General features: G+C 44.9%; 2 protein-coding genes across 7 annotated transcripts in view; one reads left to right on the top strand and one right to left on the bottom strand.

The window, feature by feature from the left end:
* Nucleotides 1-17,866: 17,866 nt before the first annotated feature.
* Nucleotides 17,867-93,835, top strand: LOC111145971 (ubiquitin specific peptidase 40). 5 transcript variants are annotated; one of them, XM_022501316.1, is made up of 32 exons: nt 17,869-18,105; nt 18,770-18,986; nt 21,474-21,541; nt 22,645-22,758; nt 25,188-25,352; nt 27,169-27,315; nt 29,689-29,832; nt 32,044-32,172; nt 38,072-38,170; nt 39,796-39,903; nt 47,978-48,278; nt 51,413-51,494; nt 52,963-53,134; nt 55,579-55,663; nt 57,236-57,306; nt 58,629-58,948; nt 61,263-61,386; nt 62,891-62,948; nt 67,399-67,452; nt 68,209-68,297; nt 69,482-69,568; nt 73,526-73,562; nt 75,325-75,389; nt 77,303-77,377; nt 79,441-79,564; nt 81,621-81,715; nt 82,873-82,991; nt 86,267-86,332; nt 88,098-88,308; nt 88,442-88,537; nt 90,742-90,833; nt 92,211-93,835. In XM_022501316.1, exons 2-32 carry the CDS (start codon nt 18,788-18,790, stop codon nt 92,320-92,322), a joined length of 3,708 nt encoding a protein of 1,235 aa, XP_022357024.1. In that variant the 5' UTR covers nt 17,869-18,105; nt 18,770-18,787; the 3' UTR covers nt 92,323-93,835. The 5 variants fall into 5 exon arrangements, with proteins under 5 accessions (XP_022357039.1, XP_022357031.1, XP_022357055.1 ...); XM_022501323.1 differs by lacking the exon at nt 29,689-29,832 and having other exon boundaries at nt 17,868-18,105; XM_022501339.1 differs by lacking the exon at nt 17,869-18,105 and having other exon boundaries at nt 18,764-18,986; nt 39,799-39,903.
* Nucleotides 93,836-99,487: 5,652 nt separating this feature from the next.
* The window catches only part of LOC111145812 (diacylglycerol kinase delta), a 113,980-nt gene continuing 88,136 nt past the window's right edge, over nt 99,488-125,331 (bottom strand). Inside the window, exons 16-29 of one of the 2 annotated variants that reach the window (XM_022501098.1) lie at nt 124,357-124,485; nt 123,003-123,099; nt 120,442-120,552; nt 118,893-118,989; nt 118,541-118,648; nt 117,450-117,563; nt 116,247-116,381; nt 115,778-115,929; nt 113,777-113,888; nt 113,600-113,692; nt 112,505-112,624; nt 104,230-104,347; nt 102,923-103,053; nt 99,488-101,673 (exon numbers count right to left, since the gene is read on the bottom strand). In XM_022501098.1, coding sequence (XP_022356806.1) covers nt 101,584-101,673; nt 102,923-103,053; nt 104,230-104,347; nt 112,505-112,624; nt 113,600-113,692; nt 113,777-113,888; nt 115,778-115,929; nt 116,247-116,381; nt 117,450-117,563; nt 118,541-118,648; nt 118,893-118,989; nt 120,442-120,552; nt 123,003-123,099; nt 124,357-124,485 — 1,607 coding nt within the window. In that variant the 3' untranslated portion in view covers nt 99,488-101,583. The remainder of the gene's footprint in view (nt 101,674-102,922; nt 103,054-104,229; nt 104,348-112,504; nt 112,625-113,599; nt 113,693-113,776; nt 113,889-115,777; nt 115,930-116,246; nt 116,382-117,449; nt 117,564-118,540; nt 118,649-118,892; nt 118,990-120,441; nt 120,553-123,002; nt 123,100-124,356; nt 124,486-125,331) is intronic. The other variant, XM_022501177.1, reaches the window with a different exon arrangement.

The following is a 125,331-nucleotide window of genomic DNA, read 5'->3' as shown; positions in this document are numbered from 1 at the left end:
TGGATGGAAAAAAAAAAAGGAAGGAAGGAGGGAAAAAAGTAGAGCAACTCATCTCTCCTTGCCAGGACACTACCAAACCCGAGCCCAGGTGACTGCTCCAACTCTTCTCCAGGTCTTCTTACTCTAAGGAGCAAGTTCAGCATCACTCACTGACCCATCTAGCCTGTTGTGATCCATTCCATGATCATTAACCAGGCATTAACCAGGGCTGCTGCACCCATCTCATTCTCCATGCCCGCAGTCCTATTTTTAACATAAACCTTTCCCTGCTTTATTACTTTTGCTCTAGCTCTTCTTTCTTCCAATACCAGTTGAAATCCTGTAAATCTGCAAGAGCAACTGTTCCTGACTCTGCATATCGACGTCCTGTGAATGCCTCTGAGACCAATTAGGATGCAGAAATGCTGCAGTGGGAAGGTTTTATAGACTTCTCTGAATTTTTTTAAAAATGAGTTTTGTTGAGGATTTTTGCATCAGTATTCATCAGGCATGTAATTTTTTTTTCTTTCAGCATTCTTTTGTCTGGCTTTTGTATCTGGCTTTGGTATTTAATTCTAACCTCATAAAATGGGTTTGGAAGTGTTCCTTCCTCCTCTATTTTTTGGAAGAGTTTGAGAAGGATCAGTATTAATTGTTCTTTCAATATTTGGTAGAATTTGTCAGTGAAACCGTTTAGTCCTGGGCTTTTCTCTGTTAGGAGATTTTTCAAGTAGGCCCCATGCCCAGCATGAAACCCTACACTGGGCTGGAACTCACCCCGAGATCAAAACTTGAGCTGAGATCAGGAGTCGGGCGTTCAACAAGCTGTCATCCAGGTGTTTGGAGATTTTTGGTTAATGATTCAGTATCCTTACTCATTACTGGTTTGTTTAGATTTTCTATTCCTTCATAACTCAGTTGTGACAGGTTGCATGCTCCTAGGAATTTATCAATTTCTTCTAGGTTGTTCAATGTGTTGGTATGTACTTGTTCATAGTAGTCTCTTACAGTCTGCTGTATTTCTGTGATATCAAATGCAATATCTCCTCTTTCATATTTTATTTTGTTCATTTGAGCCTTCTCTGTTTTTTTTTTCCTTAGTCTGGGTGAAAGCTTATCAATTTTGTTTATCTTTTAAAAAAAAAAAGCAACTCCAGTTTCATTGATCTTTTCAATTGCCTCTCTAGTCTCTATTTCCCCTATTTCTGGTCTGATCTTTGTTATTTCCTTCCTTCTACTAATTTTGGGCTCAGTTTGCTTTCCTCCTAGTTCCTTGAGGTGTAAGTTAAATTGTTTATCTAAAACTTTCTATTTTCTTAATGTAAGTGTGTATTGCTATGAACTTCCCTCTCAAGACAGCCTTTCCTGCAACCCGTTGCCTACCCAGCTGCCTACATTTAGGCAGTTTGCACTTCCATTCTCATTTGTCTCTGATACTTTCTTTAAAGATATTTATTTATTTATTTATTTATTTATTTTAGAGAGAGAGAGAGAGAGAGCAGTTGGAGGGGCAGAGAGTCAAGCAGACTCCAGACCTAGAGCAGAGCCCAATACGGGGCTCAATCTCACAGCCCTGAGATCATGACCTGAACCGAAATCTAGAGTTGGACACTTAATTGAGCCACCCAGATGCCCCTCTCTGACACTTTTTGATTTCTCTTTTTATATCTTCTTTGTCCATATGGTTGTTCAGGGGTTTTTTGTTTGTTTCTTTAACCTCTGAACATTTGTGGATTTTCCAGTTTTGCTCCTGTTCTTGAATTCTAGATTCATACCATTGAGTTCAGAAAAGATTCTTGGTATGATTTCAATCTTCTTATACTTGTTAAACCTTGTTTTATGGTCTGATGTATTGGAGTCCCGTACTTCTGTTTATTTCTTCCTACAGATCTGTTAATATCTGCTTTGCATATTCAGACATTCTAATGTTGAGTGTGCATGTATTTGCAATTATCATATCCTCTTGTTGAACTGACCCCTTTATAATTATATGATGACCTTTTTATATCTTTTTTATAATTATATAATTATAATTATATAATGACCTTTTTTATATCTTGTTATAGTTTTAGGCTTACAGTCCATCTTGTCGATATAAGTATAGCTACCTATGCTCTCTTTTGGCTGCCATTTGCATGGCTATCTTGTTCATCTCTTCACCTTCCATCTGTGTGTGTCCTTAAGATGAAGAGAGTCTCGGGGCGCCTGGGTGGCTCAGTGGTTTAAGCCTCTGCCTTCAGCTCAGGTCATGATCTCGGGGTCCTGGGATCGAGCCCCCCATCAGGCTCTCTGCTCAGTGGGGAGCCTGCTTCTCCCTCTCTCTCTGCCTGCCTCTCTGCCTACTTGTGATCTGTCTCTCTCTGTGTCAAAGAAATAAATAAAATCTTAAAAAAAAAAAGATGAAGAGAGTCTCTTGTAGGCAACATATAGTTACATCTTATTTTTATATCCATCCAGCTACTCTATGTCTTTTGATTAGAGATTTAGTCCATTTACATTTAAAGTTTTATTGATAGGTAAGGGCTTACTGCTGTCACTTTTTTATTGTTTTCTGAATGTTTTATAAATCCTTTGTTCCTTCCTTCCTCTTTTGCTGTCTTCTTTTGTGATTTGATGATGTTCTTCTTTGAGCCCTTTCTCTTTGTCTTTTGTGTATCTACTATAGCAAACCAAATTCAACACCATATTAAAAAGACCATATATCTTTTTTGGGGTGCCTGGCTGGCTTTACACCCACATTGGGTGTAAAGCTTACTTAATAAAAAGAAAGTTTAGAAGGATCATATATCTGGGTACCTGGGTGGTGTTTGGGCATCCAACTCTTGGCTTTGAGTCAGGTCATGATTTCAGGGTCTTTTTTTTTTTTTTTTTAATTTTATTTTTTTTAAACATATAATATCTTTTTATCCCCAGGGGTACAGGTCTGTGAATCGCCAGGTTTACACACTTCACAGCACTCACCATAGCACATACCCTCCCCAATGTCCATAATCCCACCCCCCCAACCCCCTCCCCCCATTAACCCTCAGTTTGTTTTGTGAGATTAAGAGTCACGTATGGTTTGTCTCCCTCCCAATCCCATCTTGTTTCATTTATTCTTCTCCTACACCCTTAACCCCCCATGTTGCATCTCCTCTCCCTCATATCAGGGAGATCATATGATAGTTGTCTTTCTCCAATTGACTTATTTCGCTAAGCATGATACCCTCTAGTTCCATCCACGTTGTCGCAAATGGCAAGATTTCATTTCTTTTGATGGCTGCATAGTATTCCATTGTGTATATATACCACATCTTCTTTATCCATTCGTCTGTTGATGGACATCTAGGTTCTTTCCATAGTTTGGCTATTGTAGACATTGCTGCTATAAACATTCGGGTGCACGTGCCCCTTCGGATCACTACGTTTGTATCTTTAGGGTAAATACCCAGCAGTGCAATTGCTGGGTCATAGGGGAGTTCTATTTTCAACATTTTGAGGAACCTCCATACTGTTTTCCAGAGTGGTTGCACCAGCTTGCATTCCCACCAACAGTGTAGGAGGGTTCCCCTTTCTCCGCATCCTCGCCAGCATCTGTCATTTCCTGACTTGTTAATTTTAGCCATTCTGACTGGTGTGAGGTGGTATCTCATTGTGGTTTTGATTTGTCTTTCCCTGATGCCGAGTGATATGGAGCACTTTTTCATATGTCTGTTGGCCATCTGGATGTCTTCTTTGCAGAAATGTCTGTTCATGTCCTCTGCCCATTTCTTGATTGGATTATTTGTTCTTTGGGTGTTGAGTTTGCTAAGTTCTTTATAGATTTTGGACACTAGCCCTTTATCTGATATGTCATTTGCAAATATCTTCTCCCATTCTGTCAGTTGTCTTTTGGTTTTGTTAACTGTTTCCTTTGCTGTGCAAAAGCTTTTGATCTTGATGAAATCCCAATAGTTCATTTTTGCCCTTGCTTCCCTTGCCTTTGGCGATGTTCCTAGGAAGATGTTGCTGCGGCTGAGGTCGAAGAGGTTGCTGCCTGTGTTCTCCTCAAGGATTTTGATGGATTCCTTTCTCACATTGAGATCCTTCATCCATTTTGAGTCTATTTTCGTGTGTGGTGTAAGGAAATGATCCAATTTCATTTTTCTGCATGTGGCTGTCCAATTTTCCCAACACCATTTGTTGAAGAGGCTGTCTTTTTTCCATTGGATATTCTTTCCTGCTTTGTCGAAGATGAGTTGACCATAGAGTTGAGGGTCTATTTCTGGGCTCTCTATTCTGTTCCATTGATCTATGTGTCTGTTTTTGTGCCAGTACCATGCTGTCTTGATGATGACAGCTTTGTAATAGAGCTTGAAGTCTGGAATTGTGATGCCACCAACTTTGGCTTTCTTTTTCAATATTGCTTTGGCTATTCGAGGTCTTTTCTGGTTCCATATAAATTTTAGGATTATTTGTTCCATTTCTTTGAAAAAAATGGGTGGTACTTTGATAGGAATTGCATTAAATGTGTAGACTGCTTTAGGTAGCATAGACATTTTCACAATATTTATTCTTCCAATCCAGGAGCATGGAACATTTTTCCATTTCTTTGTGTCTTCCTCAATTTCTTTCTGTCTTCCTCAATTTCTTTCATGAGTACTTTATAGTTTTCTGAGTATAGATTCTTAGCCTCTTTGGTTGGGTTTATTCCTAGGTATCTTATGGGTGCAATTGTAAATGGGATTGACTCCTTAATTTCTCTTTCTTCTGTCTTGTTGTTGGTGTAGAGAAATGCAACTGATTTCTGTGCATTGATTTTATATCCTGACACTTTACTGAATTCCTGTACAAGTTCTAGCAGTTTTGCAGTGGAGTCTTTTGGGTTTTCCACATATAGTATCATATCATCTGCGAAGAGTGATAGTTTGACTTCTTCTTTGCCAATTTGGATGCCTTTAATTTCCTTTTGTTGTCTGATTGCTGAAGCTAGGACTTCTAGTACTATGTTGAATAGCGGTGGTGATAACGGACATCCCTGCCGTGTTCCTGACCTTAGCGGAAAAGCTTTCAGTTTTTCTCCATTGAGAATGATATTTGCGGTGGGTTTTTCATAGATGGCTTTGATAATATTGAGGTATGTGCCCTCTATCCCTACACTTTGAAGAGTTTTGATCAGGAAGGGATGTTGTACTTTGTCAAATGCTTTTTCAGCATCTATGGAGAGTATCATATGGTTCTTGTTCTTTCTTTTATTAATGTGTTGTATCACATTGATTGATTTGCGGATGTTGAACCAACCTTGCAGCCCTGGAATAAATCCCACTTGGTCGTGGTGAATAATCCTTTTAATGTACTGTTGAATCCTATTGGCTAGTATTTTGGCGAGAATTTTTGCATCTGTGTTCATCAAGGATATTGGCCTGTAGTTCTCTTTTTTGATGGGATCCTTGTCTGGTTTTGGGATCAAGGTGATGCTGGCCTCATAAAATGAGTTTGGAAGTTTTCCTTCCATTTCTATTTTTTGGAACAGTTTCAGGAGAATAGGAATTAGTTCTTCTTTAAATGTTTGGTAGAATTTCCCCGGGAAGCCATCTGGCCCTGGGCTTTTGTTTGTTTGGAGATTTTTGATGACTGTTTCAATCTCCTTACTGGTTATGGGTCTGTTCAGGCTTTCTATTTCTTCCTGGTTCAGTTGTGGTAGTTTATATGTCTCTAGGAATGCATCCATTTCTTCCAGATTGTCAAATTTGTTGGCGTAGAGTTGCTCATAGTATGTTCTTATAATTATCTGTATTTCTTTGGTGTTAGTTGTGATCTCTCCTCTTTCATTCATGATTTTATTTATTTGGGTCCTTTCTCTTTTCTTTTTGATAAGTCTGGCCAGGGGTTTATCGATCTTATTAATTCTTTCAAAGAACCAGCTCCTAGTTTCATTGATTTGTTCTATTGTTTTTTTGGTTTCTATTTCATTGATTTCTGCTCTGATCTTTATGATTTCTCTTCTCCTGCTGGGTTTAGGGTTTCTTTCTTGTTCTTTCTCTAGCTCTTTTAGGTGTAGGGTTAGGTTGTGTACCTGAGACCTTTCTTGTTTCTTGAGAAAGGCTTGTACCGCTATATATTTTCCTCTCAGGACTGCCTTTGTTGTGTCCCACAGATTTTGAACCGTTGTGTTTTCATTATCATTTGTTTCCATGAATTTTTTCAACTCTTCTTTAATTTCCTGGTTGACCCATTCATTCTTTAGAAGGATGCTGTTTAGTCTCCATGTATTTGGGTTCTTTCCAAATTTCCTCTTGTGATTGAGTTCTAGCTTCAGAGCATTGTGGTCTGAAAATATGCAGGGAATGATTCCAATCTTTTGATAACGGTTGAGACCTGATTTAGGACCGAGAATATCATCTATTCTGGAGAATGTTCCATGTGCACTAGAGAAGAATGTGTATTCTGTTGCTTTGGGATGAAATGTTCTGAATATATCTGTGATGTCCATCTGGTCCAGTGTGTCATTTAAGGCCTTGATTTCCTTGTTGATCTTTTGCTTGGATGATCTGTCCATTTCAGTGAGGGGAGTGTTAAAGTCCCCTACTATTATTGTATTATTGTCGATGTGTTTCTTTGATTTTGTTATTAATTGGTTTATATAGTTGGCTGCTCCCATGTTAGGGGCGTAGATATTTAAAATTGTTAGATCTTCTTGTTGGACAGTTCCTTTGAGTATGATATAGTGTCCTTCCTCATCTCTTATTATAGTCTTTGGCTTAAAATCTAATTGATCTGATATAAGGATTGCCACTCCTGCTTTTTTCTGATGTCCATTAGCATGGTAAATTCTTTTCCACCCCCTCACTTTAAATCTGGAGGTGTCTTCGGGTTTAAGATGAGTTTCTTGTAGGCAACATATAGATGGGTTTTGTTTTTTTATCCATTCTGATACCCTGTGTCTTTTGATTGGGGCATTTAGCCCATTCACATTCAGGGTAAGTATTGAGAGATATGAATTTAGTGCCATTGTATTGCCTGTAAGGTGACTGTTATTGTATATTGTCTCTGTTCCTTTCTGATCTACTACTTTTAGGGTCTCTCTTTGCTTAGAGGACCCCTTTCAATATTTCCTGTAGAGCTGGTTTGGTATTTGCAAATTCTTTCAGTTTTTGTTTGTCCTGGAAGCTTTTAATCTCTCCTTCTATTTTCAATGATAGCCTAGCTGGATATAGTATTCTTGGCTGCATGTTTTTCTCGTTTAGTACTCTGAATATATCATGCCAGCTCTTTCTGGCCTGCCAGGTCTCTGTGGATAAGTCTGCTGCCAATCTAATATTTTTACCATTGTATGTTACAGACTTCTTTTCCCGGGCTGCTTTCAGGATCTTCTCTTTGTCACTAAGACTTGTAAATTTTACTATTAGGTGACGGGGTGTGGACCTATTCTTATTGATTTTGAGGGGGGTTCTCTGAATCTCCTGGATTTTGATGCTTGTTCCCTTTGCCATATTGGGGAAATTCTCTCCAATAATTCTCTCCAATATACCTTCTGCTCCCCTCTCTGTTTCCTCTTCTTCTGGAATCCCAATTATTCTAATGTTGTTTCGTCTTATGGTGTCACTTATCTCTCGAATTCTCCCCTCATGGTCCAGTAGCTGTTTGTCCCTCTTTTGCTCAGCTTCTTTATTCTCTGTCATTTGGTCTTCTATATCACTAATTCTTTCTTCTGCCTCATTTATCCTAGCAGTGAGAGCCTCCATTTTTTATTGCACCTCATTAATAGCTTTTTTTATTTCAACTTGGTTAGATTTTAGTTCTTTTATTTCTCCAGAAAGGGCTTTTATATCTCCCGAGAGGGTTTCTCTAATATCTTCCATGCCTTTTTCAAGCCCGGCTAGAACCTTGAGAATCGTCATTCTGAACTCTAGATCTGACATATTACCAACGTCTGTATTGATTAGGTCCCTAGCCTTTGGTACTGCCTCTTGTTCTTTTTTTTGTGGTGAATTTTTCCGCCTTGTCATTTTGTCCAGATAAGAGTAGATGAAGGAGCAAGTAAAATACTAAAAGGGTGGCAAAAACCCCAGGAAAATATGCTTTAGCCAAATCAGAAGAGATCCCAAATCATGAAGGGGAGAAAGGGGATAAAAAGAGGTTCAGAAAGAAGAAAAAGAAAAAAAAAAAAAAAAGAAGAAGAAGAAGAAAAAAAGGAAGAAACAATTAAAAAAAGAAAACCAATAAAGAAAAAAATATAAAAAGGAAAAATATATATATATTAGATAAACTAGTTAAAAAACGTTAAAAAAGAAAAGGGTAAAAGTTAAAAAAATTTAGCAGAAGAAGAAAAATAAATTGAAAAAGAAAAAAAATTAAATTAACTGCAAGGCTAAAGAATCATGGGGAGAAAGCCATGAGTTCCGTGCTTTGCTTTCTCCTCCTTTGGAATTACGCTGCTCTCCTTGGTATTGAAACTGTACTCCTTGGTAGGTGAACTTGATCCTGGCTGGGCTTCTTGTTGATCTTCTGGGGGAGGGGCCTGTTGTAGCGATTCTCAAGTGTCTTTGCCCCGGGCGGAGTTGCACCGCCCTTACCAGGGGCCGGTCTGAGTAATCCGCTCGGGTTTGCTTTCGGGAGCTTTTGTTCCCTGAGCGCTTTCCGTAGAGTTCCGGAGGGCGGGAATGAAGATGGCGGCCTCCCAGTCTCCGGCCCGGAGGAGCCGAGAGCCAGGGGCCCCACTCCTCAGTGCACCCTCAGAGAACAGCGCCGATTTACTCCCGTCACCCTGCCTCCGGCCGCGCTCCGAACTGACCGAGCCTGCGACCGGTTCAAGGTAACCCCGAGCTTAGAGCTTACTCCTCGGCTCTGTCTCTGTAGCCGGCTTCCCTGTTCTAATATTTGTAAGCTCTGCGACACTCAGACACCCCTGATCCTTCTGTGACCCTGCGGGACCTGAGGCCACACTGACCCTGCGTGGGCTTCACCCCGGTTAAGCCTCTGGAGCGATGTCCCTCAGCGGAACAGACTTTTAAAAGTCCCGATTTTGTGCTCCGTTGCTCCGCCGCTTGCCGGGAGCCGGCCCCTCCCCCCGCGGTCTATCTTCCCGTCGCTTTGGATTCACTTCTCCGCCCGTCCTACCTCAGAAAGTGGTTGATTTTCTGTTTCTAGAGTTGCTGTTCTTCTTCTCTTCGATCTCCCGTTGGATTTGTAGGTGTTTGCAATCTTTAGATAAGCTATCTAGCTGATCTCCCGCTACCTGAAGTAGTCTCAGCCTGCTACTTCTCCGCCATCTTCATGATTTCAGGGTCTTAAGAATGAACCCCAACTCAGGCTCTGCTCTCAATGAAGAGACTGCTTAACATTCTCTTTCCTTCTCCCTTTGCCCCTCCCCTGCTCTCTCTCTCTCTCTCTCTCTCTCAAATAAATAAATAAATAAATAAATCTTTTTTTAAAAAAGGATAATATACCATGATCAAGTGGGACTTATCTCTGGACTGTAAGGAATGTTCAACATTTACAAATCAACAAATGTAATACTTAAACAAAATGAAGGATAAAAATCACAGGATTGGGGCGCCTGGGTGGCTCAGTGGGTTCAAGTCTCTGCCTTTGGCTCAGGTCATGATCTCAGGGTCCTGGGATCAAGCCCCACATCAGGCTCTCTGCTCAGCATGGACCCTGCTTCCTCCTCTCTCTCTGCCTGCCTCTCTGCCTGCTTGTGATCTCTGCCTGTCAAATAAATAAATAAAATCTTTTTAAAAAAAATCACAGGATTGGGACGCCTGGGTGGCTCAGTTGGTTGAGCAGCTGCCTTCGGCTCAGGTCATGATCCCAGTGTCCTGGGATCGAGTCCCATATCGGGCTCCTTGCTCGGCAGGGAACCTGCTTCTCCCTCTGTCTCTGCCTGCCTCTCTGCCTACTTGTGATCTCTCTCTCTCTCTCTGACAAATAAATAAATAAAAAAAAAATCTTAAAAAAAAAATCACAGGATTGTCTCAATAGATGCAGTAAAAGCATTTGACAAAATTCAATATCTCCTTGGTAAAAACTCTCAACAAATTCGGTTTAGAAGGGATGTAACTCAACATGATAAAGGCCATATATGAAAATTCCACAGCTAACTTCATACTTAATGATGAAAGACTGAAAGCTTTTCCTCTAAGATCAGAAACAAGGGAAAGGGACCCACTCTCACCACTTTCATTCAACATTACAGTAGAAGTCCTAGCCAGCAAGAAAAAGAAATAAAAGCATTCAGATCGGAAAATAAGAAGTAAAATTATCTCTATTTGCAGATTACATGATCTTACATAGAGCAAACCCAACGATTCCACCAAAAAACTATTAGCACTGATAAACAAATTCAGTAAGCTTGCAGGATACAAAATCAATACACAAAAATCATTTGTGTTTTTACACACTAACAATGAAGTGTTCAAAAAAGTTGAGGAAACCATCTCATTTACATAACATCAAAAAGAAAAATATAATATTTAAGAATAAATTTAACAAAAGGGGGGTGTGAAAGATCTGTACACCAAAAACTATTAGACATTAATGAAAGAATTTGAAGACACTTAAATAAATGGAAAAATATTCAGTGTTCATGGAGTGTAAGAAGTCTTATTATTAAGATGTTCATACCACTGAAAGATTCAGTGCAATCTCTATTAAAATTCTAGTGGCACAGAATTTTTTCACAGAAATAGAAATAACAATTCTAGGGGCGCCTGGGTGGCTCAGTGGGTTAAAGCCTCTGCCTTCAGCTTGGGTCATGATCCCAGGGTCCTGGGATCAAGCCCCGCATCGGGCTCTCTGCTCAGCGGGGAGCCTGCTTCCCTTCCTCTCTCTCTGCCTACCTGTGATCTCGGTCTGTCAAATAAATAAATAAAATATTTTTAAAAAAAGGAAATAACAATTCTAAAATTTGCATGGAACCACAAAAGACTCCCAATAGCTAAAGCAACCTTGAACAAGAAGAACAAAGCTGGAAGCATCACACTTCATTACTTCGAACTATATTACAAAGTGATGATAATCAAAACAACATGGTTTTGGCATAAAAACAGACGCAGAGATCAGCTAAAAGGAATAGAAACCCCAAATATAAATCCATGCATATATGGCCAACTAGTTTTCACCAAAGCTGTCAAGAATACACAATGGGGAAAGGATAGTTTTTTCAATAAATGGTGTTGGGAAAATTGGATGTCTACACTCCAAAAAAAAAAAAAAAAAAAAAAAAGAGAGAGAGAGAGAGAGAGAGAGAAGGGACACCTGGTGGCTCAGTCAGTTAAGCCACTGCCTTTGGCTCAGGTCATGATCCCAGGGTTCTGGGATCAAGACCCACATCAGGCTCTTTGCTCATCAGGGAGCCTGCTTCTCTCTCTGCCTCTGCCTGCTTGTGCTCTCTCTCCGTCTCTCCATCTCTCTCCATCTCTCTCTTTATTTATTTATAAATAAATAAATAAAATATTTTTGAAAAGAAAGAAAGAAAAAGAAATTAGACCCTTATCTTACACCATACACAAAAATCAACTCAAAATAGATTAAAGATTGAAACGTAAATGCTACAAGTAAAACTCCTAGAAGAAACATGGGGAAAGCTTCTGAACATTGGTCTTGGTAATAATTTTTTGGATTTGACACTGAAAGGAAAGACAACAAAAACAAAATTAAACAAATAGTTTACATTAAACTAAAAAGGATTTGCACAGCAAAATCAACAAAATGAAAAGGCAACCTATGGAATAAAAGAAAATATTTGCAAACTATAAATCTGAGAGAGTTAATATCCGAAATATCTAAGGGACTTTTACAATAAAAAGTAAATTAAATTTTAAAATTTTATTTTTAAATATTACTTTTTGTATTTTTATTTATATTTAAATGTTATTTAAATATAAATAAATAAAATTAAATTTTACTTTATTTAAATAAATTTTTAAATTTTCCAAAGGAGACATACAAATGGCCAGTAAGTACATGACAAGTGTTCAATATCACTAATTATCAGGGAAATGCAAATCAAAATGAAAATCAGATATCACTTCAGATGTACTATCACAAAGTCGAAATATAACAAGTGTTAGATGTAGAAAAAAGTGAACCTTTGTACACCGTTGGTGGGATATAAATTGTTATAACCATTAAAGAACACAGTATGGAAGTTCCTTAAAAACTTAAAAATGAATAACCGTATGCCAGCAATCTCACTTCTGGGTATACACCTAAAGGAAATGAAACCAGGATTTTGAAAATGTATCTTAACTCCCATGTTTATAGTAGCATTATTCACACTAGCCAAGGTATGAAAATAACCTAAATACCCATTGATGGATGAATGGATAAAGATGAGGTGTGTAGGGACGCCTGGGTGGCTCAGTTGTTAAGTGTCTACTTTTGGTTCAGGTCATGATCCCAGGGTCCTGGGTTTGAGCCCTGCATCGGGCTCCCTGCTTGGCGGGAAGCCTGTTTCTCCTTCTCCCATTCCCTCTGCTTGTGTTCCCTCTCTGGCTGAGTTTCTTTCTGTCAAATAAATAAAATCTTTAAAAAAAAAAAAAGGATGAGGTGTGTATATATATGTGTGTGTGTGTGTATACATATACAATGAAATATTATTCAGCTATAAAAAAGAAGGAGATCCTGCCATTTGCAACACGGATAGACCTGGAAGACATTATGATAAGTGAAATAAGCCAAATACAGAAGGACAAATATTGCCTGATCTTACTGATATATAGAATATATATACAAATGGTCCCTGAATTAATGACGGTTTGACTTCTGATTTTTTTACTATATGATGGTATGAAAATGATATGCCTCTGGTAGAAACCTTACTTTCAGTTTTGAGTTTAGATCTCTTCCAAGGCTAGCAATGTGCAGCATAATCCTTTCTCCTGATGCTGGGCAGTGAGAGTGAGCCACAGCTCCCAGCCAGCCCCACGAACACAAGATAAACAATTGATACATTGATAACCATTCTGCAACTATATAACCACTCTGTTTCACACTTTCAGTACAGTATTCAGTAAATCACATGAGATATTCAACATTTTTTAAATAAAATATGCCTTGTGCAAGACGATTTTACCCAACTACAGGCTAATGGATGTGCTCTGAGTACATTTCAGTAGGGCAAGGCTAACCTATGATGCTCAATAGGTTAGGGGTATTAAATGCATTTTTGACTTATAATATTTATCAGGACATAACCCCATTGTAAGTTGAGGAAGATCTGTATTTTGTTAAGAACTCATAGTAACAAAAATAATGGTTATGGTAAGCATGAGTGTTGGAGTAAAGGGGATAATTTTTTAAAAAGTAGAATGGTGATTGCCAAGGGCTGGGGGTAGGGGGTCATGGTTAATTATTATTTAATGGGTATAGAGTTTCAGTTTGGCAAGATGAAAAGAGTTCTGGAGATGGATAGTAGTTATGGTTGCACAAAATACATTACATTTGATTAAAAAATATTTAAAAATTTTTTGTTTTAGTGTGGTAAAATGTACATTACATAATAGTTAACATTTTAACTGTTTTTAAGTGTTCAATCCAATGATATTAAGTACATTCACATTGTGCAACCCATTAAACATTAACTCTCCATTCTCCCTTCCCCCTAATCCCTGGAAACCAATATTCTGTTTTCTGCCTCTGCCAACCTGCCTAATATAGGTAACTTATATAAGTGGATCATACAGTATCTGTCCTTTTGTGTCCATTTGGTAGCATGTATCAGTGTCTTAAAGGCTGGATAATATTCCTTTACATGTATTTACCCAATTTGTTTTTCTGTTGATCCATCAATGCACATTTGGTTTTTTGGCCCTGAATTTTATTTTATTTTAAGATTTTATTTGTTTATTTGAGAGAGAGAGAAGGAATGAGCAGTGGGGAGGAGCAGAGGGGGAGAGAGAGAGAGAGAGAGAAGCAGACTCCCCACTGAGCAGGGTGATGCCCAACGTGGGGCTCTATCCCAGGACCCAGAGATCATGACCTGAGCCAAAGATAGGTGCTAACCCACTGAGCCACCCAGGCGCCCTGACCCTGAATTTTAATAAGGAGAGAATTAGATCCTGGCGAGTATTGCCTGCTGAGTTGCTCCCCATTACTCAGAGATGGAGGCTTAGTAAACATCACCCACATATCTGAAAGATTAAAATTTCCTGCATCACTGGATTTGTGCTGCATATCTTACGTACAGGTTACACACACAAGGATAGAATATCACTCTGATGAGAACATGTTTACTTTTTAATCTCTTGCTCTGCTCTGTTCACTTTGCCCTCCTGAAGGCTTGTGTAGGCTTGTGTCCTAGTTAGGCATTTTATTCAGCTTTGAACCTCCAATTTATTCTAGTGGACTTTTTGTTTATAACAGCCCCTTCCAACAAACCCCTTCCCTCTTTGAAAGCACTGTTCCTTTCTTTTGTTCTCTGAACTTGCCTATGGTTTTGCCATAGCTTCCATGTCCGGCATAGAATATAATTTTCTGCTATTCCCAAATAAATCCATTTTTGGTGGTAAAATAACTGAGAGTTTTTATCTTGAAGCTTAACAATATGTAACACACGTACTGGCCTGCTGTCAGCGCAATGTGTTAGCTAGCATTGTTACTCATTGGCTAGAACTGTGTCACATGACTGCTCAGAGAGGGAAGTCGCGTCCCCTGTAAGATTGAGGGTCTGTTAGTAGGAGAGAAGCACACTGAACAGCCTGCTAGCAGTGCTGCAGAAGAGAAAGAAGGAGGGAGAGAGGATGACCAACCCAGCAAGCAGGTGACTGACTTAGAGAGGCAGTGTAGTATCCGTGATTAAAAGGGCAAGCCCTAGAGCCAGGACTCAAGTCTTGGTTGGAGATTTTCTGTGTAACTTTGTAGGAATTATATGCCTCCCAGGATCTCAGTCTCCTCATCTATAGAATGGGAATGATATCAGTTCCCACCACGGGGCATTGTTACGGGAATTAAATGAGATAGTGCTTAGAAGCCATCTGCAGGGTGCCTGGGTGGCTCAGTTGGTTAAGCAACTGCCTTTGGCTCAGGTCATGATCCTGGAGTTGTGGGATCGAGTCCCACATCAGGGTCCCTGCTCAATGGGGAGGCTGTTTCTCCCTCTGACCTCTCCCTTCTCATGCTCTCTCTCTCTTAAATAAATAAGATAAAAAGAAACCATCTGCAATATAAATGCTCACAACGTTTTTAAAGCGTCACTAAACCTTTCTTGTGCAGGACCTCACATGGTTGATGTACAGGGCGGAAGCTTCATGAGCCCAGAGTCTAGTCAAAAGTTTTATAGGTTCAATTCAAATTTTCTGGGAAGCAAATAAGGATTTAAATTTTCACCATAAAGGGGCGCCTGGGTTGCTCAGTCAGTTAAGCATCCAATCTTGATTTCAGTTCACATCATGATCTTAGGATCCTGGGATCAAGCCCAGTGTCAGGCTTCCAGCTCTGTAGGGAATCTGCTTGAAAATTCTCTTCTTCTCCCTCTGCCCCTCCTTCCATTCACATGTGCATCTCTCTCTCTCTCTTTCTCTCTCTCTCTAAAATAATTAAATGTATCTTTTTTTAAAAAAAATTCTAAAACTTCACCATAAACTACAAAGCCACATATCGGTGTTATTAATGATAATGCAACTAATATATTTAGCGTTAACTGCTGTAGGGGCAACAGGACAGATAAGGTATGATCCCTGACTTGGAGATACTAACAAAATGATCAGATGTGACTTTGCCAGATTCATGGGTTACAAGAGAGTTACACATAATCCTGAAGGCTTAATGAAAGAAAAGGACAGATTTGTTTAGAGCTCTGGAAAACTTTTATGGATGATTTAGAGTCTGTGATGGGCTTTCATTGAAGGCAGTGAAGGGAGGCTCTGGGAGGACAGATATCCTGCACAGAGAGGACAACATGAATCGGTCACAGAAGCAGGAAGGCAGATGGCACCCTTGAAAACACTTTAACTAGAAAACAGGTGAGTAGTGAGAAATACAGCAGGAAGAGTGTTGGGACCACAGTGGACTAAGAACATCAAATGAGGAGTTTCTACAGAAGACACTGGGGAAACACTGAAGCTTCTTGGTAAAAAATGTGACCTCAGGGTAGATCTTTTGTGAGTGACAGGTAGGATGGATTGGATAAGATGGGAGTCCACTGAAAAGGCTGTTGGCCTAATGCATGTGACTCTCAGTGAGAGTCTGATGGGCAGAGTGGGAGCTGTAGAAATGAAAGAAGCATCGTCCTGGCGATACTTTGAGTCACAAATGGTTGACTTTATGGACAAAAGATGAAATTTCAAATACAGCTGCAAGACTTTGATGCCTATGAGAAGAACGATGATGGTTTTAATAGGCCATTTGTTTAACAAATATTTATTAAAAGCCTTTTTTAAAAGATTTTATTTATTTATTTATCAGAGAGCGAGAAAGAGAGCACAAGCAGGGGGAATGACAGGCAGAGCAGGCAGAAGGAGAAGCAGGCTCTCCACTGAGCAAGGAGCCTGATGCAGGACTCAATCCCAGGACCCTGGGGTCATGACCTAAGCTGAAGGCAGCCGCTCAGTCTACTGAGCCATGCCGGTGTCCCTATTAAAAGCCAGGAACTGTTGAGGTGGCTGGGATACAACTCCGCAGAACGGAGAGACTGTGTCTTTCTGGAGCTAACCTTCCAGCATTCATTCTTAGTCAGGGAATGGAGGTTTGAGGAATATCTACTTTTAGCAGAGGGGATATGAAGCACCGCGGGTAAGGGAGAAGCATTCGAAGGGCAGGATAGAATGCCACGGAGCATCGTGAAGAGGAGGCTGCCAAGGTTGCCGAGTGATAACTGGTACCTGTGAACAGCCATTCCCTCTGCGGTTTCCTAATCTAAACCTTAGCCTCGCAGCCGGTCCTCTGTTTCCAGTTCTTTCCCTATCAGCATTTCCTGAGCAGCGCGGTCACACGAATCTCCCTAAAATGTTCCAAGTACAAGTCCCTGAGGGTTCACGTTGACACCTGCCTTGCAATTTCATCCATCACTATAGCTGTTCTTCATCTCTCAAACCTTTCGCTGAGGTAGAAACGATGTTCTCCCTGTCTTGCTCATTCGTTCCAGGATGGAGGCTGGATTAGACGAGGGAGATGCTTGAAGCAGAGCCTGAACATCTAGCTCATTGAAATAGTCCACTAAAGCTGTCCAAAGGGGCAAGAGGAAAATTTTGAGGTTTTTATGTACTCCTGTGTATGCTACTTAGAGTTGGTGCAGACAAAATAAACACTGAGGATGCTGTACACGTTTAAGGATGTGTGGAACATTTTTCACCAGAGACACATTCGGAATTGTCTTCGGAAGAGCGTGGCGAACTTGAAGCCCTGCAGTTTCCAATGTTTGGGTAACTTGTAAATTAACCATGCCAAAAGACTCTTTTGGAGTGCGAACAGCAGTAAATATAAACTCTAAATTGTGAATGAATGCATCGCCGTCTGACCGAGTGAACCCGTGGACCCGCGCACCCGCGAACACACAGGGACGCCAACATAGTCCTCCCACCGCGAGACTCCCGAACTCTGAGGGCAAAAGAACCACATTGCCCATAAGGTCCCGCGCGGCGGGCCGGCGCTCCCGCGGGGCATCCTGGGAAACGTAGTTCGCGCGTTCCTTAAATGGCCCACGCTCCAGGCCGCGGGAGACCTACCCGCACCAGCATGGCTGCGCCCATTTGGGACGTGTATGGTTGTTTCGAATGTGGGTCTGAGCCGGCTCGTGGGGCTGGGCTTTAGGCAGTAAGTGGGGCTGGCAGCTGGGGTTCTCGGGATGGGGACGTGGGAGGCGCAGGGACGCTGTGGGCCGCACGCCAGAGGCGGGCGAGGCGAGGGGCTGCCTCGGCGGCCTCGGGACGCCGCGCGCGTCGGGTCAGCTGTACGCGGCCGCGGGGACCGTCTACTTTTTGCGCCCCTGGGCCCGGTGGTGGCTTAGAGGGCTGGAGGCCTGGCCTCCGCCGCGGCGTGGGGCAGACCGGCATCCAGACCACATTCTCGAGGCCAGACCTTCAAGCTCCATTTTTTGTGCTTTTTTTTTTTTTTTTTGAGGAACGGGTTGAAAAGGAATATATTGCATTTCAGCGCTTCCTGCTCCTTAGGAACTGTGCTAGGCGCTTTGCGTGTCTCATCTCCAAGTGACCCTCCTCCACACTCGAGGTGAGACCTTGAGCGGGTCCTGCAGGTCCCCACAGCTAAGGTTAGCATCACTGGACACAGAGTGGCGGGCCTTTGGGCTCGTTGGTTTTCATGGCAGTCTTTTTTTCCCAGTGAACCTCCTTCCGGCTCTTTAGCTTTGGGACCATGTACTAAACTGCTGTAAAGATTAGTTTGTTCTCTTTGCTTCCTCTGAGTGTCATAATCTGGTCCAAGAAGTGTGAGAAGCTGAGATTTCAGGAAGCGGTTGGTGGCCCCCAGGCCCTTACCAACTCTCAGACTCTAGGATTGGCTTTGCCACCCCAGCAGTAGATGAGGTGTAATGAGGGGTTTTCTTTGTTTTTTCACCATGCCTTTTTTAAAAAGCAGCTATTCTTTATTGTGAGCCAAACCCTGTGCACCAAGTGCCTTTCTTAAGTCTCTCATTTGGTTTAAGGGACCCTGCATGGTAGTGGGTATTCCATTTTACATAAGAGAACACAGATTAGTTAACTTGCCTGTGGTCCCCCAGGTAGTGTGGAGCAAGGATGAGAAAATCCAGGTCTTGCAGTCTCCAAAGCCCAAACTACTGGATAAACTTTCTGATGGAAGTATAAGATTGGGAGATGTGTGGTAAACTTGTTTTATAAATAAAAGCATTTGTATAACATGTCATATTTTTTTAAAGGTAGGATCTAGTTTCACAATGTTTGGGGATCTATTTGAAGAAGATTATTCCAGTGTGTCAAATTATCAGTATGGAAAAGAAAAGAAATTAAAGACCAAAACCTTGGAGCCACCAGCTCCTAGGGAATTCACAAATTTAAGCGGAATAAGAAATCAGGGTGGAACCTGTTACCTCAATTCCCTCCTTCAGACTCTTCATTTCACACCTGAATTCAGAGGTATGCTGTATTACATGCTTTTGATTAATAACATGTACCTTTGTCTTTACGTGTAATCAATTATGCAAGATTACAAATTACCTCAAATGTGTATTCCCCAGTATGCGTTTCTTGTGGCTAAGGTAAGAAATGTTCATCCTCTCTGTAGGGAAATGTGAAACTTAAATTATCTTAAATTCATTCTGTGCAAGCACAGTAATTTTTAGTAACAAAAAATAAGGCAATGGATTTCTTTTCTAATTCTAATTTAAAATACAACATAAAGACAATTTTGCCAGCCTTCATTACTGTTATGCTATTTGTATTTTTGAGTTTTAAAATTTCTCTAAAGTAATAAACATTCCCGCCAGAGTTACCCAAAACAATTCTGTCCTGCCTTTTAGAATGGCGATGGGGCATCACATTATTGATATAGTCCACAGTCATTTATCTGCAATTCTGAAATCCAGAATGTTACAACAGCCTGGTTTGAACTGGTTTGGGGTCAGAACCTGACCTAATGTGAGGCTGTTTATAGTCTTAGTTATCTCACTTTGGTGGTTATTCATACATTTATTACAGGAGTATTAACTCCTTGATTAATGGATGCTGTTTATCCCAAACCCTGCTGGGGATAAAATGTTAATGTACTATGACCCTTTCTTATTACCTTTGTAAAATCTGGAAATTCCAGAGACCCAAGATGTTAGATAAGGGACTGTGTATAAGAAACAGAAACCCATTCATGTTAGCTCAATTAAAAGGGGGATTTACCAACCACTACAGGAAGCCAGCCTGACCTCGTTGGAGCCTTGATTTCTTGCCCCTGTTTTTCTCTCTGTTTGTCCCATTCCCGTCTCTGCAAACTAGCTTCCTCCACGAGGGTCTTAGTCTTTCTGATCCCTTTATTTCAGTATAAACTTAACCTTCCCATGGTCCTGACTGGGGCCTTCAGCCACAGAGCTGCATGAGTGGCTCAGCTCTCCACAGCGTCTGCTTATACTGAGGACAAACAACCTGGCTCATCCTGTATCCAATATCTCATCCCTCTTCCCGTCACTACCAAATTTAGCAAATTTTTTAACATTTTTCTGTTGCTTCTAAGCTTAGAAAGCCTTCCTGCCTCCAGAGATTTGGTAAATATTTACCATTATCCCCTTCCCAGGGCCATTCTAATGGATTAAGCTGCATGTGGAATTTCAGAGTGGTGACATTTGTCCTTGACTCCATTCTCTCCATAAAAATATCTCCCTAATATATTCAGTTATTCCACCATTAGAAATTTTCAACACACATTTCGATAGATTACTGAGGAGAGTTAAAGTTTTCCAAGTTTTAATATAGTTGAAGTAGAAAAGTAGCTTTAACAAGGGACTACGAAAGGTGATTGGTGGGCAAGTGGTCCAGGTCATAGAGAGGGCCACTGAGCAAGGATAGGGCTGAATGGAGAAGGCCATCAAGCAAGAGCCCAGGCCATCTTATTCTCAGCAAAGGAGATCACTGGCCAAGCACATGGGCTTGTATCTTCACGTGGCCTGATGCATTCCCTATAAGGCTTTGCAGGAATCCTGACGCTTATTGAAGGGGTAAGAATTGGCAGAGTGCTGGCAGGGAGAATAATTCTGGAACTTTTTGGGACAGTTTCTTATGTAGGGCTGGATTGGGTTCTACTGTACTAGTTCATGGTGGCTGAGATAGTGGGAAATAATTGTAAAAGTCCTTGTATGGTTTTATGCTTTAACTTTTATGTTTATAGTTCATTTTCTTCCCAGTTCCTGCCAGAAGGGAGGAATATAACATTCATAACCAAGGCAGCAGTGGTTTCCAGAGAGAGACAGTATCCATGCCATCCTTTGTCTTCCTAGAGTAGATCAGTTTCCTGGTAGGAGTTCCCATCTAGTTGGAATACAGACTTCCCGTAAGATTCTGATATACCCCAGTGGGGGGCATGCCTAGACTTAAGAGTATAAAACAGTTGTGAAGACTGGCTCTGGGTTACCAACTTACTTTTCCAGGTAAGGTCACTACCATCTGTTATTACCCTTAACACAGAAAAGACATTCTTATACCCAAAAAAGTAAGGGCATTGAGAGTTAAAGGTGGCCTTTCTCTCAAAACGGTGGTTGGAAGCCTCAAATGTGGATTGTGGATGAACACACATGACACTATTATATATTGTATATTTCCTCATGTGGTTTTTGGGACCCATTGCCATAGGCAGTAGGAAGCCATCAAAGATTTCTGATATTACTGTTTTTACTTTTATAAGCATAGTTTTCCTTTTATTGATCTTCTGTACTGAAACCTTAGCATGCCTCTTCATATAGAGTCGGTGGTTAAAGGTAATGTTATCAGGAAGTAAAATGTGTAGAGTAACAGTATAAATACTGCCACAGTCATATTTCTGAATCTTTAACTGATTTTATTTACTGGAGACTTTGGCTTTCTAAAACCGTTTTTTAAAATGAAATAACATCATTTATATCTCTGTTTCTACATTTTGTTTAGAAGCTTTATTTTCCCTTGGCCCAGAAGAACTTGGTTCATTTGAGGATAAGGACAAACCTGATGCAAAGGTATTAAATCTGTGATTTATAGGGTCTTTTTTTGGAGTATTAAAGAAATGTTTTTTTAAGGAAGGAATTAATTCCTTATTCATAGAGATTCATAATTTTATTTATTACCAAATATTAATCTTTATTTTCAAGAAGTGACTTGGCCTATGTGCCCGAATGAATGGAATCTTCCTTCCAAAAAATAATTACCTCAAATATAGTGCTGCTACTGCTTTATAAACCTTGCTTGGTCAAGAAGATATTTGCAACTAGCCCACACTAGCCTACCGGAAAATCTACTTAATGAGCAGATTTATAACAGCAACAGAAAAATAAAGACTGGTGTTCTTTCAGTTTGATATTCTGGAAATAAGCAGAGTGAGGAATTTGTTTATTATGAGTGCGTATCTAATCTTGTTCTTTCTGGCTCTAAATACCATTCAGAAGTTTATTGCTTTCGGGCTAAAATCTGTGCTTCTTAATAGGAGTCTTCTGTGATCTGGCCCAGCTCTTCTCAAACTACCTGTGATGCAAAGAGCCAATTTTTGTCTATTTCCTTTTATTCCCAGTCTCTTGCAGATCATACATGGGGGGACAACGTCAAATTGCCATAAAAGTGTCGAAAGTCTTATTCTTGCTTTAGATAGGACATCCAGTCTCCCCATAAGGCTCTGAACATCCTTCTCTCCTGCCCTAACCCTCCCCACACCAAATAAAGCAGGAAGACGATGAGGCAGGTGCAGACTCCATGGCGGGTGGGAGTCGTGACCGGAATTTTCCTTACAGGGAGTGGGTGTCTATCTGAGAGGTTTCAGAGGAGTGAACAAGCAGACACTGAAATGATTGGCAGCAGTCAGTTGGGTGGTTTCTTAAGGGCTATGTGGGTGTTCATACTGATTGTACTGTGTCAAGGTAGAAAACTCCAGAGAGCTAAAACTTTTTGGATTGGATTAGAATTTTAAAAGAAAAGCGAATCTTACTTCCCCCTATGTGATAGTTTTAAACTTCCTCCGGATTGAACTGAATGAACTAGGAAAGAAGAGAAAACTCATTTGCAGTTCTTTTAAAACACCCCAACTGACGTGAACAGATTTCATTTAGAAATGCGTTTGCTTCTCGATCAGGTTCGGATCATACCCTTACAGTTACAGCGGTTGTTTGCCCAGCTTCTTGTCTTGGACCAGGACGCAGCGTCCACAGCAGACCTCACTGACAGCTTCGGGTGGACCAGCAATGAGGTACGAAGGTCAGCTCCTCCAAGGAACCAAGTTACCAGCAATGAAGAGTAAACACTGGTTTAATGACATTATCTAACTTCCTTTAATTTTGTCTTAAGAGTCTGAAGAAATAGTTCAAATTCTTATTTCTCATGTTCAGTAACTACAAGCTAGAGATATATTTCTAGACACTTGTGCTGTGAATGGGTATGATTTGGCATGGGAGAGAGGGTTGTGGATAGAGGGAGAAGTAGAACTGGCTTTTACAGTTTCTACCCTTCGTATAGTCTAGTTGGGATACAACATCTACTACACGGAAATTGCCATTTGTGTAACAAACTGCTGATCAGCTCGAAAACCTGACTGGCAATAATTCTGTGACTGCCTTTGTGATGTGTTTCTGTGTTTGGGTCTGGGTATTCTCATTGGAACACTCGCTTGAAGCAAAAGGGTGAACATGTTCTTGGCGGGTCTTTTTATTTTCCCTGTCCCACTTTTCTCCAGTCTCTCCTCCTTTTCCTCCTGTATGTGGACATTTTCTGAATTTCTGTTGACATTTCTAAAGGGTACATCACTATATGCAAACACTAAACATGTCAGCAGTGAATAAAGGTGCTTTTCGTCAATATTGATGAGCTGCGATTTTTTTTTTTTTTATGGACTAGATGTATTCTTGCAACAGAGAGGTGTGGGGACTATCACAGAATTTAAAGAGGCAGTGACCAGATAACGTTATATTGCCTTCAAAATAAACTTTCCACTCTGGTCTTCTAATGAGGAACACGCCTAAACCAGATGATGCTGTGAGATTGAAGAGGTAGGGCTTAGGCTTTGAAGAAAATGGGGTATCATGCAGTTAAATTTCTGGTGTAGGGCAGGTGCTTAGGGTTACTTCCTTGTTCCTTCCTTGTTTTAAAAATGGCCGCTCTGCTGAGCTACAATTCACAGGCTGGAAGGTTCACTCTTGAGGGTACATGTCGCACTTGTGTGGACACTCACAGAGTTGTACAGCCGTCACAACAGTCCCTTTCAGAACATTTTCATCACCCCAAAAAGAAACCCCATACCCAGTAGCAGTCACCCTCCCCACCAGACCCTGGCAACCACCATCTCCTTTCTACCTTCCCAGATTTGCCTGTTCTGGGTATTTCACAGAAATGAAATTATGTGATATGAAATCTTCTGAAACTAGCTTCTTTCCCTTAAAATCGTGTTTCCAAGATTCAGGCATGTTATAGTATGTATCAGCACTCCACCCCTTTTTATTGCCAAGTAATATCCTGCTGGAGGGATGGGCCGTGTTGTTTTTTTTAATCTCCTCATCAGCTGATGCTTTTTCCTTTTTGATCCTGAGCGTCTACTGAGATGCTGATTTCACACCCTTAAAGCAGCGAAACCCTTATTTATTAATCTCTAAATAAAATCTCTCAGGAAACCCACTAGGACTGGTAGAGAGGAACTCAGAGGCGCCTAGGCGCCTTTGCCAAACTTAGAATTGTTCAGGAACAGCGTGAAAACGTGCACCGGTTCCCTTCAGAGGCAGTGATCATGAGTTGAAAAACAAGAAAAAAGATCCTGAGGCCCACTTCTCTCTCCAGCTTCCCTCCACTTTATCAGCTGCTTTTCATGCGACACTTTCTTTAAAATTGTCTTCCTTCGTGGTCTCTACTTCACCTTTCATTTGTTCTCTGCCTCCTTTCTGCCTTTCTGGTCAAAGTCACTCATGACATCCATGTGCCAGGTTCTAGGAGACACTTCTCTGCTCTCAGCAGCACTCACCCCACCCCCCATCAAAGCTCCAGTTCCCACTGGTTCCTGTGACCTCATCTTCTGGTCCTCCCCACCCCCGCTCTTCCTCCTCTGCTCTGCTTCTGAGTGTTGGTGGCCCCCTTGGCTCCGGTGTATCCATTGTTCTTAAAGCGTCCGGTCTGTTCCCACATAGTTGCCTGACTCGTGGGGTGAAGCGAGTGCCACCAGAATTTTTCTCATCTCTGTGTTACTTGGTCCGTATATGCAAGCAGTAAATTCTGGTTCTTTTCAAATGCTGGTAAGTCGGATCCCCTGATAGAAGTGAGATTGTGCCGTGCATACTCTGCAAGCTCTTAGAGACTGCTCTGTGCCTATTGTGTTCTTCCCTCTTCTCTTTCTGTGGCGTGGCCATGGGTGTGGTTTTCCACAAGAATAAAAGCACTTTCCTGTTTCAAGTGAGTTGAGTTGTATGTACACACTGAACAGTCCCTGTTCATGTTTCATTTTGGAGTGAAAGTAAAAGTAGTGGTGATCTCTTCCCCTGGTCCCGGTTTGTTTAGCTTAGTCATCCTTAATATTTGATCAAGACTTACCTTTGGATTTCTAAATAAATCTTGTGTTTTTTAACTAATACCTCTTTAAAAATCTGTTTTGAAAAATCTGAAGCACAAAATTCCATTTAAAAGTTACCTGTTTTATAGGAAATGAGGCAACATGATGTGCAGGAACTGAATCGAATTCTCTTTAGTGCTTTGGAAACCTCTTTAGTCGGGACCTCCGGCCATGACCTCATCAATCGTCTGTATCATGGAACCGTTGTTAACCAGGTTGTTTGTAAAGAGTGTAAGAATGTCAGTGAAAAGCAGGTGAATATGCAAGCGTGTTGTAATAATAAGTCATAAGTTCTGATGCACATAATTAAATTTGTGATCTGTAATACCACATGAGGAGCAAAGTGTTTATTACTAGAAATGACCTTATCATGTTTTTTTTCTTTTACTCTAACTACGCTTCAGTCCTAAATTTGTAATCCACATTTCTTCGTATAAACTGAAAGAAACAAATGTCTTAAAGCATAGCTTCAGATATTTAGAAAATAAATTTGGGGGATGTTTATAGGTAGAGGTCTGTGTCCTCATGAGAAAGCCAATATCATGGTTGGTGGGGACAAAAGGGAAGTAATAAAAATAGAGAACAGTAAGGAATGTTTACAGTAACAAACATGTATAATTAAATACTGGATTTCATTTATGAATGTCCTTCAGAAAGTTCATTTATATGTGTGAGCTTATGTTGTCCATTTAATCTCATTGGAAATTAGAAATTTGCTCATGAGATGGAATAATCTCCACTTGCTCTATAAATCTTGTGCAGCACATGATTACATCACTGAACAGTTGTCCTTAATAAAAATCTCCTTTTTTGTTATGGCAAGAGTTAAAGAAAATTGCTGTGTTTGTATGAGTAAAAAATTAAATACCATTTTCTAAATTTTGCATTAATTGCTTTTTTGGATACATATATGTATTCTTTTTCTGCTTTTAATGAAAGAGTTGGGGATGAAAAATACTTTTTGGTTCTTTTTGCCTGTGCTCCTAGAGGGTTTGGTCAGCCTAGTTTAGAAATATTAAGACAATGTGTGTCTGGATTACCATATGATTAACTTAACCATTCTATAATAATTCACAAAGAAATTTTGAGAAATAAATGTATGAAGGCACATAGTAAATTATCAACATTAACTTTTCATATATACATATTATAAATTGCATATAAGTGTTGTTTGTATTACTTTAGATTTCCACCATGAATCAGTTAGAACTCATTAGTTTCCAGTCCCTGTAATAACCCTTTACAGTAATGCTAGTGCACACACACACACACACACACACACACACACACACACACACACAAAACTGAATGATTTAAGCATTCCAGATTTTAAGTGTTTATTACTATAAGTAAATTACAATTCAATTGCAGTTGTAGTAGATTCGATGGACTCCTGTTTGCAAAATACTGTCCTCTTAATTTTCATAAAAATACCTTTTTAGGGGCACCTGGGTGGCTCAGTGGGTTAAAGCCTCTGCCTTCGGCTCAGGTCATGATCTCAGGGTCCTGGGATCGAGCCCTATATCAGGCTCTCTGCTCAGCAGGGAGCCTGCTTCCCCCTCTCTCACTCAGCCTGCCTCTCTGCCTACTTGTGATCTCTATCTGTAAATAAATAAATAAAATCTTTAAAAAAAAAAATACCTTTTTATCCTGGCTCAAAAAATTTTTTTCTTACGACTTCTTGGTACATCAGCTGCAGCAAAAGAGGAGGAGGAAGTGGGGTTTACACTAGGGACTCTGGCCCTGTCCACGGCTAAGACAGAACTGGTAAATACCGCACACTTCTCGGTTCAGATGTGTGTTCAGTGGTTTTAGTTCCTGCTAAAATAGGTTTTATTATAGCTATACCGAACTTAAGGAAACCTGGACGTATTTTAAGCCAAATTATAATTTGATTTAGGATAATTTTGTGTGGTGAATTTCACCGTATCTTATCGGGAGGTCTGTATCTTCATACAATACAGTGTTTTAGGGAAAAGTTATGTTATTCCCAGTCTATGTAGGAGTTGGTGATGTGTTCGTGAACCACTGCAAAATTGTTTTTTCATATTATGTTTGTGTGTATTTCAGGAAGACTTCTTAGATCTAACAGTAGCAGTCAAAAACGTGTCAGGTTTGGAAGATGCCCTCTGGACCATGTTTGTAGAAGAGGAAGTGTTTGACTGTGACAACTTATACCACTGTGGGACTTGTGACAGGCTGGTTAAAGCCACAAAGGTAAGACAGCTACCTGCCTTCTCCCAGGGGGCCAGTTAGTACCTGGTAGCATGAAGGTTTGCCAAGTGAAGTCTGCTTGTATGAGAAAGTCTGGAAGATACACGTGAACCTCTTCACTGGAACTAAGGATTGAAAAGACATTTATATTCTGCATATATCTGTATTTTTATTTTTTGCGATCAAGAATTTTTTTAAGCTTTCAACCCAACAGTTCTCTCGATTTCTTTTTGTCCCAGGAAAAAATTTATGTGTACCTCAGTGTTTCTTTTTTTTTTTTTACCTCAGTGTTTCTTAAATATACCTTTTTTAAATAAACCCCCTGTATCCTGGCTTTTTGCAGAGTAACATTAGGAAGAAGGTGATAGGGTTTTTATTGCTGCCAAGGAGCTCATCGAGCTTTGCTTTCTTTGCTTACTACCATGAAAACAGACAGCTTTGTTTTCTGTACACGGAGTTACTTGACTGGATAGATACACGCTTCCCAACTAGCTAGTCTAGTATGCCCCTTCTGCCTCCCTCAGTGGGAAATACTCATCTTGCCAGTTAAAGGGCTTGACAGGGTACCACTGGGTTTCTTACTAAAGGATGCGAGGGGGACAACTGTTAGAAACTATTCCACTGCTGCCAGATGATGTGATGGGCTCTCCAGTCCGTTGTTAGTGAGCACCCACTTATAGAGCTACCACAAAAGATGGGTCTTTGCAATCATCTGTAACAGAGCACCATTCCTAGAGCTGACAGTTACGGAATTTTCCGTGAAACAGAATGAGGGCTGATTCACCTAACATACAGTGTTGATTTAGATCCTGGTGGTTGTAAGTGAGAATGTAGTAAAAAACAAACAAAAAACTCCATGCCTGTAGCTTTCACAGTAAGGTTGGGAAACCAGGGTAATTTTACATTGTTTAATGTGTATCTCCATCCAGGCTTTGCCTTGTTGTGACACGCAAATGGAGACGTTTATCTTCTGCTTATCTATTTTGTATTTCACGTTTGGTGTTAAAACTACAATCTAATAAACATGAAATTCAGGAGATGAAAAGTATTAGAAGGATACTTAAACACATTCTTAATTTTGGTTGAACTTAATTTGCACATTAGTAAAATAAGAACCATTAGCTCAACAAAAGCAGTTCTTGGCATGTACTTTTTAGGTTACTGGTTTAATTCTGTTTCAGTGGAAATTTTTTCATCTCAATACCTTTAAAATTGCATCCTTAATTTCCATTTGGGTGTGACACCTAACGTAGGTTTTCTTATTCTGAACAGACTTTTCTCAGCCATAGTATAGATGAGCTCAGGTTTTTTAGATGTATTTTTTTTTTTTAAGATTTTATTTATTTATTTGACAGAGATCACAAGTAGTCAGAGAGGCAGGCGGGGGGTGGGGGGAGCAGGCTCCCCGCCGAGCAGAGAGCCCGATGCGGGGCTCGATCCAAGGACCACTGGGATCATGACCTGAGCTGAAGGCAGAGGCTTTAACCCACTGAGCCACCCAGGCGCCCCAGATATATTTTTTTTTTAACGTGTTGGAGTTACATTGCTGTTTTTTAATCCCCAATTTGTGGAATTGTTTTAAATTTCTCTTTAGGAATGTTAGATACTTATATGTAAGGATAATATTATAATTAAGGATGATTTTATAGATGGAAAGGATTTTTTTGCCACCCCCTACCCAACATACCATTAGTACTAAGGACTTGGAGAAAGCTGATGACTTTTAAATAAAAAGCAGCTTCACCTAGTGTTTTGTTTTAAAGCAAGGAAATTTAAAATGCCTTTTTACTTGCTTTTAAGGACAGTCATTGTGAAACCCCAATCAGTGGGTCTTAACATTAGGGGAGTGAGCATGTTTTGAAAGTCTAATGAAAACTGTGAATCTTCTCCCATAAAAATTCAAGTACGCAGACCATGTAATTTCAACAATTCAGATCCACTGAAATAGGTCCATAGGTCCAGGTGAGGAGCTCCAGTCCTTCAGAAATAAAAGGACCGTGTGCGTGCCAGACAAAGTGGAGGCACCAAGGAGGCCAGGACTCACACAGGAGAGGAGCAGTGTTAGAAGGGGGAACGCCAGTTACAACACACTCATCAGATAGCTTTGATTACAGGATATCAACACTAAAAACATAAACTTGGGTTGTAAACTTTTAGTTGTTAACATAAATGAGTCACATCACCTTTAGTCCCATAAAAGAGATGAATTCACATCAAGTACTGACTTAAATCCAGGTTGATGAATTAATGTGCTTGAAGGACGCATTTCTCTTTAAACTGCATCATGGGTTGCTTTTTTATATCTTAAGAAACATTATGTATTCTTTTCTATAACTCTGCTTTTAAAACAACTGTAAATTTTTTTTCTTTCAACAGTCAGCCAAATTACGTAAGCTGCCTCCCTTTCTTACTGTTTCATTATTAAGATTTAATTTTGATTTTGTGAAGCGTGAACGATACAAGGAAACTAGCTGTTACACGTTTCCTCTCCGGATCAATCTCAAGCCTTTTTGTGAACAGGTTTGGACTGTTTTATTGTGAAATTCTTTCTTTCCTCCTCTCAAGACTGAATCTTTTTTTGGCCTGATTTTCAGTTGACTTATTGCAGAATCTTTCAGCCTGGCACAGTTAATATTTTTGAGTTGGGTAATTCTTTGTTGTGGCCTGTATCCCACGCATTATAGGATTTTAAGCCGCATCCCTGGCCTCTGTCTGCTCTGGGACAGTAGCATCCCACCCTCTCACCCCACCCCCAGTAGTGACAAAATATCCAGATCTTACCAAGTGTCCGTGTCTCCTGGGGGAGAGTGTGGATGAAATCAGTCCCAGCCAAGGACTACTGGTTTCTTATAGTCCTTTTGATTTCCAAAGTATGGATTTGTCCCCAGTTCTTTTTAGTAAACTCTCCTTGAAAAATCTTTGAGAAGAAAACTTAAGAACAGAATGAGAAATGACCCTACATGACTAATTAATGACTATTAATTAGTATTTTGTTATTTGATTTGGATTTAGTTTACATGAGATGGAATAATGAATTACACATCTAGAAAGTGAATAGATAATTGGAATTTCACTAGAATTTATAATCTTTGAGATACAGGAAGGAAAGTTTTGAAAACATTAATTATACAATGTACTTCATAAGCCGTTACAAAATATTTTCTGGATAATTGCTGTACGTGCCAAGATCAGAGCCATGAGACTGCTGCGTTTCTTCTTACAAGTCATTTGTATGTTTATCGAGACCAGAAAGAGCATTTATTAAGTAGCTATTAAGTTTTTTTGTATAAAAATTATATTTTCTTTATTCTTCAATTTGGATGGGCCTTCCTCTACTTCAAGCCTGGTAGCTGAACTTTTTGGGTTTTGTTTGAGTGGCACATACAGAATGAACAGTTTTTCCAGAGTAAGTCAATACACTCCCCCATTTATTGCCTGAATAAAACAGTTCTTGGGGGCGCCTGGGTGGCTCAGTCATTTAAGCATCCAACTCTCGATCTCAGCCCAGGTCTTGATCTCAGGGTTGTGAGTTCAAGCCTTGCACTGGGCTCCCCGCTGGGCGTAAAACCTACTTAAAAACAACAACAACAATATTTTTTTTCAGCATAACTGAGTTAATTCTTCTATAATTTTCCAGTTTTGTTGAGAAATAATTGACAGACATCACTATGTACATTTAAGGTGTACAGGATGTTAGTCTGATTTACATATCTTACGAAATGACCACTCTAGATTTAGTTCATGTGTATCATCTCATACAGAAAAATTTTAGCTCTTCTCAAAAAAGTAGTTTGTGACATTATTTTAACATACTTTGAAATAACAAAATTGAAATAGGTGAACCATTGAGCACTAGCTAAGAAATTGACCGTAGTTTCACTTTTTGATTTCGGTATTCACGAAAAAAATTGTCACATTGCCTCTGTGTTTATCTCTCTCATCTTTTGCCTGAACCAGACATTTAAAAAATACTACTTACTTTAGAAGTACAGTGTTTCAGGGAAATAAGTTTCTTAATAATTGACACCCTTGAAGTGGTGTATTCACATGCAAAGTATCTCTTAACCTAAAGTAGTTTTTTTTTTTTTTTTAACGCCGATATAATCCTTCATCAGTTGGGTCAGTCATAATTACAGAACACATTAATTATAGAAAAGATTGATCATAGAAGAAAGAACCTGTTCATCCCACTAAACTGTCTCTAAACAAACAGATAGTATTCATAACTGCTTAATTCTTGTGATGCAGAGCACTGAGTGTCAGGAGGGTGATAGTGGATATGGCTCTGACTCTGAGACCCATGACCATCTAGTTGGAAAACAGGACAAATTCAACAGCTAAAGAATACATTTCTAAAGCAGCGTAATAATAGGTATAACACAAAGATGGTTTTCTCTTGCTAAAACTATTGCAGACGCATTGGGGAGCATGTTTTATTAGCACTTTAGAGTACATGATCTTAGCCAAAGTTCCTAAAAGTAGTATTTTGTGCGTTTTCCCCTGTAAGAGGCAGAATTTGCTTGGTTGTTATGTGGTATTAGATGAATGACAATTTCAGTCTCAGAATTAAAAATATTTAAATTTAAAGCCAATTACTCAAATTTACATAATTTACCCCTAAATAACAATAATAAACAGGTTTCTTATTTTAATAGAAAGAAATTCTTCTCTTTGGTCATGTGTCTTCCCATTTTATGCAGACTAACACTGTTTATGCTCTGTTTCTCATAGAGTGACTCAGATGACTTGGAGTATGTCTATGACCTCTTCTCAGTTATTATACATAAAGGTGGTTGCTATGGAGGACATTACCACGTCTATATTAAAGATGTCGATCATCTGGGAAACTGGCAACTTCAAGTAAGCATAGAAATTAGTTCTAGTCCTACTGTTTTGGTGAGGATCATCTTTTGCCACTTATATATATTTGCCCTAGGAAATGTTTATAGGCTTGGGAAGTTAATATAGTTAGAAGTTCTAAATTTTTATTTATAAATAGTTTCATACTTACAGAAAAATAACCAGCATCATAGAAACACCTATAGATCCTCTTCACCTGCGTCCTTCAGTTGTTAACAATTTGCCAGATTTGTGCAAACACACACAGTTAACATTATGAGTGCTGACCCATCTGAAATTAGGTGCCTTTACCCCTAAATACTCCGTGTTTGTCTCCTGAGAACAAGGCTGTTCCCTTACATAAGCCTAGATCAGAATCAGAAGCTTGCGCATTGAAATGATGGTGCTCTCTAATGAAGAGTTCACATTCAGATTCCACCAGTTGTCTCATCCAGATCCTTTACAGCATTTTCTTTCCCAATGTAGTGTCAAATTCAGAGTCCTGCATTATATTTAGTTAGGATATCTCTTAGGTCTCCTATAATCAACAGCTGTTCCAGGCTTCTCTGCCTCTCATGACACCAGCCAAAGATGATGAAGATTTTCCTCCTATAATGTCTTCCAAAAGTTTTATAGTTTTGCCTTTTACATTTAAAACTTCTTAGTCCTTCTGGAATGGTTTCCTATGAATGGTGTGTGATTTTTTTTTTTTTACCCAGTTGCCCATTACCATTTATTGAATAATGCATTCTTTCCCCACCAATCAACAGTGCCAGTTGTGTTATATCAATTGTTTATTTATGTATGCGTCCTTTTGGGCCCCTCTGTTCTGTTCCATTGTTCTTTTTTCTATTCCTAGGCCAATAGTAACACTGTTCATTTCGGTAGCATTATAATGAGTTGTGGTATCTGGTAGGGCAGATGTCCCTGTGTCATGTCATTCTTCAGTAGTGTCTTGGCCTTTTATTCTTCTGTGACCGTTTCTAGGATCAGCTTGTCAGTATCTACACATACACAACACCCATTCTCAGCAGTAGTAGAGTTTTGAACCAGCATGTATAAGTCAGATATATCTTTTCATATTTTAGAGCTTCTTTAAAAAGTTTTGTAATTTTCTTAAGAATTTGCAGATGTCCTAAGGGAAAGTGCCTCCTGGAAGTCTAGTTCCGATTATTTGCAATGGGAAGAATCAAAGTGTGTTACACACCAAGCCTGAACTCGCGCCCAGTTTTCTAACAAGTACCTAAAACACAGTGAAATGTCCATAAGTTACAGACCATCATGGTAGGGTAGAATGCTTACAACATCTTCCCGATTATCAGACAGGTGGTGGTGTTAACCAGTAGTTGTAGCACATAAAATAATACAGCTTCTTGGGGTGACAACAGTGTTCTGGGTGCACGTTCTCTTTGATGGCGTTGTTGGCTTTTCAGAACATCCGTCTGCATTTCTCGTGCTCCATCTGTTGTACTTGGATATTAAAAAGTATTTGGATGTTTAAAAAGTCAAACTTTTTGCTTGATATTTACCAGGAAGGTGTTCTGTGGGGCCGTGTCTCAACTTTGTATTTTCTAGACTCTGTGTAGTAGTGTTTGAAATGCAGTTACCGTTGGTTTGTTGACTTTATAAACCAGCCATCTTGCTAAACCATCTTAGTTTCAGACATCTTTGGAGAAATGCTGCTTTGTTTCGCCCTTTCCAGCCCTTTACCTTCCATTTTGTTTGGCCGAGAACATCATACAAGCATCTCTCCCAAATGCTTGTGCCACGGTTGGGCCAAGACGCTGGTTTCTGGGACACATTCCCAGTCAGACAAAGGAAAGGTCTCCTCCCTCATCTGGTCTAATTCAGCCCTCGAGGTCTCTGTGATTAGTTCGAGCAGATTCCCATCATGCCGCCTGTCTTCGCTGCTTTGCACCACTTTTAGAGGTGCTGAGATTTAGTGTCAGTCTTTGACGCTTAAATATTTGTTTGCAGTTTCACTTTCAAGTCTGTGGTGGAGATCACGCACAGAGGTAGCCTCGTACAGCGGTGAGGTCTCATGTCTCAAGCGGTGATTCTCTCTTCATGTCTCCATTCTGGGTTGTGCTTCCTTGGACAGATCTGCACGTGTTCACTTCCTCAGAATCACTCTGCTCTTTTCTGGCATCGTCAGGCTCCCCTTCTGGGTCTACAGTGTGACTCGAGAGGGCAGACAGGTTCTCTGTCATTTGGTTTTGCTCTCCGCACTGCTCCTCTGTTCCTGAAGCTTTGTTACATTAGAGCAGTCAGAAGATTGCTTTCCATTTGCGCTTAGTATATTTCCTTCTTCATGCCTCCTGTGAAGCATCCCATTTGTCCAGTTTTTTTCCTTATTCCGTTCTTCCAGAATCACTGCTTTTTCATCCAGAGCTCTATGGTGCTCAAATAATGAGTAGTGCTTTAAGAATTTCAACTTCAGGGGTGCCTGGGTGGCTCAGTGGGTTAAGCCTCTGCCTTTGGCTCAGGTCATGATCTCAGAGTCCTGCGATCGAGCCCCACATCGGGCTCTCTGCTCAGTAGTGAGTCTGCTTCCCCCCTTTTTTCTCTGCCTGCCTCTCTGCCTACTTGTGATCTCTCTCTGTCAAATAAATATATAAAATCTTCAAAAAAAAAAAAAATTTCAACTTCAGTATGTATACCTGCTAGGCCCTGCTTGTCTTTCTGTTACCATTATCCTGGGAGATTGCTTGTGCCCAGAGACCTAGAATTCCATATATTCTAATCACAGCCTGGTATTGTTCTTTCTGCTTACAGTTTGGCAGTTTCTTCTCTCCTTTCAAGGAGCTGTTCCCTGCATTCATGGCGTTCTTTAGTAGGTACCGTCTGCAAAGAAATAACTTTCATGACCCATCAGACGTAATTTTCCCTGGTTTTAAGGCAACATTTCAGGGGCGCCTGGCTGGCTCAAGCAGTAGAACATACAACTCCTCATCTCGGGGTCGTAAGTTTGAGCCCCATGTTGGGTGTAGAGTTTACTTTAAAAAAAAAAAAATGTTTTTTTTTAAATGCAACATTTCTGTCTCCCTTAGTCTGTCTAGAAGATGCTCCCTTTCTTCTAGTATGGACACCATTTCCTATTCAAAATGTGACTCGAGATCTGGCTGCGAAAAGGAGCCTGATCTTTGCTTTCTGCTTCTTTAGAGACCTTTTGCTTCATCGATGGTTGACTGACATTATCTTGCACTTTTGAGGGAGTGGATCAGAGAAGGCTTCACAACAGCTCCCAGGAGGCAGCCCTGAACTCGTCCTACTGTCCCAACAAGGCCAGGGTTGGACACTGGCAAAGCGGAGGAGGACTGGGCCTTGCCTCTTTGTCACCTGCAGTAGTGTGTCAAAAAGGGGGCATTGCTGGCCTGCCTCTCCCCTTCTGCCATTTTTACATCTTTTTTTCCTTAATGATGTCTTTAAACTTATTAAACATGCTATTTCATTGGTCTGCTAATTGCAGTCTGATTTAGATATCTGCTGAGTCTACTTCCTTGTGATTTTATTATTTTAGACTGTAGCCTGGGGTGGTTGGTTTTTTAAGAATGTGATTTACTGGAGTAATTTGAGGGCTGAGTTGAAAGCACCTTCCTCTGAAAAAGTGTTTGTCTCTTCCACATGCCTGGTGTCACTCCAACCCTTAACTTTAAAATCACATCCTGACTCAGTGGTTTTAGAGCCATACAGCTAGGGTGAATTTGGACCACAAACCCCTGTGGGGACCTACTTGTGAGTACAAATCATTACAGATGTTTTTCTACCTTCATCTCTAGTATCAAGGTCAAACCAAGCCAGTTCCTTGTTGTCCTTTATTATGGGGTGAAATTTTTCTAGGTCATGTTTGTACTGAGAAAGTAGGTAGCTCTTTTTTTCTAGCTGTCTGCTGAAGTTTATCTTTGTGGTATAATTTAAAAGTATATACTTGGGGTGCCTGGGGTTACTAAGTCGGTTAAGTGTCCGACAAATGATTTCAGCTCAGGTCGTGATGTCATGGGTTATGAGATTGAGAGTCAGGCTCTGTGCTCAGCGGGGAATCTGCTTGAGATTGTCTCTCCCCATCTCCCTCTGCCCCTCTCTACCTGCTCATGTGTACTCTCACTCTCTCTCTCTCTCTCTCTCTCTCTGTCTCAAATAAATAAATATTTAAAAGAAAGAAAGAGAGAGGGGGAGAAGGGACGGAGGAAGGGAGGGAGGAAGGAAAAGCATATATTTGGTCTTTGTCCCAGGTTCCTGGAATAGAGGTCCTTGAAATTGCATGAGCGATAGGCATGTGTTTTGTTGTTCATAATGAACCCCTTTCAACCACACCTGAGTTCATGCTAATGGGATGACTCTTGGTGGGGCCTAGACATCTTCAGACTGAAGGCTCGTCACCAGAGCAAACAACCACATGAATAGAGCGTTTGTGTTTTTAGCCCCAGCTCCTGACCTGTGGAGGGAAGATGGGCTGATGATTGAGTTCTGTCAATCAGTCATGCCTGCATGTTGAAACTTTGATTAAAACTCTAAAGCAAGGGGTGCCTCGGTGGCTCAGTCAGTTAAGCATCTGCCTTCAGCTCAGGTCACGTTCTCAGGGTCCTAGGATTGAGCCCCATGTCGGGCTCCCTGCTTAGCGAGGGAGTCTGCTTCTCCCTCTGCCTCTCCTGCTCCCTCTGTTTGAGTTCCCTCTCTATCAAATAAACAAATAAAATCTTTTTTAAAACCCACGACAACAACTCTGAAGCCAGGACAGTAAGGGAGCTTCTGGACTGGGGGCATATCCACAGGGGGGTGGCCGCCCCTACCCCGTAGAGGAACAGAGGCCCTCAGGACCCTTCCTGCCCTATGCGCTTCTCCATCTGGCCGTTCATTGTATCCTTTGTACTAAACTATAGTCCTGTGTATAAGGTCCTGGGTCTGTGAGCCGTTCCAGGAAATTATCAAACCTGAAGTGGGGATTGTAGGAACCCTAGAATTTGTAATCAGCCCAGCAGAAGTACAGGTGGCCTGGGACACCACTTGTGGCTATTGTCTGAAGTGGGGGCAGTCTTGTAGGACTGCGTGAAGTTAGTATCAGAACTGACCTGAATTGTGACCCCTAGATGGTGTCAGAGGACCAGAGAACTGGTTGTTTGGAACACTAATCATTCGGCTCCGTACTTTGGAGGGTCCTTAGGCTTTGTCTCTCAGACCTTGTCCTGTAAGAGCTGCGTCAACAAGGTGGGACAGCTGGAGGCCTCAACTCTGGATTTCCTCCCGGTTCCCATTTCACTTGTTCTCTGAGGATTTCCCTGATACTCTTGCTAATTCAGTGTGTGTTTTAAAAAGATGCCTTTGTTTTGTTGTTTGCTTATCCAGCATTTTTAGTAATCATTCAGTAGGATGGTTATATTTAGTCTACCATTTTTATTTTGCTATTTCTTTATTATTTTTGTCTCGTGTCATTAGGTCTCTTTGTATTTATGGTTTTAAGTCAAATGAAAATACTTTGGCAAGATGGCATGTATTAAAAAATCAATGGAGAAAAATACCTTGTTTTGACATGTTCTCGAAAAACTTCATAGAGTGGGGTGCAAAGTTTGGACGATCAGGAAATAGAAGTGAGTGCTAGCCAGTGACACACAACATGTTAGGATTTGTAAGGTGCAGCTGAAGTGATGTTTCCCGGGAACCTGTCGGGATCTGCCACGTGTGTGTTGTGCTGGGAGTTTATCTGCAGTCCCGTTCACAGATAATGCCAGAGAGGTTAAATAACGTGCCGGGTTTAGCCAACCAGAGCTGGAAATCAAAGCCCAGTCTGCTGGATTCCAAGGTCTACATAAGTTATTCCAATATTTTTATCATCATTTCTCCATCTTGAAACTTCCACAGCACAAACATTTCTATTTTGTTAATTACCTCTTAAGCAACAAAATTTTATTGCTTTCCTTTCTAGGAGGAAGAGAGCAAACCAGTTGTGAATTTAAAAGATCTCCAGAATGAAGAAGAGATTGATGATGATCCACTGATAATTCTGAAAGCAATCTTATTACAGGTAGAGAGAGAGTTTAGGTTGCGTGTGTGTGTGTATTTCCGATATGCACACATATGTGCTCATTGCTAGAACTGCTACTGGTACTAGTCAGAGTCTTATTCCTTTGGGGCTTTCTCTGTGTCTATTGTTACAGTTTATTTTTTAGAGACTTTCTGGTTATAAAAAAATTCATATTTGTGGTAGAAAATTTGAGGGAAAAAACCTAGGAAATATGTGAAAAGTATAAAATATATACAAGTATAATTAAACCAAGTACCCAGTAATTGTAATACTTTGATGTGTATTCTTTACGTTCTGTCTTCTCTGTGTTTATATACATATATTGGCATTGGGTTATAGGGTTTTGGGTATTACTGTCCTTTTAAATAGAATTGGGATTTACCGTATGTATTGTTTTGGAATTTGCCATCTTCCTGTGTTAGCCTTCTACTCTCTGTAGTTCCTGAGGTTATGTCCCACTTTTGATTCCTAATATTGATATACCAATAATGCCTCCGCTATATGGCTTTTTAACGTTTGCTTAGCGCTGTGTTATAAAGGTGGTAAGTTCCTTGCATGTGTTTATCCATTCTTACAAAGACTTTTTCTTAACTCTTTACCACGGACTACGCTGCGTCCTTTAACCACCTTGTTCTGCGGCCACTGTATCAGTCTGCTGGGGCTGCCATAACAAAGGACCACAGACTGGAGGGCTTAAACAACAGTAATTTATCTTCTCCCAGTCATGGATGCTGGGAGTCCAAGATCAGGGGGCCAGCAGGTTTGTTCTCTCCTAAGGCCTCCATGGCTGGCACATGGCCTTTCCTCTGTGCCTGGGCACCCTGAAGATCTCTGTGAGTCCATATTTCTTCTTCATATAAGGATACCAGGCAGATTGGCCTAGGACCCACCTTAATGACCTTATTTTTCTTTAAAGACCCTATCCAAATAAAGTCAGAGTTGAAATCTTGAAGGTTAAGGAGTCAACATATGAATTGGCCGGGGTGGTGGGGGGTTGGACACATTTCAGCCCAAAACAGTCACTTCTTACTAGCTTTTAGAACTTGTTTTTTTGGGGAAACATTCAGAAGAGATCTTGATAATCCTTTTTTGCACTTAAATATTTCTTTAAAAATCCCACAAAATAACAGGAATTTACTCAATCTTAGAATACTCTTTGGATGCTCTTTAAGTGTTTAAACTTGAGGCGCCTGGGCGACTCAGTTGAGTGTTCAGGTCAGACCATGATCTTAGGGTTGTGAGATCAAGCCCCACATCAGGCTCTTCCCTCAGCAGGGAGTCTGCTTAGGATTCTCTCTCTCCCTCTGCCCCTCCTCCCACTCCTGTGTGTGCATGCGCACTCTCACTCTCTCTCTCTCTCTTTCTCTAAAATAAATAAGTAAATCTTTAAAAATAAGTAAATGTGTAAACTTTGGTGTAGGAAAGCACAATTCAAGTTTTCTAAACTGAAGCTTATTCTACTTCTTAAAAAAATTTTTTATTTTGCAACAGTTATGGTTAATCCACTGACATGTTTGCTGTCTTAGGCACATGTAATTAGATAGAATTCTGTTGGTGCCTTTGAACTCATAAATGTTATAGTTACATCTCATCACATTTTCTTAAATGATTGTTTCTTTCAAAAGGAGGAGAATAATGTAATTCCTGTTGATCAGCTGGGCCAGAAACTCTTGAAAAAGACAGGAATGTCTTGGAACAAGAAGTACAGAAGACAGTATGGACCACTGCGAAAGGTAATAGATGACATCCATATGGGAGGTCCCATACCAGGAAATTATATTATGATCCCTTTGCAACGAAACTTTAGGTGAAGATGAAATCAGTATTTTTATTTAGTGGTTAAAGTTCAGTTGAGTTCTTTATTAAATGTTAAGTTATTAAGTAATTTATTATAGAATCAAGAAGTAAGCAGAAAAAGAAGAGGGGAAAGCCTTTTAATACAACAGCAAGAAATGTCATGAAGTTCATACCCTGCAGCTCATTTATTTACAGAAATGTCTTAGGGTGTTCCCACAGTTTTCCCTTGATCTTTCTTTTACACATCATCCTGTTAATCTTGGTGATCAGTTTTCCTAGGCTGTGAGATTAGATGCAAAAACTGAAGACAAGTGAAACCACTCGACTGAAAAAACTGTACACAGCAACACTTAGTAAACATTTTGGAGCTATTCCTTATAGAAGCAAGGGGCTTCCATACTTCAGTAAGTGTTTAAGTGTGCCTTTTAATTAGACCGCATTGTGGAAGTGGATGTTGGCTTAATGACTCTGAGTCCATAGCATAGGTTTTAAGGTTTTCATTTAAAATGATTGGGTCAGACACCTGGGATGGCTCAGTTGGTTAAGCGACTGCCTTCAGCTCAGGTCATGGTCCTGGATCGATGAATCCCAGGATTGAGTCCCACATCGGGCTCCCTGCTCAACAGGGAGCCTGCTTCTCCCTCTGACCCTATCCCCTCTCATTCTCTTTCTCTTTTTCTCTCTCAAGTAAATAAATAAAATGATTGTGTCACTGTCTCGGTATTTTACTCTTAAGTATGAATTAGCTGTGCAGGTTCTTTAAAAATGCAAATACCCTTTATAAGTTTGAGGGAGTTAGCTTTTTTTTCAATCATTAACTGATAGTTTCATCTTGAATAGAGGTTGGATTTTATCAAATGCTGACTTTTATTATATACCATTTATTCTGTTAATGTGGTGAATTCCATTGACCTTTTTAATGTTGAGCAAAGCTTATATTTCTGAGATAAATCCCACTTGGTCATGAGCTTTTCATGTATTGCTGCATTCATTTGGCTCATTCATATAGGATTTTTGCTTCACCATTTATGAGAGATGTTAGTCTTTGGTTTTCTTTTTTTGTAGTGTCTGTTAGATTTTAGTGTTAGGGTTATATAGGACTCACATGTCGGGAAACACTCCTTTATATTCTTGGAAAGAATTCTCTAAGACTGATTTTTTTTTTCTTAAATGTTTGGTGAAGCTATTGAGACCTGAAAATTTTTTTATTTTGATGCCAGTGTAGTTAACATAGTGTTACTAGTTTCAGTTGTACAGGATAGGGACTCAGCAGTACCATATGTTCCACAGCATTCATCATGGTAAGTGTCCTAATCCCCTTCACTCCTTCACCGATTTTCTCCATCCCCCTACCCACCTTCCCTCTAGTAACCATTAGTTTGTTCTCTCTAGTTAAGAGTCTGTTTCTTGGTTTGTCTCTCTTTTTTCCCTTTGTTCATTTGTTTAGTTTCTTAAGTTCCACATACGAGTGAAATCATGGTATTTGTCCTTCTCTGGTGGCTTATCTCTCTTACCATAATACACAGCAACTCCATCCATATTGTTGCAAACGATAAGATTTCATTTCTGTTTTTTTTTTTTAATTGGCTGAATAATATCCATTGTATGTAAATACCACACCTTTATCCATTCATGTGTCGATGGACACGTGGGCTGCTTCCATATCTTGGCCATTGTAAATAATGCTGCAGTAAACATAGGGGTGCATGTATCCCTTCTCATAAGTGTTTTTGTGTTCTTTAGGTAAATATTGTAGTGTGATTACTGGATCATAGGGTAGTTCTGTTTTTAACTTTCTGAGGACCCTCCATATCATTTCCACAGTGGCTGTATCAGTGTGCATTCCCATCAGCAGTGCAGCAGGGTGCCTTTTCCTCCACATTCTTGCCAGCACCTCTTGTTTCTTGTGGTTTTGATTTTAGCCATTCTGACAGGTGTGAGGTGATGTCTCATTGTACTTTTGATTTGCATCTCCCTGGTGATGAGTGACGGTGAGCATCTTTTCATGTGTCTGTTGGCCGTCTGAATGTCTTCTTTGGGGAAATGTCCGTTCATGTCTTCTGTCCATTTTATGATTGGATTATTTGATTTTTTTGGTGTTGCATTGTATAGTTTTTTGTATATGTTGGATACTGAACCTTTATCAGATATGTCATTTGCAAATATCTTCGCCCATTCAGTAGGTTGCCTTTTAGTTTTGTTGGCTTTTTATTTCGAGGTAGTCCCAATAGTTTATTTTTGGTTGTTTCCCTTCCCTCAGGAGACCTATCTAGAAGGATGTTACTGCGATCGGTGTCAGAGAAATTACTGTGCTTGTGCTGTCTGCTAGGATTTTTATGATTTCAGGTCTCACAATCAGGTCCTTAATCCATTTTGAGCTTATTTTTGTGTATGGTCTAAGAAAGCAGTCCAGTTTCATTCTTTTGCATGTCACTGCCCAGTTTTCCCAGAACTTATTTGTTTTAGAGACTTTCTCTCATTGCATATTCTTGCCTCCTTTTTCAAAGATTAGTTGACCACGTAATTATGGATTTATTTCTGGGCTTCCTATTGCATTGAGACCTGAATTTTTTTTTTTTTCAGTAAGGTTTTGTAATTATAGTTTAAATTTCTTTGCTTATAGTGTTATTTAGATTTTCTGTTCTTGCATTATTTTGGAAAATTGTGTTTTTTAAGGAATTTGTTCTCTGACATTATCCATAATATCAGATTTATTGGCATAAAGTTATTCACAGTATCCCATATTCTCTGTAGTGTCTGTAGTACCTGAAGTTATTTCTTCTTTTTCATTCGTAATATTAGTAATTTGTATTTTCTCACTTTTTTTTTAATCAGTCTTGCTTGGGGTTTATCAAGTTTATTAAACTTCTTAAAAAACGAATTTTTGCCTCTGTTGATTTTCTCTACTGCTCATCTGTTTTCTATCTCATTGATTTCTGATCTTATTTTTAATTATTTCCTTTTTCTTCTGGGATCTCATTAGATCAACTTTTTTCCAGCATGGTATCTCATTTTAAACCTTCCTTTAATACAAGCTTTTAAAGCTATAAATTTCTTTTTAAGGGCTAATTTAACTGCAAACAAATCTGACCTGTTTTCATTATCATTCCATTCAAAATATTTTGTAATTTCCCTCATGATTTTTTGGGGAACTGTGTTGCTTAATTTCCACATATTTGGGATTTCTTTCTATCTTTTTGTTTTATCTATAAGTTGATTCCTAGTTAATTCCATTGTACCCTGAGAACATACTCTCCATGATTTTAGTTCTTTTGAATTTATTGAGACTTGGTTCACACTTTAGAATATGCTCTGTGTTGCTAAAAGTTCTGTATTCACCAGAAAAGTTATTTTCTGCACTTTTTGGGTATATTGTTTTATAAATGTCAATTATGTCAAATTGGTTAATAGCATTTCTTTTCTGTCCTTACTAATTTTTCTGTCTTTGGGTTTTATCAGTTACTGAGTGGTTTAAATCTCTAACCTTAATTGTGGATTTGTCCCTTCCCCCTTTTACTTTGGAAAGATTCACATCATGTACCATGAAGTTATATTATTAGATACACACACATTTTGGATTTTTATGGCCTCCTGATGTACACTGCCCTTCCTTTATCTCTGCTAGTATTCCTTGCCTTAAAATTTACCTCATCTGGTATTAATGTAACCCTGCAAGCCATTTTATACAAGTGTGTTTCTTGCAAACAGTATGAAGTTGGTTCCTATTTATTTTGCATGGTTGTGATTTTTAAGTAATTTGTTCTTTTATTTAAAGTAAAATTTGGGGCACCTGGGTGGCTCAGTGGGTTAAAGCCTCTGCCTTCTGCTCAGGTCATGATCCCAGGATCCTGGGATTGAGCCTCACATCAGGCTCTCTGCTCAGCAGGGAGCCTGATTCCTCCTCTTTCTCTCTCTCTCTGCCTGCCTCTCTGCCTACTTGTGATCTCTGTCAAATAAACAAATGAAATCTTTAAAAAAAAAAATAAAGTAAAATTTGTTGGGGCGCCTGGGTGGCTCAGTTGGTTAAGTGTCTACCTTCAGCTCCAGTCATGATCCCAGGGTCCTGGGATCAAGCCCTGCATCAGTCTCCCTGCTCAGCTAGGAGTCTGTTTCTCTGCCCCTCCCCTGGCTCGTACTCTCTCCTTCTCTCTCTCTTTCTCTCTCTCTAAATAAATAACATCTTTTTTAAAAAATAGCATAAATTTGTTTGAAATACCACTGTATTATCCTTATAAGGTCCATTGGAGCAGATGTTATGTTCCCTGTTTCATTTCTGCTATTGATCATTTCTGCGTTTTAGCTTTCTTTTCCATCAGTCTTGCCTAGGGGTTTATCTATTAAACTCTTCAAAAAAGCAGCTTTGTATTTGTTGATCTTCTCTACCCTCTCTGTTTGTTCATCTGTTTCCTATCAGATGACAGTCTGATAGTTTCTTTTAATGAGAATGTTCAGTCCATTTGGTTTTAATGGAGTAATGAATATGGTTGAGTTTAAACTTACCATTGAGGTATTTGTTTTTTATTTGCCCCCTCTGTTTTTTGCTCTTTCATTCTCCCTCACCCTTTAGGTTACTCAAGTGGTTTTCAGTCTTTCTACTTTATCTCCTCTGTTGGCTAATATATTGCTTTATTTCTTTAATATTTTTATTCTAGGCATTATACTGTATATAAATCAATATTACCAACTACAAATTCATAGTATCCCATTTCCTGAACAGTGTAAGATGCTTACAGTCGTATAACCACGTTTCCCCACTCCCGTCCTGTCTGCTGTTGCCTTTTATTGTACCATTACATGTAAATTCTACTCTATGTTACTTATTTTTATTAATACTATTTTTTGCTTCAAACCCTTAGGCAACTTTTAAAGAAATTAGTGAAAAAATAGTGTTTTATATTTATCCATTCTGGTATTTGTTGCTGCTTTTTGCACATTCGGCTGTGCATCTAGTATCATTTTGATTTTGATTGAAATCTTTATTGTGCCTTCAGTTTTTTAGAGGTTGTTTTTGCTGGATATTAAATTCTAGTGTAATAATTTCCATTTTTTCCTTTCAGCACCTTAAAGATGTCACGCCATTATGTTTTGGCTTCCATTATTTTGGCTCAGAAGGCTAGTGTCACTTGAACATGATGTATCTTTTTCTCTGCCTGCTTTTAAGATTCTTTTTCTTTTTTCTTTGTTTTTTAGCAGCTTAACAATATTGTGTCTCAGTGTGGTACTCTTTATGTTTATTTGCTTTATATTTGCTAAGTTTTTTGTCTATAGCTTGATGTCTTTCTTCAGTTTTGACCATTATATTTCCAATTTGGTTTTCTGCCCCTTATTTCTTCTCCTTCCAGGACTACGGTTACATGTAAATTAGACCATTCAGGGGCTCCTGGGTGGCTCAGCGGGTTAAGCCTCTGCCTTCGGCTGAGGTCATGATCCCGGGGTCCTGGGATCGAGCCCCACATCGGCCTCTCTTCTCAGCAGGGAGCCTGCTTCCCCCCCTTCTCTCTCTGTCTGACTCTCTGCCAACTTGTGATCTATCAAATAAATAAAATCTTTAAAAAAAAAAAAATTAGACCATTCAGGATTTCCTCACAGATCTTAAGTAACTGAGATTTTTTTCTTTTTCTAATTTTTACCTCTCCTTCAGCTTGGTTAATTTACATTGCACCATCTTCAAGTTCATTGGTTCTTTCTTTGGCTATATCCAGTCTTCCATTAAGCCCAGCTAGTGAACTTTTCATTTAGATATTGTGGTTGCCAGCTTTGGAATTTCCACTTAGCTCTAATTGAGAGTATCCCATTTCTCTGCTGAAATTCCCTATCTGAACCCACTCTGTTCATCCTTTCCTATAGATTAATTTTTGAAGATACTATTAGCTTTATTAAGTCATATAATTAAATATTTTAATAGCTGTTCACAGTCATAATATCTGGATTATTTCTGGGGCTCTTTCTGTTAACTTTATTTCCTTTATGAATTGACTGTATCCTCTCTTGAATATTGAATCACACTGTCCTGTTTGTGTGTCATTTAATCTTATATTGCCTACCGGACACAGTGGATTATATGGTGGTTTTTTTTTTTGTTTTGTTTTGTTTTTAATGGTTTTCTTTAAAGAGTTTTGCATTATGCTCTAACAGGTTATTGAAACCTTGATCCAATGGAAGCTTCATTTTGGGCTTTGTAGGGTGAATCTACTGCAGTTTAGCTCTTAGTCCCGTGGGAAATGCACGGTTCTTCCTTTGAAGGCAGAGTTTAGCAAACGGTGGCCTGAGGGCAAATATGACCTGCTGCCCCTGAGCTGAGAGCTATCTTCACACTTATAAGTGGTTATTTTTTTAAAGTTATGTATGTCCCTACATAAGGTCCTCAAGTTTGCCTTTTATCTGTCGCTTTACAAGCGTACCAGCTCTTGGCCTAAGGCACGGCCCTTCTAGGATTTCAACAGAAAGCCTCAGGTATTTGTCATATGTCTCTATCTCATCAGAACTTCAATTCCGTGTTCTGTCTATACAGAAATCTCTGCTAAAATCTTTGCACATCTACCCAGAAATCTCTGCTAAAATCTCTGTTCCAATTGTGACTCCACCAGCTGTTGCTTTCTGTGGGGTTTCTTGTGTCTTGGGCCATCCATGTTTCAATCAGGAGTCAGCCAAGGATTTGAGGGGGATTTGGTATAGATTCTAGGCTCTTTAATGCAACTCTTTGTCTTTCGCTTTCTAGCCTCTCTGGCATTTTCAAATTCTGTTTCCTCAGCTCAGTAAGACTCCTGCCCTTTGCTTGAACTCTCCCACCATGCACTGCTATAAAGTGGGAACCAGTGGCTTCATGTAAAATTCACCTAGTTTTGAAGGATTATGTCCCCTCTTGAAGGATTATGTCCCCTCTGCTTAAGCCTGTTTCTGGTTATTCTCCAAACACTAGTTTTCATTATTTTGTCTGGAGTTTATCATTTCTTATCAGAAAAGGTAGACCAGTAAAAGTTCTCTGACATTATTGGGACCAGACTCTGCTGAAGCTTGAGGCTAAAAAGAATTAACTCTCACTTGTCAAACAAAGGAAAAAAATGGCTACTCTCTGATTATCACTATTTGATTGTACCTAAAAAATTAGCTGCAACACTGTTTTACCATCTTCTATACACAGTATTAGCAATATTGTCTTTTGGTCATAGACCTGTTTCCATCTGTCTGTGGTAAAACAATTCTTTGATTAGAGTGTTGGTACTACTATACATTATTTCCATCCAAGTGGAAAATCAGAAAGTCACCTTTCCATATTGATTGGTGGGCTAAGCAGATGTTGCACATGCCTCCCGAGTGGTTTCCTGCATAAAGTGAGTTCATGCTGAGAGAAGAGGAGATGTAAGGCCACAGGAGTCAGGGAGTGAGAGAAGAGTAGAGATGGAAAGTGGGGGTAGGCAATAAGGAAAGATGCTTTTTTCTTCCTAATCCTTTAGCTAGAACTTGAGAAATAGTCTTTGGGATTAAGACCTAAGCTTTCTGCGCTTTGGTTTCCTGAGCTAACCTGTCCGCTTCCTTGGACAGACAACATTCGGTTTAGTTAATGTTACGTGACAATGCAGGCTTGTAATTATGACTTCATTCCAACAGATTGTCTGAGTCGCTAGTTTTAAAATTCTCTTCTGTAGTGCTTCACCGTGGGATTGCCTTTGTGCTTCGTTTAGATTGCTTTAAACATCTCAGAAGTGTTTGTTCTACCTAATCTGCTTTAGTAAAGTACTTTTTAAGAATGGTGTTACTGAGGCAGAAGTAACCTATGTTTTAGATTGTGGCATGGCAGCTTCCTTGATGTGACTGTTTAACAGAGAGGACCCTGATTTTTATTAAATGTTTTAATCATGACTCAGATGGATTTTTTTTTCCCTCCCAGCTGGCTAGGGCAAAAATAAAGTTCAAAATCTAGTCACAGAAAGGAAGATGTAGTTTTTTTATTGTGTCCAATTAAAAAAAATTTTTTTATTAACCTAGTATTTGTTTTCTGTCTCTGTATAGTTCTTACAGCTTCATTCCCAGATATTTCTACTCAGTTCAGATGAAAGTACAGTCAGTCTATTGAAGAATGGTTCTCTCCAGGCTGAGTCTGATTTCCAAAGAAATGATCAACACATTTTCAAGACATTTACTTCAGAATCCCCAGGATTAAATGATAAAACCTCCTGTCCCCACTGGTTTGATATAAATGATTCCAAAGTCCAACCAATCAAGGAAAAAGATATTGAACGGCAGTTTCAGGGTAAAGAAAGTGCCTACATGTTGTTTTATCGGAAATCCCAGTTGCAGAGACCCCCAGAAGGTATGGAAAGAGAAATGTTCCTATTTGTTCAAGTTGTTGATGTTAGAAGATAAATATTGAATGCTATTTTAATTTTTACCCTTTTAAAGAGAAAGTGTGCTCTTGGAACATTTTTAAATACTTTCAGGCTAATAGTAAGAAATACATTATGCCAGGGCACCTGGGTGGCTCAGTGGGTTAAAGCCTCTGCCTTCGGCTCAGGTCATGGTCCCAGGGTCCTGGGATCGAGCCTCGCGTCGGGCTCTCTGCTCGGCAGGGAGCCTGCTTCCTCCTCTCTCTCTCTCTGCCTGCCTCTCTGCCTACTTGTGATCTCTGTCTGTCAAATAAATAAATAAAATCTTAAAAAAAAAAATACATTATGCCAAAAGAAATCCAGCAATCTGTCATTTTATAATTATGTATTTCTATTTTTTTTTCCCCCTCTAATGATATGAGACCATAGTTAGTATTCAGAATTGGTTTTTCTCGAACTGCATGATGGTGTCTTGTTGGGTGGACCAACCTGCATACAGTTGCCCTATGCTTAGGTTTGGCTCTGTCATTTGGCCATGTGTCTGTCGCCTTCAAGTTGTAAGTGGCCTTTTATTGCCCTCTTTTTTCCTTTCCTTCAAGGTAACTGTGTTTTATGAGCAGTTGAAATAAATTCAAAGCGTTCTTTGTTAAACCTTCTAACACAGCTCATAGCAGGGAGGCTAGACACTGAGACCCTCAATGATAAATTTTTTTATTGAAACCACTGACATGAATCAGTATGTAAGACTTTGGTCACTTCCCAAAGTCTACTCAGAAGTAGAAAATCCTAAGAAGGGAAGTTCCTTAGATAGAGGGATATCTGTAGTTACAAATTAGGACACTGTTCTTAGAAAATGAGAATAGTAATCATTTTTATAAAAAGTAAGAAGAGAGAAGTTACTAATTTGCATGTGAGTCAAAGGAAATTAACTTTCTGGTTCTAAAACAGTTACATAATTATTCTGTTTAACGAGAAATTCTAGGCTTTATTTTTCTGACAGGGTAAGAATATAGTCGTGGCTCTGGTAAAAATATTCTGAAGCAGAATCCACAGTTACAGAAATATATATTAACACAAAAAGAATGAATTGGATTTTAGTATGCGTTATGTTTTGGCTATGCACTGAATGGTAGTTTTCCAGTTAGCTTAGGAATTGAATAAAGGTTTGGCAGAAATCTTGATGGACTTTTTGTGGGATAAAGGGACAGAACTTGGCAAAGTGATTCTAAAATCCTTCTAGAGAAGTGAACGTTCACCAAGACTGAAGAAGGGCCTGCTGAAGGGCATTGACTCCATCAGTAAAACCTGCTTGTAGAGCTTCAGCAGCTAAGAGAGTGCAGTGCTCACACAGAGAGGGACACAGCGCTGGTGTAGAGCCAGCCCAGAAATCCACCCAGGTCTTTCGAAGATTTTAATCCATGGTAAGGTGACTTTTCAGATGAACAGGAGGAGAGGGAATGACTCAAGATACGGAGAGGGGAAGCTGGTTAACAGCCAGTCACTTGAATTAGGAGTCAGTGTAATCAAGTGACTATAATCATCGCTTGAATGAAATTTGAGTTCCTTTAATGTGTATGTTAAAAGGAAACCTTAAAATGTATAAAATATATTTTCCAATATTAAGGTAGAGAAGACCTTTCTAAGCTTAAAAGCAAAGAAAGGAAAATTAAGGAAAAGTGTTATAAACCGTAAACAATAAAAAAGGCAAATGACAGGCCCAATGGGAAACAGCTAAATAAATGACAAATTTATTTCCCATCTGCCGAGTGCTTTTACATATATTCTATTGTGCTTAGTAGAAAATTGGGAAAATGATATAAATAAGCAATGTACAAAGGAAGAAATAGGAACAACCAATAAACTGGAGAAAAAAAAAGAATCGGGCACCTGGGTGGCTCAGTCTGGCTAAACATCTGCTTTTGGCTCAGGTCATGATCCTGGGGTCCTGGGATCGAGCCCTGCATGTGGTTCCCTGCTCAGTGGGGAATCTGCCTGTCCCTCTTTCTCTTCCCCCGGTCCCTGCTCATGGTTTCTCTCGCTCCAAAATAAATAAATAAATAAATAAATAAATAAAAAGAATCAACCCAAATCATAATAAAAAAAATAGGAATTGACATTGGGGAGGGTATGTGCTATGGTGAGTGCTGTGAAATGTGTAAGCCTAATGATTCACAGACCTGTACCCCTGGGGCAAATAATACGTTAAATGTTAATAAAAAAAACTAAATAAAAAATAATTTTAACAAATAGGAATTGAAACAGCAATGAGCTGCCACTTTTTCCCTACCAAGTTAAAAGTTTTTTGTTATTTGTTCTTAACAGTTGGCTCTTCCTCTACAGCTGGTAGGCATATAGTCCTATAACCAGTTGATCATAGGTATTTGAAAACCTTAAACCAGTAATTCTTCTGCAAATCTGTCTTGAAATAATCAGAGCTGTATGTAGATATTCATGTTCAAAGGTATTTGTTACTCCCATTATTTTATAATAAGGACTAGAAATCACCTTAAATACCTACCAGAAAAAGATTGGCTAGATTAATTATGGTATTTGTAGAATGAACTACTATGCAATCATTTAAAACTTTGGAGAAACACAAATCTGAAGTGAAAAGCATGTTACAGATTTGTCAAATACGATCCCAGTCACTTTAAATTAAGTGTGTGCACGTGTGTGTAGGTACATGTGTGTGTACAGACACATTGTGTAGGTTTAGAAGGAAGACCACAAGTACATACAACAGGTCTTAGCAGTATCTCTTGGGAATGGGATTACAGTAATATCTGTAAGATACCTTCTATATTGTAAAAGTAATTTCCAGAATTTTTATGGTGGCAATTACTACATTTGTTATCTGGAAGAAAATAGTGGGTGTTCTTTTTTAAAAGCATGCTTGAAGAGAATTGAAGAAATGGAATCCTTTTAGCATGGCATAAAAAACTGTTTATCTTCCATTTGTTCCAGTGTTTTCATGTTTCACATGGGAAGACAGGTCCACAGGAAGTTAGCATTCACAAAGGTAGTTAGTAGAGGCTTTCCAGCTCCCCACACATCCTTGCCAGAGTCCCAGCTGCCAGATTCCATTTAATCAGCCCACGTTAATGAAGCGTTCTGTTCACAGCTCAAGCTAATCCGAGATACGGGGTTCCATGTCATTTGCTGAGTGAAATGGACGCAGCCAACATTGAACTGCAAATAAAAAGGTAATCTTAACTTACTTTTAAAGTTTGAATGGTTTTTTCCTGGAGAATGAGGATCTCATTTAGGTCTTAAGTCTTCAATCAGGAAAATTAAAAAAGGAAACAAAGCCAACTAATCAATGCCTGTGTCTGTGTAGCTGCCGAATTTTTGTAGGCAGAGTATCTTACTTATCTTACTTTGAAGTCATTTTTATCTGTAAGAGTGAATGAACGATGTCACATAAATGGCCATTGCCGAGTAGGGGTGAAGCCTCAGAAGTCTGGAGAAATCGGTGAACACGCAGGACATTAAATGAATTGTATCCTGGCCCATCAGGTGATTCCCGAGGTGTAGAGAGAGCCTGGGTGAAAGTCACCCCTCGTGAGTTAAGTAGTGGGGACCCAGCACTCAGTGACAGAGGACCAGAGGCGGGTGAGAGGAGGAAATATGGATTCTGCAAACTACCGGGCTTCATGTCCATCCGAGCAGACACCTGTAATGGGTTATCACGGGCCTGGTTTGTGAGGACTCGCTGATTTCATCTTCTCTTTTGCGGTCTCGTCTTGGACCCTGAAGAACTGTGTCCTCATTTGCTCTCTGCCGCGGTCGGTGGGGGCGCTTGGTTAGGGAAGTGCATGTTCTCGAGTCCTCCTTGTGGACCCACGTGGCTGGCTGATTATGTAGCCAGGATGTGTTCAATATTTTAATCATTGGCTTAAAACTGGGCCAAAGCAGCAGCAGGTAGATTGAATGGCAAACCACTATCAAAGGAAATGAAGACATTAAAATTATAAGAAGTAGGGTAAAATATCTTAAACAGGAAAAATAACCTGTGTGAGTGGGTGCGGACCGGCAGTGGGTGTTCACAACCACAGCCGCAGGGGTTTCGCCAGCCCTCACTAAGCTTTCTAATGCGGCCGTCAGAAGAGGTAGTGCTGTCTTCGACCACATGAACAGGATTGTGTCGGGAGTTTTGGAGCAATGGCGGTGGCCTCATCCAGCTCTCCCTGGGCCAGACTGCCTGGGGCAGAAGGGTCGGGCACCGGCTCCAAGGCCGCCCAGCAGATTCAGAGGCGAACCGCCACTTGCGGTCTACTCGACCGGGGAGAGTGGGCTGGAGGGTCATGAGACCCACTTGAAATATTTTCCAGGAGAGCCTACGGAAGAGCATTTGCCACAATTACAGGAAAAGGTTTCTAGCATATTTATAACTATATTCTCAGCGTTAGAAGAGTTCGAGTTTCAATACTTAGAGTAATACTGTATGGTGTATACTAAAATTTATTTTCCTTGGAATTCATGCTGGCAGAGCTGAAATTTTGCTGTTCACTGAGAAACTAAAATGTGTAAATTTTGGCACATGGAAGAAAAGGACATTAATAATAATTACTTAGAACAGAGAATTTATTGTAAATCAAGTATAATTGGTTTGGGATGAAACTGTGTTATAAAAACAGAGCATTTATGTATTTTTTTTATGCCTCTTTAAAGGGCAGAATGGGATTCTACAAACAATAATTTAGAGTTACATCTCCACCTGGGCCCTCATTATCATTTCTTCAGTGGGGCTCTGCACCCAGTCGTCTCTCAAGCAGAAAGTGTGTGGGATTTAACCTTTGATAAAAGAAAAACTTTAGGAGATCTTCGACAGTCAATATTTCAGGTAATTTAGCCTTGATTCCTCTTAATTTAGACATTAAGGTCCATCTCAAGCTGGTTTCTCCTTTTCAAAAATCCCATTTAGGATTCAACTATTTATTTTGCAAAGCACTTAAGAAAATACTACATCTCCCACTTTCTGAGGGTCGAGCCAGATGTTCTCTCTGTACTTGTACGTCTTTTCCTTTTGCACAGGTGAGGCCCGCACTGTCCAGCCAGCAGGCTTTCAGGGGAGAATCAAGCCTGGTACATTTTATTTATGGGAGAGAAAAAGTAAAAAGCTGTTTCTTTTTTTTTTTTTTTGGAAAGGAGTAAAAAGATAAAGATAAGCATGTTGCTGGGGTACCTGGGTGGCACTGTCACTTAAGCATCTGCCTTCAGCTCAGGTCATGATCCCAGGGTCCCAGAATCGAGCCACACATTGGGCTCCCAGCTCGGCAGGGAGTCTGCTTCTCCCTCTGCCCTTCCCTCCACTCATGCACGCTTTCCCCCTCTCTTTCTCTCTCTCTCAAATAAATAAAATCATCTAAAAAAAAAAAATAAGCATGTTGTCTAAAACCAAGAACTAAACAAAAGCAACTAATGTTTCTCCCTTTCCTAAGTATAGGATAGCATTTATTACTAAAATTTTACAGGGAAGGAAAACACCTTCTGTTGTGCAGTGAAACAAGGATTGTTGTAAATCCTTATCTCCCAAGTAATTGATCCAGTTGTGTTTTTAGGACAGCAGTGCTGTTCATTTTACTTATAGTGCCTTCCTATAAGTTATGTCCTTTGGTTCTTTAATCTCAGGGTAACCTGAAGGTAAGCTAACCCCATTTTAAAGGTGAGAAACTTGTGATTTAGAGAGATCTAGTGGCTTGCCCACAGTCAGCCTTCTGGTTGTGGTAGAACTAGGCCTCAGCCCTGGTTTCCTTACTCTTTCCTTCCTTTTCATCACACTTCTTCACCTCTCACTACTTCCTGATCAAGGAAAAGGGAAATAGAAAATGTAGTCTTAGGTGCACTTGGGTGGCTCATTCAGTTAAGCATCTGGCTCTTGATTTCAGCTCAGGTCATGATCTCAGGGTTGTGAGATCGAGCCGTGAGTCAAGCTCCACGCTTAACGGGGCATCTGCTTGAGATTCTCTCTCTCTCTCTCCCTCTCCCTCTACCCCTTCCTCTAGTGTGTGCTCGTTTGCTCAGGCTCTCTCTCTAAAATAAATCTTTAAAAGGGGGGGGGGCTTTTATTTTTGCAGAAATAAATGAATTTTCTGGAAAACTTATCAAGCCCCCAAATTATTAGCTTTCTTTAATTTTTCTCTTGTACAAAGCAAAGCAGGCTAGTTTCTTTGTTAACTTTAGTTGACTTGAATGATATTTCAGGGTTGGATTGGTAATAGGATTTCTGAAATTTCCTAATGTTTCTGAACTTTTGCATTAAAAGTTCATCCCTGAGCCAGTCCGGCAGTGTTAGTATAAGTGGTCTTGGGGAGCTGCCTTGTCTAGGGGACCTTTAAAATGGAAAAGACCTACCTACTCATTTTCATAGGTTTTAGGTTCACTCCAGTCTGCTTTCTGGTATTTGAAGTGTACGTCTCTGTTATCCTAGAAGTAGGCACCTGGCGGGAGGCTACAAGATTGATGCAGTTAACTAATCATTTGTAAAGAGGAATTATTTTTTAAGATTTTATTTATTTATTTGAGAGAGAGGGAACACTTGAGCAGGGGTAGGGGCAGAGAGAGAGGCAGACTCCCCGCTGAGCAGGGAGCCCCACATGGGGCTCGATCGCAGGACCCAGAGATCATGACTTGAGCTGAGGCAGACATTTAACCGGCTGAGCCACCCAGGCGCCCCAGGAGATTCCTTTTTAAAAGAACTACCATGTGCTGTTGTGGAGAGAGACGAAATGGGACTGAATTTATGGGTGATGTTCCTCTGGTAAGATGACCAGTCCCCGGAGTCTTGAATCTAGAAATTTAAAAAAACAACCCATGGTCATATGGAAACCGGTAACGCCTCTTTTTTGAATTTATGGTGGAAAACATTCCTTTCAGATAGCAAAAATTTTGATGTGTGCTAGCATCCCTGCTGCTTTTCCCTGAACGATGCTAATTAAACACATGCTTTTTGGTCTTTTGGACAAAGATCTCTGGGCTGGCGTGCTGCTCAGTTTGCCTTCTGATGAAAGTGGTCTTCCCGTCAGTTCAGTACAGCTGTTCTGGTGCTCACTGCTCATCGTGCACACCAGTGCTCTCCAGTCACTGGTGGCTGAGATCGACCGTTTCTGGATTTGGCGAACTTAGCAACCAGTGATGTCTTCTTTGGTGTGGGGTGGGGTGGGCATACTCATTTGCTAGCTCCCCGTGTCATCCAAACATATGAAAAATAGTTCGGTGGTGTTCTTTTACCTAGAAATATGATATTTATGTTCCTTCTCATTGTTCTCTTTTCTTAATATTCTGTAGCTGTTAGAATTTTGGGAAGGAGATATGGTTCTTAGTGTGGCAAAGTTTGTACCAGCAGGACTTCACGTTTACCAGACGCTTGATGGTAAGATACATATTAAAACACTACAACTCATTTCCTATATTTGTATTTCGTGGGCTCATCCACGCTCTTCTGCTCTCGGCCAGTCTCTCCCGCTACCTCCTACTTTCTTACCTAGGCTGTCATCACATGGTCAGTCTTCAGATAATTTATTTGATTTCTATAATGTGTGAATTTTGCTAACACAGGAATATTTTCTGTTTTTTGAAATTAAGGCTACCTCTCCAACAAAACAATCTTTTTAAAAGGCTGTGGGATCGCCTGAGTGGTGCAGTTGGTTGAAGCATCCAGCTCTGGGTTTCAGCCCTAGTCATAATCTCAAGAGGGTGAGATCGAGCCCCATGTCAGGCTCCATGCTCAACAGGGAGTCTGCTTAAGACTCTCCCCCGCCCCCCAATTCTCTTTTTCTCTCTCTCAAACAAATAAATCTTGTAAAAAATAAAAAATAATAAAAGGCTATGAAATTGTGTTTGTATTACCACAGATTTTTTTTTTTTAGCAAAATGGTTCAAACCATTAACGTTGTGTTTATATGGCTTCATTTTTTTTTTCTCCCAATCTCAGCTTCAGATTTTGTTTTTTAAGATTATTTATTTATTTATTTAACAGACAGAGATTACAAGCAGTCAGAGAGGCAGGCAGAGAGAGAGGAGGAAGCAGGCTCCCTGCCGCGCAGAGAGCCCGATGCAGGGCTTGATCCCCTGAGCCAAAGGCAGAGGCTTTAAGCCACTGAGCCACCCAGGCGCCCCCAGATTTTGTTTTTTGTTGTTGTTTTTGCGTTGTTTCTTTATAAGATTTCATTTATCTGTTTGACAGAGAGAGACACAGCAAGAGTGGGAACACAAGCCAGGGGAGTGGGAGAGGGAGATGCAGGCTTCCCACTGAGCAGGGAGCCCGATGTGGGGCTCGATCCCAGGACCCTGGGATTACGACCTGAGCCAAAGGCAGACGCTTAACAACTGAGCCATCCAGGCACCCCAACAGCTTCAGATTTTGTAGTAAAACAAATAGAAGATCTTGGAGAGCTTTTAAAAATATTTACTACCCGTGAATAACAACAAAACAATAATAATAGCAGCTATAGTGACGTTTATTTGGGACTTCACTGCACCAAATCCAGAGATAAGTTTTATATAAATTATCTCTTTTGATTTTCACAAAATTCTTTACCTACATTTCCTAAACAAGAAAACTGAAGCATGGGGACGCAGTACACAGGACAGACAGCAGAATCGTGCTGGGTCTGGGGTCACATGCTGGCCAAGCCTCCCTCCCGCACACAGTGTCGGGTTCGGTCAGCGTCTCCCCTGCTCTCGTGCTCGCCGAGCTTCCGTAACAACATAGGGAGATGCTTACACAAGGTGGAAAAAAACCCTAAAGACTGTGGTGAAAAGCATAAAGATAAAAATAATCCTAAATAATGCCAAGATAATAAATGTAATTACCGCCTTTTTCTTAAGTTTCCTTGGTGAAAATGCTTTTTCAAACAAATATCTAAGTGTCTCAGCTCTTTCTTTAGTTTGATTGTTTTTGGTGATTGTGACAAATGGTCTCACTGATGAGCTCATGTTTTAGGAGATGACCTGACACTGTGGGAAATGGAGATTGTGGACGGGGAAGACCTCTTTGTATGGAATGGGGTGGAGGTAAGCACGGATTGAAGACATACTTTGATGGTTTTCGATATTTTTAAGTGTCTTGTAAGAAAATTTCCTTCGGCATCTACGAAGGTAACTAGATGCTAGAAAATATCTGAAATGTCTGACAAGTTTTAGGTACAGTCAGTGTTAGTCGTTTGCTAAGGAGATATTTGCCGAGCGCTTCTGCAGTGCCAGGTGCTCATACGAAGGCACATAATCAGTCCTTCAGGCTGTCCTGTTGTAAATAATCCCACTAACATGGGCAGTAGTGGGGTTCTGTGCTTGCTCCCTAAGGGCGTTCAGGAGGGGGCAGGTAGCTACCCTGAGTTAGGGATGTGACCTGCAGGAGCGGAGGGGCTTCTCCAAGTCAGGAAAGGAGTGAGCAGCATCTTACCCACTCTGTGGTCTGTCATTGGTCCGTCTCTATATTTCCAAAGCCTTTTTCTTTCTGCTCCGCCCCCCCCCCCCCCCCGCCAAGTCTTTATTATTATTGCTGAGGACTCCTGCATCTCTGTCTCCACTGCACATTGCTCTCCTAGAAAATAAAAGATGGCTAAGAGAAACTTTCAAAGGAAAATCTAAAGTACAAGACCTTTCACTTAAAAAAAAAAAAAAAGAATTCTCTAAGAGGAGTATTTCTTTTAAGATTTTATTTATTTATTAAGAGAGCATGGGGGGGGGCAGTCAGAGGCAAAACCAGACTCCCTGATGAGCAGGGAGCCTGCTGTGGGACTCGATCCCAGGACTCCAGGATCATGACCTGAGCCGAAGGCAGTCACTTTAACCCACCAAACACTCAGGCGCCTTTTAAGAGTAGTCTTTTAGGGTGCCTGGGTGGCTCAGTGGGTTAAGCCGCTGCCTTCGGCTCAGGTCATGATCGCAGGGTCCTGGGATCGAGTCCCGCATCGGGCTCTCTGCTCAGCAGGGAGCCTGCTTCCCTTCCTCTCTCTCTGCCTGCCTCTCTGCCTACTTGTGATCTCTGTCTGTCAAATAAATAAATAAAATCTTTAAAAAAAAAAAAAATTAAAAAAAAAAAAAAAAGAGTAGTCTTTTAGGGACGCCTGGGTGGCTCAGTCATTAGGCGCCTGCCTTCAGCTCAAGTCATGATCCCAGGGTTCTGGGATGGAGTCCCGCATTGGGCTCCTTGCTCAGCAGGGAGCCTGTTTCTCTCTCTGCCTGCTACTCTGCCTGTTTGTGCGTGCTCCTTCTCTCTGACAAATAAATAAAATCTTAAAAAGAGAGAGAGAGAGTAGTCTTACTGTGTGATTATGCTGACTTGATTTTGGCAAATAGAAACTGTACTAATGGTTGTCTTGGTATTATTGTAGGTTGGTGGCATCCAGATTCCAACCGGGAATGACTGTGAACCTCTGCTCATAAATGTTCTTCATCTAGCAACAGGCAGTGAGGGGGACAAGTGTCAGCAGTTGATAGAGTCTCCACATGTCTTTCCGTCCAATGCACAAATGGGCGAGGTGCTCACCACCCTGGCAGTGCCCATGGGTGTCCTCTTCATCAACGCCACTGACCCTGCCGAGGAAGAGAACTGGGTCGCCATTCCCAGGGAGGACCTGAAGAAGACTTTCAGAGAGCTGGGCCTCGGGAACCACAACTCGCTTCTCATTCAGGATTCTAGAGATGATAACAGGTACCCTGCTGAAACATAAGAGAATTCCTTTTTAAGTTATTTAAATGATAGTTCTGTCTCTTGGAACTTGAAAACTTTATCTTAATACTGATAATAGTTCAGTATTTTCCTTTTGTTTCTAAACATTGTGTCCTGGATATGTTCGTATGCAGGAGTGTTCTGAGTTAGGCAGCTTGGAGGAAGGTAATATTATAATGTTGATTTTTCAAAATTTTTATTTGTTGGTAAATAAGATGACCAAATAACGTAGATATAGATGAGATATAATCTAGATTAGTTGTTTGTAAAGCAAGGTCTTGTCAAATGAATTCCAATTAGCACTTACTACAAAACTGAAGGCACATTCTCACAAAGAAGGTTCCTGAATCTTTTCATGAGGAGGATATTAAGATCTAGCTAAGTGTGTCTCTTTTGTCACAAGACTCCCATAAGGCAATTCAGGTTTTCATTGTAATCCTTTTTCTGAGTCTTGAGACCCTCCCAGCTTCCCAGAGAGGGCAGGTGCGTGGGGACGCACGCTCTCTTGGTTCCTGTGAGTCCCACTGGAAGCCCAGAAGTGCCGCCCGTCTCCGTTTTGTTGTCCACGTCTGTTATGCTGCATTTCTATAGTCAGTGTGCACTGCCCTGTAAACCTCCGGTTTCCATATGTTGAAGACTTGAGGTTGCGAATAACAATTCGTTCCCTGCTCCATCAGTCAGAGTCTCCATATTGTCACTGACGGTGGCTGTGACACAGAGGCAGATTGTTTTCCAGGCATATATTTCTGCACTTGGTTTCTTTAATTTAAAAGTTTATTATATGTCCCTTTATAAAAAGTAATACACAGGGTGCCCACATGGCTCAGTTAAGCATCTGACCCTTGATTTTGGCTCAGTTGTGATCTCAGAGTTGTGGGATCAAGCCTCACATCGGGCTCTGTGCTGGGCTTGGAGCCTGCTTAAGATTCTCTCTGCTTTCTCCCTCTGTTCCCCCCGAAATTAAATTAAAAAAAAAAAAAAAGTCACACCGCATGTATTAGGACTTGGGAAGTACAGAAGTGAAGACAGGAGGCCCGAAGCAGCGTCCGAGCCTGGCAGTCACCATCCGCCTTCCTGTTGCCCTGAGCTCAAGTAATTGTTTTTTTTTGTTCTGAAGGTTTTTTTCTTTTTAAGCTTACTAATGGTTATTTCACGGGTAGTTAGAGCCTGCTTCCCCCGCCCCGTGTCTACAGACTCTTCACGAGCCTCGCTGTGCGGCTGTGCCGCCGTCAGTGTTGACATTGTAGCTTTCCGGATGCATGAGGCAGTGTGTGCAGGGGTGAGGACCGGGCCACCTGGACTTGTTGCCAGCTTTGTCGCGTCCTGACAGTGTGATTGTGTGCAAGTCACCTCCTCTCCTTCTGCTCAGTTTCTTCTGCAAACTGAGGGTAAAAATCAGTGCCAGCTTCCCAGAGCCTGAGGGTTGGGAGTTCAGTGCTTATGGAGCATTCGCACATGGTTAAAGGTGGGGTGTAGTTGTCCCTGTCCTCATCCAGTCCTTCGCCACAATCAGGGTAGTCTTCAGGGAACATCTTTGTGCTTAAAACTTTGCTGAACGTAGGACTGCTAGCTCAAGGGGTAGCCCCAGCGTGGGACAGCTGAGATAAAGAGTAGAATTGTGTTTCCGATACGCACTCCCGGGAGGACTTCTGCCCATGATTCGGCACCTCCGTGTGAATTAGAAAGCCACTCCTTCCTCGAGAGCCTTTACCTACTATGTGTAGGAAAATTTAGTTAGAACAAGACACCCTACTTGTAGGCCACCTGCTGTCATAAAATAAAACTATAATAAACATAAAAATATACAGCACGTGTGATGGGAATGATATACCCCTTAAATGTGGCCTTTATGCAGTGTCTGTCTGTACACCTGCGTGACTGTCCTGTTAGTATGACGCTGGATCTGAATCCTCTGGTCAGGCTTCTGGTATCAGTACTCTGAAAGCTCGCCTCGTGAGTCCACTGGGCAGGCCAAAGTTAGCAGCAGATTATTCCGCGACAACACTTCTCTTTGAAAAATGTGGCAACACAAAAAACAAGACAAAAAAACATGGCAACAGATTATTTGTATAAGTCAGAGCATACTTGGAGTAGAAATAGACTCTGTGCCCAGCTGCCTAGCACTGCCCTAAAGAGGTAACTTTCTTAAAGCTAGGCTTCGTAGACCTTGGTCACCTTTAATTCGTCACATCAAAGGACACATGCAGAATTTTGGAAGCGAAGGAACGGTATTAATTTTCTGATCCGTAGAAGCGCTGTGTAAAGACACGTGTCTTAAATGTCTTTGTTCCCACAGTACGCTCCTCACACAAGGGAAGTGGCTCACTGGTATGAGTGAGATCAGTTGGCTCCAGGTTCAAAATCTATGCGAATTAGAATCCGAAGAGAAGCAAGTAAAAATATCAGCAACTATGAACACAGTGAGTAGATTATAGTTCAAGTCTGGTGGACAGTTTTCTAGTTTAACAGTGTTTGATTTAAAAGGCAGTACCTGAAATCTTCCAGAACGCTTGTCTCAGTGGGTTTCTAGAGCTTAAGAAATCAACTTTTGGGGGCACCTGGCCGGCTCAGTCAGTAGAGCACACAGCTCTTGATCTCAGTGTCATAAGTTCAGGCCCCACATTGGGCGTAGAGTTTAACTTTAAAAAAAAAAATGTGTTGGGGGAGGACATCAATATTTTATTGTTAATATTTGATTACCACTCATTTACCTATATTAGCCCTTGACATGTTTCAAGAAAATATGTGCCTTTTTTCCATCCAAAGCTACATTAGAATGTAGGATTTACCTATTTAATTAGTTCATGGAATCCCCTAGCTTTGAAAAATATAAAATGCTATTTTCCCACAGTCTTGTCTCTTATTTTTTAAACCAGACATATATGTTTTGTTTTTGTGTTGTGTTATTTTTTGGTGCTTGTTTTTTTAAGCTTACCTGAAATTGTTCTACATCATACTCTGTACTCTTATCTAAAGCCATCTGCTCTTAAAAACAGAGTCCTTCCATTTTCCACTTGAAGACATTGACCCTGGTTTCCTTAAACATCATTCCTGCAAACGTCTCTTTATATTCATGTGGTTTCAATTCATGAAGTTTGGTTTTTTTTTTCTAGAACATCAAAAGAAACCTTTTAGAATGTTTTCTATAAATATTATAATTTCTTAAGGTGCATTAGTATCTGTTGGCACAGGAGAGGGGACAGTATAAAGCCAGCACTTTGGAGCTTGGCAGACTTGGCCCCCCCGCACCCCACCTGACCCTACGTGGGAGGCTTTGGTGAAGTCCTGGTTACTCCAGTCCTCGTTCCTTCTTGGGGTGCTGTGGGGAACTGCTGGGAGTGTCTAGGTCATGATGGCCGACATCACTTTCACCCCTAAATTTCCTGCTTCAAGCCCTAGAGGCAATTAGCCTAAACTAAAAAGAAAAGGAAGAAAGCAATCCAAAAGTAATTTTAACAAAAATTTTAAATAGTTCCCTTGGATTAGTATTGTCCATTTTGATTTTTTTTCTAAGTTTGTTGGCCCTGAATTTGTCATTTTTTAAAAATTTATCATTTTTAACCTAAAGAAGTACGATTAACTGTATTTTCTTTTGTTTGCTCTTGTTAGAAAGATTAGTATGGGTTTTCAGCTTTTTGCCTTTGTTAGCTAGAATGGTTTCTTTAACTTTCCATCTTTCTGTTCTGGTTACCATCGGTTTGGTAAAGACTTCACTATTAAGGTCCCAGTATTTGCTTTTAACTTGGTAGAGGAGAGGAAATGAATATCCAAGATGGAAAAAAAATCTTTTTCCAGTAGGCAGAAACTTCTGTCCAGTAACTGGTAAGTCAGCTGAGCTGTGTACGCATACACTGGCGGCCTCCGCACCCTCCCCTCCCATTGTTCTCACACACACAGAGTCACTAGTTGCTTTCTCTGTTTTAGGTGGTGTTTGATATTCGAATCAAAGCCATAAAGGAATTAAAATTAATGAAGGAACTAGGTAATCATTTACATTTGCTTTTGGGTTTTTCTGGTTTAATTTAGTTTTGTTTGATTTTTGGTTGAAAAAATATGGGAGTATGGGGACGCCTGAGTGGCTCAGTTGGTTAAGTGTCTGCCTTCGGCTCAGGTCATGATCTCAGGGTCCTGGGATCGAGCCCCACGTTGGGCTCCCTGCTCAGTGGGGAGTCTGCTTCTCCTCTGCCTCTCCCCTGGCTTTTGTTCCCTCCCACTCTCTCACTCTCTCAAATAAATAAATAAAATCTCTAAAAAAATTATGAGAGTACAAAAAAATGATTTAGGGAAAATTCATGTACCTACCACCCCACATGGATAAGTGTTAACATTTTGTCATTTTGTTGTTGTTTGAAACATTGGAAATAAAGTTAAAATTCTCTCTGTTCTCCTCCTGGGACCTATTCTCTCCCTCCCCAGATGCAACCAGTATATCTGATTCGGGTGTCTTCCCTGTGCATTCACATTGTTCTGTTGATACTGTGTTTCCATATATCGGGATACATATATTTGTATATTGTTTTCACATTTAATTTCTGTCATACTGAATACAACATCTGAAACCCACTCTTCACTCAGCTTTAGATTTTCTTAACAGCTTTATTGAGGTATAATTTACAGACCATCACACACCCATTCAGAGTATGAGTCAGTGATATTAGTAAACATACAGAGTTGTACAGCCATGAGCACAATCCAGAACATTCCATTTCTCCAAAAAGATTCCTTGTGCCCCTTTTGCATTCCAAGCCCCGATAGCCACTTATCTATTTTCTGTCTCTCTAGACTTTTCTGGACATTTTAAGTAAATGGAAACCATGTAGTATGCTCTCCGTCTTGTCTGACGTCTTTCACTTAGAGTACCAGTTTTGAGGTTCGTCCATGACTTAAAAATGTGTTCCTTTTTATCACTGACCATGTTCCACTGTATGGATGTGTCACGGTTTGTTTATTCATGCATTGCTTGACTGACATTTGAGTTGTTTCTGGTTTGGGGATTTTATGAATAACGCTTATACACATTTGTGGACATGTGTTCAGTTCTCTCGGATAGATCTGCAGGATTGTAATTGCTGGATCACATGGCACATTTGTGTTTACCTTTATAAGAAACTGCCATTGTACTTTGCTGAGTGGCTGAACCATTTACATCCCCACTCGCAGTGTGCTGGCATTGCAGTTCCTCCACATCCTTGCAGTGTTTGTATCCGTCCTGTTGATTATAGCCATGCTAGTGGGTATGAATTACTCTCATTGTGTGTTTAATGGATTTTCCTAATGCAGTGGTGGTGAATACTGTTGATGTGTTTACTGTCAGAACTAGGGAGTTTAACAAGAAGTCAAAATTAATACACAGAAATTCATTGTATGTTTACTAGGAACAAAAAAAATGGGAAATGAAATTAGGAAAACATTTATAATAGCATAAGATATCATGAAGTACTTGGGGATAAGTTTAATGAAATATGTGCAGGACATATACATTGACAACAAGAAAATATCCCTGTGAAAAGTCAGAGAACATGTAAATAAGTGGAACGATGCACCATGCTCTTGGATCAGAAAACACAACATTGTTAAGAGCTAAATTCTCCCAGAATCCATTTGTAGATTCAGTGCACCCTCACTCAGAATCCTAGAGGGGTGTGTGTGTGTGTGTGTGTGTGTGTGTGTGTGTGTGTGTGTCAGAGAGAAACTGACAAGCTGACTCACAAGGAAATGCAAAGAACCTAGAGTATCCTAACTGTTTGAGAGGAGAGGAAAATAAAGTGGGAAGAGTTACACTGATTTCAAGACTTACTCTAAAGCTGTAGGATCGAGACAGTGGGTCCTGGCACAGGAGCAGACGTAGAGTGGGGTCAGCAAGCTGCCTCGGCCTGTAACATGTTTCTGTGTAGTCACTGAGCTGAGAATAGTTTTCACACTTTTAATGGCTCCTTTTCTGCAATAGAGATTATACGTGGTTTTTGAGCCTAAAATACTGACAGTGGTACTACATTGGGAATCCAGAAATAGGTGCAGATAAATAAAAGTCCCTTGACTTTCAACAGAAGTGCCAAGGTAGTCCCATGGGGAAAAGCAGTGTATTTCCAGCATAAGGTGCAGGACCAATTAGCTCTCCATAGAGGCAAAGATGAACCTCTCACTTTGCTTTACATCATGTAAAATACTAATTCAGAATGGATCATAGACCTCAGTGTTAAAACCATTTCTGTAACATTTCTAGGAGAGAACTTATGAGAAAAATCTTTGTTAGTTTTATCATAAGGAAAAGATTTTTTTTTAAGTTAGGACTCCAGCACAAACCATAAAAGGAAAAAACTAATAAATTGGGCAATATCAAAATTTAAAGCTTCTGTACTTCAAAGGGCATTTAAAAAGGCAAGCTGCAAACTGGGAGAAAAAAAATTTGTGGCACATTTGACACAGATATGCATCCAGGTTATATAAAAAATAATAATAAAAGAAATACTTGTAAGAAGACAACCCAGCCCGAATGGGGAAGACACTTTACAGAAGAACACCTACCTATGGGTGACCCGTAAGCACAGGAGAGATGCTCAGTGTCATTAGCTATGAAACTGATTAGCCGTCCCAGTGGGACGCTCAGCGTTAAAGGACCCGCAAAACCAAGCTTTACCGAAGACGCACAGCAGCCCCCACGCGCTGCCGTGAGTGCAAGGTGCCAGTCGCTTTGGTGAAGAGCTAGCTTGCTTGTTAGGAAGTTAAACATTCACTTACCCATCCCGGGTGCTTACCCAAGAAAAATGAAAGCACATTCTTACAGATACTCTCCGTAAATATTCATGATGAAAAGGGGGCTGCAGTCCATAAGTCCACACGCCAGTGGATGGGTGAGCAAATCGTGTTGCATCCTAACAACAGGATGCCGGTCCTCAACACGAGCTTCGAACTGCCACCCCCTGCAAAACCCAGGTGACTCTCAAACAGAGCGTAGAGCAGAAGCTGGACACAAAGGAGCACATACTCTCATGACTCCATTTATGTGAAATTTTCGGAACAGAAAACCCGTGCTTTGGTTACAGGGATGGAAGACTGGATAGCAGGGGGAGGTTGCCTGCAGAGCAGCTTGAGGGAATTTTGGGGGGCGATGCAAATCCCATCTCGGGTTTGCTGGTGGTTGCTCAGTGTTTAGATCAGACTCCATACACTTAGGACGTGTTGTATTGCAACTTATACCTCAAATTGATTAAAAGCATATAGTTTATTAAAATGAACAGTTTATCATTTTCCCGTGAAACAGGTCTCCCTTCTTTCACTCTTGCCCCCCTCCAAACCATTCTCCTTTTGGCAAGTGACTCAAAACCCAGAGTGCTCCTTCCCCAAAAGCCAGCATCTTCACACCTGCAAGAATAGCGCCCACTGCCCCTAATCCATTTAATAAGCATAAAAATCACCTGACCTATTTCACACAGAGGCAGTCTGCATGAATTTCAGTTACCAGGGCTCATTACATAACGTCAGCCAGCCGACAGCATGGTTCCAATGTCTGCTACACTGGACGCGAACGGAGTCATTGCAGAAGTGCAAACTTTGCTACTGGCTCTCCGTTCCGCAGGTCACTACTTAAATAGCAGGTGTGCATCAGTATCAGGGACCGATTACCTCCCTCTGAAGTGTCTGGTATTCATTTCAGTACAGCAGAGGGAATGGTCTGTCCCCTTTCTCCCATGGTAAGCCCATGTGATGTCTCGCTGTCACGGCTAAGCGAATTGCTTCCTGAAGGTGAAGGCGCAGCAGAGAAAGTCTGCAGAGGGCTAGAGGAAATCACTGGCTGTGGGAACATTGGCACTGCTGTCACTCGAGACACAACATACGCAGCCAGAGGACATGAAGGGATGTGAGGAAAGCGGTTGTGACAGAAAGGATGATGGTATCTGCAAAGAAGTGATGCCTCCAGGAGCCTTCCCATCGAAGGAGCCCCCTGCAGACCCTTCATGAGATTGAAAGCACAAAATAGGAAATTCTGGAAGCAGAGCCAACCTAGAGGATGACGGTTCGCTCAGGGATAGAAAAGATGCTCACTCCGAATTGTGAGCTCCGCACCAAGAAGCAAGCCCTGTGTAAAGGAGTCTTGATGTTTTTTACCAAAAGAAAAAAAAAAATTCTCAATGTTTCTAGTGCTTTAACTTGCAGTGTAAATACTAATTTTACTATTTTTAAAATTTCACTGTACACGTATAACTGGGGAGATTTAACTGTTGTGACAACAATGTCGAGAGGTCCGCGGACAGCGGCAGTGTCCTCACGGGGACTCCCCGGCCTTCTCGCGGCCCTGAGCTCCTGTGCGAGCTGAAGACTGCCAGTACTTGGGGGTTTTTGTTTTGTCGCTCATTGTAGCTTTCCTAATGAACACAGTAGAGCATCTCTCTTTAGTTGTTCCGGTGCACTAACCAGCTTCTTTTTATTTGTAGCTGAGAACAGCTGTTTGAGACCTATTGGCAGAAATGGGAAGCTTCTTTGTCCAGGTAAATCTTCATGGTAGCCTCCAAAAACGGATACTCTCACACCATCGATCTTTCTTATTCAAATGATGGCTTCCGGCACCTAATATCCTTCAATCGCCTTAGAAACTAACTTGCTGGACTTACTGTCATCCCAGGGCAGCCTTCATGGATTACGGAAAATCATAACCAGAAATTCAAACCCTTCTGTTTGAAAGGAAAACACCTTTTCTGATGAGCCGATTTTCATTTTAGGCAGTTGTTTCGATCGAGTTACGTCTTTCTAGATTCGCTGTCAGAGTGTTTGCGCTGCTCGTGTTATTGTGATAACAGCCGCAGAATAGACTCTGTTCTCACCTCTGTGACTCCTCCTGTCATTAGACTTAGTTAGCTGATGGTCACCACAGCAGCTTTGAGTGTGCAGGAGGCGGGTCCACCACTCATGAATCAATTCGCAATATCTAGCTTTTAATCCATGCAAACAGTGGCTCTTTGATGTTTATTAAGTATGAATCTCGAACCTTCGTAGCCGCCTCTTATTCCTTAGCCTTGTTTTGTACAGAGAGGAAGAATATATTCTAGAGTGTGGAAATGGAAAATCAAACAGAGCCGTAATGCCGGTCATCTTTTTGCATGGAGCGCGTCTCCTGTTCTTTCTTTCTTGATGTTCTTGATTTTCAAAGGAAGGCTGACTTCAGTGGATTATTTTGTGTACATTTTCAGTATATTCCTGGAGGTAGGAATTAATAACATTCATCCTGTTCTCCAAATTCTTTGTAGTGCCAGACAGTTACACTTTGAAGGAAGCGGAACTGAAGATGGGGAGTTCCCTGGGACTGTGTCCTGGAAAAGCACCAACCTCATCGCAGGTAATGGGGGGTCACCTGACAGAGTGAAAGCAACCTTCCCAGAATCAAAAGTCCTTAATCTCATAATTCTCACCTTAACTACTGCACCAGTAATCATTTTCCTTAGAAGTTTTTTCTCTTTCTTAAATGACACCTTGTATGTTAGGCATACAAAGAACCATCTAGTCCTTTGTGTTTAAATCAAAAATACTAGTGTCAGAGCATACTCAAAAGGTTCTTTTCCAGTGAGAATTTTGTGGTTAGGGGGGACCTTTAAAATTGAGGGGCCACCCTGTTTCATAAATTCTAAAAAGCACCCCTTTTCCCTGCATTTTGCCGTCTGCGAGGCTGGCGTTCCTCTTCATCTGTGGCATCTGTGACTGCAGCTGGCACGGTTTCTCTCTCTCAGTGGCACGGAAAGTGATGAGAAACAACCAGTGGCATCTTAAAGTTAGTGCAATAGAGTATACTGATTCTGGACTGAATTACTCTCTGCCTTTGTTTTTAATCAGTCCTCGTTTTCTGTATAAAGTATTAGGTCAACCTCTGCCAGAAGCCCAAGCCCTGCCTATTTAATAAAGTTTCGTTACCATCCAAAAGTCATGGTGTCCTTCCTGGTAAGACTCTGTTTCAAGGGAAGCTGGACTCCTGTCAGCATCCCTGTGGTTCCTGGATCCGCTTCATTAGTTTCCCAGCTACCTCCTCTCTAATCTGTTCTTCCCCTGAACTTGACCGCGTAGGAGTGCATGACAAGCGGATAGGAAAACGTGACAGGTGAGATGGAGTTCGAAAGGAAAGGGAGGGTTGTCGGGAGCTGAGCTCACAAGCGATCAGATTTGCTGGACAGAAAATAAGATCACAGCCAAATGACCCAGAGCAAAACCCCAGTTCGTGCTCACAGCCTGTAGCAGATCCCTTTGAGGAATGACCAAGAAAGAAACAAAGATCACAGTGGAATAAATAATATCTGTGAGAGAAGAACAATGATGTAACACCTGTGCGAGTGAGAACACTGGCGTGAAGCATCTTACATTTCTGGGTCATCAGAATTGTTTAAATTGCAACATTAAATTAACCAGCGTCTTTGTTTTTTTATGATAGATGTTTATTAAAATTTCATGGACCATTGGCTTTTCTTTTTTGGAAGCAGGTAATACATTTGTAGAATTCTAAAATTTAGATTAAATTGCATTCATTGATCTTAGCTGTTCCTGTTTTTCACTGTGGGAAGTGATGTTCAGCCTGGTACAGAGATGGAGATCATAGTAGAAGAAACAATGTCTGTGGGAGATGTAAGTAATTTTACTTTTTCCTGGTGTGGGGAGAGATCTGTGGGCATTTGGTATGGGGAGCCATGGTAACCCTGTTCGGATTTTGAGGTCCTAAGGCTAGGGTTCCCACAATATACTTTAGAGAATTCTGTCCATTCACTAAAAGTAGTTTGGGGAACTTGAACAAACCCAAATTTTTAAAATAAGATTATTATCTTTTTCTTTTCTGGTTATCGGTAATACTTACAGAAATTTGGGTTCTGTAGAAATGGATTAAAAGGAAAAATGAAAACCTCTCATTATCCTGTATCCTGCTAATATTAACATTTTTGCCATATCTCCTACTGGTGTTTTTAGGTTATATAAGTGCATAGTCACACACCTGGGCACAAATGTGTGTGTGTGTCTGTGAGCACACGTGCATATGGGGTAACAGTTATGTTAGTGTCACAGATAACTACAACTTTCAGTGTTGGAAAATGGGGAGACACAGTGGTATAGTTGAGTAGAGCTGTACTTCTGAATTTGAATCTGAAGAGGCAGAATGAACTTGGTTGTTTGCTTTTAAAATTTTTTCTAGCTCTGCCCCCTGAAACAGCTCAGACACAGTGACCAACCTGGTGGGAGCAAGCACCCCAGCACCCAGATTGTGGTTGTGGTTGTTAAATACCGTTTCCTACTGGAAGGAATCAGGGCTTCTTAGAGTGGCGGCTGAGTCTGTATCTAGGTCAGGAACAGGTCAGTGAGCCTGGAACATTTTGTCCTGACAGAAGCAGTAAAGCCAGCAAAGATTGCGGGGGTCCACAGAGAAAGCCAGGAACCAACTTGAAGAGGCTTTTGCACGAGTTCATAAATGATCCTAAAAAGACCATCATCATTGGTTACACAGAGTGAATGCTGGGTAACCGAAAGGAGAGGGTCAAGCATTTATCCTTTCTTTTGGAAGCTATATTGCAGGTATAGGTAATGAGAAGGTGTTTTTGTAGATATATATCAGCTGATAAATGAGAGAGTTTTAGGCTGTCAGCTATTTTAACTCCTAATGAATTAATGGGTCTGAACAATGATCCTGAAAGACTGCTAACTATCCGAAAAGAGTAACCATTGCCAACACAAAACAAGGCTCAGTGGACCTGAGCTCCCAGGTCTGAGGATCAGTTTCTAAGAAGCATAGGGGACAGGGGCGCCTGGGTGGCTCTGTGGGTTAAGCCTCTGCCTTCAGCTCAGGTCATGATCTCGGGATCCTGGGATCGAGTCCCACATCGGGCTCTCTGCTCAGCAAGGAGCCTGCTTCCTCCTCTCTCTCTCTGCCTCTCTGCCTACTTGTGATCTCTGTCTGTCAAATAAATAAATAAAATCTTTAAAAAAAAAAAAAGAAGAAGAAGCATAGGGGACAGAGGGGACCTGTCACCGCAGCACAGGCCACTGTCTGCATGGTCCTGAAGGGACTCAAGAGACAGGAGGAGCGGGTGCGGTATGTGCACTTCATTCGGCTCTTGTTACAAACCAGGAAAACCTTAGTTACAGTGTAAGAGAACTAAGGGACTGTGGGGGCCCAGCTGGTTCAGTCGGTAGGGCGTGTGACTTGATATGGAGTTGTGAGTTCGAGCCCCATGTCCGGCATAGAGATTACTTTAAAAGAAAAAAAGGAATGTGACCACCAACTGGGTATTTGTTATTAAGGATTTCTTGAGTTTTTCATAATTGTTTGAGGCTTATGTTTTTTAAAAAAATGTTCATCTTTTAGAGATGAGTATTAACTATTAATAAATGATGTGCTAGCTGACATTCTTGCCTCAGAGGCCCTGGAAGGCAGCAGGCGGGACAGGAAATGGGTGAGGCTGTGGCACATGAGACAGGCTGCGGCAGTCATGGAGGTTGGGTGATGGGCGCCGAAGGCTCACATTTACCGCCCTCTCTGCACGTGTTTGCAATTGTCCACGGCAAAACATTGTTTAAGTATTTTTTTTACTTGTTACCTGCCATAAATATTTTTAGTTTTTCATTTAGCTTTTAACTTTTTGGTGCTATTCATGTCAGAGAAAGGCCGCAGAACTTTTCAGATGAGCGATGTGTCTGTCTGTCTGTCTGCTCTGAAGCCCAGTGTGGGCACACTCACTCCCCTCCATGTGGCTGGGTCCCATGAGCAGTTCTCAGTTGTCCTCTTCCCGCCCTCTGTGGCCTCTGAGGCGATCGGTGCCTCTCTGAGCCTAGAAACGCTTCTGTCACTTGGCTTAGGAGGACCACAGCTCCTCCCGGTCTCCCCCCGCCGCACAGCCCGCCCCCCCCACAGTTTGCTCTGTGCTCTTCTCTCCCGTAGACTGGACCTCGGCCTGGCGCTCTGCTTGTGGGACCTACTTGGTTGTCTGATAGCCATCCCCCTGCTATGTGACCCCTGTCCTCTCTCACACGCACCTCCGTTTCCCTCCTTGTCAGTCGGTGGTGGCACCTCCATTCCTCTGCTTGCTCAGGCCAGAACACCTGGGGGTCACCCTCAGTGCTTTTGTGTTTCGCATCCAGGTTTTCATGAAATCCTTTCAGTTCTCCCATCATGATTTGTCTAGGATCTGACCACATCTCATTCCCTCCACTGCTACACCCTGGGCACCTCTCCTCTGGGTTATTCTAGCAGCTTCCCGATGGATCTTTTTCTTTCCAGCCTGCATTTCCCCAGGGTCTATTCTTACAGAGACGTTGAGCGGTCCCTTCCCTGTGCTCCCAGGCCTCCTGTGCTTCCCTGTGTCTCTCAGAGGCCCTGAGTGCTTGCCCCGCTGGGCATGTCGGCCTCCGCGCTCTGGTCCCAGAGCACAGCTGAGGTGAACGTTCGCTTTTCTTAAGTTGCGGAAACTGGGTGCGGTTGCCGCCGTGCTCCCAGTCCCCGTGTCTTACTGGATTGTGCTCTCACTGCCGTCCTTCTCTAAATAATCTTTGGGTATATTTTAAAGTCTCTTTTACTCTTAATCATACAAGTAATGCTGGGCTTATTCTTTAAACCCCATTGGGGGTAGCGTATGGATAAAAGTCTTTGGCCACAGCCTACCCTAGAGCCCAGCCGGACGTCTCCGTGGTCTTGGCACGGCGTGACCTGACCACCCCAGCGAGTGCGAGTCCTTGCAGACCGTTGATGCGCTCACACCGGCACAGGGACAGATGAGCTGGACTTGTTCGTACGGTTTCCTTTAAATCATAAATGGGATCACGCTGCATGTATGACACTAGAACTTTGTTTCCCTTCGAATTTGTGAAGGTCTTTTAAAACCAGTGTGTATAAATCTATTTTATCCTTTTTTTAAAGACCTCTTGTAGTTTATTTAAGAGTTCCTGTTCGTGGACATTTTGATCCTTTGCTCTTTTTCTTATTCCAAGCAGTACAGTAGTAATCCTCCTTTTTCTTGCTTCCTTCTCTGCTAGCATAGTATAATTCAAGTTTTATTTACTCTCGTTGTGAATTTATAGGCAGGCAAAAGAGTAGGTTTTTCCCCCAAGGATGTTGGGAGTTTCTGATTTTTATTACTGTTATTTAAACTTTTGTTAATCATATCACACCGCCTGCATGGATCTCTTCCTGTGAGTTCATAGATGACCAGTTGTATCTCTTGGGTGCTCTGTAAAGGCTGATCTTTTATAGGATTCAGGGTTCAATGTGTATCTCTGAAATCGACCTAATCAGTCATATCCGGCCCAGACCCCAGCGCTGGTCCTCACGAGCAGGCGCTCATGCTGCGGGCCTGCTTGGGGGTGAGCAGAGTCTAAGCCTCAGATACAGACACCAGCAACTTTTTCCCCTCCTGGCTGGCCCCACCTAGCTCTTAGGAAGCAGAGCTCCCTTAAGTCATCTGAGCTGTACATATCCTCATCCCTCCAGAAATTACTAAATATAATAAGACAGACATGCCCAGGGTCCAACAGGGGCGTCTTTCCCAGTGCTGTATCTCAGAAACAGAGAACTGAATGTGGTTTTTCTCTCTTTTTGAACAGTGTTTAAAGCTCATGCTGGAGAAGTCTGGCCTGCCAGGTAAGTTTCAGACCATGACAAAGTCACTTATCTGTGTCCTCATAGTAAGTCATCTGTAAGCCTGATGACAGCCCCTCAGACATGCTTTCCTCCAGCTTTGTCATGCACGTAGTGCCTTCTCCTGGCTCCGCTGTTCAAGCTAACAGAAAGCCAGCTGTGGCTTAGCCGCTGCGAGGACAGAGAAGCTTGACAGGCTCCAGCACAGGCCCAGAAGAGCAAAGCCAGGATTTATGCCCTCTGGAATCACCCAGGCCCTTCACTGATTTTTTTTCTTTTTAACCTCATTGATTCAGAGTTTCAGTGCCTTGTGTTTCGTGCCGGTATTTTTGTGGTGTACATTAGGGAATGTAATATGAATGAAAAAAATAAATCCAGGGTATCTTTGAAGTAGCTCCCCGGGGGAGTCATGCAAGAGGGCTCCCGGGGCATCCCGTTGCTCTTGTTAGGGCGTTGGCCATCCTCAGACCTGCTGAGGAGAAACCTCTGGCACCCTGACCAGAAGGGAGGTTCTGGGCCCTGCGGCCCCCTTCTAGGAGCTGACGGGCCTCCGTGCAGGGACCAGCACCCATCCCATCTCACAGATGACAAGACGGAGGCTGAGAATGGTTAAGGGTTTAACCAGAGTCATACGGCGAGTAGCTAGGACTCTCTGCTTTCAGAACCCACGTTCTTCCTTCCACATTATGGTGCAAAGAAGGAATAGTGTTCACTTTTAACCTATTGGGGTTTGTTTGGTTTTTTAAACACAGAGGGGTGCCTGGGTGGCTCAGTTGGCTAAAGCGTCTGCCGTCAGCTCAGGTTGTGATCTCAGGGTCCTGGGATCAAGCCTCAAGTTGGGCTCCCTGCTCAGCAGGGAGTCTGCTCCTCCTTCTCCCACTGCTTCTCCCCGACTTGTGCTGCTCCCTCTCAAATAAATAAAATCTTGAAGAAAAAACACACTTAGATTAAGTACAATTCTTACTATATTTAAAACTAGAACTAATGGTAGGAGAGGATCTGCAAAGAACAGTATGGTAAGAATTAAAGACCTGTGGCATCTGGAGGTTCAGTATTAGATCTGTGTTTACTCCTTTGGCTGTAGCTTCTGGTGGGTGGGATGGCTGACTGTTTCTAAAACATTGCTTTTTTTTTTTTTTTACTTTTTTTTTTAATCAGAATTTCCAACTTTTACTCTATTCAGCTTCCCTCTCTGCCTCAAAAAATTTCCCGTTTCATCAGTACAGCAAGCATATTGAGAGAAATCTAATTAAAAACTATTTAACATTAATAAATTCTTGTTTATACCAACTTCATTAAAATGCTATTTTAGAAACATTGGTTTTTGTTAGATTAACCGGTAAATGGATGAGAACAGTTTGGTCGTACACATTATCAGTTGGTAAGAGATATTGGCCTATACTCTCAACCAAAACCATGAAATAAAACAACTTCATAATGATTTTAGAAGAGAGTCTATACCTAGATGGACAGTATCTGTATTCGTGTGTGATGAGTGCACGAGTAACTGATAAAAGTAGGACATCGGTGCCGTGTGACGGTAGCAAGGGTTAATCTGTTTGCAAGTATGCAGATCTTGGTGGAATAGAGAGGAAATTAACCGAATGGAAGGAATTGCTTTATTTTTCTCCTGCCTGGAAGAGAGAATTTAGAAGTCCGTTATTTGCTCAAATCCCATTTGATACTTGCTTATCCAGAGGGTCATTACTGACAAACTCTTAAAATATACTCTTAGTTTTTTATGCTGATTTTGATTCCTTCACAGGAGACACATGGCATTTACGAAAAATGGATTGGTGTTACGAAGCTGGAGAGCCTTTATGTGAAGAAGTAAGATTATTGTTACACGTTTTATTCTTAGAAATGATTGTGTTTGTGTTCCGTACAGGATACTCACCCTCACCCCACTGGCGTATACATTCTAGAGAAAACTTTCATTATTTTAGGCTACAAAAATCTGTACCTGGTCTCCGTCTCCTTCCTTACTGTATGTAGGTCTTTGCTAAAGTCAGAGGGAAGGTCTCAGCCTAGTGGGAACGTTTCTAACATCTGTGCTGAGTGCTCTTTTGACTTAAGAGAGTATGTTCCTAGAAATAGTAGGTCCTCGTGAGAAAGCAGAGGACTTCCAAGAACAGAAGACATTTGTGAAACAATGTGAAGATACAGTCTGAATTTTGAAACCTGAATATTTTAATCTCTGTTTCTCTGTAAGTTAATGACGGCAGAATTCATCTTACCAGCCAGTCACTCAGGCTCTGATCAAAGCTGCGTCTCTAGATCCAACCAAACTCTCTGGGTAGTCTTGGGAACAATTTTATTACAAGATAGTCGGACTCTGGTTAACCATCTTATTACTGACCTAGATAGCGTCGCACCTGCCGGTCAAACCCGTGGCCTTAGAGGTAGTCCCAAGAGGAAGCTCAGGGAGAAGCAAGCTTAGGTACTTGGGATCAGCCGTGCTCCCCCAAGTCCTGCTGTGCCTGCCGTACAGTGATAGCTGGTGGCCTCGCGCGTCAGCAGAAGGGTGATGAGGCAGGTGGCCTGGGCCTTCCCCTGGGGTGCTCTGCTGCCTGGGGCCGAGGGAGTGAGCGCAGAGAGGGGCCTCTGAGGCTCGGCCGCGAAGCTGACTGCCCAGACGCGGACCTCAGACCATCCGCAGGACATGCGGTTTGGGGGTCAGAGAGTGTGTCTAGTTGTGTGGCTTCTGCATTTTCTTCTCTCTTAATTCCCAAATCAGTATCAAATAAGTCACCTAAAAGCAAACTTACTGCACCTCTTTGCAGAGATGCTGTGTTTCCCGACCTTGTGTTTTTGGCCCACAGTGCTGCTGGCCCTGCGGTCCTTCATCTTTGCTCTCGGCTTTTCCACTCCTCCCTGGCCCTTCCCACAGCTGGCCGTTGGGCCAAGCTATTTTCGTCTTTTCTTTTTTGTACTCTTCCCTAAATTACACCAAGTGGCTGTCCCAAGTCAGGTGTTCCCCACTCCAGTGTATCGTGCATGTAGCGGCTGGAATGGTCTTTAAAAAACCCCTTCTCGTGCCTGGGTGGCTCAGTCAGTAAGCGGCTGCCTTTGGCTCAGGTCCTGGCTCGAGCCCCTCATCGAGCTCCCTGCTCAGCAGGAAGCCTGCTTCTCCCTCTCCCACTGCTTGTGTTCCCTCTCCCACTGTGTCTCTCTCTCTGTGTCAAATAAATAAATAAAATCTTAAAAAAAAAACCTTCTCAGAAAACTTGAGCAGCTTTTTTTCAAAGCAGCTAAAAATTCCTTAACATCTAGTTCACAGCCCTTCCATCTGTGACCTTCCGATCCAGCTTCCTGTCCTGTTACTTTCCAGCTGGTGCTCTAGTCTGTCTCGTCTCCTAAGCTCTTCCCCTTATTCTGGACTTGACCTTAACCCTGCTCTTCTTTTCGTGAGAATTCCTTCTCATTTCCTCTAGCTTTCCATAACCAGCCCAGCCTTCGGGCCTAACTGGTATTTCATCCTCTGCGGCTCAGTCTTCCGTGTCTCATCCCATCCGTCCCCTCTCCCCACAGCCTTTATGATACTTCCAGTCCATCCCCTGTGATTTAATGCAGAAGGAGAGGAGATACTACTTATAGTCTTAGTGTCTTTCCTGCCTCCTCGATGCCTGCTTTATTGTTTCTTTCTTTCTTGAAAGGGTTATAGAGTCATAGGATTCCAAGAAAAGATCCAGAGGTCTTGTTTGCTCCTGTCAGAAGTCATAAAGGAATTTCTGTTTCCCCAGGATGCAGCCCTGAGAGAAGTTGCGATACGTTCTGGAGATACTTTGCTTTTAATTGAAGGAAAACTTCCTCCTCCGGTAAGGTCTTGCTTCTGAATTGACATTTTGTAAGAACAGTTACTGCTTTCTGGTAACTGAGATGATGTTTCTCATTGTGTGGAGACACAGCCAGGCAGGAAGAGAATGCTGGGATTTGGGGTAAGTTCTCTCATCAGACAGCTGCTGTGTTTTACGTCTTCATAGAGTTCCCTCTTGCAAAATCAGTCGTATAAACCAGTTTATTTCCTGCTTTTCATATTTTAGTCCTTAACCTGACTGCAGAATCCAAAACCAGTCATTGTATCCAGGATGTGACTTACCAGTTTAATTCACACACCCCCCGTGAGAAATTTAGCTTGTTGTAAATGTCTTGTTTTTATACCTAATACTTAAATAGAAACCATCCTCAGGATTGTTCCAAAGTCAAAATGAACAGGTCATAAGGTATGAACTTTTTTAAGACTGGATGCTCGCTCTGTGTTGCCACATTGTTTTCCCAGAAAGCCGCACCAAACTGGTAGCCCCGTGAGCTGCAGACAAGAACACTCATTTCACTGCTCTGAAATAAACACCGCAGATTGCTGCTACCTAAGACCATTCTTTATTAAGTTCTTTTTAAGGTGGACACATGTAAAGATGGAAGTTAAAAAATGACCCCAGATTCTAGCACTTAGATAACCACTGGCTTATAATTAGGAAACTCAAAAGACGTGGCAGGCTATAAAATGAAGAGAGCTTTTCCCATTTTTTTCTCTCCAGAAAGAGTCACAATTAACTTACTTTGCCTTGCATATCCTTCCCAGAAAACAGTTATGCCTGTTTGTGTGCAGAATGTAAATATGTGCGTATCCCTTTTAAAGTTCACCCAAAGGGAATCGTATTCTATACCTTGTTTGACAAACATCTTTGTTTTTATTCACTTCCTCTATCTCGAGGATCTCCTCATACCCGCACACACACGGACGTTTCTGCATCACTTCGTGAATTATATTTTATTCCGTGATCTTTAAAGTTAACTTTTTAGTTGGTAATATTCATAATACAAGATTTGAAGTGTATAAAAGCCTGGGCCAGGAGAAGTAAGTCTGCCTCGGCCACTCAGGTCCTCCCTCTGTAGGCAGCCCATTTCCACTGGATCCTTTCAGAAGTCTGTACTTGGTAATGCATACATGTTTGTGTGTGTGTGTGTGTACACAGCACACCTGTTTGCACACATGCATTTTTTTTCTTACACAGAAGATTATTTGCTAGACAACCTACTTTGTACCTCGCTTTTTTCATTAATATTTTATGTCCATGTGTATGTTGCGTTCGTACACATCCAGCTGTTTCCCTCTGTTCGGTGGCTGTGGAATATTCCATTGTACGTAGGTACCATAATTTATTCAGCCAGTGTCTTCAAGGATTTAGGTAGCTTCCAGTCTTGATACAAACAACAATGCCCAAAATATCATATATATGCCATTTGGCGTGTATATATCTCTAGGATAAGTTCTAGAGCTGAAATCGGTTTGTCAGAAGTCCCGGCCTCCCCTAATATAACTGGTCTAGAGAGACCTGGAAGCTGGTTCATGGTTTTTGCTACCGGAAATGGTGTGTATCTATGGGGGGGAGCGGCTAGTAGATCAGGTTTATTTCATGAAGTTTCTTTACAGGAATCCAACTTGGAGCAATAGGTTCTTCTTTAGAAAGTTTCTGTAGGAATTTTAATGACTGAAAACTGCTTCTAAGTGGAGCGTCGTGCTGGTGGTGCCCTTAGCAGGCCTGAAAATACTCGTATCATTTGTTCTGTCCAGTGCTTTGGTATTCGTTTAGACTTGTCTTTGATTGTAGTAAGATCCTACAAGTAAGTGTATTTACAAAGATGCTTCTAAGCAAAGAACACTGAGTCCCCATCGTCCCAAAGACTAATTTTTATGATCTGAAACTTTTGATTGTAAAAACAATTAACAGGTATAGTATATGGCAGTTAATATACCCAAAAGGGAAAATAATAAACTCAGGAACATTTGTTGTTCTCAAGATACTTCTCTGTGTGTGTGGAAGTAGAAACGTAGTTAATCCATGTACCTCACCGTGGTTGGCAATGCTCCATTCTTCAGGGTTTCCTGAGGGTTCCCGTCTGGTTGTACCAGCCTGGGGGGCCCATGCGTCACTGGAAGAGTCCGTTCCGGATGAACAGCACCCCTTCCCCAGGTGGGGTCTGCAGACCTGCTTCCACCCACGGTGAGAATAGAACTGTAGCCACCAGCATGTCCTCCCGAGAGTACAGTGACTGCTTCTGCTCTGGGAGGCAGATGGAGTTTGTATCTTAAATGTAAGGGTGACAAATCAAAACCTATTCATTCTGTAGAAGAACCCCATCCTGTTTTTATCCAGTGCTCTGCAGCCTGTCAAGTGCCGTCTGTTACTGTCTTCATTATTCTGGCAACACATTAGAATTTGTCCACATCATCTTGCAAGATCCTCCTGCGGCGTACCCTCCCCCACCCCCCCATCACAGACTCGGGTACTGAGCCTGATAGTAGACGCGGGTTCCTGGCGGGGGCTGTGCACAGTCCACACCCCGCCCCTGCTTCCTTCCACTGCCACACCCCAGGGGCAGCTGCCGGGGTGCTTCGCCTCGTCTCTGACTTCTGAGGAGACACACAGGATTCAAACGTGCTGTTTTAGTCTTAGTTGCTTCTCCACAGACAGAATTCCGCACACACATCAGGATGAACAAGAAGTCACTAGCAGTGAGTCTCAGTTGCCATTTGTAAAAAGTAGATTTGTGCTTCATTTTAAAGAAAACACAGGGCGCCCTGGTGGCTCAATCAGTTAAGCCTCTGCCTTTAGCTCAGGTCATAGTCTCAGGGTCCTGGGATCAAACCCCCCATTGGGCTCTCTGCTCAGCAGGAAGCCTGCTTCTCCCTCTCTCTCTCTGCCTGCCATTCCCCCTGCTTGTGCTCGCTCACTCTAATAAATAAAATCTTAAAAAAAAAAAAAAAACACACAAATTAATTTCCTTTGTAACTAAAGAGAATATAGTAGGACCAACTCTTTATATGTTTTTTCTGTTTATTAGGTTTTCCTTATTTAGCCTTCTTTAGTGCCTTGGAGTATTACACACTTAATATTTCTTTTTACCTTTTAAGCCTCAGTACTGAAATCAACGTGAGTCACATTTTTATCTCCTTACTGCGAAGTTAGGGTTATACGTATGGAGCAATAAAATACTTCATACCGAATTACCTATGAAATCGGCATTAAGTTTTTTTGTTTGGGTTACATTAGGTAGGTACTAACTCTAAAAATGTTTTGGTAATAGAATAATAATTACATATAGAACTGGATACAACCTTAACCTTAAAAAGCTGTGTCTTTCTCCATAAAAGTAAAGGAAACAGTTCATTTTTTGATAGTCCTTCTAGATCACAACATCTGGGAAATAGTTTTTCATTCCTGAGTTTCCTAAAAGTATCTTCCTAGTGGTGCCAGCTCACGGTGTCCTTAAGACAGAAGAACGACGCAGGAAGAGAGCTCTTTCATTTGACCTACTTAATCAGACGTCTTAGTGTGTATTAGCAGTGTGCCCAGCAATCAACAGAGCAGATATGAGTGAAGTTATTCCAAATTTTAAATTTAGTTACCACCATTTATATCTAGAACTTCAGATAAGAGAACATTTTGTTTTCACCTTTTTAAAAATACATGTAGAAAGTCCTTCTTACTGTCGAAGATTCTTTTAGTCAGTAAACCTCTAGTGGCCGTTCACTGTGTGGCAGCCACCCGGGCACTGGACAGACAAAGAGGATAGACAGCCTGCCCTCTCTGGAGAATGACGTTCTTTTGGGGAGACGGATTAGGAATACTACACACACAACACGCAAGAAAATGATAAAAGACTAACGTGCTGGGATAAGTGTATGAGAGAAAGAAGCAGGAGGGTAAAATAAAGGGCAAGGGCGGTAAATCCTACCAGCAAAGGCCTCTCTGAGGAAGGAGAACATGTGGAGAAGAAGAATGTAGGCAGACAGCACAAATGTGCAATTTCTCGAACCCATTACAGTGAGAAAACCAGGACATGGTGCCCATGGCATGCTCCCTGCCGGCTGATGCCCCAGGCATGGCTTCCTCCCCTCCAAAGTCACCAGGGACCCGATTCATGGAACTCACATCCCGTTTCTCGAAGGGAGCTGTACTAAAGCTATCTATGATACCAAAACATGGTGTGTGTTTCAGAAACAGGAAGTAGACACAGTCCAGGCTCCCTTCTGACATCTGGCTCTGTCCGCTGTAGGTGCTCCCGGCGACCCGCACGGGGAGGTTTCCCTCCGCTTCCTGGGGGACCTGGAGATCTCCGAAGACACCACTGTGGCAGAGCTCAAGTCCCAGGTCAGGCTTCTTCCTGTGGCGCGGGAGTGGTGGCCTGGCTTCTTCCAGTGAGATATTAATACCTTCTTCTATTTCCTTTTCCCTCACTTACAGTCTTTCTGATAGGGCATGTGTTGTAGGCCACGTTCAGTGGTAAGTACCCAGCAGGCACTCCCGCGCTCGGCTCACACGGCCCTGGTGTGTGTTTCTGCCACTCGCCCTGTGGCTGTCATGTGTCCCCACTCGGACGGGCATGCTGTGCGCTTTCATTTGAATTTCTCCTCAGTGACTTGCGGCTTATGTTCATTTTGGTTTCTTAGGGAAACATGTGTTGGATCATCTGTGAAGCATTCACTTTACCCCTTTATTTACATTGTTCTTGTATCATTGTGGTCCCTGTCTTAAATGTCCGTTACAACATGTGTCCTAGAATGTGTAATTAGATACTGCATCCTTTTCTTACACACTCACACTCTAGACAGAGTGTTGGGTCCGGATGGAAAGGCTGGGCTGAGCACAACACGGAACGCTTTGGAAATTCCTGCTGTTGTCGGGCCCACAACGCGAGTATCTGCCGTCCGTCCTGGATTTTCCTGTGTGCACGCAGCATCTGAAGTAACCTTCCTCTTACTGCCATGAGAACAAGAGAGACTTTATTTTCTCGAAAGAAATACAGAGTTGCTGTTTTTAGATAAAAATTGAGTACTGGCTGTTTTATATATTACGGTCTCAATCTATAAATAGCTGTCAGCCTGCTAAATGAGTACAGAAGTTTAGGCCTAGCAGCTGCATCCAAAGATTCTGGAACATTCCACTGACAGCCAACCTTGAAGAACTCACAACCTTGAAGAACTGGCTTTCGTTAGAGCTTTTGCGAGTTACACTCACATTGAAATGAATTTCTAAGTTTCACTTCCTGAAATATTTAAAAGGAGCTTTTGGCTCATTGGAAAATTCACTCATCCCTCAAGCTGGCTTCCCGCAAGAGGAAGACAGAAGTGACTGGATGTATTTCATTTTAGAGATACCCCGTGATTTTTTTTTTTTTTTTAATAGAGTTTATCATTCCTCGAGGCACTCTTCCCTCAGATGTCACTGTGTAGTGTCTGTGTCTTCCTAAAGCAATGTATCTAGAGTGCTTTTTCAAACCATTGGAGAAATGTCTGTTTTCTTTCTAGGCCATGACCTTGTCCCCCTCCTCGGAGTTGGTCATCCCCTCCCCAACCTTCCTCAGAGCCTGGACCATGGAAGGCCAGCGCCCCAGCAGGCTTTTACGTGCCAACCAGCAGCAGCTCAAGTAGGTTCCTCAGCGGAATCGCCGTCTTCCCTCGCCACCACGCTGAGGGCCGGGGGGGTTGGGAGTTCGGGCTTCCTGCTGGCAGCTGGGTGAAGCTTTCCATCAACACTCTGGGGCTTTACTTTTCCATATTAGGCATAAATGTAGCTCCCTGTATGTTTACTGTGCTTCAGGTACCATGAACAGAATGTTGAGTTTTTCAGGCTTTATTGGGATATCATTGATACACGGCGCTGCGTACGTTGAAAATGATCGTTGCCCTGGCGTTAGCCAAGCCTGCAGGTGTCACATAATTAGCATTTCTTTTTCGTGGTAAGAACATTCAGGATGTACTCTCTAAAGAACTTTCCAGTCTGTGATACAGTGAACTGTAAGCACGGTGCTGGACATGAGAGGCTCTGTCTGAACTTACGGATCTTGAACTGGAAGTTGGGCATCTCTGACCAACATCTCTTACCCCCAGCCCCTCGCAGCCCTTAGAAACCGCCATGTACAGTTCCTATGCGTTTGGCCTTTTTAGAATCCACACGTATGTGATACCACACTTAACTGTCACACTTCACTTCACTATTAGCCGAATGCCCTCAAGGTCATCCATGTTGTCACAAGTGACAGGATGTCCTCCTGATACTCTGTTGCATACACGTGTACACCACCTCCCTGCCCGTCCATCCTTCCGTTGACGGACGCTTGGGTGGTTTCCGTATCTTGGCTGCTGTGAATAGTGCGGCTGTGAACGTGGGAGCGAGGATATCACTTCCGAGATTGTTTTCATTTCCTTCGGATACAAGCCCAGAAGTGCCAGATCGTATGGCTTGTTCTATTTTTAATTTTTTGAGGAACCTCCAAAAAATTGACTTTACCAGTTCACATTCCCACCAGCAGTGCACAAGGGTTCCCGTTTCCTCCACATCCCCGCCAACACTGTTCTCGCCTTTTCGGTGCTAGCCGTTGTGACGAGTGGGAGGACGTCTCTCCCTGTGCTTGTGAGTCACACTTCTTTGAGGATGAGTGACGGTCAGCACCTTTTCATGTACTGGGGGGCATCTGTGGATCTTCTGGAGAAAAATGTCAGTTCCTCTGCCCTTTTTTTTTTTTTTTTTAAAGATTTTATTTATTTATTTGACAGAAATCACAAGTAGGCAGAGAAGCAGGCAGAGAGAGAGGAGGAAGCAGGCTCCCTGCTGAGCAGAAAGCCCGATGTGGGGCTCGAACCCAGGACCTGGGATCATGACCCGAGCCGAAAGCAGCGGCTTAACCCACTGAGCCACCCAGGCGCCCCCTCTGCCCATTTTTTAATAGTATTTATGGGTTTGGTTTTTTTTTTATTCTTGAGCTGTATGGGTTCTTTATTAACCCTCTATAACATACATGATTTGCTAATTTCTTCACCCATTTCCTAGGCCACATTTTCATTTTGTTGATGGTTTCCTTTGCTGTGCAAAAGCTTTTTAATTTGATGCAGTCCCAGTTGCTTATTTTTGCTTTTCTTGTCTTTTCCTTTGGTTTCAAATGAAAAAATCATTGCCAGGGCCAGTGTGAAGGAGCTTACCTCCTGTGTTTTCTTCTAGGAGTTTTGTGGCTTGGCCCTTACAGTCTAGTCTTTTAATCCGTTTGAGTCGATTTTGGGATATGACGTGAGATGGCCATCCAGCTGCGTTCTGTCACACATGGCTGGCCAGTTATCCAGCACCATCTACTGAAGAGACCAAGACTGTCCTTTCCCTGTTGTGTGCTCTTGGCTCCTTTGTTGTAAATTCACTGGCCGTATGTGCATGGGTTTATTTCTGAGCTCTCTGTTCTTTTCCACTGATCTTTGTGTCTGATTTTATGTGAGTGCCATACTGTTTTGATTACTGTAGTCTGAAATCAAGAAAGATGATACCTCCAGCTTTGTTCTACTTTCTCAAGATTGCTTCAGATCTTTGGGATCTCTTGTGGTTCCATACAAACTTTCAGATTGGTTTCCTATTTCAGTGAAAAATGCCATTGGAATTTTGATAGAGATTGCATTGAATCTGCAGATCACTCTGGACAATGGGGACATTTTAGCAACATTCCAGCTCAGCAGCATGGCATATCTTTCCATTTCCATATGTCTTCAGTGTCGTTCATCAATGTCCTACGGCATACAGATCTTTCACTTCCTAGGTTAAATTTATTTCTGCATATTTTATTCTTTTTGATGCTCTTGTAAATGGAACTGTTTTCTTGTCTTTCTGGTAGTTCACTATTAGTGTATAAAATGCTAAGTGGTTCTCGTATCTTGACTTTGTGTCCTGCAACTTCACTAAATTTATTTAGTTCTTTGGTGTTTAGGGTTTTCTACATGGAATAGCATGACATCTGTAAGGAGAGGCAGCTGTACTGTTCCCTTTCTGATTTTATGCCTTTTCTTTCTCTTCCTTACCTGATGGCTCTAGCCAGGACTTCCAGTGGAGCGTTGGGTCAGAGTGGCACAAGCGGGCACCTTCTCCCTGCGGCGGAGACAGGCGTGCGGACGCGCAGCCGTCGGTGGATGAGCTGCTGGTGATTCTCGCGTCTGGCCTTTACTGTGTCCGGTTAGGTTTCTTCTCCTACCGGTTTGTCAAGTGAAGTTGCCATGAAAGAATGTAGAGTTTTGTCACATGCTTTTTCTTCATCCGTTGAGATGATGACTTGTTTTGCCCTTCACTTTGCTGTATCACATTGGTTGATTTGCAGACGCTCAACCACCCTTGCGTCCCTGGAACAAATCCCACTTGATCGAGGTGTAGGAGTTGGGATTTGGTTTGCGGATATTTTGTTGAGCATTTTTACATCTGTGTTCAGCCAGGGTATTGGTCTGTAACTTTTCTTGGGATATTCTTGTCTGGTTTTGGTATCAGGGTAGTGCGGGCCTTATAATAGCTCTTCAGCTTTCTGGAATCGCTGGGGAAGGACTGCTGGTAATTCTTGAAATGTTTGTTAGAATTCACCAGTGAAGCCATCTGGTCCTGGGCTTTCCTTTGTTCAAGGTGTTTTGTCACTTACTCAGTTGCTTACTTAGTAACTTACTCCGTTCTCTTACTGTAACTGCTCTGTTCAGATTTTCTCTTCGCGACTCAGCACATGCCGAGGTCTGTCCATCTCCCCCAGCTTGTCGGCATCTACTCATTCATAGCTGTCTCTCAGATTTTGAATGTCCTTATTCACTGTAATCTTTTGCTTAAAAAGAAAGCTTAGTGTTTTTCCCCCAAAAATCTAAAAAATTAAGTATGTCACTCACTGTTATTTTGTTTCATTTCTTTTATCAGGGAATACAAACTGGGAAGGAAAACTGAGATCTGCTTAGAGCCCCTTGAGAAAGAAGAAAATTTGGGGTAAGTCATCCGATTCTGCGTGCTTGACTTGTCATGGTGGGTAGTTTCTTGAAAACCTTAATAGCGTGTTCAATAGTAAAGGGTTTTCCCCACTGCTGAGCGGCCTGGCAACTTAAACCAGACTGTGTTCTACAAATGCGTTTGTGTGTCTGGAACTGGGAACTCATCTTCCCATGAAAACAGTGAGTCACAAATGCATGTTGACTCCATAGTGATCTCCGAGTACGAGCAGGATGCTCCTTCCCAGCCCTCATCCGTGCCCTAGGACAGTCTTTTGCCAGCACCTATCACCACCCCCTTGCCCTCCTTCATCATCATCACAGCCTGACATAGGAGACCCTCATGTGCGACTTGGCTCCCACCACTGTGATGTGAGCTTTGCGGTCACTGCTCTACCCCCAGAACCCACAACCGCGCCTGTGTCAGAGCCAATGATTAATTATTGACTAAAGAAATACCCCAACGGGGTCTGTAATCAAACTTTCCTATTTCTTTTATCATGATAAGAAAATATTTTTTAAGACCTTCTGTCAGCATCACTGCAGGGTAAGGTGGTTCTGCGTGATGTGACAGGAATACCGTTCCCGCCGCCGGATAGTAGCGGGGACTCTGCTTCAGCGTATCTCACCTTCACTTAGCCCCATGGCTTTTATGAAAGTGCATTCTCACTGCCAACTGTATTGACCAGGAGTAGTGTCCTGGAGGGAGATTTCTGGATCAAACTGGTATGAACATCTTAAACTTCTTAAAACCATTCAGTTCCTTTCCAGGTAAGTCCTTCCCATGTACGTTCCCACAGGCAGTGCTCATGAGTATCGCTCCCTTCAGCCTCAAGCCAGCACTGAATATTTTCTTCATTTAAATGTTTGCTAAATTGATCAGTGAGAAATGGTTGTCTGTCTCATTTGCTTCAGTGCTCTGATCGCTAGCCAAAGCGGGCATTTTTCTCAAAGGCTTATCATTTGTAAGCCATTTGTGTTTTGTGAGTGTGTGAGTTCATGTATTTTGCATGTTTTTGTAAAGGGGTCTTAGGAAAAAGTCTAATCTGTGAAGCCTTCTGAAATAACAGCACTGACCCTCTGTCACATTTGTCGTAAGCAGTGAAGACCTGCTTGGGGACGCCCCCATCCTTGCCCAGCCTCCGGAGCTCTCTCCTCTCCCTTTCTTGGGAAGCCCTCTGCCACCCTGGCCCCGCCAGGCCTGCTCTCTCCCCAGGCCCTTGCCTCTGGCATTTCCTTTTTTCTTTTGGTAAAAGCACCCCACAACCAAAATAGAACTGAAACCCAGCATGTAAAATCACACACAGTGTCCCCCGCCTAGACGTGCATACACGCTTTCCCTTCTCCCTCCCCACCTTCCAGCCAGAGCCTCCTGTCCTGTGACCCGCTCCCTGGGCCCCCCACAGTCGCTAAGCCCTCACTCACTCCTTGCTGCCCTCCCCCCACTGCAGCTAATGGAGCTTTCTCCTGCCAACTTCTGGTTCAGAAATCGGCCTCTTCTGGGGCACAGCTGCGGCCCTCATTGTGTGTTCCTTCCCTGCCGCCTCCCAGAAGACGCCACCGCCGTGGGTGCCCACGATGGGAGCTTCCCCCAGCTCAGGCAGGGTCCAGGTGAAAGGAAAGCAAAGCAGAGAAGAGGGTTAGAGGGTTTGAGGAAAGAAGATCTGTCCTTCTGAAAACCAGAGGGTCAAGGGGAAGCTTCGCCCGTCACTGCCCCTGCCCCATGGTTCCTGCGACCTTGTCTTTCCGCTTCTCTTCTGCTGCAGCCCCCACGACGTGGTGCTGAGGACGCAGATGCGCCTCCCTGGCGAGAGGGCCTACACCCCGTGCGCGGACCTGGTGTGGGACACCGCCCGAGGCTGGACGGCCAGCTCCCTGCGGCAGCGGGTCGCCTACTTCTGCTCTCTGCCCGTGGAGAAAATTGAAATTGCCAAGTACTTCCCGGAAAAGTTTGAGTGGCTTCCGATATCGAGCTGGGTAAAGTTGCAGGCTTTCTCGGGAGGCTGGGCCTTCCTGGCATAGTGAATAGGTTAACTGCCGTTTCTCACAGACAGGGAATTTGGTAAGAATGTGAATTTTCTTTATTCAAGATGCTTGCTTTTTTCTATAGAACCAACAACTTACCAAGAGGAAAAAGAAGAAAAAGCAAGATAATTTGCAGGGGGCGCCTTATTATTTGAAAGATGGAGACACGATTGGTATTAAGGCAAGTTATTTAACAACAAATTTACCATTTCAGTAGAACACCAGGATCGGTGATTTTTTTTTTTTAATTTTATTTATTTGACAGAGATCACAAGTAGGCAGAGAGGGAGGGGGGAAGCAGGCTCCCCGCTGAACAGAGAGCCTGATGCAGGGCTTGATCCCAGGACCCTGAGATCATGACCTGAGCCGAAGGCAGAGGCTTAACCCACTGAGCCACCCAGGCACCCCATCAGTGACTTGAGAGAGAAGTTGTATCAAATCTTCAAGGCTCAGATAGTGCCTTTTCCCTACATTGTTTCAGAGAACAGAAATAAGAGGGTAGGCCAGACCAACCACTCCTTTCCTGAGGCCAGTAGAACCTCAGTATCAAAATCTTAATTTTGGGTTGGCCTTGCATGAAAATGCTCTTGCGGAAGTTTTAACATGAAGTGCGTTGCTGTAGGTTTGGGGTCAGTCCCAACACCAGGGTAAGACATTTCCTCCCATGCCTAGTTTGCTCTGAGTTTTTTCTTCCATCCTGAGCTAGCATTGGCATATTAAATTCCCACTGTTACTGCACCTGTTGAATTAGCTCCCTGGCTTCCCGTCTTTAATCTGGTGTCTGTTACAGAAGGGGACAGAGCCTTCCTCACCTACTGTGGACCAACCTCCTTTGTCACATAGTGATATTTTTATATTAAGAATTAATAACTTTAATCCTTAAGAATTAATTTAACTTAAGGATTAAGTTGCTAATCTATACTTTCACATCAAGGAATAAGCATTCCCGGAAGCCCCACTTCATCCAGCGTTGTGCCTCCTCCCCGCCAAAGAGAAGTGAACACACACTGAGAGAGAAATAAGGGGAATTCTGAAAGCAAGGCCTAAAGCCATCCTTCCTAGACTGTTCTTCTGCAGAGACCACAGGGAGTGCTGCGGGGGTGGTACCCACATCCGTCAGCCGGGCAGCCCTGGCACGTGCAGGGAGGGGACGTGCAGAGGGTTCCCTGAGACACTAGCTATAATAGCATCGACTGGAAAGAAGAGTGACCCCCAGGAAGGGGACAGAGAAAACGAAAGTGTGGATGTGGTGGCACGGAAGCCAGCGGTTGACATCAAGACATCAGAGCCCCATGTGTCAGCGCAGAGAGACAGCCCATCATTTAATGTTGAAACGAAGTCACAGGGTCACTTCCAGGAACTGGAAGACCCTGTGCAATGCTAAGGGTCACAGAGGGTCATGCCCCCAGGTAGTGCTCAAGTCCAGGCGAGGACGGGAGCAGCAGTGCTCACCTCCAGGGGCGGTGGAGGACCAGCGGCTGATTCAGATATATGCATCCCGAGCACCATGTACTGGAGCAGAGGTCCATGCGTCTGCTCCGTTTTTCTCACCTGAGAACTGTGCGCGGACACAGCAGGATGCTCCCATGGTCGCTCGGTGACTAAGTACATTCATATTCCAGTAGCTGTGCGTGCTGTGCTTTTTAAGAACTGTGAAACACTACAAAGTATGAAAAGGCACAGCAGTAGCGAGACAGACACCCAGGTCCTCAGAGCGGCGCAGGCATGTGGCCCGGGGGTCCAGACACACCAGGTACGGGACTTCCTCATCCCCAGATGGCACCCACTCCTACCGTTGGCCTGGGAGTTCAATGGCGCGGGAGCGGGTTACCTCTGCTGGATGCACCCAAGGGAGGCGGTCAGGAGCCAGGAAGCCGAAACACACCGGGACGGCCAGCCCCAGAGTCCTTCCTAGAGCGCCGCTCGATGAGGCCGGCCTGGGGGTGGCCAGTGTTCCTGGGGAAGGACATCTGTATAGGAAACTGACTGCAGCCCCTCAGGAGACCATGGGGGGCAGCCTGTGTCTGCGGAGGCTGGGGGTTAGCAGACCGGGCTCGCGGGGCAGCTGTGGAGATATGTGGGGGGACATGGTGACAGTATTTCTAGATGAGCAGCTGTACTCCTAGCGGGATGGAGTGCACGTGATCCAACAGGCGTGTCCCTGTGCCGGGTCTCCATGGAGCCTTGGTGGCCAGAGGCAGAGGTCCAAGGGCTGGCACAACAGTCCCCATGCCAGCTCTTCGTGCCATTTGCTGAGCTAGTCCCCAGCCCTGAGATGCTTGGTGTCCACTGTTGAGGTGAATTCAGATGGGCTTATGTTAAGGTCTTTTTTACGTACACCTTAAGTGTCTGAAAACGTTGTTCATTAATTATTTTGAAATGCAGAATCTCCTGGTTGAGGATGACGAAGATTTCAGTACAGTCAGAGATGACCTGGGAAAGGAAACACAGAAGCAGCTCGCTCTGGGAAAGAAAAGGTACCATCCCGGCCCTCATGCCCACGGCAGCTTCCGCTGGCGGCCCCCAGACGCTAGCTCTCCCCGCCGGAGCGCCCTTGATGGGGCTTGGAGCGCTGCTTTCCAGACTGTGCTGGAAAGACATGCAGCCTGGGGGCTTCTTGTCTGCTGCCCAGACCTATTCTTTACATCATCCCCTAACCGGGCTTTCTGGGAACCTGGGCAGAACACAGGGTGAAGCACCCCCCAGCCCCGGTCTCAGGAACTCGCCCTGCTGGTCCGCTTCCTCCCTGCTACCCTCTCAGCCCCTCACCCCTCTCCATCACCTGAACAAATGAGCACTCGAGATCACTCGTGCTCCAGCCGCTCCCTCCTCTGTCTGCCCTCGTCCAGCCAGGGGTCCTCCCCAGGCCACTGCCCTGCTCAGCACATGGACCCTGCACCCCCCTCGTGCCCCATCCTTCTGCTCCCTCCTTCCTTTTCGGCACATAGCCCAGCTGTCTCCCCTGGCCGCGGGCCACATACACCTCCCAGAATCTGCCAGAACATTCTACCTCTGTCAGTCCTTTGAACTGGACTAGTCATGTGTCTGGACCTGGCTTTCACCCCTATATCCACATTACCCCATGCCGGCCACTCCAGGGGTGCCCCTGTCCTCCTTACCTGCTCCCTGCCTCCAGTCTCCTGACATCTTGGTCCTCAGTCAGCTTCTGATGCGGGCCCAGGGCTCCTTCTTCCTGGGGTAATGCAGCGACCTGACCCAGCCCCTCCTTGCCTCCGCACACTCCCGGCTGCCGCAGTGTCCAGTGGGGCCAGAGGAAAGCGCACACAAGAACGGGCTGAGGGGGAGGGAGTGTCCCTCGGGCAAGCACAGCTGTACTGATACATGGGGCTGCACGTTTCAGACGTGTGCCTCTGTGAATGCCACATTTCGATTCAAAAGGTACGGGGCACCTGAGTGGCTCAGTCGAGCATCCGACTCTTGGTTTTGGCTCAGGTTATAGTCTCAGGGTCAGGAGATGGAGCCCCATGTTGGGCTCTGCACTCAGCGGACAGTCTGCCAGAGATTCTCTCTCCCCGTCCCTGACCCTGTCCCACCCTCACGCTCTCTCAAGGTAAAGGTGTATTTTGCTGTGAGACATTTTGACCCAGCGGACTGGGAGCGTCTGACTCCCTGTGTGGACAGGGTGTGGGAACCCACTCTCCTGTCGCAGGGCGGAAGGGGGCTGCATGAATTGAGGTCCTCCAGCTGAATAGTCTGGAAATACCTGCCAGAGGTCCACATGCACATTGCTGGGGCCTGTTTTAACTTGAGGGGAGTCATCCCAAATCCCGCGACCTGGTGAGGCCTCCGGCGTCTGTGGCTGAGTCAGTGACGGCCTCTTGTGTCTCCTGCAGCCAAGAAGCCCTTCGTGTGCCGAGCAGTGACCTTTCCTCCGGTGCCAAGACACCCGGCCGGCCCCGCGCACCAGAAGCTTCTCTCTCCATCCATGTCGGGAGTTTCAGATAGCACTGGCTGCCACCAGCGTCCCCGGGGGCTCTGCATTCCTGCAGCGGCTCGCCAGGTGGGGCGCTTTTTGGCCTTCTGCAGACAGACGCTCCAAATCCTCCACCTCGTTACAAGCAGAGGGATGTCCTGCCTTGGGCCAGGCAAGTGCACCTTACACGTGGCCACGCTGCACTGCACACCGCGCCGGGGGGTGGCCCAGACCTGGCAGTGTCCTCCAGCAGCCGGTGACATGCTGTCCTCACGCCATACCTGACTCCAGCCACCATTCGTAGAAGAAAACTCCCCGGTCTTGCATGAACCACAGGCATGGGTACGACGGCACGCTGCCAACCTTGGACCGACCTGCCGTTGGAAGTCTGCACGGTCCGTCTTCCCCGCCTTATTCCACTGTTCACGTGAGGGTGTCGGCCCCTGAGCCGACAAAGGTTCGGACAGCTCCGCTCACACGATGGGCCGGCCCGGCTCAGGCCACCCAGCCGGTGGCTGTTTTCTGGTCCCCACGGCCCCGCGCCCCCTGCGGTCTGAGTTAAAACAGATTCTGAAGCCTCAGCTTGCTTTCTGGCCAAAGGAAAGAGGAGGCCTCAGGCGTAGCTATGCGGGGGGCGGCGATCCGAACCGTCTCGCTGCCAGAGCCTCTCTGGGGCTGCAAGCCTGGTTGGGGCACACGAGCCTGGGAGTGCTGAGGCGGCAGCATGGAGTGGCCTCAGCACAGGGGACAGGACGTAAAACCGAGACACTACTCTTCGTGAAGCACGGCTCACGGTCGGATTTGAAAGACTTCATCAGCATTTATGACGGACCCGCCTCTGGTACAGACCAGCTGATGGGACACGGGCACACGGGGAGACCTCACGCCTTCAGACTCCGGCTGGGTCCAAAGCAGGGTTCCTGGGGAGGGAACACACTTCACTTTCTTACCTCAGATGAGGCTTCGTGGCGGCTCTTGCTGTGCAGGCCTATCGTGCTCGCTGCCCGCCGGCGCTGAGATGGTGCCCACGTGCTAGGAGACGGAAGGCAGCCGTGGACCAGTGTCCCAGCCGTGCCACCAGCTTGGGGAACCGAGGTTGACGTCTCACGTGGTTTCCGCAGAGCGCATCCCCAGGCCCAAACCGGACATGAGGGGCTAGGGCCGGCAGCCGGGCCCTCGGGGAAGCTGCTCCGTTCCTGCTGCTCTGACGCAAGCTCCTTGCTCTGCCCTTGTTTTTGGGTGATCAAATATTAAAGAAATAACGGAAAAACTTTGCCTTGGGAAAACCAGGGGCCTCGCCAGACAGTCCTCCCAGCCGCGCAGGTGGCTGTGCCTTCATGTGCGAGCCTCAGGCTGCTGTCTGCCCGCTGGCCTGGCCTCTCCCTCCCATTGGGGGAGTGGGGCTCCATGGAGAGCTGTAAGATTCTGTTAAACTTTGTTCGGGTTGCAGTCTCCCCATTTCTGTTGTGCACCAACTATTCCATGTTCTCCTCGGCATTTTTCCCCCAAGTGCACTTCAGATGCTCAATAAACGTTTATATTTAGAAATACTGTGTTGGTGCTGGTTCAAAAAGAACAGAAGTATGTTGGCGTTTTTTTTGTTTGTTTTTAAAGATTTTATTCATCCATTTGACAGAGAGAGATCACAGTACACAGAGGCAGGCAGAGAGAGAGAGAGGGAAGCAGGCTCCCTGCTGAGCAGAGAGCCCGATGCGGGACTCGATCCCAGGATCCTGAGATCATGACCTGAGCCGAAGGCAGCGGCTCAACCCACTGAGCCACCCAGGCGCCCCGTATGTTGGCATTTTAAATAAATCCCAACTCAAGGGGGAAACTATATCGGAAGAAATTAGAAGTGATCTGTTTTCTTTCCCTTCTAGAGAAAGGGAAGTGGCAAGGGTAGTTCATGACAAAAAACCTTTCTTCCCCTAGGACATTTTTCTGGCCCAAAAAAAAGGGGGGGTGCACCAGAATTTCCTGATGATTACCAAATCATGGCTTTATAGATGCCTTTCTCTCTGGAAGGCACTTAGCTGGGAAGGACCACAGCGGACACTCCCTCCCCTGCCTGCCCCGCTCCTCTGGGTCTGTGCCCCAGGACACACCCACCCAAAGCCCAGTCAGTAAAAGAAACACCAGTGGGTATATTTGCTCACCTCCCGAGGCACCACGAAGCAAGGATAGCCATACACAGAAGAAGAGGGTTGTGGCCTCCCTGCAGCCTCCCCGTTTCTCTCTGTCCCTCTGCACCCCTGCAGCACAGCCACTCACCGCAGTCACCCTGTGTCACTCGCTGCAGAGGGTCATGGCCGGGACCCTTCACTTCCAGGTGACTGAACCCAACTTGGGCAACTCAAGCACCCAGAAGCAGAGCAGAACACAGGCCCAACGGTGGGGGAGGGTGCAGCAGGTGGTCTCCTGGAGGGAGCGCATTGGCCCGAGGTCCTGAGCCCTGGCTGCCCAGCATCTGCCGGGCTCCTCCCGTTCTCATATGTTTCCAAGAGGATGGCACCCACCATAACACCAGCAGCTGTTCCACCTACACCCTGACCACACCTGTGTCCCTCTTTTGGCACCTCCTGCCCCTGCCAGGCGAGGCAACTCACATGCAGTCCATGTCCCCAGCTCAGGTCTGAGGTCTCCGGGCCACATTCCCCTGGGTCAGGTCCAGTGGACGGCCACCCTCACAGTTCAGCAACCAGTGCCTGAGAGATGAGGGCGAATCAGACCCAGAATCCGTGACAAAGAGGGTGAGGAGGACCACAGCAGAACCTCTTCTGGAAAATGAGGGCACAAATGCAGCAGTGAGGACCCACGCAGCTAGACAGCGATCCCCAAGCTCCTGGTCCTGCCCTAGAGGAGAACCCTCACTTACCCCTCTGGTCACCCTCCTGTTCTCCAGACGATCGATGTCCAGTGTCCCAGCATGGACGCTGAGAGGCTAGCATTCCCTGGACACAGGTCCTCCTGAGTGTGCACGTCCTGGAGGCCTGGGATTGATGGCCCTGGCGGCTGAGTGACCACACCTTTCACCAGCCAGTGTGGGATTTGGCCACACGCTTCCTGGGAGTGCTCAGGAAGCTCACGGTTGATCTGCTTCCGTCAACAGCGTGAGTGACAAAGCCTTTAACCCCCAGCCAGCCAGCTTCCTTCTTGTTTTGCAAACCTGTTTTGCTTTAGTGATTTGGAAACCATGAATGGGCTGTGCCCAGTATGCTTCCGACTTGATACAGACACGTTCTAAGGTCAGCACCTCGGGCTGGGCTGGCGGGGTTGGAGCTGCCATCCCTGGTGTGAGCAGCTCCTCTGTTCAGGCCAACACTGATGCTCTCAGACCCCGGCTTCGGAGAGCCCTCCGTGCACCACAAACACCTGCCCCATGTGTGCACCTGTCTGCCAAGTTTTCTTTGTACCAGTTCACCCATCTCCTTGGGGTTTGGGCCCCTTTGGCCTCACACCTGCATAACAGGTATAATTCATGTCTCTGTATGCTTTCACTCTTGCTTCCCAAGTACAAAATCTTTACAGAAGGACTGCCACAGGGATAGGTTCAACTTAGAGACAAAACAAGACACGTGTAATTCTCACTCATATAAGAGAAGGCTGCTGGGCAGGAGCAGAGAGGGGGCCAGGAACTCTGGGGAGACCATGAAGATGTCCAAGAGTGGGCTGCCACCCTCGACATGTGTTTCCATGCTCAGCACCATCCCGTGGCCCAGGCTGGCTGCTGGAGCACCATCCATCATGTCCACCCTCCAGGCCAACAGCAGGAAGAAAAAGAAAGGCTTAAAAGAAACTTTCTGGAAATCTCAATTAATACTTACATTTCTTTGGCCAACACTTGTCACATTACTAAGTGACCTCAGAGGAGGTGCGACTGCCAAGGAGATGGGAGAATGTTGAGCACAACACACGACCCAGATGATGTGGGGATCTGTTAGTGGCGCAAGAGATAGAAAACTGACGTTTATCGGCATCAAGCAGTGGCTTCCACAGATGCCAGAGAGTCGGAGCTTCTAACATTCACAACTAGATTACGCAACAGTAGGTCAGGACTCGGGGAAGTGGAGGCCTTGGGCAAAAACCTGCAGGTTTTTGCCCCAAAAACTTGGTAGTCAAACAAGACCGATCAGTTTTTAGTAACAGCATTTTTAGAAATCAAAATTAATGCAGAAAAATCCATGATGAACAAAATATTAAAATGTTAAACCCAGGATCAGTACAAGTCAGTCCCGCAAGCCTAGGGCACCTGGGTGGCCCAGCCAGTTAGTCGCCTGATTCTTGATTTCAGCTCAGGTCATGATCTCAGGATCATGAGATGAAGCCCTGCATCAGGCTCCACATTGGGCATGAAGCCTGCTTGAGGTTCTTGCTCCCTCCCCCTCTGCCCCTACCCACCTACCCCCTCATGTGCACTCTTCAAAAAAAAAAAAAAAAAAAAAAAGAGCCATGCATGCCTAGATACTATCTTTAGCAAAAAGCCGAAGTCCTCCTTGCATCCTGCACACATGTCCACAAGAGCAGCACTGCCAGCGCTCACCCTTGGCAGGGGAAGAGAAGCTAGGCTGGGGTCAGGAGAAGAAACACCAAGAATCAAAGCTCCCCGTTTCATGAAGTACTGTGGGACAAAGAGAGACGGAAGGAGAAGGATTCAGTGTCCAGATGAGTCCCGGTTTCCTCCTTAGCCCCCGTGCCCCCAGGCTTCATTTCTCCAGCCACCCTCGGCCAGTGGGGCAGTGCAAACATTCAGCCGGTTGCCAGCAGAGTAGCCCCACAGCCTGTGGCAGAGGCCTGAGTACGGGAGGTGGAGGCCACCCCTCCACAGGAGGGCACCACCAGGAATGCTGCCTGGGTGGGGCCAGGATAGTCCCTGGGTCACAGACGTCAGCTTCCAGGAGCAAGGAGAGCCTCCCAGGCAGCAGGTAAGGGCCACTCTGGCAGACAGAACACTGCTGACCAGAGGACAGCTTGAGGCTCTGTCAAGGGACAGCTTGAGGCTCTGGGGTACCCTTCCGGTCCCCTCAGGGATACATGCCTCTCTCCTGCAAAACACCTGGAAACCCCCTAAAGGAGGAAGGTGGGCAAGGTGTGTGTTAACTGAGGGACCTTCTCCCCTAAGGAGACTGGAAAGCGGAGGGGCCCCAGAGCAGAGAAAACTGGTGATGAGCGATGAGCCAGTGCGTGTGCGGCCCCTGCTCGCGCATAGCAGCCGGGCACGGCGGGGCGCGGGGGGCGAGGAGGGTGGTTTGCCTTTCCAACCACCTTTGTCCTGGTGGGCTCGGGAAGCCTCACACTCCCCCCACCCCAGACCACCAGAGCCACCTTGGCCACGACAGCCCGACCCCCAAGGGACATGAGGAGGGGCTGCAGCCTGAGTTGCAGAAACACACCTGCCCTTGACTGCTCTGGGAACAAAGAATAAACCGGTCTGAGCCATCACAGGTCAAAGAGCTTGGCCTTCCCTCACTTCGGGAGCCTTCTGTCGCGGGATCGGATGAAGGTAAATGTGTAGAGCACCTGGGTTTCCTTGGAGGATGACGTCTAACAGGAAGCGGCATGAGTTTAGAAAGACTGCTCCTCTTGCTGCACACACTGCCTTGGCCAGTCTGGCCATCGCATTACACCTGCACCCTCCCCCTCATCCCCTCTGGGCTGGCATCTGGCCTCCCCCCCACTCTGCCCCACATGGTCTCCTGCCGGCTCCCTGCCTGCTTTGTGACACAGTGGAGCCCAGCCCCGTGCAGTGCGCCTCCCCAGTGAGAGTGGAGGCCAGCAGCTAGCAGAGGCCACAGCAGCCCTCCCCAGACCCACCTCCCAGACGTGCAGGGCCCCCCATCCCCACCCCTGCCAAACCGTATGGAGCTGGGCTTCTGGGCCAGCAGACTGGGATAGTCTGGACCCAATTTTCTCACCTGTCATGTGGGCTGAGCTTGGTGTCAGGGCTGGGACAGAGGACAGCACTCGAGGTAGGATCTCATGCACCCACCTGCCCCGTGACTCCCACCTTTGCCACATGCTAGCTGTGTGACACGCCACAAGCTGGGAACCTCTTTGAGCCCATTCCTCATCTGTAAGAGGCAGGATTGTTAGAAGAAATAAAGGAGTTAGTATGTGCAAACCACTCAGGCCAGCATCTGGTTAAGATATTCCATGCGTTAGCCTAACTGATCATGCATGGTCAGTCATCTCAGCGTGGTCCCATTCCTTTCACCCGGGTTTGTGTGCAGCTCTAGACAATGAGGCATGAGGGGCGGTCAGCAAAAGCAGGGCTTCTGAAAATGCTCCTTTCATCTTAGACACAGAAGAGACCACCACCTGCTCACGTACACCTTACCCTGGACTTGGGTCACTTTTTGGGCATGATGCTTGGGGTGGTGGCAGCCATCTTATAACCATGAGGCTAATCCTGGATAGCCACATGGGAGGAGGGAGCACACCACAGTACACCTGGGCCCCCGAAGAGCGAGGAGGGAGGGAAAGAGAGCTGTTGGAGAGGGAACCAGTGTATTCAAAGCCTATGCAGCCCTTTTGAACCCTGTCAGCCTCATTTTCAATTCTGTGATCCCAGTCACCTGCCTCAACCCAGAGAACTGAGAGGTAACAGCATGACCTTGAGCTTGGAGAGGCTGCTGCCTTGGGATAAAGGGACTAGGAGCTAAACAGAGAGGTGGGAGAGCTGGTCTGTGGTTTTATAGGAAAGATTTAGGAGGATCAGAATATTTGCTTCCATCACATGCCCACAGTAGGCTGGTCCATGCTGCCCATGATGGAGTCTGACCCTCAGCCCGACCTCCTTGCTGAGTTTTTAATTCAACAGACCCAAGGACTCACACTTTAAAAAACACAATGGGGGCACCTGGGTGGCTCAGTGGGTTAAGCCTCTGCCTTCGGCTCAGGTCATGATCTCAGGGTCCTGGGATTGAGCCCCACATCGGGCTCTCTGCTCAGCAGTGAAGCCTGCTTCCTCCTCTCTCTGCCTGCCTCTCTGCCTACTTGTGATCTCTCCCTCTCTCTCTCTGTCAAATAAATAAATAAAATCTTAAAAAAAAAAAAACACACAATGACTTTCCATTTTGTTCTTTAGCCACACCAATTTACCTTATTTTTAGAGTAGCTAAAAAACATAATCCTGAATCGTTTGGAAAGACTTGAGCAAGTAATGTTTTATGTCAAAGCACAGGAAATGACAACAAGAAATCTGTCAATGGAAGATTTTATTTATACACAGAACAACCTATTTACAACCCCAGATCGGGTATGTACACAGCAATACAGGAGGCATTTGCTTCCACGGCGGGCACTGTATAAATTAAGATCATAAATATGAGGGGTAAGCCCCACCCGAGGGCACAAAACCTCTTCTCCAAGACTCCCCAGGACTGACCCTTCCTCCCTCCATGCTGACAGGATTGGGGTCCCAGCGGGACCGCGCTCAGCCACAGCAGGAACATCGGGGCCTGGCAGAGAAGCGGGCCACGGAGGGCGACGCGGCCCCCACAGCAACGCAGTGAGGGCCCCACACCGGTGCACTTCCATGCGACACTCACATTTACTCCATTCACCTCTAACTTACTAGAATCAGAAAAATGGTTTCTACGTAAACAGTGTTGGTTTCATCACTGACAACACATTAATTTTAAACACCATGCTTGACCCAACCCTCAGGCTTCCCCGAGAGAGGGCCGGGAGGGCCTGGGGTGGCTCGCAGTTTCAGACCCAGCCACAGCCGCCACTCCCCCACTTGCCATGGGCATGCTTGTCCCAGTCCCTGCCAGAGGGGACAGCGCAGACACCGTGCTGGCACCACGGGCTCAGGTCCCCATAGTCTCCTTTCTCAGGCTGTTCTACCTGGAAAACCAGTGATTCCTGGTGGCCAGATGACTCCTCTCTGCCTTCCACGTCCCGAACGGCCATCTGCTGGCACTGGACCTCAGGGTGGGGAAGGCCACGCACAGCTGCCCGGCCTACCTCCAAAGGCACAGCAGAGCGCCCTGTGGAGCACAGGCCTATTCACCCCAAACCCAGTGCTGCCACTCCACCCTCAGGGACAGGAGCTGGCTGGGCGCCCGGAAGGTCACCAGCAGGAGCACCCCCAAACCGGAGGTATAGGCCAGGTTGGCTCACGGAGGGGCCCACCAGGCACACCAATAGAGGGGAGGCACAGGGGCCTGCAAAGCGAGTGGCAAGTAGAGGCTGTTTGGTGGTGAGCTCCCCAGGGTCCCCTCAAGGGTGACCAGACAGCACCTGCAGCCCAGTCCCCTCACAGGGACGAGGGGTGAAGTGAGATCCAGGAGATGGGGTGGCATGGCCTGCAGACACTGATGCTCAGCACCCCCTTTGGGGCATGGAGCCCTAGCTGGCAGCCGGACACTGTTCCCCCACCCGGGCCCGCAAGGGCTGGGGACGTGGGCTGGAGTGGCATGAGACAGAGCCATCCACACGGTCAAACTGTCGGGACGCTGGCCTGGGACCAAGCCTGGTCTCCCCCAGAATAGGGAGAGACATCTTCCCAGCGCCCAGCAAGCACTCTCTCCCCACACCACCATGCTCACGTAAATACGTCCTCTGTGGAGAGACAAGAGAGGCTACGGCGTCTCAGGACAGATATCCCACGTCCCACACCAGCAGCTCAAGAGAGGGCACCAACCAGGACAAGGGACCAAAAGCAATAGGGAAGGGATCTGGCAGCCCAAGATCACAGCCACCCGTTTACTTGGCTTTAGGAGGGACAAGTTTGCCTCCTCTCCAGGTCTAGTGACAACGGACGGGACTGGCAACGCATTCCTGCCACACTCAAGTGACAAGAGGCAGATCTTTGTGAAAGACCTCATCCATAAATGGGACATCAGCTGAGGGTGGCCTGGCAGGGGTGCTGTCAAGACCTGGGTGGCTGGTGAGCACAGAAAGAACGTTACAGTGCAGGAGGCTGCCAGCTGGGTCAGTTTCTGCATGCCCGGGAGATGCCACACGGTGTGCGATGATGAGGCTCACCGTGAGGAACCCACAGGACAATCCCGGGCAGCCCCAGGGCCCAGGAGGTCAGGCCCGGCCCAGGTCACAGGTCAGCAAGAGCGGAGGGGAGGTGGCGGTCCGCCCCACATAACGCCGGGTGGGACGAGGTGCTGTTTCAAGGTAGCTATGTTGGTGTGTTCGAGACCCCGGAGCAGTCACAGAACGGGCGTCTGCAAGGCTTCCTGTCTGGAGCAAAGGGAGTAGCACCATGAGAAGGGGCAGGCGCTGCGCCTGGCCTTAGTCGTGGGGGTCACGGGGGACGCAGGCCGACAGGGCCAGGGCTAGGCCTCGGTGGCAGGAGTGCTCCGGCTCAGCTCCTTGATGCCACACAGGATCCTCTTCATGTGGCCCACCTTGGTCACGCCGAGGTCCTGCAATGACAGGACAGCACCTTGAGGCCAGGAAGGGGGCTTGGCCCCCGCGGGCCTTCTACCTGGCTTTCTGAACGCAAGCGAAGGAGAAAAAATGAAGACGGTGACACCAGATAGAGATGGCCCACGCGTGAAGAGTCGTGCAGATGCCCGCCACACCCCTCCCACAAGCCTCAGTCCCTGCCGCTGTGCAGGACAGACCTGGGACGCTGGCCTGGCGGCAGGGGTACAGTGACTCAACAAAGCTGCCGTCCAGGACGTCCCCAGGGGTGGGTCACCCACTCAGGTGAGGGGTCACCCACTCAGGACATGGCTCCAGGAGCCCCAGGCTCAGGTTGGCCCACGCGAACCCCAGCCACGAGCAGCCTGCCTCCGACCGCTGCACCCGCAGACCCCACGCACCTCCCACACTCAGGGCCCCGAGCAGCCTGTGTCCAGCAAGTCTGTCGGTCCCAGTTTTCCAACAGCTTCTGTTCGAGCCTCTGTGTCACATATTGGGAATTCTTACAATATTTCAGACATTTTTGCTATTACATTTGTTGCGGTCATCGGTGACCACTGATTAGGACTCACTGAAAGCTCAAATGACAGTGAGCAGTTTTTAGCAACTAGTATTTTTTTCACTAAGGCAGGCACACTTTTGAGACGTAACGCTGCTGCACACTTGACAGACTGCATGTTCTACACGTGACTGTCCTGTGCACCGGGAAACCAAACAGTTCCGACTCGTTCCCTCACAGCATCTCGGTGGGGTGCCTGCGTGTCAGCTCCAAAGGGAGAGGGACCCCCGCGTGCTGGGGGCCACTGTCACACAGGGCTCTTCGGCTGACTCCTTAGCATAGAGCTGTGTCCCGCAACAGAGTTTATTTCTACGTGGGCTCCACCCCGAAGGTGGGGCTTAAGCCCATAACCCTGAGACCAAAAGTCACATGCTCTACTCACAGCCAGCCAGGAGCCCGCCCTCAACGGGATTTTTAATGTTAAAATAGTTCATTTGTCCAATTAGATTAAGAAAAGCAAAGTTCTCCATCATGTCCGCTTTGGCTTTGTCTGGCTGTGGGAGGTGGTGACATCACTGCCAGGGGGCAGAGGCGCTCTGCTGGCCACCGTCGCGCATCACCCCGAGACAGGCACAAGAGAACCATGAGGAGAGCCCTGATGCTGGGACGGGGCCAGGTCAGAGGGAGGGGACAGAGAAGGGAGTGCAGGGAAGCCCCGGGCGGGTTCCCAGGAGACAGTGTGGAAGTACCTTGAGGTCCCTCCGCTCCAGGTGCAGGAGCTCAGAGCCCCGGATGTCGTGCCGCGTGAAGATGTCCTTATACTCACAGAGACTGAGGTGCTCCAGCCAGGCAGCAACCTCCTCTGTCCCCCAGAGGTGAACTGTCAGAGACGGAAAAGCACGAATGCAGTGAGTGCCCAGAGCCCAGCGCGAGGCAGGTGGCAGCCGGCACTGAGACATCCCAGCAGCAGGCATCCCAAGATGCCCCAGAAGCCACACCCAGACAAGATGCCCCAGCAGTAGGTACCCCAGACACCCCAGCAGCTGGCACCCACATGCCCCCAACAGCTGGCACCCAAGACACCCAGCAGCCAGGCCCTGAGACGCCCCCAGCAGCCGGGTCCCGAGACCCCCAGCAGCAGGGACCCCACACACACCCCCAGCAGCTGGCACCCACCGCCCAGCCACAGGCACCGCCCAGAGCCACGCAGAAAGCAGCAGGGAGCCACCCGCTCTCCAAGGGAAGGAGCTGCAGTCTGTTCCTGCAGGTCGGCCATCAGCCTGGTCATTTCCCCCATGTCCCAGGAGGGACGAGACACCCCCAAAGAGGTAAATGCCAATGCGACTGTGCCGCTGAAGCCAGCCTGCCCTCCTCTCTGGAGGGTCCCGTCACTTCTGGTCCACAGCAGGAAGGGAAACGGGCAGAGATTCATGTAGCCAGAGCCACCGTCATTAAAAGAAACCCAACTGCTGGACAAACATGCGAAGAAGAAAAATCAAAGGCAGTGACCACTACCCACAAATCCAAACTCGGGGCTTCTCGGCACCTGAGAGCACTGGAAACAGCCATGCTAAGAGCCCGTTTACAGACTCCCCCAAAAATGTCCTCGAGTGCCCTTTGCTATTGACCTCCGCAGCTGCAAGCGTCAGTGGCCCGGGCTCCAGCATGGGGCCTGGACTCGTGAGTCGTCGGCCGGGGACCAGCAGCCCCTCACAAGAGGCGGGCCCGGTGGGCCCTGCACAAGACTGGAGTGTGAGCTCTGTGTCTCTGAGTGTCCTATCACCTCTAGTGTCCCCCTCCCCCCTTGCACCCTCTAATCCAAGGCAGGCACGCAGTGTGGTGTCAGTCACCGGAGTCCGCACAGGGAGTGACCCCAGGCAGGAGCGACAACACAGGGCTGGAAGTGCAGGGGCAGCTCCCTAGACAAACACCGTGGCAACAGGGGTCGTGATCAGGGACCACGGGGAAGAACCAAAAGGCCACAGGAAAAAGCAGAGACCACAATGGCCCCCACAGCTGGCGTGGACAGCCAGAAGAACAGCAGGAGAGCAGGTACCCGGGGCTCCCAGGCTACTGCGAGCTTCTCTGTTCTTGCTGTTTTTCTCTTTCTTAAACTTCGTCACCAGGCGGAACTTGCCACTGCGGCTGCGTTTGGAAAGCTCCAGCATCACATTCTGTGGGGGAGCAAGAGGCGGGGAGAGTCAGAGGCTGAAGCAGCCAGGCAGGGCCGCGCGTTGGGCAGGGCTCAGTCCTGCTTTACCACTGCCCCCTTGGCTTCTAGGCTCACAGACTTACCTGTAGCGCCTCCTAAAGGTGGCTTCACAGTGATCACACAGTGTCCAATACCACATTTGACTTCCTTATTTTATAACGTGTGTTTCTCATGTGATTGAAAAGCCTCATGATCAATCGGAGAAAGACAACTGTCATATGATCTCCCTGACATGAGGGAGAGGAGATGCAACATGGGGGGTTAAGGGGTAGGAGAAGAGTAAATGAAACAAGATGGATCGGGAGGGAGACAGACCATACGCGACTCTTAATCGCACAAAACAAACTGAGGGTTGATGGGGGGAGGAGGGTGGGGGGGCGGGGTTATGGACACTGGGGAGGGTATGTGCTATGGTGAGTGCTGTGAAGTGTGTAAACCTGGCGAGTCACAGACCCGTACCCCTGGGGATAAAAATATATCTTTATAAAAAATAAATAAATAAATAAATAAAAAGAAAAGCTTCATGAATATTACCCAAATACCAATACATTCTACAAAGATTATCCAGTAGGTCACAGCTGATCTTCAGAGCTGCACGGGCAGACAGGGACTAGTGGGATATAAGTGTCTTTCTAAAAACAAAGCTTTTCTGGCATTTTTTGGTCTTTCCTTGGAACCTACTCCCCAAAGCAGCATCATTGAGGAACAGGAGCACTGGGTCCCTGCCACCTCCCCACACAGTGCTGCCCAGGAAATGGGTGGAGATGACACTGCCCCTTCCCAGCTGGTCTGACTGTATTCACACAGAGCAGGGCCACGGGCCTCTGCACACGATACATGGGCCTGGATTTACGTGTGTACACATCCTACCCCCGTATTCACAAATAAAGCAGAATTTCCTATGTCCCAGGAGCACCTGTCTCTTCTTGCCCCTAAGGGCCTGGACTCTGCCCCAGGGCCCTCTCTACTGACGTCCCCACACTGACCTGCGTGGCCACATTTGGCAGCTTTAAGATACTTTCAGATCTGAAAAGGACACGTGGTCCCACTGAAAAAAATGCCACAGGGATTTTCATTAGAATTGCACCAAATCGGGGCGGGGGGGGGGGAGTACGGGTCCTCACGTCCAGAAACATGTTCTGTCGTGCCACCAACCCTCCAGGTGCCCCAAGATCCCCTTCGTGGATTTCTGATCAGAGGCATTTCCAGCTTCAGGTTTCCTACTAGAAAAGAGACTTCTCACAATGGTATTTCTAACTGATGACGGCAGGGCTCAAGGAACTTATTTTACAAATTTCTTAACTGGGCAAAATCATCAACCATCCATTCTAACAGCTGCTCCGTTAAAGACCATTAGCGCCACAGTGCCCAGGCTCTTCTGTGCTGGGACTGGTGGGCGCCCGCCTCACTCCTCGGCGCTCCCACATGAGGGGCACCCGCGGCAACCCAGAGCTGCTCTCCCCACAGCCCAAACAGAATCCTATGCCTGACTTTACAATTTCCTTTTTTTTTAAATGCCTATGAGGATCACATTAATTTCTAACTTTTATTATTTTTTAAAAGATTTTATTTATTTATTTGTCAGAGAGAACACAAGCAGGGGGAGCGGCAGGCATAGGGAGAAGGAGAGGGAGAGCTGAGCAGGGAGCCTGATGTGGGGCTCGATCCCAGGACCCTGAGATCATGACCTGAGCTGAAGGCAGACACTTAATCGACTGAGCCACCCAGGTGCCCCTACTTCTAACTTTTAATATGGGGATTTCATCCTGGGAGGCCAGCAGAATGAGGCTATCAATGTATGACCTTGTCTCCCCACCTTTTAAATTAAGCAAATTCCAGACATCAAACTACCCCTCACACACACACAAACACTTCAGTATGCAACCCTAAAAGACAGGAATATGATCCTAGAGCATCTACCCATAGCACCATCACCACACTGACACCAGCAAGAGCTCACGTACATCTAATAACATCAAATCTCCCCGCCTGTTCCAAAGGGCTACCCTCATGGCTGGTGTGTCTGAACCAGGTCCCTCTTGAGGGCCACAAGTGACACTCAGCTGCTGTGGCTCTCGGGCTCCCCGCTTCATCCTTCACCACAGAGAAACCAGCTGCCTGCCCAGTAAGACGGCCCGCCCCACCCCCTGCCCACGCGGATTGGATCCAGATTCCTGCCTTTAGACAGGATGCTGTCGCCAGTGATGCCACAGGCTTGCAACTGCCTCCCAACAGGTGAGGCCCGCCATCCTCTTTCTGGGGCCAGCAGCTTCTTTCACCACAGGTGAACCACCCATGGATGACCCTCCAGAAATCGAGTGCTTCCTGGGGTGGGGCGGGGGGGCGGGGTGCAAAATGGCCTTTCAGTCCCTCTGCACTTTCCACCCGGAATTTTTTTTTTTTTTAAGATTTTCTTTATTGGGGCGCCTGGGTGGCTCAGTGGGTTAAAGCCTCTGCCTTCGGCTCAGGTCATGGTCTTGGGGTCCTGGGATCGAGCCCCGCATCGGGCTCTCTGCTCAGCGGGGAGCCTGCTTCCCCCCCACCCCAACGCCTGCCTCTCTGCTTACTTGTGATCTCTGTCAAATGGATAAAATAAAACCTTTAAAAAAAAAAAAGATTTTCTTTATTTACTTGACAGAGATCATAAGTAGTCAGAGAGGCAGGCAGAGAGAGGGGGGGAAGCAGGCTCCCTGCGGAGCAGAGAGCCTGATGCGGGGCTCGATCCCAGGACCCCGGGACCATGACCTGAGCCGAAGGCAGAGGCTTTAACCCACTGAGCCACCCAGGTGCTCCCCACCTGGAATTCTTTTATAAAAAATTGCTTTCAATTTTGGGGCACCTGGGTGTCTCAGATGGTTAAGCATCTGCCTTTAGCTCAGGTCATGATCTCCAGTCCTGGGATCAAGTCCCATGTTGGGCTCCCAGGTCAGTGGGGAGTCTGCTTCTCCCTCTGCCTCTCCCACTGCTTGTGTGACTCTCTCTCTCTCTCTCTCTCTCAGATGAACGAACTAAATCTTAAAAAAAAAAAAAAGATTAAAAAAACAGTAATAAACTGTTTTTGTGGATCTACTGATAATACAGGATTTTAAAATCAGATTTGCTAGTTTTTAAAATAATGAACTATTTGAAAGTTGCCAAGATTTGCTTCTCAATATGTGACTATACTTAACACTATTTAATCTATACACTTAAAAACAGCAGACATGGCAAATTGTGTGTGTTTCTTATCACAATTTAAAACACAAATTGCGCCAACGTCCATCTTTTCCTAGCTTTGATGCTGTTTCTTATATAGGGGAATTACATATTCCTTGACATTTTTCCTTCAGAGATAATTATTTTTTCAAGTTGTCCTGTGGCTATTCTTTTTAAAATGTCTTTAGGGATGCCTGAGTGGCTCAGTCAGTTAAGCACCTGCCTTTGGCTTAGGTCATGATTCTGGAGTCCCAGGATCGAGCCCCACATCAGTCCCACATCCCTGCTCAGCAGGGAGTCTGCTTCTCCCTCTGCCCCTCACCCTGCTCATGTTTTCTCTCTCTCTCTCAAATAAATAAAATCTTTAAAAAAAAAATAATTTCCAAATAAATGTCTTTAGATTTCAATCTGTATAGTTTAAATTTTTCCTGACATTTCAATGGTTTTAGCACGATTTTTTAAATTAGCATTTCTTTGAAAATAATATACTTGATTTATCCTCTTATCTGTTGTTACATGACCTTTATCACTTCGTACTGTCCAGACCTTCCTCGATTTTATTTGCCACAGAGTGATTTAATTTCTTGTATTTTATAGTTAAACTCTGAACAACGTTGAAGTCAGGAGTGCCACCCCCCACCCATGAAGTTGAAAATCTATGTATAACTTCTGAATCCCTAAAGAGCCTTACTAATACCATAAACAGTTAACACAAATTCTCTATGTATATCATATACCATATTCTTTTAAAAAAGTAAGCTACAGGAAAGAAAATGTTAAGAAAATCCTAAGAGAAAATACATTTACAGTACAGCACTATATTAATCAGAAAAAAACCTGTATAAGGGGACCCACACAGTCCAAACTGTACTGTTCAAGAAGTCAACTGTACTTCAGAGAACTAGCTCACAAACTTGCCAACTTTGTTTTTTGCTTTCAAAGAAGTCATTGTCCTATTTTTACACTAGTAGAATGTGGCACCATGCCTCCCAAGCTTCCACTTGCTCTCTCTCCTTGCATGGGTGAAACTGCGCAGAGGTCCCAGAGGCTAGGAGCGCTGAGCTGTGAGGCAGCCAGCAGAGAAAGGTGGAGAAGGCAGGAGCCCTGGACAGCCCAGAAGGCCCCTAAGAGCACGTGTGGTTTTCCTTTCACTCTTGGGACAGCTGGCTGCAGTTTCTGGGCTGAGGTCCCATGGGATCAATGCTGGCAGTAACACTGCCCTGGCCCCACCCTGCTCTGCTCCAGCTAGCTCCAGAGGGTTTCTGGTTTTGCGACTAACCTGCCCGTGGCACCATCTGTACAACTTCCCACCTGTCACCTCGCACCGTCTCACCAGCCCACAGCTAGGAGCTCTAGAAACCAGGGCAACTACTGACATGGCTTGAAGGATCATGAGGTCAGACATCCAGGAGGGACTTGTGCTGGTTTGTTTTGGCAGTGGCTCGACATTTGATGCTACTTGTTTTGAAAATATTTTTAGGCTTAAAGCTCTGGAACCACAATTCCTGAAACAGACACTTTTAGTACTAACACCTGAAAGTCCCAAACAACCCAAGTTCACTGTGGTCATCCTGCAACCAGGCACCAGGCTGCGAGTCTCCCACTGCAGCAGCTGCTACACTGTCCATGGACTGAGGAACGTTCTAGCCCTCCGTCTGTCTTCAGAGGCAATCTGCATGCAGGAGGAATCTACCCCCCCTGGGCAGGGCATGGGAGCCCACGGCCCACACTTGACAGCTGGCATTTCTACTTTGAGTTGGTGTCTGAGGTGTCCTGTGGCCCAGCACTGTGCTGCTCAAACCACTCCTGGAAAGGAACCAACTTTAATAATTTCCATTCCATAGTGGACTGATACTTTAACGAAATACAGTAAAATAAATCACTAAAAAAATGAAACCAAGAAGGGACATCCAAAGTATAAGCCTCAATTTTTTATTATTTTCAACAGAAATAAAATGTTTCTGTTAATTGTTTAAAAGTTTCTAAACTCTTCCCTTAATTTCTATAATAACAAAGAGTTTTCCACTGTCAGTAGTGCTTATCTAAAACATGATCCAATTCTGAAACTGTCCTATGGGCAAGAGGGAAAAAAAAAACATAGTCCATCTTTACAAAGTATAAAATTCTCTCAATAGAGAAACATGATACACACACACACACACACAATTTTGTCAACTTTCTTTTGTTTGCATGCTGTGATAGTTTACTTCATTATTCATGGACGGATAGTGATGGTTCATACTATAATTTGGTTTCTGTCACTTTCATTTCAGGAAGTCTTTCCTTCACAGATTCTATGTTAATTGAAATTAAAATTGGGGGAGTCATTAAAAGAATAGAGAGCTTGCATTTCTAAAACTAGAGAGTACAAAGAGAATAGTGTGGGAGAAAGGAGACTCACCAATCAAAAAGAAGAAATTAAACAAAAAAAGTAGAACAAATACAAAGCACAAAATATGGCAAAATATACAGATAAACAGATCAGTAATCACAATGAATATAAATAGACTGAACTCCTCAGTTAAAATGCACAGTACCCAACTGGATAAAACCTCAATTTGACAACATGCTATTTATAAAGGAGATACTCCAAATAAAGCTTGAAGGTAAAAGTATGAAAATGAAAATACCAAACAAGTAAACTTAAAAAGAAATTACTATAGAATTACTGAGTGTCTTTACATAAAAACAAAACCTATATGCACCCAATAACATATCCCCAAAACACAGAAAGCAAAAATAAAACCACAAATATAAGTTGAGATCTCTACATTCATGATCAGAGTTCATGATCAGAGTAACTGATAGACCAAAAAGACAAAAATGAATCTTACAACTATAAAATTATATTTTACCAATATAAATTGATGTTTTAATCACGTATTACAATTACATTTTTATATTAAAATTTACTTCAGTTTTTTGTGTTTCCTTAAAATTGTTTTAATCTTCCTGTGTCCTAAGTTTTTACTGAGGATGGAGAGAGAAAACTGGACTCCTGTGATTGGTATACGGTTAGGTTTCCTTTTTAACACAATCTTATAATAATTTGCTTTTAAGATGGGAAGCTATATCATTTTGTTATCTTACTTGTATGCTGTTAGTTACATTTTTACTAGTCCCTTCTTTTTTCTTTCTTTTTTTTTGTTTTGTTTTGTTCTGTTTCTCTTTAAGTTCTAGTTAGTTAACATATCGTGCAACATTGGTTTCAGGAGTAGAATTTAGTGATTCATCACTTACTACATATAACACCCAGTGCTCACTACAACTAGTGCCCTCCTTCATTCCTATCACCCATCTAGCTCATTACCTGCCCACCTCCCTCCATCAACTCTCGGTTTGTTCTCTGTAGTTAAGAGTCTGTTATGGTTTGCCTACCTTTTTTTTTTTTTTTTAAGTCTCTTATTTTCTTTTATGGTGTAGATTATATGTTGTTTTTGGTTCTGAAAAACTGATTTGGAAAAACATAAATCTTTTCAATTCTACTAGAAACTACCTTTAACTTTTGTTTTTGTTTTTGTTTTTGTTTTTTAAGATTTTATTTATTTATTTGACACAGAGAGAGCAAGAGAAAGACAGCAAGCACAAGCAGGGGGGTTGGCAGGCATGGGAGAACCAGGCTTTCCACTGAGCAGGGAGCCTGATGCGGGGCTCGATCTCAGGACGCTGGGATCATAACCTGAGCCAAAGGCAGCCGCTTAACCAACCAAGCCACCCAGGAGCCCCTACCTTTAAGTTTTTAAAGATATTACTAACTTTGCATTTCCCTAATTATCAAAGTCAAGAACCCTTTTTTTTAAACCTTCCACCTTAATGTGCCTTCATTCTTCTGTCCATGTCTTCTTCCCAGCCTCCCCACCTACTGTCCACTTCACAGGCTTTTGTAACTTAATCTGGAAATCCTGAGCTATATTACTGCTATATCTATTAAATATTCTATATATTATTATTTTAGTAATTTTTTCTTAAATGAAAATTTTGTATTTACAGCTAATAATTTAACTAAGTTTGAGGAGCTCAGCCAGTCCTTTTAAACCAAAATATCCTCATACTTTAACTTACTGAGTTTTGCTGTTTCACTGGAAGGCCTCAGAGTCAGTTTTCCATGCAAGGTTGTATTTATCAACAAATGCCTGCATTTTCAGGGAAGAACAGGATAGACTATTGTAGCCTTCCTCTCTACCTCACCTTACTGCTACCAACAGGTTCTAACAAACAAAACTGGCAATAGGGGTGCCAGATGTGTAATGTCTAACAGTTCTTTCTCTTGCAAGACTATAGTACCCTACCCTAGGAAGAACTTTTCTCCTGGCCCACTTCTGTTCTACTGCTGATAAAAAAAGACAATCTGCAGTACACCTTTAACAAGATCTGCCCACAAAACTGACTATCCAACAAGCACCTCTCCTGGACTCTTCCTACCTGTTCACTGGCTGCAAAGAGGCAAGCCAGGTGCAACATGCCCAGGGTTCTATCTATCCCGGCGATAGGGAGTACGCATGCTGGAGTCTCTAAACACATGCAAAAGAAAAGTGTGACTGTCCCTGTCGACCAACTCTGTCCCTGTAGACAACAAACTCAAGAAGCTGTCATTTATCCAATGTGTCTTCACACCAGGAACAAACAGCGGGGCTAGCCTCAGCCTTCTATCTGAAGACCAGCCCTGCCATTCTGTTTCTGACGGCAGTTAAGTGCCCAGTCATCAAGGATTGTGCTCAGTACTAACTCCCAACTCCTTCCTACCTGCCAGGCTTTCCATACCTCTAACGCATTTTAATAGAGAAGTCTTGAGAAGCCTTATCAGGGGCTGCAAGATGGACACCATCTTAACCTCAAAGCTACACAGATCACAGTAATTACAGGTACTGAAGGGAGAGCCACTGTACCCAGAGGCGCTCAAGCTGAAGGCCTGTGACCCACATACCTCTTCATCACCAGGCTCCATAGACTGGCACAGCCAGGGGGTGTCTGCCAGCTTCCTGAGCTGCTGGTCCATCTCTGTGAGAGCAGCTCCAAGCCGCTCTTTCTGAGGAGGGTCCAACTGCTGCTCCAAGCAGGAAGGAAAGACAGAGCTGGTCATTAGCAGTGAGGAGCTGGGGCCACAGCAAAGCCCCCATGCAGGCACGTAGTCTGCTCCAAGGAAAGTGATGGTTCTCGGACAGTTCTTATAAGAATTCCTAAGGAAACTAAGTCAAACAGCACTGGCTAAGGGGCCAGATTCAGAACTTCCCCTTCTAAGAATAATCGGGTGATGGAACTAAAACTCTCCTTTCATAAATACTAGAAAAAATCAAGCTTGTCTGAAAACTAAAATAGCAGCACTGACACTTGACCTACTTGGGTTTACCTTGGAGTCCTATGTCAGAAAGAAGACAGGACCAGACCTGCACCAGAGTGCAGGAAGTGCTATGAGGCAGCGAAGGAGCAGCCGTCACACTCAGAAGAGCAGACTACTGTGAAATGAACAATAGAAGACATGGAAACTAGACTTTTGGGGTGGTTCTCCAGATGTGTGATCTTCAGCAAGTCACTCCACCTCCTGGACCTCCATGTACTCATCTTTTTAAACAAGAATGTTGGCTAGGCCATCCCTCGGGTCTTCCCTATTTTAGCTTCTGCAATTCAGTGAAACCCAACCTACATGCTTCCCCAGGGCTGACTCCTCAGCCAGGTTGGCAGGACCAAGTGAGGAACGGCAACAGCACAGCGTCTGAGAACAGAGTCTGCCACCCTGGTCACAGGCAGACGGCTCCACGCCTGCAGATTTCTAAGGCAGAATTCTGCGTATAGCCACAAAGGTGATTCTGTCCATAGGAGTCTAACATGCTAGAGATGATGTGGTTGAGCCATGGCCAGAGGGTTGGAGAACCAACCACATGGCCAGATCAGATGACCTCCAAGGCCCCTTCCCACACTGAGTCTAGAATTCCTAAGGCCAGGAGCTCCAGGCTGAAACCTGCTGCCGCCTGCACAGTGGGCACTAGTGCATGCCCAGTGACGGGCCAGCCCCCCAGCTTACCAGAGCCACCCTCCCGGCCAGGAGCAGTGCTGTCTCCCTGCACAGGGCTTGAATATTGTTCACCATCTCCAGGACAAAGCCGCAGTTCAGACCCTGAGAGGAACCAGAAGGACACCCATGTAGAAGGCCCACGAGCTACAGGACTCCAGAGGAGCAAAACCTGAGAAGCACAGGCACCTCTGTGGTTCTGGGCTTGCCATACACTCGGTCCATGGACTTGGAGCTGGCATTGACGGCGTGGGCAAGTTCCCGCTCCATGTCTTGATGGGACTGAGCGATCTCCCGGATACTAGAGAGAAAGAAACACAGCACTCATCAGACCAGATGAAGGGGCAGCCTATCATGTCACCTCGCTCAGACACAGGCCCGGTCCAGCCCAGAGGGCCAACACAGACACAGCCCAGCCAACAGGGAACAGAGCAGGTCTTAGAGGGGAAATGGGATACCAAACTCCAAGTTTCTCCAGAAACTCAACCAGGGAGGAAAATACCCAAAATGATACTCATACCCTGTAAAATGGCAAGCTGACAGGAAGCATGGTTTGCAGGCCTGTTGTGTGGAGACAGCTGATTGTTCCTTAGAGGGGACTTTGCCTCCCTGCTCTATAAATGAGGATGATAGGACCCTTCTCTATGAGGATGATCCTGGTTCAAAAGGCTGAGACTCCAGGACATGGCCCCAGGCAGCAGCCCCTGGCCTGAGGGACCCACACGAATAGGGGGTGGTGACAGGGTCAGACATAGCAAGAGCACCAGGGACAGAGGGAGCACACAAGTCAGGGAAGGAGGATGGGGAACCACTTGTCCTACCCTGGGGAAAACTAGGAGCAGCTGCCGGACTTAATTTTTTTTTTTTAAAGATTTTTACTTATTTATTTGTGAGAGGGAGCGAGATAGCGAGAGTGAGCACAGGCAGGCAGAATGGCAGGCAGAGACAGAGGGAGAAACAGGCTTCCCCGCCAAGCAAGGAGCCCGATGTGGGACTCAATCCCAAGACGCCGGGATCATGACCCGAGTCGAAGGCAGCGCTTAACCAACTGAGCCACCCAGGCATCCCCAAGCTGCTGGACTTTAAACAAGACAATGAGATGGCAAGTCCCCACCCGTGGGGCTGGCACAGACTCTGAGGGGACAAGAATGAGAGAGAAGAAAAGCAGAAGCCTGTTATACAGCAAGGAACTGAGAAAGAACGTAAGAAGGGAAGTCATCAAGCCGGGATACTGATCTGGTCACAGGGGCAGGGGAGGCAAGAAGTGGTGCCGGCTACTTGAGACAGAGGACACAGCACAGGACATGCTTTCAAGGGTGGGTACCCAGAAGGAGGCATGGAACCAGAAGTGAACTACAGGAATCCCAAGAGAGCTACCAACCCACAGACCAAGAGCGGGATGCCAGGGGAAAGGGCAGAAGAACCGCCCAGAAGGGCACACAGAGCCTAGAGCCCACAGGGCGGCACTGCTCCCGGCAAGGGGAGAGGAGGAGGAAGCCACAGAGCAGCACAGAGGCAAAGTCAAGGAGCACCGGGCCAGTGTGCGGCCTCAGGGGGCGACCAGGGAAGGGAAATACAGTTGAAAACCAGAACCAGACAGCAGCCGAAGAGGGTCAAGGGATCTGGCAACTGAGAGGGCACAGGTCACCAGGCTGAACGACCCTTTCAGAGCGAGGCCCAACGGCAGCCGGCACCCAGGCAGGTGGGGAGAATGGACAGTGGCAGAGGGAGACCACCATGCAGAAGGTCGTCCCCAGTGGCTCCAGGAGCCACTTCTCAAAAGCAGATTAAGATAAGGAAATGCCTTTGGGTATTGGTGGTTTTTGTTTTTTTCCTAATAACTACAGGGTTTGTTTTTTGGTAACAAACCTGCTCTCTGGGATGAAGTAGAAGAGGCAGTAACAGGACTATTCTGAAGAACCTGAGACAGTGACAACACCAGTGGATTTTAAGCTTCCAGCTACATGAACTCCGAGCAATCTCTGCAACTCAGTGAGCAGAAACGAACCAAAGCCCAGGGCCCGCAGAAACCCCAGCTGGGCCCTGATGAAGGAGGCAGACTGGCACATGTGCCCCAGAGGAGGGACGCCACGCCTGCACCCTAGCGGTGACCGTGCAGCCCCGAGGACGTCAGGGGCCCAGGGGCTCCAGCTGCAGGAGGCTGACCGCACAGAGAAGGCGAGGGCCCACCTGTGGATGAGGGCTCCCGCCGCCTGCCCAAACTGGTCCATCTGGGTGGCCTCTTCCTCGGACAGGATCTCCGGGTGCAGAGAGAACGACGGAGGGCGAGGAAGTTCACACTTCTGCTTGTCTTCCCAGGACTTAAGGGTGTTCTCAAATGCCTAGGGCACAGGACGCACCATCACACCATGCACTGCTCTCTCGAGAGGCAAGCAGGTGCCCAACAGCAAACACTGCTGGGATAGTCACTGGACAACAGCCAGAAAGGGAGAGACAGAGTTCGGTTTCACACCGAGGAGGGGAAGTAGTCCTGGAAATTACACCCCTGTTCCCTTAAACTCTGTGTCTAACAAAAGTAAATTCCTAGGACAAAACACTAGAAACTCAGGACTTCTTTGAGAAGGTGCACACGTGTGCCTGCAGGTGAGCCCTGGGACCAGTGTGTTCTCTCCGGTTTCCCACAGGCAGCCTTTCTTACCCTATCTCTGGTGAGCGTCTGTGCCCGGTTCTTGTGGATAATCCGAATGTATCCTGGAGGCTGGATCCAGGCCTCTCCGTCCACCTGCACAGGCACGCCCTCGTCCCCCAGGATGGAAATCTTCACCGTGCGACACTGAACAAACACCACAGGCGTTACTCGTGCACCGCGTGGAACCAAGGAGCTAAGAGGCTGTATCCCAGCACTGCAGGAGCCTTCCTATCCCATGTGCCCCTGCACCCAGTAGCTGATGTCTGGGGGGACACCACGCCCCCTGCCGACCACCGCTGCGGTCAGAGCATCCCCAGCCGGGGCACAGCTCATGAAGCCCCCGGGTCTGTCCCACCTCCGCCACCCCATCACCCAGCACTGCATCTGAGACCGCAGTGAGGAGACCTCAGTGGTCAGGCACAAGCACCAGGCCCAGGGTGGGACTCACGCCCAGCAAGAGCCACAGGGCCCTGTGCACATGGCAAACACTCCCAGAACAGGGTAAAGCCCTCCCAACAAGTGGTTAATGACTCACTGTTTCTCTTTTCAACAAAAAATAATGCCCAAGAGTTAAAATCATAAAATTCAAACACCCTACCCTACATGGGGGCAGAATGAGGCCAGAAGGACTAGAAAGTCAATGCGTGGGGTTTGGGTGGGCTAGGTTATCAAACTCCCCACTTCCTTATGCATAAGAGCACTGCCCTCCCTTACCCATCACCAGAAATAAGTACTAGGGGAGCCTCCTCCTATTTCCCCTCTCCAGCTGGGCCTTAGAGCAGCAGGAAGACCATGCTTTCTCCACTGCTCACTGCTTGGCCTCTGGTCCCAAACTCAGTATGTGGCTGCTGAAAGCCACAGGCTCAGGCCGAGTTCGGTCAGGCCTGTCTCATCTCATCCCACCTCAACAGATGGGGACAGAAGGTAAAGTGCACCCACAGAGAAAGCCAGAGCAGGGAGCTCAAGCAGGATTCAGTAGGCCCCAATTCTGAAAGAGTGTCATTTAACTGTCCAAATACAGCAGGTGAGGAAGGGCTCTGGGCCAGGAGGCAGGGCCGTGGGTGGTCCTGGAAAACCGTCCATTCTTCTGGGCTCTGTGCAAGGAGAGCACTGAAGCAAGAGACTGGTTCTGGCCCAGGCCCTGTCTCTCCAAACATGTCCGGGCCAGACTGCCTCCCAGGTCCCTCCCACTTGCAAGACCATGGCTGGTACCTGGGCGATTCGGTGATGCTGCAGTTTAATGACACGAGAGACGGCCATCTGCATGCTGCCAAACACAGCTACCACCTCGAGGATCTTATCATCGAACGACGGAGCTGCAAAAGTCTGCAAGGACCAGTGTTAAGAGCGGACCTCTGCTCCGAACTTCCCCACACACCCCTCTGTGCTCCCTCTCCAGGCCGCTGCTCTGGTTATAGGCAGGGTACTACCAGGGGGTGGTGTGTCCTAACTGAGAGGCAGCTGTGGGGCAAATGCATTACTGAGGGGGTTTCTAGGACCAGCTTCTGGGAATCAAATCTCTGAGTTGCCACTGACTAGCAGCGTGACCTCGAGCAAGTCACTTAACTTCTCTTGTCCTCAGCCCCATCATCTGTGAACCAGGGCTAACCCTGGTGTGTTCTTATGAGGACCGAGGTGACGCATGACCAGTGCTTTCAACAGCTACCAGAGCATCTCCAGTGTGTAGTTCACGTTCATGATTTCTGTTAGCTCTTATGTAGGAAGGAGACCACGCCCCTGGTTAGAGGCCATTAGTGCCTCCCACAGGTCTTAGCATAGTTTCCCTGGATGGCACAACCCTACATGGGCTCTAACCTGTCTGCATTCCACTCACTGCACACCGTCAAGGGACCTTCTCCGAGCCACATCCTATCCCACCAATGAGCCATCACATACACTGTTCCAGCAACTCCCTAGAACAGCCTCCCCACTCCACATCTCCCCTCACCTGACCCAGCCCACCCTGTCTTCCTTCAGGTCTCAGTGTAGATGTCCCCTCCTCTGAGAAGCCTTCCCAGACTGCCCCAAATTGGAGTCAGGCCTGGTTTCTGCATCACACCTATACCCTGACCACATCTGTCCTGTTCAGCTTCTCTTCTCATGGACAGGGGTAGCTGTCTGTCTTGTTCTCCACTGTACCCCAACTGACAGCACAGGGGAGGAGATCCATCCATACCTCTGCACCACTAACAGAGCCCCCCTAAGAGGTGGAGTACTCCATCAAGGCCTGAAGTGGTGGATGCTCCTTGAAGGAATTACCCACACCCACCTGGGGCCATGCCACCCAGGATCCCAGTACGTACATCATCTTCCTTGGTGCCCCCCCAGAAGTTAGTCCCTCCGGCATAGCTGGGAATGTTGAGGACAGCAATCCCCTGGAGGCTAGGGAGTGGGATGGGTCGCCCATCACACTGCGCAGCAGAAATGCCGGAAAAAAGAAAAAAAGACACATGGCATCAACCTGGTCCTTCCTCACTAGCAATCCTCCCTGCCCCCACCCTTACCCCCACGCCGGGCTGAGGAGGCCACGGCCACAGCTGAGCTCTCACTGAGGGACCAAAAGGGCAAAGGGAGCCCCCACCCAGGTTGGAGAAAGGCTAAGAGGAGACCAGACGGGCCTAAGCACCTGCAGCTGCAGGAGACCCTCCTGCTCACCTCTAGGAGGACCTTCTGCTCTAGGTTCTTATAGGTTCTGTGCAGCAACTCTTTGGTTCCAAGAACTCCGTACCACATCATGTTCTTGGTCCGACTCCTGCAGGTGGAAAGCAAAGAATGGACAGGATCGCAAATCTCTTTACACAGGGAGCTACAGTTGCTGCCGCGAGCTGCTGGTCACACGCCGGTCAGATGCAGCACAGACACCGCGAGGGAAGGAAGGACAGTTCCTCTTTATGTGTGAGATATGCATAAAGAAAAACATCTGTTGATGGAAAATTCTGCTGAAAAATACTCCCAAAAAAGTAACTTACAGACATTACAGAACCTCACCAAAAAAAAGAAAAAAAAAACAAACCAATAATGATTTTTTTTCTAGCTATAAAAGTATGCTTATCACAGAAAATCTGGGAAGTGCAGAAAAGCACAAAGCAGCAAATAATCTTCACAATCCCCACATCTGTATGCACTGGTGATGACAAACTTCAGTGCACTTCCCCAGTGAAGTGCTTGAGAAGTCACTTCCCCAGTCTTCTCAAGGTATTTGGCTTACAGGTGAAAGAGCCGGTCTACAGTCTCCTGACCAACTCTGTTCACTTGGCCCTGCAGCCTGTGTCTCGAGGCAGGACTGACCCCAGCGGGGCACCTTCCCACCGACGCAGGAACCCAGCCACTTCCCACTCCCCATGGTCTCTGGAACCCAGCCACTTCCCACTCCCCATGGTTGCTGGAACCCAGCCACTTCCCACTCCCGGGCTCTATAAATCACGTGGCAGTCATCCCTTTGCACACACCTCTTTGCAAACATTTCCAGTTCCTTCTCTAGGATAGACTCCTAGAAATGGAATTCCTCTTAGACCTTTTCAAAGCTCTTGCTACAAACTTAGGGAGTATCCTATCAGGGTCCCACGGTTCTAAAACTGTATGATGCATGACTCTGTTCACTTATTTTACTCTGTTAAATTATGTGCACTGTAATTCCCTTTTCAGCTATTTTTTTAACTAACTAGGACTTTTGAATGATTCAGGCTCACCACCATGAGCTGTAAAACAGAGATGTCCCTGGGGCCTCGGAGACAGTCTCCTCTACTTCACGAGCCCCAGAGCTCAAAGTTTTCCTGAATTCTTACGTTCGATTCTGTTTTCCGAGAAATCTGCAACTACACACGACTTGGGTGATCACCAGAGCAAGTCCTGAGGTGTGTCCACCTGCCCCTTTATAGCATCACCGTGAACTTACAACTGTCCGGAGACTTGGACCCTCTGACTGACTCAGTCACTCGCTTTCCCCATGTGGAATTGCCCCACCACTCAAGCCCGAGGGGTGGAAACCTCCTCCAGGCCAGCCTCCTGGACTCTGACCTGGTTCCACCCACATCTCATAAAAGCACCTCCATTTTGGACAACAAGGCACTCGGGCTTTACATACGCCTTCTGCCTTTGCACTCTGCACACCCTCTATCTCGCTGACTCCAGAAGTCACCTCACTCCCGGGAGGGAGAAGCGAGGACGATGCAAAGGGCAGGTGTGCACACATGCCACCGCCTACCTGCACTTCTCCGGGTGCTCATCACGCTTGTTGTTGAAGTCCAGGGAGATCTTCGCATCCAGGCCAATGCCAAAGTAATTGTTCATGACGCACTTCTCTGTGTAATACTCTCTGCAATGGGGGTTTCCGACCAGTGAGAACCATCCCAGGTCACTTGGCAGCCTCCCGACCTCCAAGCATTTCTCCCTGAGGGCGAAACTCAGGCCTGCTCTTCAGGAGCAGCTGTACTGACCTAGAATTCTCAGGCCACCCAACCTACCCCTTTAGAACATAGGACTTGGTGATTCTTAACCTCCTCGATGAAGTCATCATCACTACTATCCATTTTAGGACATCTCATCACCCCAGAAGCAAGCTGCCCTCCTCCTCCATCAGCCCCCAAACCCTCCCCAGCCCTGGCAAGCACAAATCTGCTGTCTCCAGGCTGTGCCTACTCTGCAAGTTCCACAGAAGTAGAAGCCACAGTGCACGGCCCTCTGCATCTGGCTCCTTTCACGGAGCATAACGTTTTCAGGGCTCAACCGTGCTCAGGGCCTCATCCCTCCCGATGGCTGGCCAGCACTCCGCTGGGGATGCGTGAGCACCAATACACACACTGGTGTGGACGCGGTCTCCCTCCTCTCATGTGTGGCCCTGGGAGTGGCACTCTGGGTCACGCGGAACCTGGGCTTTGGGGTACTGCTAGACCATTTCCCGGAGCAGCCACGTCATCTCACGCCCCCAGGAGCAGTGTGAAGCCCGCCGGTACTACAGCCATATACTCCCACAGCTTCAACTGTGGGTCTCAGAACATGCCTCAAACATCCCTATGCCCAATCAAAGCCACCTCCAAATGCGAAAACGTCTATCCCAGCACCCATGGCAACACCTCCCTTCTCTGCGTCTGCCACTGACAAGACTCAATTCACTCCAGCTTCCCAGCCTCCGTCCTCCCCCTGCAATCATCATGACTGCAGGGTCACAAAAGGGCTCCATGGACCCTCCTCTCCTTCCAGGGCAGCACAGAGCCTCCACCCGGAGAAAACAGCAAGGAGAAAAGTACATGCCTGGCACGCCTGCTGGCTGTTCCCCCACAAACTCCCCAGGGAATACCGCCTGGGGGGTCAGAACACCACCACGTTTAAGGTTCACAGGCGTTTGAAGTCTGCTTTGAGAAGCAATCACCCCATGGATGTGTTTTTATGACACATCTAATCCAAGTGCCTGACAGCTTAGTGAGAGCAAAGCTCAGGACAGAACTGTTTTCTGAGCAAAAGACCACATGACATGCTGACCAGTATTTATAGGTCCTAGGAAAAGGGAGGGATCCGATTCAGAAAAACAGCATGGGGACAAGGGAAGGAGAATGGAGAAACTGGGCACAGGGACCTGGGAAGTAGGAGGCAGCCAGGCCCCGGAAGCCACTGCAGGCAAAGGCAGAATGACAAGTCTGGGGGCCCCTGAGTCAGGCCCTGACGTGCCACCCCACATGGAGGGAGAAGAGCGGCCTATCTCTCCAGGTGAGACTCGCTCTACATGAAGAGAGCAAGAGGAAAAGACACAGACGCCTAAGCTGCCAGATGTGGCACTTCAGTGATCTCAGGCAAAGGGAACAAATGAAGAATCTAGCTTTGGAGGCCATGTGGGTACTGCTCATGGAAGGCTGGGCTCTGGCCTGAGGAAAGGTGTTGGGGAGGGTAAGGACCAGAGCAGGATGGCGGAGTGAGGGGCAGGCACACAGCAGTGTCAGGTCTGGGACGAGGCCAGCATCAGGCAGCAGGTGTCTGAACCAAGGCCGCTCTGCACACGTCTGGCTCCGTTCTCCAGAAGCCCCCGAGCCAGTGCAAAGCTTCACATTCCTGTCACCCTTCACCACACCAGACACATGTGGCCAGTAACATTCAACCCACTGCCACCAGCCACACCGCCCAGACCTTGCTATCAGCCAGCAAAAGGGAAAACCTAGAAGACCAGGTTTTCAAATACGTGTGTCTCCAGACACAAGAACCGGCCTCCATACACACAAGAACTGCCGCATCAGAGTCCTCAGTGCCTGAGCAGCAGGGCAGAGGACACGGCACCAGCCCACAGGGCAGCCCTGGAGCCTTCCTCCCTGCAATCCCAAACCCAGGACAGTATCTCCTAGATTTGGCCCCAGAACCTAGGCCCCTGCAGCACCAACAAGGGAGAGCGGGGAAAGGAAGGGTGTCAAGACAAGGCACCAATGCAGGGCCAGCTGGGGGCCTGGGGAGCAAATGAAGAACAAGGGCCAAGCCAGCTCCCAGCAGAAGCTTCTGAACCTGCTGAAACCTCAGACCCTGGGGGATGTTCAGTAACAACTGAGGCAGGACCCGTGCGGGAAGCTAGGATGAGCCAGGATAGGCTACACCCATCACAGGAAGTTTCCAACCAGACGCTTAGCTGAGGTATCACAATTTCCAAGTTTTCCTTATCAGCTAACGAAGCTGGAAAAGGATCACCTAGTCAACTGTACATGAATTCCTGCAGCCAATTCCAAATCTGTTTTCTGCACTCCAACATTCCTTTAACAACATGCTCTCCTGGTTTACCCCCATACTCACAGGTTTTCTGGTTCCGAGTTAAAGGGATCAGCATTAATTAATAAGCGACTGATGACAGAACCTCCAGGCAAGGAACCAGACATCCCAGCCCGCACATCTGTAAGGAGGAAACGGGAAGAGAGTAAGTCAGGATTCACTGAATTAAGAGAAGCTCATGTCTTCCAGACTAAGAAACACATATTCTTCAAACATTACTGCAATTAAATTATTTCTAAAGGACGTATAAACAGATCCAAATTTTGACAATTAAGTATTTCAGGTCAAAAATCACCATTATAAATCGTTATTCACAGAGCAAAAACAAACACACCAGGTGGCAAAAACCACCACCTGGAGACACGGTAAAGAAGAGTTTACAAAGACAGTTCTCATTACATGCGAGAAGCTCCCCCGAAATAATCTCTCAGTAAAAGTAACCCTAAACGTTGAATCGTACGGCAGGGAACACCCCGAGTGACCAGAACCCCCAAGGAACCTGTTCCAATTTACAAATTTTAACTCATAAACATTAAGGCAGAAATGAAGCTCTGATTTTAAACATTCTGCCAATTAACCCCTTCTGGTGACAATTATGCCTCTGATTAACCAAATATATCTTGTTAGCCTCATCTCCCATGGACTTCTGAAATTTTCTCTCTGTTCAGTTGAGATTCACCTAGAAATTACCAAATCACTTTATGGGAGCAGATGGTGTAGCGTGCACTCTGCCGGGCCCAGGAGGCCTCAGGAAGTTGGTCAGGGGCCTCTTATTGGCAACCTCAACCCCCTGTGCTACTCCTTCCTTCTGCAGACACAGAGTATAGCCACAGTCCCTCTGGAGGGAAGATTACCTCGACCCTAACCTGGGCAAAATGAAAGCAGAGACAGAGACATACTCCCCTGGTGGCCAGTAGTGCCTCCTACAATCATGCTAGAAATGACAGGATGACTCGACTGGCTCCCCATCACACCCTACCCACTCCTCCCTTCTCACTCAGGATAACTCCTAGTCAGCCCTGAGGACCCAGCTCAAGGATCACGCCCTTGATGACATCTTCCCAAGGCCTCTGGCAGCGATTTCGGTGCTGGCTGTCCTTTATGATAAGTAAAGGGACTGTATGCGCCATGACATAACTCTGAAACCCAATCTCTGTTTCCCACAGACCTATATATAAACTCTTGAAGGACAAGGCCCTGGTCTCATAGGACAAGGACCTGGTCTCATTCATTCCCACATTCCCCACATTCATTCCCCACATTCCCACAGACTCAGCGCCAGGCAAAGCGACAGGCCTTGACCTTGCCGGAGGGCAGGTTAGTGCCCCACCTACACCGGCCCCGAGACACACGCAGCCAGCCTGCAGGGGACACTCACTCGAGAACAGGATCTTGGTGTTCAGGGCTGGCAAGCCATCCCGGTTTCCTGAATGGGGAGGAAGAGAGGCAGAACTGCCCAGTGACAAACTTCCTTTGCTTATCAGCTTCTCACATGGGGATTTGGACACTACAAAAACAGAGCAGAAAGCCATAAAACCATCCAAAATAGAACATCACTGAAACACTGGGAGAAGTCATTAGAGAAACGACCGTCATAAGGGCTGGGGGGAGTGGGAAGGTCATCAGCCCCTGGTCAGCCCCTGGTCAGCCCCTGGCAGAGTGTATAAAACAAATCAAGCGGCCCAGGAGAGAGGAGGGGAAATGGGAAGGGGCCCAAGAGGTAAGTGGGTCTGGGTGCCATCTGGAGGGTGACAGAGGCGCTGCCAAGACTGGGATGGGGAGGCCCGGCTGAGTCCAGGTCACAGTCTGGGTTGTGGGCGTCCATGCATGGGCAGTGTGGAGCTCAGAGCAGTAACAATCACTGAGTAAAAAGCTTAGGCAGACACCTCCCAGCAGGTGTACAGGCTCCGAGGGAGGGGGCTGCACATAGTGCGGAAGGCAGTATCTCTCCACAGCAACAGCCTGGGCTACAGGGCTGCTCTGGGAGGAATAAGGGTCCCCTGGCAAACACCCCACAGAGCTAGGAGGTACCCTGGCCAGAATGCCAGGCAGCCTGGCCTGGAATAACCTGCACAGGCACACAGTGTCTGGCTGGCTGCAGCCAGGGGTGCCTGCCCTGGGTTGGGACCTCTGGTGCACCAGGAGGACCCACAGGCCTAAGCCTGGGTCTGGGGTGTATGGGCAGGTTCTGAGGAAAGCACACTCCTTCCGATAGGGGTCCTGCTGGACCCTCCCCAGACAAGGGAGGTGGTGCATGGAAACAGGCTGTGAGTTCATGACTTTACAGTGCTAAGTGGCTAAAGCAATTATGAGAAGGCACCTAAAACTTCCCAACTGTGGCAGGGGCCCAACC

Source organism: Enhydra lutris, unplaced genomic scaffold, assembly GCF_002288905.1.
Source record: "Enhydra lutris kenyoni isolate GAN:26980312 unplaced genomic scaffold, ASM228890v2 scaffoldscaffold1, whole genome shotgun sequence".
Lineage (NCBI taxonomy): Eukaryota > Metazoa > Chordata > Mammalia > Carnivora > Mustelidae > Enhydra > Enhydra lutris.
The sequence above is the reverse complement of the archived record's forward strand: the minus strand, read 5'-3'. Positions and strand labels throughout refer to the sequence as shown.

Coding starts and splice junctions, on each gene's coding strand:
- LOC111145971 (XM_022501316.1), top strand. CDS start 18,788: ATGTTTGGGGATCTATTTGAAGAAGATTATTCCAGTGTGTCAAATTAT. Junction 57,307..58,628: donor TTGTATGGAATGGGGTGGAG/GTAAGCACGGAT, acceptor GTATTATTGTAG/GTTGGTGGCATCCAGATTCC. Junction 81,716..82,872: donor TGGCAGAGCTCAAGTCCCAG/GTCAGGCTTCTT, acceptor TTTTCTTTCTAG/GCCATGACCTTGTCCCCCTC.